At 40.0% G+C, this 144179-nt stretch overlaps 7 protein-coding genes across 11 annotated transcripts; 5 read left to right on the forward strand and 2 right to left on the reverse strand.

Moving 5' to 3' along the window:
* The first annotated feature begins 549 nt into the window (after positions 1-549).
* On the forward strand, positions 550-23473 carry pik3r5 (phosphoinositide-3-kinase, regulatory subunit 5). Its single transcript, XM_041036497.1, has 18 exons — positions 550-821; positions 9982-10097; positions 14271-14386; positions 14510-14578; positions 15239-15377; positions 16078-16147; positions 16712-16886; positions 17150-17318; positions 17443-17511; positions 17849-18768; positions 18976-19101; positions 19266-19397; positions 19633-19726; positions 20156-20232; positions 20727-20820; positions 20963-21045; positions 21557-21672; positions 21937-23473. Exons 2-18 carry the CDS (start codon positions 9998-10000, stop codon positions 22085-22087), a joined length of 2700 nt encoding a protein of 899 aa, XP_040892431.1. The 5' UTR covers positions 550-821; positions 9982-9997; the 3' UTR covers positions 22088-23473.
* A 998-nt stretch (positions 23474-24471) lies between these two features.
* Positions 24472-46703, forward strand: LOC121180696 (phosphoinositide 3-kinase regulatory subunit 6). 2 transcript variants are annotated; one of them, XM_041036314.1, is made up of 21 exons: positions 24472-24568; positions 33444-33528; positions 33646-33750; positions 34103-34194; positions 34432-34500; positions 35106-35238; positions 36002-36071; positions 36227-36413; positions 37325-37472; positions 38301-38387; positions 39498-39741; positions 40088-40375; positions 41314-41413; positions 41904-42032; positions 42858-42959; positions 43087-43189; positions 43343-43404; positions 43707-43797; positions 43940-44001; positions 44154-44260; positions 44632-46703. In XM_041036314.1, exons 2-21 carry the CDS (start codon positions 33471-33473, stop codon positions 44792-44794), a joined length of 2400 nt encoding a protein of 799 aa, XP_040892248.1. In that variant the 5' UTR covers positions 24472-24568; positions 33444-33470; the 3' UTR covers positions 44795-46703. The 2 variants fall into 2 exon arrangements, with proteins under 2 accessions (XP_040892248.1, XP_040892247.1); XM_041036313.1 differs by lacking the exon at positions 24472-24568 and adding an exon at positions 32179-32336.
* A 331-nt stretch (positions 46704-47034) lies between these two features.
* Positions 47035-60329, forward strand: pik3r6a (phosphoinositide-3-kinase, regulatory subunit 6a). 2 transcript variants are annotated; one of them, XM_041036315.1, is made up of 7 exons: positions 47035-47148; positions 52826-52946; positions 54248-54301; positions 55040-55113; positions 55466-55580; positions 58824-58894; positions 59326-60329. In XM_041036315.1, exons 1-7 carry the CDS (start codon positions 47070-47072, stop codon positions 59436-59438), a joined length of 627 nt encoding a protein of 208 aa, XP_040892249.1. In that variant the 5' UTR covers positions 47035-47069; the 3' UTR covers positions 59439-60329. The 2 variants fall into 2 exon arrangements, with proteins under 2 accessions (XP_040892249.1, XP_040892250.1); XM_041036316.1 differs by lacking the exon at positions 54248-54301.
* A 6043-nt stretch (positions 60330-66372) lies between these two features.
* Positions 66373-72007, forward strand: si:dkey-45d16.4 (scaffold attachment factor B1). Of its 2 annotated transcripts, none has more exons than XM_041036520.1 (7): positions 66373-66487; positions 67356-67478; positions 67678-67819; positions 68003-68111; positions 69197-69287; positions 69921-70109; positions 70622-72007. In XM_041036520.1, exons 1-7 carry the CDS (start codon positions 66451-66453, stop codon positions 70747-70749), a joined length of 819 nt encoding a protein of 272 aa, XP_040892454.1. In that variant the 5' UTR covers positions 66373-66450; the 3' UTR covers positions 70750-72007. The 2 variants fall into 2 exon arrangements, with proteins under 2 accessions (XP_040892454.1, XP_040892455.1); XM_041036521.1 differs by having other exon boundaries at positions 69924-70109.
* Positions 72008-72626: 619 nt separating this feature from the next.
* Positions 72627-85421, forward strand: LOC121180461 (phosphoribosyl pyrophosphate synthase-associated protein 1-like). 2 transcript variants are annotated; one of them, XM_041035891.1, is made up of 11 exons: positions 72627-73327; positions 75288-75340; positions 75452-75518; positions 76323-76495; positions 76894-77009; positions 77167-77222; positions 77448-77593; positions 78665-78709; positions 80816-80886; positions 81378-81524; positions 82274-85421. In XM_041035891.1, the coding sequence occupies exons 1-11, from the start codon at positions 73170-73172 to the stop codon at positions 82430-82432; spliced, it is 1191 nt and encodes a 396-aa protein (XP_040891825.1). In that variant the 5' UTR covers positions 72627-73169; the 3' UTR covers positions 82433-85421. The 2 variants fall into 2 exon arrangements, with proteins under 2 accessions (XP_040891825.1, XP_040891826.1); XM_041035892.1 differs by lacking the exon at positions 78665-78709 and having other exon boundaries at positions 82274-84174.
* A 688-nt stretch (positions 85422-86109) lies between these two features.
* On the reverse strand, positions 86110-87259 carry LOC121180462 (GTP-binding protein Rhes-like). Its single transcript, XM_041035893.1, has one exon. It carries the CDS (start codon positions 86980-86982, stop codon positions 86356-86358), a length of 627 nt encoding a protein of 208 aa, XP_040891827.1. The 5' UTR covers positions 86983-87259; the 3' UTR covers positions 86110-86355.
* A 36505-nt stretch (positions 87260-123764) lies between these two features.
* LOC121180026 lies at positions 123765-128113 on the reverse strand. Its single transcript, XM_041035136.1, has 4 exons — positions 127913-128113; positions 127681-127762; positions 127194-127517; positions 123765-125847 (listed from the first exon to the last, which is right to left on the reverse strand). The coding sequence occupies exons 2-4, from the start codon at positions 127739-127741 to the stop codon at positions 125468-125470; spliced, it is 765 nt and encodes a 254-aa protein (XP_040891070.1). The 5' UTR covers positions 127742-127762; positions 127913-128113; the 3' UTR covers positions 123765-125467.
* Between the last annotated feature and the right edge of the window lie 16066 nt (positions 128114-144179).

A 144179-nucleotide genomic window follows, 5' to 3' on the forward strand; every position in this document is an offset into this window, starting at 1 on the left:
TTTTGATTCAAACATACATAACTCATTCGTCAGTTTTGCTCATACAATTATTAGCATCAAAGTAAAAGCCATTACACAAAAGTTTGCCATTTACCGTAACACACTGCATATAATTAGTTTTACTTACATTCTCTTTGGACTTTAAATTTGTCTTTTAACTTTAACATAAAAAAATTAGAAGAAAGTCATCGACCCTGTTTGTTCAGTTTACATCACTTAATTTTTGTGTCAAAATCACGGTTATTGTTTATTGTGTTCAAATAAAGAAATGCAGTACTGCTGCAATAATTGTCTCGCGATAGGACAATAACGAACAAAGCCACAGCATCTAAACAAAGACACTTTACTCCCAAATGTGAAAATAGCGTGAAAACAAACACGTCAAACAGATGACTTCCTTTTTAGGGGCCAACATCCCTTCAAAAATCCACATGCAGCCTCTAAAAAACACGCATGCAGAAACACACATGCACGGACACAATCACACTTCCCACCTATACACGCTCTCACACACACCAGCAGCCTCCCTCATTGTGCTCACATGCACCTCTCTCAGACACTTCCTGTTTGTGAACGGCTTTACGTGTGAAGAGCACAAGTCTTTGAGCGCAACAGAAAGCTACAACCAGATACCAGCGGCTGATTTCACTCTTGTTTGACTGCACTTCTCCGCCATGCCCAGGATGTGGGTTCGTCAGTTAAACCGTGATGTGTGCGGTGAATGAATGGCATAAGCGCTGAGCTGGAGACGCTTTGCCTTGGATTGTTTGGACTCTTACAGACACGTACTGAGAGTATGGATGCCGGACAGTAAACTGCAGGTAAGACATTGAAGGCAGTAATTGGGTACGTTTTATTTTGAAGGGCATCCAGTGTGTGCTCTGTGAGCTGTGATGAGGGGGTGCGGGGGGGTGGGATAGCAGTCAGTAACTTGTCAGCCTGATGAACTGGGGAAGTTTGTCTTCTCTGGTAAAGTTCAGACAGACTCAGTTACTCACAGTAGACTCGATCTGGTAATGTTCAACATGTTTGCATCTAAATTTGCATGTAGATAAAATGTCTGAGAGTTTGATGGTTTGTGGCAACATTATCCAGCTTCATCTGTCTGTCTAACGTGGTGGACTGTGTACATGTTGGGGACTTTGGTCTTTGAAGCCGGTTTTGTCAGAGTCAGCTTCCCGTGTCATCTTGTTTTGACTGGTGTAAGTATGTTTTAGAAGATCTGAGTTCATTTCTCTGCAGTGTGAAAGATTCAGGGGTCTTGTTTTCCGTCAGAGGAGCTGATGGGCAGCGTCAGCGTCACAGTGATGGGAAAGGCAGGGCTAGCACTCCCGGTGTGAGCTCACAGACCCCCACTGTGACACCAATTTTGGAACTTCTGCTTTTTCAGATGTTCTGTATGATTCATGCTTTTAATAAACAGTGAGGAAGTAGAGATGGAGAAGCATGTGTTTGGTGCCTGGATATTTTCCTGCTTTTAAATATATGTGTGTGTGTGTGTGTGTGTGTGTGTGTGTGTGTGTGTGTGTGTGTGTGTGTGTGTGTGTGAGAGAGAGAGAGAGAGAGAGAGAGAGAGAGAATAGGATCTCAGATGTCTGTGTCAGCACCTTTAACTGCTTAGCAAGGTTATAAGGGTTCATGCTCTTGGACTGGTTTCAGTGATTTGTTTTAATGAGCAGGTGAGGTCTAATTGACCTGAATAATTCAACTGTGTTCAAAAGTTCATCATTTATTTGGATAGATTTAAATACCGAGCTGAAAAGTGACAGCCAGGGATTCGAGCTAAGAATCTTGTTTACTATCCCTGAACCATACGTTCCGTTTTTGACATGCTAGATTCTGTCAGTGGTCCTGGAGGGCTCCACCCCACAGAAACACTACTGAGCCAACGCCTGTCCTCAACATCCTTTTTACTGCATAAACTCAACCACTTGTCAGCCACATGTTTATTAAAGGCACAGTGCACGTAAATGATTACTGCACATAAAAAAAGTCAAGTGGCAGATCACTTTCAGAACAATTCTGAGATTCATAACAAATCATGTAAAGGTGAAAGGGGATGTCTTCTGTGATGTCTTCTAATCTTGGTAAGGCAAACTACCACCATAATAAAGTAAACTTAATATTCTTTTCTGAAGGTTGTTGAGTCCAAATAAAGTTGCACTTCAAGATAAGTCTAGGCCAAGAGACAAGGGTTCATAAGCAAATTGACAATCTATTGCAAGACTTTCGTGCTTTTGTAAGACCACAGCTTTTTAATTCATTGGCCAAATATTTACATATTCAAGCTGTGTGGCTGTGCCTGTCACTGCCTTTTTTTTCTGGGATTATACTGAGTGAGGTCTCTAGAGAGCCAGGTCAGGGAAATAAGTCAAGTGTCACAGCAGGCATGAGTCAAATCTCAGTCTCTTGTCTGAAAACCATACGGCTGTGTTCATTTCACTCTTGTCTTACCCTTTCAAAACTCCCCTTCCAAGATATATCAGTTTGGTACTACACTGTGCGTAAGGAATGAATTTACTTTGTTGGGATTTATGTCAGTGGCTTTCTATATATGTAATGAGACTTAATAAATACTATTATTTTTCTCCATAAAAAAAGAGATAAACATTAAATGTAATGAACTCCTCGTGGCTTTATGGTTTACACCCTGCCTGTTGGATGATGACAGACACTTTGCAACCGCAGGACCACAGGAAGGGATCATCTATTCTTCTTAGAAATTGTTCAGTTACACAATCAATTTGAGTAAAATCATTGAGAAATAAAAACTGCCGCAGTAGCGCTGGAGGCCATGTGTCAGACTTTAAAAAGAAAAAAGAAGGTCACAGATTAATGACTGGGTTGGAGATACCACAGATATTCGATATGAAGCTCAAAGGCTGTCACAGTGTGTTTTTTATTTGTTTTGCACCTCTAGCAGAGGTGATTGTAGTATCCTAGTGCAGCACTGTGTGTTATTCTCAACATTGCTTCCTGTTTGTCTCTTTACGTCTGTGGTATCAGTAAAATCTTCATTTTCACCTTTACAACACATACTTTGAGGTCTACACCCCCGAGTGTGCGTGCACAAATGTATAACACACCTGTTGTTGTAAAAAAAAAACAAAAAAACAAAAAAAAACAAAAAACCCCAAAACATTCAGTGATGTCAGCTCTAAAGCGCAGAAAATGTTTTCCCCTTATGGTATTCGACTAGATATCACAGATGTTTGCATCCTCATCGTCTTTTGGATGATGAAACCAAACGTTCCTGAGTGTAAAACTGAGCAGACGAGAGCTTACTTAGGCCTGTTTGTGCAGTGGAGTCACCACTGTCTGCCTGCTGTTTGGAGCTCAGTGCCATAGCCTGATATTACAGCACCTGATATTTGCATTCATGGTAGTTTCATCCAATTTTTTTTTTATCAGGGTTTATTGAGGAAGTGAAGACTAAAGGCTACACAGAGCGGATTTCAAGTGAACAAAACAACCTCTATGTCTTGGTGCTGTTGTTATATGTAGAGCAAACTGTGACATCTCTGTGTATTTTTAAAGCCAACACTTCCTGTTTGAGCTTCTTTTATGCATTTGCACATACTGAAGCTCTACTTGAATATGTTTTTGTGTGAGGAAAGTGCAGAAGTTGCAGTGAAGCCCTTCCAGTGCTCAACGTGCAATCTAAATTTGTTGATGAAGATCATATGAATAAGTCAGTAAGTGAATGGGCTTTGAAGTGACCTTGTTTTGTCAAAATTAACTTCTCTTTTTTCACAGACAATAACAAAACGTCCTCAGTGATCTTATGTCACACACGTACTTAGTTTGTAACCCAACGTGAGAGATCTCCTCCGTCACACTGGTGTGCTCTCACCGGTAGCGGTTGTTTGAACTAAAGGGAAGCACTTAGTTACACCAGAGCTTTGGAGTTGGACCGCTGTTGTTTCCTAAAGCCATAAGAGGCCGGTTCACATCCACTAGGTTAGTGGAGAGAAAGGGGGGGGGGGGTTACAGCTCTGTGGGCCAACAGAGGAAGACTGGATGTGAATATCAGACTCTATCAATCAGGGGGGGTCAGTGAAAATGACAATAATGCATACTGTACACACATACACATATGCCGTGCGCACACACACATACACACACAAGCTCACCTCCCTGGTCTGTGGGAGTGTATCTTAGAGTCTGATCACACCACAACAATAGGGAGGCACCTGCTTCCTCAGCTGAGCAGGGAAGCTATCTTCCTGTTAGGAAGCAGTTGGTAATGGGATCAGTGGGGGAGACTGGGAAGCAGCCTGTGAAGATGGAAGGAGAGGAAAAAGAGGACAGCATGAGAAAGAGAAAGAGAGACACAGGTGGAGGTGCAATGCTCGAACTGCTTGGTGTTGTCTTGGTGTTGATGCTTGTAACAAGGAGACAGAGAGGCGGAGGCTGATAACCAGAACGAAACAGAGAGAGACAGTGAAAGGAGCAAGAGGAGGGAAAGACTTGTGCTGTGCTCTGTCTCAGTAAACATTTTGATGTGGAGTGGATACAGAATGGTGTGATGTAGAAATAATGAAAATTATTGTGGCAGAATTAAAGCTGAGAAGACAGCGTTCAGAGCGTCCATCTTCAGCTTTTTTTTTTTCATATCAGTAACCCGTTTGAAAATTTTCTATATGTCACTGCTGACATGAATATTGGTATGATGACCTGAAACAACACTGAAAACCCATGAAAACATTCTGCTAAAATTAAAGTTGAGTCAACTCTAAACAACCTACTTGTATATGTTTGGGCACCTGGGACCAAGATGCTTTGTGTTCAAAACAGCGACTATTCTGTAACCTTGATCTCGTCAGCGACTGGTCAGCGAGCGTGGGCTGCATCAGATAGACAATGGAAAAGTTACCGAAAGACAGAGTGAAAAACGAAAATTTACGGAGGTGGATGAAATATTGAAATGGTTTGCTGTTACTGGCAATGTGGTCATTGTGATTTTAATTGTTTAACTGTTTTCATGTTGTTGTCAGGATCTGTGGTTTCTTTGCTTGGTGGCAACTCACAGTACAACAATTACTGAACATTAGCACATGGCTATTTACAGCTGTAAACTATATTTGTAAGTTTACAGTGAATTCACCAGAAAAGTCTCCTAATTTTTGTATCAAATCGTTCCATACCCCCCCCCCCCCCCCCCCCCCCCCCCCCCCACACACACACACACACACACACTACTTGTTATTGTCTGACTGTTGCAAGTTGCAAGCCCTGAAAAAGTGGAAGTGACCTTGTTGACTCTTAGGGATGTGCTGCATACATCCTCTTATGAAACACCACAGACTCATGCATTTGCAACATGACTAGCAACTCTACGTAAACAACTGTGATGACACACTGGAGTTGGGATTGAAATTTGCTGTTACGATCCCTGTCAGAGTGCACTGTCAAACCACCAACAGTGCCACAGTAGCTCTCTTTATGTTGTGTTCACTAGGTGTGATGTTTTATCACTAAAGCCAGCAAATAAAAACTATATAATCACTGTATTACATGGATAAAGTATGAACATTTTGGCTGCAGTTTGATACTTGTTCTATCACTTACCTTTTGCTCTGATAAATTAACTGTCCATCAGCCACAATGGACCTAATTGATGTCATTTTTTAGTTGGATTTACGTTAAATTGTTGTTACGTCAAACAAAGGCTTTTTTCATTTTATGACATCTTTGTTCAATATTTGTGTCAAAGCTTTCTTCAAGAATAAAATCATTCTAATACCATTCTTGATTAAAACAAATGCACAATATGGCTGCTGCTGTAAAGGGGTTAATCACAGCGGGTCTTTCTGGCATGCCCCCCTTTAGAAGCTGAAAAAATTCATACTCTCCCCACCCTGCAATTTTTGTCAATCATTCACAGTGATAGGGAAAGCAACTAATAAAAAATGATCCAATTTGAACTTTAGTGAAGCAAAGGTCAGCATGAGAGCATGAGCAAACCCTTCATTTCCCTACATAAATCATATTCATTCAACTAAGTTTTACTGTATTTTAACCCTTGTCATCAGGTGTGGCCTGCCCTCCAGTTGGAGAACCACTGGATGATACCAACATAACTACTGAAAACATAACATGGTGTCGTCAACATCAGTAAACTTTCACTGCATTGCGCCACCTCATATAAGGTCTTTACCTCTTTTATTACTTTTACATCTCTCCATTGAACCCCGTCCTGGATGCAGGAGTCATCATGGCTTTGACTTATTAGTTCCTTCCACTCTCACTGGGCTCTCATCCAACTCTGTCCAAGCTTGACAATGACCGGAGCCCTCAACACAAGTGTCCAACATGCTCGCCTCTATACCGCTCTATACACCACCTCAGTGCCACTCGGGACACCTCTTTAGACACAATACCTCTCTGGGGAAGAGGGACCGCTGAGAAAAAGGGCTGCATGGATGTGTTGTTTACTTACAGAGCTGGTGGTATTGTTGTTGAAAGGTAACTGTAGGAAAAAGTGGTGGGGGATAATTCAGCTTCATTCCTCTGGCCTTCTGAACCTGGAGCTTCCTGTCCCACTTCTCCTCTGGTGTTAATGAGGAGATTGGTGGGTCGGATGTTTGTACAGTGTATGTGTGTGTGTTGGAGCTGTATATCTCTTTAAGCATGTGTGAATGTGTAAATCATTTGTGTGACACATTCCCTTAGTGCTTGCGTAGCCTCACTTGTATTGAGTTGGCATACCTTTAAAATATTAGACATTTTTGACTTTATGAAAAGGTTGATATTAGGTTAACTGGCGACTCTAAATTGTCCACAGGTGTGAATGTGAGCACGAATGGTTGTTTGTCTCTATTGTCATCGCTGTGATAGACTGCGTCCTCAGTACATCTCGGGTGGATTCGCTCCTGTACTTAGACCTGACCGTCCTGTTATCGGATCACTCGAGACACATGTTAATGCCTAGTCTGAGTGAGGTCACAGTAAGACATAATATTGTGTTTGTTTAATTTGTTAAAAGAAAGAGATGTAAAAACAACACATTGTGGTTTTACAGGGGGTTATGTGCTGGACTATTTCTTTAATTTGGTTTATTAGCTAAATGGGTGAGTGAGAGCAAATGAGTCATTCATTAACACTATTCATTTGACAGTTTTCATTTATATCTGACTTTCATATGAAATGGGGAATTTGTCACACTCTCTGGGGAAATTCTGAGAACATGTAATCAGACAAAAACAGTTTCTTATGTCATTGCTCATTTCTGTCTCTCTTCTGACTTCACTCTGTAACCAATCATGTTGCAGACTTCACTAAGAAACATAACAAAAATATATAAAAACTTTTTGATTTTGGTAGAGCAATATTTTGTTTTGAAGATTTGAAAGAACAATCAATGTTGTAAACAGAACAGTTGCGCCACCATTACTTAATTTAAGTTATTAAGTTGTTTTCCAGTGCTGTTCACATCACACAGAACCGTAACATGCTCATATTTTCAATATCAAACACACAAAATGCTCATATGAATATGGTTAAAATAAGTAAGGTTTATATCTTGAGGAAAAGTATGATAAAGTTTTCTAAAACAGCAAATCTTTAAAAAGCTTTTGCCCTCTTTTCTTTAGGGAAGTATTTGTTCTGCTTCTCAAATTGGGATATTTCCCTGTATTTGAACACATATACTGTTTTTACTTGGAAATAACTCTAATGTGAAAAAAAGAGAAGCTTTAAAAATATATTAAGCAGCAGCATAATTCATTATCCACAACCTTGTAAATTTCCTTCTGCCCACATTATAATGAACGTTCATTAAATGTTCCACTGAATTCCAGTATTTGTCTGAAACAATTCTTTCACACCATCTTACACATCGATTTGTTTTGGTCAAATGCACATCCAATTAGAGAAATTCTGTATGTTTCCAAAAACAAAATATATGAGGATAACTCATAACTAGAAATAGTGAGGTAAAACTATAAACCATTTCTGGAGGGTCAGTCAATTTGAAGAGCAGAAGTTTGAATGTAGAAAATAAAGGCCTTGAACTGAATTTCTTTAGTTGCCTTACATACATAAACATAAACCATTAACACCAATTGTGTGATGTTAAGGTGAAATGTTGGTCATAAAAATGCCATTTGAAACACATAATGTTCTCGGTTTTTAGACTACATTCATATTTTCCAGTCTTGCTCTGGCTGATTGGTGTTAATGCTGCGTAGCTGGACTCAATCTCATCAAGCTGCTGGGAGGATAAATGTTAGAAAGAGATGGAGATCCGGCGTAATTAGGTAAAACTAAGGAGTGGAGTACGGTGCCGGTGACCAAGTGTAGAAAACTTCTTGAGAGTTCAAAGAGCTTCCCAATAAATATCGACATACTGTATCTATTGCGTTGACAACAACTCGCTTCTTTAAAGATGTTATTTTGTGACTGGGCTTATCAGGGGTACAAGCAACTGGGCAGTTTCCAGGGGAATTCGTAATTTTTGCAATGTTGGAGTTACCAGTGAAGAAGTGGTCCTCTACCAATTTGCGGATATGCTTCTGTTTTTAATTGTTTAAACAGGAAACTTGGTTCAGGTAGCAGCTTTGACTGACTGGTTTTTGATTTTGGCTGGTTTATGTCAGATTTCAAACTGTGTCACTGAACACCTGTCACCATAAATGTTGTTTATCTACAGCCAGGATTTATAAATCTGTCACACCACTCTTTTCAGTCACCAATGGGACGTCCCTGGTTTCTTGTTATGCATAAAGCTTCTGATGAGATGTGTTCATAACAGAACTGAAACAGCTTGCCACACCTGGGTTGTCCTCAGTTGCTGCATGAAAAAACAGCCGAATGCACTGATAAACTGAAAGTTCAAAAAAGTGAAGTTCAGCACATCCTTGTGTCTTCAGCAGTGAAGATATGATGTACCTACAACGGTGTGGTAATACTGGAATTACATGTCTGACTATTTTCACTCGTCACTCCAGTCTGAAGCGTTGTTTCACATCTCTACTTAGTATGGTACAAATTTCAAATCTGAAATCACTCAGGGCTGTTTTTCTCTTTCAGCCTACCATGCAAGTCATATTGTGAAAACGGATGACTTGTTTTTGTTTGCTTAAATGCTGGGGTCAAAGCTTGTTGAGTAATTTTTTAATGTCCTGAATCCAGTACAATCCCTGTACAATGTAACTGCTGCCCATAGGTGTTACCTCTGTGGTTGTCCATTATGTTTGTACTAATTACTCACTCTTAATTTGTGCTACACCTAAGTTTCAAGCCACTGTGTATTATCAGCTAGCAAGTTGACGTTACCCTTCATATTGGTCTTATCAATAGTGGCGAGGCATCTCTGTTTTTCCAAGAGTTTCAATTAGTCTTATGCTTGTGGAACTTGTTAAAGTGTCATTCCTGCTTCCTGTTTATATGGTTTGTGGCAGCATCTGGTAGGACATAACTGACACTGAGCAAGAGGTACAGGTTTGTTGTTGTTGAATTTAATATTTCAAATAAATCACATATCATTCAACACTTCTTCAACCAATACTTGTAGAACAAGGAACAACTTTACAGTTAGATCCATTTATAGTATGATCCAGTTCTGCTTGTGGTCTTCTTCTGAGTCATCAGAAAACACACCACAAACAACATTTTGTTTAAACATGCAGGTGTCCAATCATATGCATTACACTGCATGTGATATTTCAGAAGCTATGGCAACAAAACAGCAATACAAGCACCCCCATATCTGTTTTTCCTTCCTCTTAGAAATGTCCCTTTATGGTTTGTGTATCTTCTTAGACTAATTTTCATACTTAGCGGCTGATCTGCCTTCATGCAAAACAGATGTGATAACACATACTGTCCATGAAAAAAGAAGAGCACGGGTGCATGTAAACATTATGTGTGCACACAGAGGCATTCTAAGATAATGTCCCGCAGAACACATGAATGGGAACAGAGTTATGCCTCATATATTGATACTTAATGTCAGGTCTCTCTCCTGTCCCTCCACAGAGCCTGAGTGGTGAAGATGCAGCACACTTCATGCACAGAGGACAGGATCCAGCATGCTCTGGACAGGTGTCTGGATGGGCTGAGACAAAGCCCCACAGCCGCACACCACTGGAACGGTAAGACTCCAGGTGCCAGAGTGGTGATGAGGACCTGGGCTGAGATTGGGTTTTGCTGAAGGAAGTTTAACAACTAATTAAGTTTCTACACTGCTAAAATGATGATGACTGAATTTCTATGGGAATTGTGATGTATCAGTGAAAACTGCACATCTTACAGATAAGAACTTAATACAGAATACGGGTGTTTTTAGTGATCACAATACATTTTTGATTGTGTCTCATGTTTTTTTTTTTTTTTTTTTTTTTTTTTTTCTTTTTCTTTTAAGGGCGTGTGATCAGGGCATGTTTTTGTCTCATGGCAGGGCATGTACCTCTCCAGTACCTGACAAGCAATAGCCCTCAGAGAGTCCATAACTCTGTTAATATGCACCATCATCTAAATTTATTTTAGGAAGGATAGCAATTTTTAATCTGCATTTTCCGATTAAATGTGCGGTTAAAAAAAACATACGCAGTGAGTGATAATCTTAGTGTTCAATCTGTTCAGCAAAATCTAACAATGCTCCTGTATCTAAAGATATGCCAAAATCATATCCCTTGTTCTTTGGTAAGTGGCCTTAACTTTCCACCAAATGTTTAAAAATTGTTTTTTTTACATTACTATCATACAGAGGAGAACTGAAAACAGCAATCCTTGGCAGAAATTGGGAATTAACGTTGTTGCCAACGAAGAGGAAATACGTTGCCTTCTACTGTTTGATTTTGCAGTGTTACAGTGTTTGCAGCTCACGCTGTGGCTCAGGTGGTGGGGGATGTTAGATCAATAGACATTTTTCACAGTAGATATTTTGACATGCCATAGCAGGGAAAGCACTGGTGTATTTAACAACATTAATGATGGCTGCATTGCATTAAGGTGAAGTCCTGCTTTTGTGCGTGCTGACTCACTGGAATAACTTAGCCGCACACTGAATGAAAATGAGTGTTAATGTTATCGATCCGCCTGTGTATATCCTGCTATGACAAGTCTGTTGTGATGTTATGTCTGTTGTGAAATAAGGTCTGGTATTGTAGCGTTGGTAGTTCAATTCTGGCTCCTCCTGGGCATATGTGTGTCAGCACAATTAATGTAAAGCCAAATATATATTCTTTTATTTGAATATATATCCTTTTTTTGATGACATGCTAATCTAGAGCCATATAAAACAATTGAGCTACCTTGCTCAAGGTATTGTGTGGCCCTCTGTTTCTAAGAAAGTAAATGCATCACATTTTCTCAGAAATTTCAGCCCCAGTAAATACAGTTGGACGTGATATGGGCTGTTTACTTCTCTAACTCAAACAGAAGGCGGCTGTTTGTTCTCGCCTTCTTAACACAAGGACAGTGTGTGACAGACACCCCGCCATCACACGGGGCAAACAAGTTTATAAATGCCTGAGCTTGTTGTTGATGACACTGCTGCTGTAAGATCATCAGGGAAATGTGTTATTGGGTACTGGAGGAAGTTGTGTGAATAGACAGCTGGGAGGAAGTGGTGCCACAGACCGCAGTGTGTGAGTGAGGCATCATGAAGCAGGAGTTACTGTGGCGCACGGTGTAAAAACAGGGCGGAAGATTAAATCGGCATCAGCCTCCCACACATCAACCAGTGCCAAATAGAGTGACGTGTTCTGGGTTTTTTACCCTGATAAACTTGGATGATGTGGTTTTGACATTTACGACATACTAGCTGATGCTGGAATTTGTTTTTCCACCTCTCATGTCTCCTTCTTCTCCTCGCTGCTTTTTCGTGGCTTTTTGCCAGGGATGTGTATTTCATCTAGGGCTGGGATTACATTCATGTGAATTTGCACTTGTCCTCCAGTAGCCTTCCATTTTAGTGCAGAGATAATCAAATTTACATCTCAACATGATCATTCGAAACTTTCAGCTTCATTTCCTGTGCTGGCATCTTATCAAAATTAACCTGCAGAGCTCGTCACTGAATACTCATGATGCAAATACACCTCTGACCTTTAAATAGACTCATACCACTTTTTAGAGATTGTTAGATAACATTCCTGGGTGCAAATTCAGCGACTGACAAGTTTCTTGGAAAACGTTTCTGTGTGTGTGTGTGTTGTGAACAACTGCTGATGTGTTACTTCTTGGAAACTGAGAGCCTCAGAGATGCACTCAGATTTGTTTTGAACAAGGAGACCAGTGGAAACAGAGTATGAGGAGTCAGCAGCCACTTTCAGTTGTTTTTGTAAGTGTGACAGACTACAGATTAGTGAGGTTTTAATTTAAGAAGTTTTTTAATTTAGGAAATTTTACATACATGATTTCTATAACGTGGCCAATAATGATCCGTAACTTTAATTATCTGCGAATTTTTTTGCTAATTTAATTTTAGCTCCTGTTAATTTCCCTTTATTTTGACATGTCTAGTACCAAACAAGAACTTAACTGTTTTCTTGCAACAGGAAATCCATCCTGCCAATTTTGTACATGTACAAACATCCTATCTGAAACACTGAACAAAAGGTGATAAAACACATGATTGAAGTGCACCAACCCCACTGACAGTTATGGGCTTTAAAGCTTTTTTGTAAGTTGTTGCAAACTTGCATTTGGCCCATGCCAGCCAGTGGTAAAATTGTCTGAAACCTGCTTTGTTAATGTGTCCTGTTACATTCACTTTCATTCTCACATGCTATGATCTGCTGCGTTTCACAATGGAAATGAAATGCTTCATTTCAACTGTAGTTCCAGGTTGTAATAAATAATAAATGTTTACATAATTGTTAACATCATTTTCTTATTTGTTGTGGGAATATGCCAAAAAAAAACATGGGTGTGCAATGAGCATGAAAGATGTGCAGTCACGTTAAGGTTAATAAAAATCTATACTACTTTATACTAGTGTCAAAAGCATGGCTGCCTGTCCCACAGTGCTTATGTGCACCAGTTTGCATCGCGTGAAGTTGAAAGTGTTGAAACGTGAACAATAACATATGGGGACAGCTTTGTTTATCTGCCTAAGAATACTGGATAATGTATAAGGCTATCCTTTAGCACTGAGTGTAGTTACAGTAGCTTGCACACCACCGTACCTTGTATGCTACATCTGAGTGGCCATCATTGTATGTGGACATATACACATACCCCGTAGTTGACTTTCCACCAGGCTGGTCCCTTCTTACCTGTAGCTTAATATATGCTCAGAAATCAAGGTCGGTGTGTTGTTTGCTCTCAAAACATTTCACAGATGACATTTCCCTGTTTTCAAACTTTGGGCAAAAAGCCTTTTACCTTGCGTCGTTCACATGGAGTAATGTTCAGAAGGGCCTGAAACTGACATTATTACAGGTTCAATTGAAAGCAGTGTTAAAGGATAATGAATAAAGCACTCTCAGATCATTTTTATGCCTCTGAACATCTGGAAGTCTAGTGATTTCTATACTTGTTTTTGTTTATGTACATAGGTTTGACAGAGCTTTCTTGTCTTCATCAAAGAGGAGATTTTAATCACAGCGAAATTTATGCCTGCTTAAATAAAATTTTAATTAACCTGGATTTCAGTCTAAGCTCCATGTCTCATCAGAAAGCATGCATCACACAATTACCAATACACTTCTGACCTGAACATTGTTGTATTAGCTTTGCTGCTGTCAGAATATACAGACATTGGTGCAGATATAGATTTAGGTAGAAGATGCTCTCTCTGCATTAGTCAACAACAGAATGCAACAAAACGTGACAGTCCATGGAGAGACCTAACCCAGCATCTACCTGTTGTCTCTTGGCTCTGCTGTAGCACAAACAGGCAGTTTTTTTTTTTTTTTTTTCTTCTTTAATATCCGGACTAGTGGTACTGCTGCCTGTGCCTCTGTTGAATATGCTCAGCAGTGGACTTTGTCTGCTGTAACCCTAACAACTATATGAGAAGTATTTAATATCCTCCGCATGTGTACGCTGATAATTAATTTTGCTGAAGTAATTCCTTTACCGCTTCAACCCACCACTGGGTCTGTCAGTATGTTTTATGACACAGCATTGCTCAAATCCAACAACGTGATATTAATATTTTAAATAAATTTATGCTCAAGAGGTTAAGATAACATTTTGCACCTGGACAGATGTTTTGGGTGACCCATGTGGCTTCTTTATCTCTTCTTATTTGCTGCTATATCTGTGTGTTGAACTTGTGCACTTATTTAAATGAAAATACGTGTGCTGTGTTTCAGTGCTGATGTGCTCAGCGGGTCAGTCGATGAACCGCTGGAGCCTGGAGGAGTTGGTGAAGAGAGACCCTGAGAATTTCCTCATCCTCTTACAGCAGATCATCAATAAGACCAAAGAGGTGAGGGGAATAAAGAGCAATGGTCATGGTCAAAGAGACTGTATTGTCCATTGTACGGCAGTCCTAACCACTGTTCTCTTATCTGTCTGTCTCTCTCTCTCTTAACATGTGTGGTGAGTTCAGGTTCAGGAGCAGTGTCAGTATGAGCTGGTGGCTCCCCTTGCTATCATGTTCTCCTCCACGCTGCTTCAGGTATTAAAACGTTTAACCTTTCATCACCTCTCTGTACCATTCACAGTGTATCGCATGTTGAATTGAGTACTCTTAATTCAAAAGGTCATTTAGTTCCTCAATTCAGACCACTGCGACGTTTGTTTGACGTATTACAGCAACAAAAGCCTCTAGTACAGTTACAAAAACACTGTAAAGCACAGCGTTTGCTGGCCTGACAAAACCCCCACTGCTTTTGTTTTCCAGTCTGATTTCCAGTCACACTTTCTAACATTAGGTGGCCCATGTGACAGTACAATCACTGGATCATTGGAAAGCTTGACAGTCTTTTTTTTTTTTTTTAAATAGGAACTGAGAACCCAGGGGTTAAGGTTAAGCTGTTTAACAGCTGATAATTTTACAGCTTTGAGGTTTCGTAATTATGTGACACATGTACCTTTGGTTGTTTGTCATGAAACCTGTACATAATAAAATTCTTGATATCGAAATAACATTACGTTACTACACTGAACTGTGTGAATTGCCTCATGACGTGTGCAACATGTTTTTAGTAATGATTACGTTGAGCAATACGGATATGAATAATAGGGACTTTGAAGACTCATGAAGCCTCAAACAGGTCTCACTGCACCTTAACAGAACCCCACTAAAATTTCTGGCTTGTGCTTTGTTTTGTTGCAGACACCATACTGTCCTCCAGACGCAGAACTGCTGGAGGAAGCAGTCAAGGTGTTTCGCTGCTTCCTCACGTGGCCTGAGCCTTACTGCAGTGTGTGTAAAAACCTCCTCTCCACACTACAGCTGGAGATCAAGGCTCCAGGTAATTATGGAGTATATAATTAATTTTAAAACTATTTCTCTTTTTCTGTCTCTATTTTTTTTTTTATGACTCCTTACTGTCTCTGACACACGTACAGTATTCTTTAGCTCATCTGGTGCACACAGAAGTGTTTTTCTCCAACCCGTGTAATTGATCTCCCCCTAGTGCCAAGTCAAAGAAATGCATTTAAGACAACCGGGCAAAAGGACCCTGCGTACACCACAAACAGCGTCACCAACAGTAATGAAAAGAAGATGATAAGCTGAACTGGGCACTTCTTCATAGTAATTTAATATTGTTTGAAAGCGGATGTAACATCAGCGTTTACAAAACAAAAAAGCAGAAGCCACACGTGAAACACCTATGCTGAAATTTACAGGAAGGGTCAGAGGAAGTGCCAAATAGGCAACAACAGACTGAATGAACAGATGAATTTGAATGAATGAGTGTTCAGCTCACAGTGATGTTTTATCGGCGTATGGAGTATGTTTTTTTTTCTTTTGTTTGGACTCATTCAATTCTACTGTTTAAAAACACAAATATCAAGCCATCATGGATATTCTGATAGCCAGCAACCCTTCATCTGTCTGCAGAAAGTCCACCAGGATACTGATATAATTAACAATGTGTTCTCATCAAGTCGTTTGGTTAAAAACCGTCGACAGGTCAAATGAAAATTATTTTTCTGTTTTCCTCACAGGCATTTCCTTTCAGCGACTGGTGAGAGAAGAACAAGGCCTTAACACCTCCAGCCAGTGCTCCAAGACCATGTAAGTCCACACAATATTACTGCTCACTGTAACGTGACAGTGGCTTCTCACAGGTCAGGTGTAACTTAGCCAGTGTTTCCATGATTAACGAATATTGGTGGTATTCAGACCTCTGTCTTTGTAAAGGATCTCTGCCGTATAAGTACACTGCATAAAACATTATTCTACCTCCTTTGACTAGCTGCATGTACGTGACAATCTGTCTTCAGTCCAGTGAAAGCTGTATGTTATCTTTGATCTCTTGTACCTTCTGCTTTCTTATTAAGAATGTTTTTTTTTTATTTACGCCTACAGTTCTGTGGTTCACAGTAGATTTATCTGAACTGAGACCATAAAAAAAAAAAAAGCACTCCGTGTGTCCAAAAAGTTAACAGAATTTCTTAATTAAGCCACTTACGTGGTTAGCACTTTCTTTAGGTTCACATCCTGGAAAGTCACTTTTCATCCTTTTCTCCACCCATCAAACCACATCACCGTCACGGCATCCTGTCTGCATCTTCTCTAATGTTTAGCTGTGTACATGCCTGCACCTTATCAGTGACATCATCTGTCTTCTGCCTATAGGACTGTACTGCTGATGAACCCAGGTGAAGTCCCTGCTGACTTTCTCTCAGTGGCTGAGCAGCTCAGTTGTATTCAGCACTCGCAGAAAGAGACCTACATCACTCTGATCAAACATGCCTTCCAGTCCACACTAGGCACCAAGTACCCTCTACACAGTGTCCACAGAGCCCTGCAGGTATGTGCTCAGAGCAGTGATTCAGAATTTCATGTAGACAGTTCTCAAAAACACTAAAACAGTATTTTGACAGTAAATTTGAGTTTAAAATGTCCAGAATCAATTGTTATTTATATACAGATATAAGTTTTAAACAACATTTGACCCAAGAAAAAAACTTTAAAAATTCAGTTTGTAATTCAAAACTTTAGAATGGGATGGCAATAGATTAATGTAACAGGAAGTGTAAGCTTACTATACCATATTATAAATACTTTTTGCAGGGAAAAACAGTGAATGAGTTGGGTGAGATCTTCTCCGTGGTAAGTGATGTCTTAGAGACGGCGGCTGCCATAAGTGACCCTCTGAAGGGGCGCAGCCATGTGATCCAGGGACTGGAGGAACTGAGGGAGAAGATGAGAATCCCAGCATCCAATGGAAGGAAGTCTGATGGTAAGAGGGCAGACTTTATGATCTAGGGGATACAGTACATCACATGGTTTTGATATTTCTGTTTCCAGTAAATGTCACACTGATAAGCTGTTATTTTTCTCTTCTTTCCTGTCCTCCCTGTCAGGAATGCTGCAGACGCTGCCGTTGCCTACAGCCAAGTGTTACATGTTTCACTGGGAAAAAGATAACTTCGGTAAAGTATTCAGTGAGAATCTTTACTACCTCTATACGTCTGTACCTATTGTCTCACAATCCATCCATGCTGATGGACAATTTTTAGTATTCCTTTCAGCAATATGAAACCTGTTTTTAAATGGAATATGACAGATACCCTAACCATATTTCCAATATAAAACATATTTCACTTCTCTTCTCTGCTCCTTTGACCCTGGATCTGCTGCACAACAAAGTTATACTTGTAATAGAAAGATGATAGTGAGCTTGGTAACATGAATACTAAGATGCCTACCCTCAAGATAACCTTTGCTCCTCTGAATGTGACTGATATCTGTCTGTTTTGATTGCTGCAGATGTTCTGAACACCCTTCTGGAGCATGACTCTGACGATCTCACCACTAATGGGCAGGCTGACGAAGTAGAGGTGCTAGACACTGATGATGATGATGAAGATGATGAAGAGGATTTGACAGAGATGGATGCAGAAGAAGAGGCGGAGGAAGAAAACAAAGAAGAGGAGGAACATGGAGTAGAATTACCTTCGATGTCTATCATCCCTATTGACTACTGCACCAGCCACCGTGCCTCCACCTTCTCCACCATCTCCTCCCTGTCCACTGCCTCCAAAGACTCCATGTTCTCTACCTTGTCTGTAGCCTCAGAGTCCTACGCTCCGTCGCTTTTCTCTGTCACTTCTGGAGTTGATAGTGACTACTGTGAAGATTCTGATGACAATATCTGCTCCTCTCCCGTGGCAGAAAAATGCTCGCCAAAGTCTACCAAAGCTTCGGCTCGCCTCAGCCAGCACTTTTATAGGCTCTTCATCAAACCCAAGAACCCTCGGTTACTGTCCCGGGCAAAAAGCTTAGGAAACACTGAGTCAAAAGACCTTTTAGTGGTGCGAGACAAGCGCTCCAACTCTCTACCACAGCAAGTCAAGTTACATAGTCCTGAGCCCTTACTCCAGCCACAAAGTCAAACTCTTAGACATGTCTGCTTCAGAAGGCGGCCTATTCTGAGCAGTGATGAGGACAGTAAAAATACTACACTGAGGGTGGTTGTGTTTGGTGCTGATCATGTAGCAGGAAAGGTGGCCCGGGCGTACAATAGCCTGAGGAGGAAGGAGAGCGTATGTCCACGTCTCAGCAGGGCCTTCAAGCTTCAGTTCTACTTTGTGCCTGTGAGGAGGGACTCAGCAGGAGGACCAGGGAGTCTGAGGTCCCCTAGTCCTATGGTTCAAACTGGAACTCCAAAAGGAGTGGCCCTGTCTAATGTAAGAAGAATTATCCCAACCTAACTTCAAACATTGAACACAAAGTTTTGTTTATAACATCATATTTCTTGAGATGTCAAAGAGCAGGGTTGTACTGTTGCATGGAGTAGAGAAAGCCAGATTGTGACATGGCTAAAATAAAAAAACAAATAGCCTGCATGTATTTGGGAATTCCACTGGTTTTAACTGTTACTTTTGCTCATACAGGGTTTTCACCTCACGAGCACAGGGGACAGTACTAATGACATCGCCCATCTCCTTGGTATGCTGGACCCTTGGTACGAAAGAAACACCTTAAGCCTGCTCAACTTGCCTGCCAACGTCGTCTGCCAGGTACAACTGGAACCTAACTTTCGAACAACTTAACCCAGTGTGATCTAAAACTCATCATTCGGATCTTTCAACAATGTTGAATTCTTTGTTCAGGCTTTACCCGCACGTATCATCCTGCTGTATAAATTGTATTAAGTGTTAAATTTTGTTGCACTCTTTTGCAGCAAACGTCAAAGACGGAGTCAGAGTCCTATGATAGTTCATATGAGCAGCGCCTGCCCATCCTGGCTGACTTGGTCCTGTACTACTGCCGCTATGCTGCCCGACCAGCTCTGATCCAGCTCTATCAGGCAGAGGTCAGATACACCTTTGCACAAAGAAAAACACACACATACACACAGCTATAATACATTAGGTGCCATATGAGTCATTTCTTGAGCTGATTACTGCTAGGAACCATTTAAATGAAATCCTTGGTGTCCAGACCTTGCCACCCTTGTGAATAGAAACAGGACCTCGATGCCCTCTGAGTAATTAACAGAAAAATATGTTCCAAATTCAGTGAGTGATTGAGATTCTTTGATGTTGTAGTTGACGTTGGCTTGTGGACAGAGGAGGACCGAGGTGTTCGTCCACTCTCTAGAGTTGGGTCACACCGCAGGAACACGAGCCATCAAGGCCATGGGTGAGTGTGATGCACACACACACACACATATCCTAGCAACGATGCCACAATAAATAAAATCCTCCACTTTTTCCGTGCAATGAAATGCATCATCAGTCATTATGAGGTTGAGACTGGACTAAATTTATGGCAGAGGAACATCTGCTATTTCTATATCATGATTCAGTCCACTTCTACTTTTCTAGTTTCACTCGTCACCACCACTTGCACTTCTGATTTTTCATTTCCTTTGAGAAGTAAAAATCGAGGGAAAGCTGTTTGTGGAACTCACTGTGCTTTATTCTGCTACTTGTAATGTTCTTCACACAAAAGTGATCCAGTTTTTGTTACTGCATCGAGTTGCAGTCATTTTTTTGTCTATTCTGAACATTCCCTCTGCTCTCACTTGGATTACTGTGTGTGTGTGCGTGTTTTTCTCTCTGTGTATAGGTGCTGCCAGTAAACGGTTTGGCATTGATGGTGACAGAGAAGCAGTGCCTCTAATGTTGGAGGTGGTGTACAACAGGGTAAGATGGTGTGATTTTATTCACTATTAAAAGTTGTGTCTTGAAGCTGCACTTCAAAAGAATTATATTCATAAACACACCATCTTACCAGCAGAAGGACACCTCATTACCCCTTCGGAGACAGAGAAGGTTTTCCTTGTTGACCTTAATTCAACTGGTTTTGGCTGGGACTCACTTCTCCACAGGAAATGACACATTAAAATTCAGTGACAAAACAGAAAGTCTGCTTAACAGCATGTGTATGTGCCCTAACCTGACAATCCTAGAGCTTTAGCCTCTCTGGTCCCTGTGGTATACAAACAGGCCAGACTACTCGACATGATGTCAAAGTTTATTGATGTTATAATAATACTGCGGGCCTGTTCCTTATCTTTGATTCCATACATGACTTCAATGTTGCTCCCAATTAAAAAGTCCTGTATTAGTCTAGGTGTGGTTATCATCAGTACTGTTCCCAAAGCAGCAATGACCTTACCTCCCCTTCTCCTCCTCAGGTGGTGATTAGTGGGAGAAGCCAGTGGAAAAGAGAAACAAAAGTCTGCACTTCAGTTAACTTGACCAAAGCGTGCAAGAACCCTGAGGAACTAGGTACGCTGCCGCCACTGATACGTCATTGAACTGTTTAAAGTGTAATATTAAACAGAAATTCCTTAAAATTTTCCTTTTCATATCTGTGAATTAGGTGACTGTGTAAGTGTATTCAGAATTTAACTAAAACATTCTCTGTCAGATTCAAAGATGGAGTGCCTGCAGCTCACAATGACTGAGGTACTGAAGAGACAGAATGGCAAAAGCAAGAAGGGCTACAACCAGGTAAGCTAGACATGAAATTAGTCAGTCTCGGTGGCTTGTGGTTTAAAAAAAAGCGTCGCAGCAGCATGTCTTCATAAACAACTCTGAAACACGTTCTCTATTTCAAGACCTCAATACATCCTAGATAGCATCTCAAACTCATTTCAAATTGATCTCGCAACTCATATACGGTGAGAACAGTTTTTCACATACACAGCTAGATGGAACAAAAAGCCACAACACAAAGGCAAGGTGTTATGCTCTTGTTTGTTTTGGCAGTAATGTTGTCTTCTCAACATTGTCGCTTAATCTCTTAACCTCTTTAGATTTGGAGCTTTGATTTGTAACAGCCACTAAACACCTCAGCAGAACGTAGACCCATGACATACAAAGATATCTCTACGGTTTTCATTGTAATTTTCCACCATCAAGTATTTTGCTGTTTGTTTTGTTTTTGTTTTTTTATTTTCTGCAAAATGTGTATTCATGAGGTGCAGTGCATTTAGCTTTGCTCTGTTCCTTCTCTTTGTAGCAGCTGAACGTAACAGAGGTGAAGGTGGACAAGGTGCAGGTCAGCGGTGCTGGAGACACGACATTTGCTGTGTGTCTGGACCAGGATGAGAAGAAGATACTACAGACGGTCACCAGGTGTGGAGTTAAGATAGTCACACACACAATTTTCATGCTGTTAATGAAGACGAACATATAGAAACACATTATAAATCATGCTATTTGTTGTTGTATTCTCACTGTATTTTCTTAACTCACCTGTGAAGCCACAACCCACTTTCCACTCAGAAACAAACAATGGATAGGAAAAAAATTACACACTCATCTACCACACTATCCACCCACAACCCTTCCAAATGTTTCTGTTTATCTAACTCATGTGTCTCCGTCTGCTCCATAAAGGTGTGAAATATCAGTGTGCTACAAACCTGACAGCTCCTCTGACTGGAGACTAAGAAAATCCCAGACCTCAGCTCAAATCCAGCCTCTCCACCCCACCTTCTGCTCCCTCCTCTGCCTGCCCATAGTCACTTTCAGTGGGGCTCTTCCCTAAGACTGCTGACCACTGGGTTGAGTGGATTGAAAGCAAAGACTCTGTGCACTGTTATCCATATGCTCTGAATAACAGACACTGACTGCAGAGGAGAAGTTTATCAAGTCTGCCTGGTGTCTTGAAGACGCTGTAGTCAAGTTCACATGGGACAGTGGGACACATCTATTCGGCACATACATGGACATGAACAGAAGGGGTAGTCAGAAATCTGCAGAGCTGGTTGGCCTATTGTTTCAAACATATACCAAATGACCCAAGAAACAAAGAATGACTACAGATGCAACAGTTCAAATGGTGATGAGTCCAGATTTTTCTGTACCAAGCAATAATTAACTATTGGTTCAAGTTTCTTTCTTCAGGTTTCGGTTCCTCCTTTCATTTTGGCAGAGAAGTGACCGTAGCCACAGTAATGTTGGACAAACATGGTGAATATATACACTCTCAGGTGGGATGGCATCAAAACTGGCAAGACAAATATGTTGTAGTATTCCTGGGTTCTACTGAGAGATTGAATGTAAATAATTTAGAGTTCATCTTGAAGCAAAGTTTAAGAACTTCTCTCTGGATCAGCCTACACAGACACAGAGGAGGACCACGGGAAATTTTGATACCTGCTGACAAGACTGTACTACGTAATATCTCTATTAAGGGCAATTATCAGATTATGAGACTATATCTGAGAATGGACACTATAAATTTAAACAACATGTAAAAATTATGTTTGTATAATATTGTATTGCATAATATAACTTGAATGTCACGTCATATACATATATTTTATGTCTGTTATACATGCGTTTTAGTTCTAACGTTTCTCCTAAGGAGTTATCACTGTTTCAACTGGAATTATAAATATGACCAGCAGGGGGCTCTGTTGACATTCCATTTGACTTCAGCTGAAGTACTGGTTGATCCAGAGCAGGTGACACTTGTAGTAAAATCTAACTTTGTAATTGCTGTAAAGTAGCTTATGTATAAACCATATTTTAATGACAACATTCGTTTCCACAAGGGCACAGGTGGAAAATATAAAATTAATAATATGGTGCTATAAGATTCAAATGCACATTTTTCTCAACCAAAAAAAAAAATCATTCCACTTTCATTCCATATATATATGATAACCTAAGAGTGAAATAGTAGCACTGTATAGATTTTTCTTTTATGGAAGCAAAGCACTTGAACATTAAATTAAACGAATTAGGTACTTTTATGGTCTGGTAAATACCTGGCACCACTGCCCTCTCCTCTCCTTTCATGCCTTCTCTGATGAAATATTACAAATGAAATATTGGTTTTATAATTTTAGAATTGTATGTTTATCATCCATGCAATGGAGACATTTCAAATTCATGAAGTGATCATTAAAATATGTCTTCAATTGGAGACGAAGTTTTGTCTTGGTTGTTTTCTTCATTTGAAGAGGAGCTTGTTTATATTACAGCCTTGTTATGTGCATGTACTGCAAATATGAGTGAATATACAGTGGTGGAATGTAACTGAATATATTTACTCAAGTATGTACTCTATTCAGGTACAGTTTTGAGGAATGTCTGTCTTATGTGTTCTCATTTTATATTTTAGAATACGTCTACTTCACTACACTTCACAGACAAAATAAAATCTACATTTTACTCCACTACAGTGAATACATCTGACACCTTTACTAGTTACTTTTCAAGTGAGGATTTTACATACAAAGTGTGTGATCTACTTATAAAATGCAATACATTATTACTGATAAAACTTCAAAGCAGTACATAACATAGATCAAATTATCTCCACCTCAATAAAAATAACACATATTAAATTTACTGTTACACTCTGTGTATACATTATACATTTAGAAACCAAGTGATACTTCTAGTTTCTAAATGTTACTAAGAAGTTACTTCACTGAAGGACAGAGGCAGGGTTGTAGTTTCAAAGCTTTCGATTTTACCTTTTTCACAGTAAAACATTTTGACTTGTCATAGTACTGGTGAAACTGATAACACTGATGATAATTCTGTAGTATTCAGCTGTCCCAGTAAGCCATGACAATGCAGCAGTGAGCCAGCATACACAGTACCAGGACCCTGAAACTGCAGAAGCTAAACGGAATTAAGCTCCTTTAAGTAGACACAGAAATACTTCTTTTTTTAATGCAGTTAATGACTTTTATTTGTTGTGGCCTTTACTTGTTACTATCTATCTATCTATCTATCTATCTATCTATCTATCTATCTATCTATCTATCTATCCTGTATGTACTGTGAAACCTGAGGATAAATGATGGTGCATGTGGATACGTGCGCTGATTGGTTCCCAAAAGCAAGTGCTGAGTGGCACGCCATTGGTCAGATGCTGAGGTGGGCGTGGTCAGATGATTAGACTGTCAGACAGACAGCTGGAGCTAAGTGAGGACAAGTGTCGCCAACGGAGAGCTGGTAAAGTCATTAAAGTTAGTTGAATGGAGCTGTTTGTACATCTTAACTGCAGGTAAGTTCCCCGAAATACACAAATATTTGATATTTTAACAACTGCACACATTTTCGCATCTTTACTTTTGTAGTTTGCTATCTACTTATTCGCGGAAAAGTTAATGTCGACGACCGTAAATTGATATTGCAGATGATTAACTTTCTGTTAGCTACCGTATGAATGTAGATGTTTATTTAACTCCGTTTAACACAAACCTGTCCGTGGATGTTTTATCTACAGTCGTCATATATCTACCGCTCTTCCTTTCTGGGGTTATCTGTTTATTTTGAATGGATGTTTACGTTTTGCACTGATGAGCTGCAGGCTGTTTTCTGATCCTGTCACCGTATGCATTTTGCATGGCACTTACTGCACCACGTAGATACGATATGGTGGTGGTTTAGCATCTCATTGAAATATCTTACCAGGATTTCCTGTGCCGGTGTAATTATCATTTTTTTTCTAACTCTCTTTTTGAATGGGCACTCTTGCATGTGAGTCAGGCTATAAAAAAAAAAAAAAAAAAAGAACTTTGCCCTATGACACGGGAAGACACGAGGGACGGCGGTTTATTTTTTCCCTCCTGAGATAATAACATGAGTGTGATAACAGTGCCTGATCTGATTGAAGCCTTGGCTCTCTGTTGTGTCTGCTGGAAGTCTAAAAGCACAGCTTGTATTTCCTCCAGCTTCTTTGTTTTAGATCCGAGCTTCCTGGTACCACTTTGGGGTTAAGGGGATGCAGGGTGGCTCCAGCGAGTGTGTGTCTGTGTTGGTCCTTGTGAAACTGACCAGGATTCATTTATGAGCGACAGTGAAGAGAGTGGAAATCCTGTCCTTGGCAATAAAGCATACATTAAATCTTTACAGGTCATGTAAAAATCTAAGACTGATCAAGTTAAGATGTGGACACCCTCCACATCTGCTCACAACACCCAGTTAAAAACTGTAATTAGACTGGTGATGTCAGCTATTGGGTGAGGCGTTCCAGTCAGACATGAAAAATACTGACATAGTGGTTTAAAATATTTAGGCTTGAGCTCGATCTGAGGGGAAATAACGTAAAACATATGGGGGAGTTAAATAGCATTGTCAAAACATGAGTGACAATCAGTGGTCACCACGTGGTGTTAAAACTGATCTCTGTTGTGATCGTGGCCTCATGACCACACAGTGAGTCATTAAGATGCAATTCCAGGGATGAAGGAAATATTTACAAGGAGATAAGGCAGCAAAACATGTTTTGACTAGTTGTTGGATGAGCTGATTGCCGGAAAAGGCGCACTATAAGATCCAGGATTGCAATTAAAACTGCATTACTTCATCAGTTACACTAGCAGTAAACTGGTCAATCCACATTTACCATTTGCCAGGAAAGAACTTCTGCCAAACAAGCAAACACGCCCCAAAACAAATGACTCATCTAGACTTGCATTTTCTCTATAGAACAGTAATGCTCAACATTTCTGTCTCTCTGTCAAAAAAAAGAGTGAACCACAAAGAAGTGAAACTAGCCAACATTCATGGGAACACATTGGGAGTTTTCTCGTTGACATCAGTTTTCTTCAAAAAAGCATCTAGCAGCCATCTGAAGTATGTGTCTTCAGGCGCTTATGCAACATTTAGCCATGGCAGTAGTCTCTTTGTATTATGTGTTAAATTTTTAAAGTTGCCATTTTCACTATTTAGGCCTTTGGGCAAGTGAAAAGTTCATCATCTTCTTCATGTTTCGCCAAAATTAGATCCACAAACTGATGGATGGACTGGGTGGAGGCCATTCTACCCCATGAGGGTCAACATCATGTGTCATCGCTGTGACCTTTTCTCTACAAAGGCCTCTCAGTCCTCTACAAAACATCACCCACTTAAAAGCAACATTTGGGCTCGTTTTTTTTTTTTCTCCCTAAGGCAGCTTAAAACTAAAATAATCTTTGTTCTATTGTTAGTCAGTAGATCAAAAATGATGTTACGGAAAGTCAGCCCACATGAGGCCACCAGTGTCATTGGGTCAGGTGTTCAGTGCGTTACACTTGTGTGCTACAAGGAAGTGTTCAGGCCTTGTTGGAATGTTGTTGGAGAGGCAGTTTGGCAAAGATGATTAGAGGTGATCTGATTGGTGCCTTTGTTTGGTGCTGGTTACCAACAGAAAACTGTTTTTTCTTCCCAACTTGAACAGAAGCTCTTCCAAAACTCTGCGGTGAATGAGTTTTTATTTATGATTTCAGAGAACAAAGTGAGCGGACCTGTGACGTGCTGTTGATATTGCTGCAAAAATAAAGAACTGACATTAAGGCCGGTTTCTCTTGCTGCAGGGAAAACATATCAATGAACCCATTTGTTGTCCCTTTGTGCCTTTTGGGTTTAAGAGGGAAGGGACTGTAGTTTAGGGCAGTTAGATCAAACAGGCTTCACCATGTCTTTAGGCTGTGTTCACACAAGACTCATATGCTTCCGCTGAGGCATTGACCAGCTCAGTCAGATGACCTGATTAATTCAAGCTGTCACTTAGTCATTTGACATGATGCCTTATAAACGAAGTGCTCAGCGGAAACCTTCATAACAGCGTTTTCAGTCATGCACAAACAACATATCGTGTTTACAATGCACTCTATATCAGTCAGTGACTTTGATGACAAGTTCACCAGTCGATCGACAGAAAACAAATCTCCCGCTGCTCTAATAAGTGGTTAATCATTCACGCCATTTTCCAAGCAAAAACATTACCTAGTTCCAGCTTCTCAGTTGTGAGGATTCAATATCGTTAGGTTTTTCACTGTGGATCAAATAAAACATCCAAGGTAAGGTATCACCCAAGGCTTTAGGAAAGTGTGATGAGCAATTTTCAGTATTTTTTGGACATGTGATAGATTAATCAATGCAGAATAATGAAAACAACTGTTCTTCACATCCAGAGAGATTTGTTTTGAAACTTCTAGATTACATTTGCTACCTTAGGCAAAGGTTTTGCCCTGGAGTACTTGGCCCTTGTGAGCCCACGCAACTGTTGCATTTTCCCGGAAAACCTGACCCAGGATTTTAAATTACAATGTGGCCCAAAGTTTTTACAAAACACCCTTTATTCCACAAACTGCAGCTCCCAAAATGCAGACGGCCGCAGACTCTCTTCACTGTGAGACGCCAGCTGTTTGTTTGTCCTGTGAGGAATGAGAAAACAAATGGCAACACTTCTTGGCATAGTCGTGTGCCTGTGGGCTCCTTGGAAAGTAGTCTCCATCATGGCTGAGTCTGCTTCATGCCAAGTGTGTGTATGTGTGTGTGTGTGTAGCTCTATTTGTGCTGCTAATCATGTCTATGTGACGCATTTGGTACATCCTGTGGTTGTAGCAGTTGGATCACTTTACATCCAGTTACCTCCTGTGAAAGTTAACTGCTGTTACTGTCAGCCCCGCAGTGGCTAAATCAGGTCTTTTGCATGGAGAGACTGATGTTCCACAGGATTCCTCACATTTGCCTACACTTTCTACGTTTCCCTCAGCACGAAAACATTTGTTTTTCCACACACGTCATTTGCAGAACATCCAGAATATTTGGTAAGAGAGTCTCAAATGTAGCAGACATACTACGTCCTGTGCTTTAGTGTGTGCTCCCTGACTCAGAGGTTGAGTTGCAGTTTGTGCAGGACTCTCAGTACTTTTTCATATATTTACCTCTTTTCCATTGCTCTGACTTCAATACATCGATGCTAGGTCAATGCTAGCTTTAGTTTACTTTGTGTACTTGTGTTTGCGTGTGTCAGACCAGACAGTGCTCACCTACATGAGAGAAGTGCTCCTGAAGTATTGGCCTCAAGTTGGAGCTCTGCCGGCAGACATATTTGCAGAGCTACAGCAGGGATGGGGGGTGGGTGGGGGGGTTAGAGCGGTTATAGATATGACTGACAGGCAACATACTGGACTATTCGTTTGAGCTAGCTGCTTTCACACTAGTGCAAGTGGACAGGAGACAACAGAGTGGTAAGAAGATAGGAGGAGGTCCAGCCATCTTTATTAACTCGAAACCTTGACCAGGTATAGACCTGCTGGCCGTGGGACTGAGGCCACGCTATCTGTCTCTGGAGTTTTCTCCTGCCGTTGTTGTTGCTGTCTACATCCCACCCATGTGCCATTACAGTCGATGAGAACTTCAACCATGTCTCGCTCACCTGTCTTAAATTCTGTCTTAAAAAGAAGTAAAAAGATGAGTCTACACACTGAAGGAATTCTCTGCAGTAAAAAGTTGTATGCACAGAACATACTGCAAAGCTCAGGGAGAGCAGAATAGCTGCTGTAAATTGATGATAAAAAGTTTTTGGGGCTACAGAAAAGCTACAAGTGTTTTGTTTATTGGAAGATTCAGCGCTATGTTACACGCATCTGTGCATAGTGTTTATACAGTATGTGCTCATGTGTGACCACACAATAGTATGCATTGCATGTGTTTATGTCTGTTTGCATTTGCATTTGTTTTTTAACAAAACATTTGTATGCAACTCCCTGATTGACGCATGTTGCTTTAATTCAATCCTAAATGCCGCATCCTCAACTGATCCCTAGTGGACTAATTGACCCAAGTGTCAGCATCGTAGACCACGGAAGGGACTGTACTACACAAACACGAGCACACACTCTCACACACACACACACACATATATATACACACACCTTCTGGGGAAACCCCTTTATACATCTGCCTCTTCCTATCTGTTTTCCTCTTGCCTGATGGATTTAGCACACTAACCCCAGCAGCGTAAATCTTCACCTTGTTTATACAGACCTGTGAGTGGATGATTTCTTTAGTTATTCACCTGTTTGTTGCAGATTTTGGGCATGATTGTGGACAATGTTTGCCGGCCCTGAGGAGGAAATAATCTCTGGTCAGGCAGGTTTACACACGCAGACGCACACAGAGACTCACTCATACATACACACGTTCACCGGTCCAAGAGGACTTCCTCATATTGTCCGGCTTGTTGATGCAGGAAATCACTTTGATTGATGTTCCCCATTGCTCACACTGAATTAAATGTTGTCTGTTTTAGGGGTTTCTTTGCAACTCTTGGGTGTATGTGTGTGTTTTTTCATGTGTGTTCCTCACAGCACTAAGTTGTCTTAATATGGTTATTTTGTTTCAAGTTATAATCAAAAATAACAGCTCCTGTTTTGGCTATACACAAGTTGACATGTTGTTTGACAGTTTTATAGCTCAAACGTAAATCTTAGCTCTTCCTGAGATGCTCCATGGAGAGAAGAAGGTAGCAGCTACTCAGCCTCTCCTCTCTGTCCACATTTGCAGTGTCCTATTTGTTATCTTCTTGAGAAAAGAAAAAGAAAAAACTTGAAGAATGCCATGATGCTGCTTTACCAGTCCTTTGAACACACTACACACACAGTTCCACTTCCACACATGAATTAAAATCTTCCTGTCAGGAAATTTAAGTACCATCACTCTGTACTTATTTTTCAGATATTGCTCGCTAGCCACAAAGGACAAACTCTGCAGGTGCTTTCCCTCCCTCTTACACTTTGTCCAGATCTACATGTGAGAGGCGATGAGGCCCATATGTGTCAAGAGACCCTATACTATCATTGGTTGGGGATTTCCACTAAAGAAAGCCGGCATATATATAAGCCCTAGCCCTGCTTCAGCACCTAAGCACCACCTCGGTCTTGTTCACTGAACACACTTCCATGCATCGCTGTCAGGTCCTTCCTGTTTTCTGAGATGTCTCCAGCACGCCCGATCGGAAATGATCAGGCTCCTGTTTTTTGTTTTGCTGCATTGTTTGAGGCTTCAGCTGACCACTGAGATGCATGGTGACAGCTGCCCACATGTGGAAGGTGTAAATTGATACATGCTGTAGCTGAAATTTAGATCAGGAAGTGATTCATAATAACCGTAAATAGCCCACAGTCATAGAGGAAGTTTGTTTCACTGGCATGTGGCCTTGGGGCCTGTAATAGCATTTTAGCTTGTGTTCTCTATACTAGTACTTTTCTGGGTCATTTGGATGGTTCTACTGGCGCCTACAGCAAACAAGACAGTGTGCACAAATCAAGGAATGTCTTGCACTGCAATATGGTAGGTCCAAAAAGCGAGGTCAGAAGGTTGACTGTGATGATTGATGTGCTCATATATTTTAGTTTATGTGCTCCAGTGTTTTTGCAAAGCCATGTTATTATTATTTTTAATTTTGTCCTGACTGTTATCTGTTACAGTGAAAGAGTATTTGTGCATATAGTCCTTTCATATTACTTATCTTTGTTTCTGTGGTCCAGCCACAGTCGCTATCACTCAGCTCTCTGTCCGCAGTGTGTGTACTCTGTTTGACCTAGTCTTGTTGAATTACTTGAAGTAGTTTTACGAGTTAAAACTCATTCATTCTTCAACTGTGAAAAATATGTTTTATTTTGATGTTTCTTTTTGATACAAGCTTGACATACAATCAGAAAACTGTGATGAAGTTTGATAAAGCTTTATTTGTTTCACTGTTTTGCAGCAAACTTAGTGCAGACTGTGGTTTTTCCAAGGTAGTTATTTGGCTACGTTGTGAATGATGTGGTGCAGCTATTTTGAAGGGGGTTTTTTTTGTCTTTTTTTTAAAACTCTGGCTCCCCCTGTCTCTCTCTTCCCTTTAGCATCTCTGTCTGTCTCTCTCTCCGTGTCTAAATATAGAGTGTCATCTGCCCACTCATTCAGGCAGAGAGGAAGTGGTGTGTTTTGTGTCATCTCCTACACTGCATTAATAGTTTATGCTAGAAATGTAAAAACTGATTGCAGGTCTTTACATCCATTAGGGTGAGAATTCATGCGTGGACATGAGTGTGTTTTGCATTTATGTGTATGTGCAGGCTTGGCCAGTACATATCAATCTACATATCAATATATACTGTATGTCAAATATGTTTTTGTCTCTGTGTTTGTTTTTATCAAGGAGAAACACAATGAAAGGAAAAAGAAACAATCTTTTGAGACATCATGTACATTACAGACTCCAGATAGAGGGCTGAAGATGTAAACAGTGAGATGGGGGTTGGGGGGAGAGAGACCGAGAATGAATATGCTATAGACAACCGGAAACTTGTGGTAAAAAAAAAGGCAGTGTTCAGCTGCTGAGGCAGCGGTGTTAACTCGCTGTTTTTGAAAGTGCTGCTTTTCTTAGAGGGATCAAGGCTAAATCCATCACACTAAATCCTTTCATTGTACACATACGGTCTGTGGAATGACTGCCAATCCAGTGTGTGTGTGTGTGTGTGTGTGTGTGTGTGTGTGTGTGTGTGTGTGTGTGTGTGTGTGTGTGAGAGAGAGAGAGAGAGAGAGAGAGAGAGAGAGAGAGAGAGAGTGAGAAAGAGAAATAGAAATACAGAAAATGAGAAATCGACCTTTAAGAGAGCAAAATGGCGTGAGTAAAAGTTGAGAAGAGTGAGGAGACTTGTTGTGAGTCAGAAGAACAAAAATCGAAACAAATCCAAATACATTCAGCCTTGAACCTCTTGACACACTCCAACACCTGCGCATACAAACTCTTTCTCCCTCTCCTTTCTCTCCACCTCCCCCTTCAGTGCTGCTGGCACACACACAGTCACCTCCTGACTCGTACCCACTCACAAGAGGAAATGCAGTCAGCAATGAATCGCTGTCCTCGCTTGCTTGTGGCTCGCGTTCTCTTTCTCTCTCACTCGCTTTCATTCTCACTCTCTGTCAACACATGTTAATTTCAGTTCAGAGAACATAGTGTGTGGATATAAAAGACCTGCAGAACTGTTTGGTCCGTGCCTGTACGAAACGTGGTAAGTTTATGCAATGTCATCTCTACTTTACACCTGTTATAGTTTGACTGGTGAAACGTAGCCACGGGAAATTGACGAGGATGTTTTTGGTGGTTTTATTGCCTCGTGGAGGTACAGGTATAAGTCTGGACACGATTTAATTTAACTGGTGGCTAAGAAGTTAACTAACTAGTTCCATAAAGCAAAAACATTGGTTTTCAGCCTGTTTTGGCCGTGTCTTGTTTCGGTGACTCTGGGTGCTTATTTAACAACGTTTCTGGTGTTTCTTTTATACTGAAGTTACGATCTGCTTCACAGGTTCTTTATTTGTGCAGGAGTGGTCACATAAGGATGATTAGTGGCCCAAATATTGAGAGTAGAGTCGTTGAGCTTTTTTGCCCCAAAAAGGAGCAAAGAGTGAAAATAAATCTGCCACCCTCTGCATTTACAAGAAGTAGCCTGTTGACGTATAAATGCCTCAGGAAATGCAGTGTCTTGTGGCAGTTGTAGATTAGTGTTTGTTGTGGTTTTGATGGTGTCACTTTTTTTTAACTTATGTTGGATATAACTGTTTCATTATAAAGGATCTGAAACTAATCTAACAAGTGGATTTGACCAAATATCGACATGAATTTGTGCTATGGAGGTGTAAGAGGTGACTCATAGACCTGTGTGGGACCAGGGGTAAAGTAAGTGGCTTAGAGTCAGAGGAAGTTCAGGTTATTTATAGAACCCTTTCCAGGTTGTTAATCATCAGTATATCAGTAGGTGTACACACACACACATATATATACGTGCGTGTGTTGGTGATTGTGTGGTTAGATTTTAAACATTAAACTTGTGATTCTATCCCTCAGCAGTAATTACACAGGGAACAATGTCAACTAGACCTGTCAAATACAACAAGAGCAAGCTATAGAGATGCTCTTATTGTCAGCCCGCCTATGAACGGAGAGGCAGGTTTTAAACATCTCCATTCGACTTCCATCTGTGTAATTTTACACTCTGCTGTCAGCAAGCAGAAAGTGGGCGCCCGCATTTCTTCAGCCACCATACGCCAGCAGAGTGAACTTGGACATGATAAAACATGAGTGACACCTCCTCTCTGTATCTTCTTCCTCATCACAGTTGATAGGCCAATGATGCGTGTGAGACATGACCAACAAGGCCCCCTGGGATAACTCAAGCAGAATGTGCAGCATGGAGCCAGCAGGTATATACAGCACGCACTCTCAAAAAAACACATGGCTTTTCAGGGCTTGTCTGTGTTTAACTTGTAGCAAAACCTTTGCAGACCTTTAACATCCAGCCTTTCTCACGTTATTTTCAGCTGGCTGCTCCCCCACAGTTCCAGAGCCGGAGCTGTACCGCAGCATCCAGGCTGTACTGCCGAGGGAAACAGACAACCAGCAGCCCACTGACTGTTTCAACAAAGGTACAATATAATCTACTAAACCACACTGAAACAACTGAAAATTATTAATTAATATATGAAATCTTATAACCAACATTGTTCGATATCACTGGGTCTTAAAGAGGTTTCAGAAGGTGACAACTGCAAAATCACCACCACCAACAGTTTTATTGTTTGTCTGAAGCCAGTCAGCTTAATTTATTTTAACATTTATCCTTGTCAGCAGTATGAGGGCTGTTCGGTTGTTAGTCACCAGACATATTTTGGATTAGCGGGGTAATGGAGAAAAGTGTGACACATTTAGCAAGGTTGTGTTTAGAGCTTTGAAAGTCTTGCTTCCGTTAATGGCTCTTGTGCTTATCTGTGCATACAGGCATGCTGAGATGGACGCTTCATAAGAAGGTTCAGAACAATCCTGCCAACAGCTTATCTCTGCTGTGGGTTCTGATAAAGGAGCTGGAAAAGGTACTCTGCAGTGGCACTGTTGGTACTTTTTTTACCAAAAACTTTTGTTTTTTTATTGTTCTATTGGAATCTACCTGAAACCTAAATTATTTGTTGATTGGAACTGAATGTACTGACAGTGGACATCATCCATTTACTTAAAATTTTACTTAAAACTGCAGCAATGTAGAGTCTTCAGTCCGTCTCCTGTCAGGGAGATGCAGCTGAGCCCTGACATACCCTGTGTTTTCTCTGCAGGCTGAGAGGTGGGACTCTCGTAAATGCATCATCCCTCTGCTCCACACTCTCATGTATGCCATCATTCAGGTACAGTATTCCTGTCACATTGCTGCACTATGAAAAGCTGTCCCAGACCTACTTGTTCTTTTCTATTACACTATTAATTGAATGCGTACATGCAGGAATTTTTACTTAATAACTTTCCAAATCCGTAGTGACCTGATAATCTTTCCATTCTTGGCATGTAACAGATGATATGTTTGACTGAATATATGTAGTTAGCCTGATTCATAGAGGTATAGCCACACTGCCTTGCAAGATACAACTCCAGATACATTGGGCATGTTTGTTTATTAACTGTGAATTCCTTAACAGTGCTGCATTTCTATACCAGAAAATTACTATTGTATCGCTGTTAAGAAAATAATGTAGAGAGTTTCAGCATTGTTATTGCAAATTGAGCCGTAAAGAAGGGGGAATTAGTTTTTATTCCAGGAACAAATGCCAACAAGGAAGTGGATACCTAAAATGATGGCATTTATGCCAGTGCATAGTTTTTACTGTTGTTTGAAAAACAGCAGTGTGATAATTATCATTATCCAGAAAAGGAAAACAACTGCTTATATTTGCTGGTCTTATCAGTATTATTAGTAACCTGTGTGTGTGTGTGTGTGTGTGTGTGTGTATTCCAGACAGCCTACATTCCAGATGAGCTGTACAAGCGGGTGTATGACTTTTGTAAGAGACTCCTGACCTACCCTCATCCTTACTGCACCGTAGGACTCAGCTACACAAGACAAATAAAAACTGAACGCTCTATTCCAGGTATTATTCATCTACAGAAGCTGCTCAGTCATTGTCATCTTTAAACAGCTATTTTCACATTTATCAAATATTATTCTAATAAATTTGCGTTCATTATTGCTATATTGTTCATTCTCTGACTAGCATTTGTCTGTAACTGCTGCAGTCCTTTCTCTGGTGTTGCTTCAACCACTAGCTGATCACACAATTTGGACAGGGCTCAACAAGCAGGAAATCAGTGATGATAGATATTTATTTATAGGCCTTTTGTCGTGATGTTGTGTTTGTATGCTGTTATTTCCCACACAAGACTAATCCCTCTGACAGGTCAACCAAAACCTCAATTATCTATTACTCATATTGTTGGCAGTGGAATTATTTCCTTTGTGTTTCAACCCAGTTCCAAGAAGGAGCAAAAATGCTTTGTAATTTTGAAATTGTAAAATTAAAATTGTACCTGTCTCAAAGACAATAACTGTATTTAACCAAACTGAAGCAAAACAATAAAAGAGGAAATAAAATGCAGCCAGACCTAACAAACCTGAATGAAAGCAGATGCCAGAGAGGCATACATAATTGGCTGACTGACAACACCAAGCTCAGCAGCCAGTTGAAGCGGCTGAGCAGATTTCAAATCTGCCCTGCAGGGTCCTGTACTGAGAGACTAAATTAAAAATGATACTACGCTTTCTTTAATGTTAAATGAACTGTCCGTTCATGGCCAATTTATCTGTGCGATGTTTTGCTAGCACATACTGTGATTAAAAGCCACTTCGATCTACAGGTCTGATGTACCAGAGGATGGTTGCAGCAGAGCAGAGATTAAAAAATGATCACTATCCCTTTCAGGAGAGGTGAGTCATAAGTAAATTACTACACATCTGTGAGTACAATAAAAACCTGAAGTAATTTAAGATTTACAAAGGGTTGTTTTATTTGCTCATACTGCATTTTACATTTTGTGAAACTGCCTTGCCTGTCAAATGCTAAAGTCTGTCAATACCTGCAGGGTTTTTGTTCTGGCTGACCCAGAGGTTTTCTGCGGTTCCCTGGGACAAGTCCTGCTGGGTGATATTGAGGCATCAGCCACAGCTTCAAGTCCTCTAGATCTCATGCGCAGTGTGGTCCAGCACTCAATCCAGGCTACTTTAGGATCAGAGCAATGCCACGGGCTGAAACTGGCTCAGGCGCTGAAGGTCAGTGAAACTGTGCTATAATATTTAGTTGTGCTCAGTTATTACCTTATTTTTTCAGTTCTCCAACTGTGGTCACTGCAGTGTATGGTCCACTGTAGATGTTGTTGTCACTCACTATTATGTCCTATCTGTTTGCTTTCTCTGTATTGTATTGTTTTGTTTTGTTTTGTTTTGTTTTTTTAAGCTGGCCACAGGTTTGCTTGGCTTTTTTTTTTTTTGTAAGCTCATGGGATTTTTTGAGCTGTGAATCCACAGAGTTGTGCGTTCACAGTATCTGAAGGCACATACTGGAGGTGAGCAGTTTTGTCTAAAGCAGGACATGTCAGCCTGATCAGAATCATAAGAACATAGAAGAAGCTATTCTGTTTTTTTTTTTTTTTGTGGACAGGTTTGTAAGATATGCACATTTCTATCGCATGTACAGAGGAATCATGTACAATCATACAGATAGGAACGTTTTATAATCATGTACAGAGGAATCATGTACAATCATACAGATAGGAACGTTTTATAATCATGTACAGAGGAATCATGTTCAAAATCTCTATGGTCAACACATGTAGAGCGTTCTGGGAGAATTTAACTTATTACACATGCTTGTCAGAATGACTCACGAGCGGGACACAGGCGTTTTTGCGTTTTTTGCTGCTGGATTAAAAATAGTTTATAAGAGTCCCTGGCCCACATGTACGTGTCATATGAAACATCCTGAATGAAGGCCTGTTGTCTATTGAGCTGCATGGTGCTTGTGTCCTGGCACTTGTTCTAAAGTAACGCCTCAGCAGGACACACACAAAGGCAAACATATGCACACGCAACTTGGCCCTTCACCTCATTGCTATTAATACACAGTCTGCATGTATTTTTCTTCCTGTGTGTATGTGTGTTCACCCACATGTGTTTTGGGACAGGACATGGGTCAAGACGTTGAGCCGTACTTTCAGGAAGTGTTGGCGACTCTCGAGCAGAGCGCGGAGGAGGGCGGCAGGGGGGAGGGGGAGGCGCTGAGAGCCCGTCTCCAGCAGCTGTACAGCGAGATCGTCACCGACACAGACTCAGGTAGGAGCTCTCTAAAAGGGAAGTACAGCAAAGACACACAAGGTAAAGTTTCTCTGGGGCAGAACTACTGTCTGAGACAGAAATCAACTTGTTGCTTTAGCTAAACTTCAATGATGAGAGGAAACCACAAGAACCGCAGTCACATCTGGTAGTGCAGACAGGAGTCAAGTAGAAAAAGAGAAGCAAGAGACAAGATGAGGATGTTACTGTGCAGAGACAGTTGTGAGTCCTACAGGCCTCTTGTGTACTCTTACAAGGAAGTAGTTTTGATTAGTGGAACATGTCAAAATTAATGGGAAATGAAATTATCATATGCAGCACATTGCAGCTTGAAACTTGCAAATTTGAAGACACGGGCTCTGCAGTTGTCATGACTACTGTATCTTTACATTTTACTCAGGTCAAGCTCAGTCTGCCTGAGCTGCTAATACATTGTAATCCAGTTCAGTGCTGTTCGAGCGCACATTGTTACATGTCTTCTGTGTCCACAAGTGGCTGACACACCGGCTTTTGCTGAGGTCAGACATGGAGAATTTCTTCTATTTACCGATTTCCTCCATGGCCAAAATTTTCCGGATATCTATTTCCATGATATCCACTGTTTTCCTCACTATTATCATGTTGGCAACCCATTCGATGAACCTGCTCTCCCCTCATCCCAGCTGTGAGGCCGAGGGATGGACAGGAGTGTTCACATAGAGGAAGTTCTGGGGGCAGGGGGATGCTTTGTTTTTAGTGTCATTGTGACAGTTTTGGTCTCTTCCTCTCTCTCTCTCTCTCTCTCTCTCTCTCTCTCTTCCTCTGTGTGTGTGTGTGTGTGTATTGCAGAGCTATTGTCCAGTGGTCAACTGTGTGACTGCCCTCTTCCTAACCCAGAGATGAGCTTCCACCTGTGGACGGAGGATCTGGATATCTGTGAGTGGCTCGGCACGCTGTGGGGAGTCTAGAGGAAGTTGTTACTACAAATCATCCGGACTGAATTAGGCTGTGACTGGAACTGAAAATATTGTTGTAGTGATCAAAACATCACTGTCCAGTTTTGTAATCTTGAAAACTGTCATTTAGCTCTGGTGTTCAACAATCATACAGGTAGCAATCTTTTACAAATGAACGTTCATTCACCAACAGTGGCCTCATTAGATGATGAGTATGGAATTAACTCAGTATCGTCATGGGACTTCTGAATATCATTCTGAAATGTGTTGGAAATGACTAAAGTTGACGAATGACATAATATGAAAGTGTCATTAAAAAGCAAAGTGAGACACTTCTGCAAGACCTTCTGTTACAGTGTGAGAACATCTGGGGTTTCTCTAGGTTGAATTCAGATTCAGCTGGACTCACTTAATGTAACGAAATGATTTAAACGGAACAGATTTCAGTTGAATTAAAGTAAGTGTGAAACTGAGTGTGACTATTACAGTACCTTCCTTATTTTCTCTGAATAGGATCTACAGTAAAGGCATAACACATCATAGTGGTGCGCTCCGTGAAAACTTCATGTAATTTTTTTTACACACTGTTTACAGTCAGTAATGGACAGTAATTATTGCCTATGTACTTTATGCAGTGCTGCATTAATAAGCATTAAATGCTGATTGGACTAAATGTGTGCACTGAATCCCTGCAGAATAGTGAATAGGTTCCTCAGATGGAAGCAGTGAAGACGTCTTTTAATGGGACAAGAGTTTCTTTCCCTCTTAATGAACTGTAGTTATTTTTTTTCCCATACTATGACCAGGGATGTGTACCCTGCAGCTCCATGACAAAATATATACACATAGCAGAAAACACATGTCTGTGGTCTGTTTGTTATGACGTAAGTCTGCATGGGAAGTATGCATGTGTTTTTGTTCTAAGTCCACATGAGATATATGACAACTGAATAAACAGAAAGAGGAGCTGAGGCGGTTATTGAAAGGACAAAAGTATTGTTCTGTGCTGTGTGTCTTTGTGCTGTCTTGCTCCATGTGAGTGTGGACCTCTGAATTACATGTTAACGATGGCTGTTAAAAATGTTGACAGGGCGAGAGCTGGCCAGGTGGTTTCGATCCAGCTCCATGTCGGATCAGTTCTCCCTCCACCAGGAGCAAGAGGACTTTGAGCTGGGTGAATCGCCCAGCGACCTGATGCCACCTGACATGACTCGCTTCTCCGTGATGTCCAACGACAGCGGTATCGAAAGAGACCTGCCCCCCAACGCGGATCCCTCTCCATCGTCATCTCTGGACACCGCCAGCATGAGTACATCATGGGAACAATGCAAGAGGTAATACCTGATATTTGTTATTTTGCACTTACTAAAGGCTCATTGCAAGTTTTGTGTAGTTTACTCAATTTACACACCTTAAATTTTCAGATTTTTAGAGCTGTTCACACTTAAAATTCACTTGAGTTAAAGTAGGTAATCCTCACCGATAACATTCACTGTAGGTCACTTGATTTCTGTTCAAGAAAACTTTTATACAAAGATTGAAGTCATTTGCAGAACTTGAAAACCTCACTGGTGCTCATCATGAGGTCTTCTGCATCATTTGTTTTGGTTTCCATGCTTTACATCACTTTAAAATGGTTACGACTTGGAGCGAGACAGTAAACCTTTCTCCTTCTCCCAGTGAGCAAGAGTCAGGCAAGCTGTTACGGCGTGGAGGAATCAAGATGAAACCATCTCCGAAGGACACTATGGTGCTTATGCAGGATACCCTGGAGGATCACGCAAGCCTCGGAGGAGGAGGAAGTGGAGGGAGGGGTGGAAGAAGAGGGGCGACTCTGCAGAGGCGGGCAGGAAGCAGCGCAATGCAGAACCCCTTCACCAAGCAGCAGCGACACTTTACTGCCAAAATAGTTGCCATGGGGGATGACAGGGTACTGGGCCGCTTGGCCAAGGCCTACTATTTCTTCAGGTGAGGGATTTGACATTTCACAAGATGTAAACACAAGATGGTTAATCTTATTTGACAGCAGCTGGAGGGTATGCTGTTGGTAGCACTTTCAGACTTGATATGTTTGTGTCTGAGCTGTAAAAATATATTCCCTCCACTCGTTTTTTTTGCCTCTGCAAGCTGTGGCTCAACCTTATGATATATGATTATAATTTATATCTCTTTGTCACACTGTGCTGTAGTAGTTTTACAGACATGGTTTCAAGCCAAGTTAACAAATTCAACAATTAGCAGTTACCAGAAAATATGACTGACATCTGCATGTTCATGAATGCTCAGCATTGATCAGTGAGCAGTGAGCAATACAATGATGGAAACTTTATTCCCACAACATACATTCGGTTCTCCCTCTTTAGTCAGTGATATTTTGGAGCACTGTGTTTGTCTAATAACGAGGGGGAAAAAAATTTTAAACTACTGTAACACACAGTTTGTATAAATATTGGCCCTGTTTCATGCCAGAAAAGTGCAAAGATGATAGACAAAAAAGGTTGTTAATTTTGTTAAACACATGCTGGTTGTAATACGACATTAGGCAGCTCAAGTGCCTTGAGTTTAAAAATGTAAATTTATGGTGTAAATTATTTTGTCACAGTAATAGGAAATGAACCGGGACATGTACAAAATCTAGAATCTAGAATTAAAATCTAGAATTAAACCTGTGTTTCTCATATTTTGTATAAAGGCTAACATTCAGGTACAACTAGAGAACTATTTAATCTACTGGAGAACTAGACTACATTCAGCCATTCAGTCTGGACTGGGAAGCTGAACAGTTCTACTTCTATTGCAAATGTCACATGTTGAGATCCATAACCTTATTGCTGGCATTGTCAAACCGCTCCATCAAGCGTGCACACACATTGGGCTTCTCACGAGTCTTTGGTTTGCCTTTGCAGGAAAAGGGAAGCGAGGAGGATTTTTCTTACAATGAAAGTCAACCTCCAGTTTTACTACATCCCTGTCTGCAAGACTCCAACTCACATGTCTTCTGTCAAGGTAGGGTTAGGTAACTTCCTCTTGTCCACACACCACTGGCCTGTTAATGTGTGAAAGTCAACACACCACTAGAGATAACAAGACAAACAGCCTCTGTTGTAATAGAGGATCAGTATGTGAAAATACCCATTACAGTGGTGTCATTGTGGGTTATTTTTAAATGATAATGTAGTGATGCTACGTACGCTTAGTATGAAGTATTGAAGTAATGACTTTGGCTGCGATTCAACTCCACAGGAGAACAGTTGTTTCTGTTTTTGTTTATCAATAGAAGTCATTAAACAAACTTCAAGGATAATGAAAATGGGATGGACATACATATGATGTCCAAAAAAAATTATATATTAGAAAAAATCAGGAACTTGGCTGCTTTTGCATTTTATTGAACGTTAAGTTCACATCTTGTCACATCTCTTCTTTTTTGCTCACTGCTGTCATTTTGCCAGATTTGATGCATTCTTGGTTCCACTTTCATGTTCTTTATTTGTAGGAAAACCATCCCATCAGTCAGTTCAAGGGGAATCCCTGCTCTCTTGGTTCCTATTTGAGCATGGTGGACCCATGGTACAACTGTAACATCAGGAGCTTAGGCTCTATGATCCCCAAACTGGCTAAGATGGTAAGATACAATTAAAAAAAAATTAAATTAAGGCAAATACCTTTTTTTCCCCCACACCTCTTTGTTTATCTTTGAGTGACTGAGCCAGAGGAATAATTAACACATAACATTTTCCTACAGATCATTGAATATTTGATTCTCTTTGACTCTTTAGTGTTAGCACTTGAACACTGTGTGACAGGATGCGCCGTTCTGTAGTTTGTCTTACAGACAGGCTTCGAAAATGTCATCACATTACCGCATCCCATTCAGTCAATGTGGCAACTGTTCTTTGTATAAACTGAAACACAGGAAGTTGCATAACGTCTTTTACAGCGAGGAAAATAAATGCGTTGATTTCACTGAAACCACAGCTCCAGTGAGCTGAACTCAGAGACATCTTACCATTCTGCTGACTCTTTAAGCTTGAAACTGCAAATGCTATATGCAAAGGCAAAACTACTTTAAATGAAGCTGAATATAATAATATGTAAATGTTTTAAGATGGTGAAACTTTTCGTTTTCTCAAGGCAGTGATTACTGTGTTAGGTTTCATTGCTGTAAGTGAGTTCTCTTTGTGAGAGTTCATGGAAAAAGGTTTTGTCATAGAAAATGCAGAGCACTTTGGCGGAGTCCTTCCTGTCCTTTGTCTTTTCTTACTCTACTAGATTAATTGTGAAAATTGAGGTAAAGATCAAATTGAAATGCTCAGCGTTAAACTTTAAACTTTTAAATCTAGCGCTGCTGCATTACCTAACAAGCTGTTGATCTTGAAAATATGTTGAAAGTATGACCAAAATGACTGAACATCATCATTACATGACTTGTGTCATTCCATCGCAACAGGCGAACCCAGGAAGGTCAAAAGAGCCCTTTGTCTCTGATGTCATTTCCTACTACGTCCGTACTGGCCAGCAGCCGGTCTACTTCAGCATCTACTTTGTTAAGGTATTATGTTATATTTTATGTGTAGAGTTTTGTTTCTAAGGTTTGAGAGCAAAGTCTGTATTCTCTCATTCACATTCACGTTTTTCAAATAACTTTTGGTTTTCACATGTTGCTTGTTTTCTTTCAGCTCACATTCAACAGCACCACGAAGGATCCTGTGGAAGATGTGTTCCTCACCCATCTAGAGATGGAGTTTCCTGAGTTCAGACAGATCTCAGCGTCAGTTAGAGGTGAATAGGGTATACACGTACATTATTTTTCCAATGTTTCGTTTGATACTCTTTTTTTTTTTTTGTGCACAGCTTTGCATGCATGCAGGTGCACACCTCCCAGCCTGCATCTGTGCACAACAAAGTCTAACAGCATGCCTGTATCTCAAACAGATAAATCTAGGAGGAGCTCTGGGGAGGTATGCGGAGCTGTCATCTCGATGAATTACAAAAAGGTACGTTTCTTTTTTAAGATGCATTATTTCCTTATGAGATTACTGCCATGGTGTTATCTTTGTTGCCAAAAATCTTATCAATTACTAGAAGAATTTGTTGAGAACTTTCCATTCCTAGATCGTGTTGCTTGTTTGTGGCATGCCTTAGTGTGAAATCATAACCTCTGACACTGGCATGCTGTGTGTGTCTGTGTGTGTGTGTGTGTGTGTGTGTGTGTGTGTGTGTGTGTGTGTGTGTGTGTGTGTGTGTGTGTGTGTGTGTGTGTATCTGTGTGTGTGGGTGTGTGTGTGTGTGTTTCCAGGTGACATTAAGTGGCCGAGACATTGACACAGGAACCTCAGTCAGAACGTCAGGTGCTCAGATCAGTGCTATTCCTTCCAGTGAAGCAGAAGGTTCAGTATTATCTCTTACACACTTGCTATTTCATATGTATAATCAAAATTCCCAAGAAAACAAAAGTTTTTTTCTTCTTTGTAATATTTTATGATTGTGTCTTATTCTCATGCTCTTTTTTTTACTGCCTTACTCACATAGATCTGAACTGTTTGACACTGACGTTGAATGAATCTCCAACCAAAAGCAAAAACAGCAATGTGGTGAGTCTAGGCAATACCTCTCAAAGTGTTGCGTTCTCAAATATCCTTTGTGATTTATCCTTACAAAGACTCATTATGTTAAAACAGCTCATAGAATGCAAGTGGTTTATATAACAATAATTTCTTTTACCCTTTTATTTTTAAATTCTCAGGAGTCAAAGATTCGAACCAGCAACATTAAGATTCGCACTTTGGAGAGTCGATCTTTAACTGTCACACTGGACAGAGATTGTCGCAGGACCTACAAAAATGTGCAGAGGTAAGAGAGACTAGCCTCGGGTGTGCTGTAGGTTAGTTTAATTTGTTTTTATGCCACTGAATAAAGGTCATATTAAAGGTTTGGTGTTTGATTAGTTAGAGAAATGATCATTGATAGCCATCATTGCCATCAAAGCACCGGCAGATCAAAGAGAGCTCCACTTAATTAAGGCCTCTCTAGGACACAAAGGTACCAGCCATGGTGGGTTTTTAAAGTGGAACCCTACAGTTTATGTTTGAAATTGTTCTGTTGGGGTCTTGTTTGTGCCACAGCTTGATTTGCATGACTTTCTTAATTGCCCCTTTTTTTTTTTGCAAGACAAGTCTGTTCAACCCAAACTAATGGTTCTGTTTTGAACGATTGTGTTGTAGCATCGAGATCTCCCCGTGTCTTGATCCTGGATACTGCGTCCAGAAAACCATTAGGTCCAAATTCAACCTGAATTTGGAAGAGGACAAAAACGCGGGACTGAGCAAATACATGAGCAAAGGACTTCCTCTACCGATCAACACATTCGCTGGAATCATCAACTGACATGAAGGAGTTATGCCACACAGAAAATTGAGAATTAGGACTATCTATGCTGTGTTTCGATAGCAGGAATGGTTGTTGCTTCTGTGATTACAGAAGTCTAGTCTGACGCATGAAAAGTCAAATGGAATAACCTTCGAGTCATACTGAGCTGCTCCTGAAACCAAACATTTTTCACTCTGCGAGTCAGGGCTGACTGCCACGTGTGGAAAAAGACTATGAACCAAAATCAACTTGAGGCCAGATACAACAAACATTGTACTGGTGTCACCTCTTGCAGTTGATGGAATAACCCATCAGCTGCGTTTACAGTAACAGGAACAAAATTTTATCACACTGCACAGTTTGACTGAACTCCTGCCAGTGTATTGCTCTGGATGAGTAAACAACTGTGCATACTCTAAGACAGTCAGTCAATATATGCAGATTGGAATAATGCAAAAAGAACAATATTGCAAGCCACACTGGAGAGAGTGGCGGGAGGGGGGAAAGAAAAACAAATAAGCAGTGATATGCACCTGTATATAGTAAAGATATCAGGACTACTTGGATCACTAAACAAGTGACATTATCATGAAAACTCTGCAGACAGTCTGGAAAATCTGCATTCACCACTTAGTGAAGCAGATTTGAAAGGTTGATTGTAACAGTTACTTCATAGACACACTACCTTTTACTGCCTCGACACACACACACACACACACACAGTATGCACAAAATAATACATACAGTCCCTCCCAGCCTGTCAGCTATTGATACATGGAGATTGTTGAAGGACGGGTACGATGACAGCTGACAGTTCACTGTTGCCTTTCTCTTCTCTGAATCATTCAAATAACTTGTTATTCCTGTACCTGTTACATACAGTAAGATACTAAGAAGGTGCAAAAGATTGATATTATCCTTGGGTTTAGTATTTGGAAACATTCTAGAAATTATATAATTACACTATGCTGAGCACAGAAGCTAGAGCCGAGTGCAATGTTAGAACTTACTACAGAACAGAAGCAACTTTTGTGTTATACAGTATCAGACAGACGTGAATAATACACAGACCAAGCTACAGAAAGTAGCTGTTGGACGTCAGGCCACTGACTGCTCACCAGAGTTGCATGACTGTGTTTCATTCTTGATGGTATACAAGACAAAGAGCTAAGCTTGGGGACAGTCAAAAATGAAACTTGTACAAATGGCAGGAAACGTTTGAAATGAATCAGCTTTGGGGTGTGAAACTCACCAAGACCCCCTTCCATTCAATGTGGTGTTTTGCGTAAGTGTGCTGAACTTGATGTATTTGCACTAAAACTGCAGGGTCGTTTATAGTTTCATTGTGAAAGAGGAGCACCGGTGCAGCAGTTGTGTGTAAAGCATTTAATAAGACTTATGACTACATGTGTAATTATATCCCTACTGTACATGGCGTGATTATGGAAACTCTCCCATAACATAAAGTCATGTTATGATGTTTTCTAAATCATAGAGGGCTGTTCAAGATCTGACACAACTATTGGTTATGTTGTTATTTATGGAGCAGACAAAGGTCATGCTTTTAAAAAAAAAAAAAAAGTTTCGCAATCACATAATTACTATATTGTCAAAAATAGTTCAGGTGCTTATTTTGGATGCATCCTCTGAGATCAGGTATGATCTCAGGCAGCAAAGGCTGACAGCCTTCGGAAGTGATGTGTTATTGGATGCATGACATAAAATGTCATGTGAGCGTGTGTGCCTGTGTGTCTGCTGGCCTGGCAGGGTAAAATCATGAGTTGGAAATTCATGATCAATTTTGCACATTATTTTCACATTATGTCATATATAAAGAGGACGCCATTATAAATTGAAATGTAATTGTGTAAATAAGTGATTTTGTTTTGTTAAAAAGTGCATTTTATAATAAATCTGCTTGAATCAACGATCTCTGAGCTCAATGAGACCATGAAGTGAGTACAGTGAGCTCTCCCACGCTGTAACTGCGCCCAGTGGCCAACAGATGGCGGTAGTTGGCTACTATCCAAGCAGCTTGGGGCATGGGTTGCCACAGGGAGCCTCTTGTGTGCTGCTCATACCAACCGACACCTGCCAGAGCTGGTGGGGACCGCTGGAACATCTCACTCTCTCTGCCTCTGCAGTTTTTTTTGACAGACTGGCTATGACTCAGTGAAATACAGCAAAGAAACTGAGACTGCAAGACCCTGCCCTGGTGTTCTCCTCGCTGTTTCCCAGCCTCTGCAACTGGAGGAGAGAAAAGAAGAGAAGAGCTGCCTCTGCTGCTGGACCGATGGAGAAGAAGCGAGGATCTTCTCATCAGTACGGTTCACTGGAGCACACTGAATGGAGCAGAGACATCAACAAACCAGGTTACCTAACCAAAAAACACTACAGTGTTATTACCTGTCCATCTATTGTCTGTTTAAAGTGACCTTTCTTTATGTCTTTTGAATCTTGTACAATGATATTTCCTTTATGTGTCAATGTGCCTGATGTTCCTACTACATTAACTAAGGTACTGGGAGTTACAGTGTCTTTGGGAGATTGAATAGTGAATTTATAGTGGCCTCAATATGTTTCTACACTGTATATTTTATAATATAATCTATGGCATCACCACAATATTCTACTTCATAGCTTCGTGTTGTCTCATGTCTCACAGAAATGTTTGACAGGACTTAACTGTTACTTAACTGTTTTAAACAGTTAATAGAACAAATCAATGTATTTTTCTAGCTGTGGTACAGGCTGCAGCTCTGAAAATGTCAAGAATCCACAGGTGTCTGTTCTTCTAGTGTGTGTGTGTGTGTGTGTGTGTGTGTGTGTGTGTGTGTGTGTGTGTGTGTGTGTGTGTGTGTGTGTGTGTGTGTGTGTGTGCGTGCATCTGTATGTGTGTGTCCTTGCTTGTGTAAGAGTAAAGTGAGGGTCCATTACCTGCACTTTAAATGATGAATAATGGCCCACATGTGAGACACTGGTTATATCTCAGCATGAGCTTTCCATAGAATATGTGTGTGCTCCTTGCAGTAATAATAATATTCTTCAAAAGCCTGTAATTCTTTCCTTATCCATAGAGCATACTTTCCTCAATTAATCATTTGGTTTATAAAATGTCAGTAAATACAGAAAAATGTCCATCACAATCTCCTTAAACCCAATGTGATGTCTACAGAAGTCCTTTTTTGTCAGATAAAACCCAAAGAAATTCACTTTCCAAAGATATAAACCAGAGGAAGGCAGCGCTCTCACATTGGAGAAGCTGTAACTGTAGAATTGTTTATGTTTATGCTAAAAAAAGATTTTAAAAAAGGACAATCGATTAATTTGTTATCAGCATGTTTGCCAATTAATTGTCATCTCAGTACTGTTCCTCATTGCTGATGTACATTGCTTTGACAACATAATAACTGTAAATAATGCTCAAGATTATGTTTTTTTTTAAAATGGTGGTGCCACCTATGAAGTGCTTTGATGTGATCAGTCAGGTGAGAAGTTCAGAAAGCTGTGCTGAGTCTGTGCCAAGCCCCTCCATCTGTCCCCCGATGATTTAAATCTTTCTTTATACACCTCACTCTCCTTCCTCTTTTCCTTCTCATCTCTTGTCCCCTCATTCTCCTCATCCTGCCTCCTCCTCTTCCCCTTCATTTCTGCCTCTTGGTCTCTAATCTGGCCGATCTGTCTGTTAGAATGCCGTTCTACCTCATTAGGCGTAAAAGCACATTGTGTCAGTGTAAAAAGAGAGGACTGGAGTCGGAGCAAAGACTGTAAATTGAGCTCATGATGTAATTCACATCTTCAGGGGTTTGGATAAAAAAGAAAGGCTGGGTATGAGAGATGTGGGGGTGAAATGAGGAGAAGCTAAATGAGATGAAAAGTGTTAACTGAGAGGGAGAAAGTGTAAAGGGGTGGGGGGGCATTTGAGAGAGGTCTAGAGATGAGTCATAACTGCTCTGTGGCAGAATAACCTGTCCTAGAGAGCCTCTGCAGCAGAACATGCTGTCTCTGACGATGTAAGAATACACTAAACAATGCCTGTGACATCATGTGGTACATTTTCTTTACAACAGCAGATCTGAAAGTCAGCTGCATGGGAATCCTCAGTCATAGGTTGCCTTGAGTTTTTGGCAGGGATACAAGTGGTGAACAATTAAGAAAAAAAAAAATAATAATAGTAATTCAAAAGCATGGATTCTAATTCACAGATTTGGTTTTGAACATGAATTGTGTCAATTAATTAAAGCCTCTTTGAGTATAGCATGAATCAGACTGTAAGAATCCAACAGACCTTTTTCCACAGCTTGTTTTACTATAGAAGAAAAGCACAGGTGGAACTAATTAACAATTATTGCAGTGTGATGCACAGTTACTGGTTACACCTGTGTTTGACAAGTTAAAGCGTCTGCTGTTAAAAAAAAGGTCTATTCACTTGTGTTAAGTGTAGGGGTCACGTGTGGTTCAAGTTTAGGCAATTTGGGGGAGATTAAACTAGTTAGGTGTGGTAAGTCGTCTTGTTATGTATTCGCATGCTAAAAATAACCTTAGTCATTTACTTTTTATTTTATGTGGCTCGTTTACATAGGCTGTGGTTATTTATTTTACACACTGAAAGTGTACATGGTTTTGCCATTTGACCTTGTGCGACCATCAGCGACAGCGTGTTGAGTAAATGATCGACATGTTGGGACATTCGCTTTCTTGTTCACTTTCTTAATATTAGTTAGATGAGAAGATTAATATCACTCTCGGGTCTGTGTGTTGAATGTGAAGCAGGAGCAGGGAGGCAGTTCACCCATTTCAGCGTGAAGACTGAAAGCAGGGAGAAACAGGTCATCTGGCTTTGTCCAAAGTAAAAAAAAAAAAAAACAACAACATCAGCTATCACCTCTAAAACTCAATAATTCACATGAATCTTGTTTGCTTGTAACAAAAATGTGAAAAATTAGATATTTCTAGGGTGAGTTATGTGCTACTGTGCAGTGTTTCCGCTGGCTGCATAGCAACCCAGCTGATGACAAGACTCCTGACTTGTTGTTCACTAATAAACTTGATAATTTAACATTTCTGTTTGTGCACAGATTAAAGACATGAGTTACAGTGTGTTAGCTAGTGAGCTTCAATTACAGGCTACCTGTTTACCCCTAATTTCAGTGTAAACCACGCTAAGTGTCTCCTGGCTGTAGCTTCACAGTTAGGTCACAGACATGAGTGGTTTTAATATTCCAATCTAACTCTCAGTAATAAAACAAATAGGCATATTTCCCAATATGTAAAGCAGGAAGAAGCCACAATATACATATTGATGGTTCAAAAATACCTTTAACATCTTTAACTATGCAACTATAGAGATTTCATTCTTCTTATTTTTGAGCAAGAAATAATATTTTAAGTTCATGGTTTATTAAAATTAGGCTTATTTGCAACTTTATTGTGCATTGCATTTTGATTGTACTCTTTAATGAACACCTGATGACATATGATAAAGTGTGAATAGACAGTTGCATGTTTTTTTTTTTGTACTTTTAATCCTATTAACTGTTTAATACTCACTCCAGCAGTTCTCTCAGTGCTCTCTCCTCTAAGGTGTCAAGGTTGTGTTGTTGCTTGACGTCAGAGAGATTTGTCATAGTTACAGAGCCCAGAGTGTCTGTGTGAAGATGTCTGTGTGTTCTCCAGCCTCCTTTTTTTTCTGTCACACAAAGCACACTGCAGTTGCAAGCCCCTAAACAAAGCTTCAGTGCCAGCAGGGATGTAAGTCTATGTAAACAGGAAATTGTCACCAAGCATGGTTAATGCTTCCAACAGTGCTTTTACTACTACCCTGAAGTCATATAAGCCAAGTCTGAATAATTATTATAGGCTTCTCTTCTGTACTGCCTTTGTTCATGCTGGTGCAGAAGACATGTCTTCACTGCACTTTGAACCCAGTCAGCTCTACCTCTCCCAAGGCTAAATGTGACTCGATTAGAGATATTTTATACTAGAGCTCTACTAAGTAGTGGTGTGTGTAAAGAGGGTTTAAGAGCCCCAGGAGGAGACAGGGACTGTCTGTCATTGGTGGTATTGGTGCATCCCTGGTTATGTCTGTCTCGTGGCTCCATGTGGTGCAGCTCTCTGCAGGGAAGTGACAGTTATCCAGGACCACTACAGCGCTAAATGGAACAATTCAAAATCAGGCAGAAGTAATTTTCTTTGACAGTAAAGTCGCAACTGTCACTACAGGACTTTGACCATCTACTTTCAAGAAGGTCAGCCACACTTGGACCTTAGGGTAAATTAAATCTAGCGTATGTATATTGATGTGCATAGCTAAAACAACTGCATTTTGTAGAAGGCGGTTACAGGTGAATTTTTGATTTAGCTGCTTGCTGGTTAAATTGATTATAGTGCAGCTGTTTCTGCCTCACAACTTCAGAGTGGCTATACTGTGTGAAATGCTTTGATGTCCTTTCATATTATGCAAATGTTTCTGTGGACCTTGGGATAGATTAATTAAAAAGTATTACAGAGCATTTTAGAACAGGTCCACACATTGTTGTAAATAGTAGCTGAGATACGTCCAGCAAACATTGTACAGTTTTATATTATTTGCTTTATTGTACATAGAGGATTGCATTTTCGTGATGAGGCGTCTGTTTGATTTGGAAGGATACAGTTAATAGGAGAAGCACAGGGAGTGGTGTGTAGAGTGACATGCATAATGAGACAGATTTAAACACAGCATCCCGTTTAATGTTAATGTTCACCAAGCCTTCGAGGCACCCTCTGCGCAGGAGATGATTCTTTAATTGCTTGAAAGCAGAGCTGCTGTGTGTGAAAAAGAATATTCCTATAGGGATTTCTTACTATCTCATTATTCTGTAGAAATAATTAGAACCAGTTCTGCTGTTTCTGTGAACATGCAGGACTGTATACTGAAATTATTTGATGGCAGGTACTTACAATTACAATTTCTTTGCAAAAGAAAAATAGCACACATTGGTGCTTCTTTCATACATACTGATGAGCACATTATAAAAATACAATGCAAACTGCAATGCTGAACATAAAATTAAAGTAATTACCGACATGTTTTCCTCTATAGTCCAAGTAAAGTTTTTAGTTAAAGTGACCCCTGAGGTCAAGTTAAATTGCAGGAGAATGCAACTGACAATTACTTTTATTATTGTTTACTCTATCGAATATATTCGTCACTTTCCCAGAGCCCAAAGTAATGTCTTTGAATGTCTTTTGTCCAACCAACAAACCAAAACCCAAAGAGATTCAATTTACCGTTATATAACACATTGCAACCATTATATCTATTAAAATTGTTGCCAAATGCTTTTCTGCCAATTGACTAATTAACTATTCAACCAACTGTATCAGCTCCAGTTGGGAGAGACTTTTTTTTTTTTAGATTTACATTTAGCCAAAAGACTGACATTGAATGTCTGAACAGTGAACTCCACAACAGAGCAAGGGATGGTAGGCAGGACTGGAGCGTGTGTCTGACAGCCATACTGGATGGAGACTTATTTCCTGGGCTGACCCATCAACCTGGGTTTATGCAATTAATCCTTGTGCGTGTGTGTGTGTGTGTGTGTGTGTGTGTGTGTGTGTGTGTGTGTGTGTGTGTGTGTGTGTGTGTGTGTGTGTGTGTGTGTATGTGTGAGAGAGGGAGAGAGAAAGAGGGAGAGAGAGCAGCCATGTGAGTCGTGCCAAAGCCTGACACGTGGTAATTTGGCTGTGACACTCTGCTCTGCTCCTCATCAAGCAGCAATTTCAATCTACATCTGCTGCAGCTGTTTATACAGTTTAAAATGCTGATTCATATGCCGTTATTGTTCTGCAGTGTCAGAGTACATCATTTAAAAAAAAAAAAAAAAAACCCAGCCTGAGTGTGTATGTGTCTGTTTGTCTCTGCGGGGTATTTGCTGGTCTCTTGAATAAGTGTTTACTTGTGTACTTGAATGTTTTTGTGTCAGAAATGTTGTATAATTGTTCAGCACCTTTCTTTTCTTTTAGAACATGATCAAAAACTGTCCCCTCTCTCTCTCCCTCCCTCAGAGGACGACGTGGTGTCCATGGCAGACTCCACCATCACTGTGGACGACATTGAGGGGGAGCTCTTTAAGATTGAGAGGATCAGAGATGTCCTGGTCAGGAGGGAGTCAGAGCTCAGATACATGTGAGTGACTTAGAAAAACACCAACACTGCTGTCACTCTGTGTTGTTAGTGTATTAGTTGAAACATCAAGAAACATGATTAATGAATAGATTAAAAGTGGAGACACAAGTCATGTTGTTACCAAAAATAGTCTTTATATAAAATACAGTGTCCAATTTAGGAAGCTCAGTTTTCCTCCTGCTCCTTATGATTTACATACTGCCAAAGTTCAATGCCAATGCAGGAAGTACTGCACCCTTTAGTATGATAATATGCGTGTGGTGATAAGGGTGGTGGATCACCATTATCACTTATGTGTCTGACTTCCATGCGGGGACTGGGGTTTGTGCATGTCGCAGACCTAGTGTGTTTTTGTACCTTAACCATGATCTTTTTCTGTCCTTAACCAATTGCCTAGCCCTAACCATACCAACTTATCTGCCAATTTTTGCCTAACTTAAGCGTGAACCCTGCATAGATACATAGACCCAAAACATGGGTCATACAAACATGAACATAATTCTTAGCTTTGCAGGATCTTTCAATACCAACGTTCTTACTTGGTGATGGGGTCATCTAGGACACGTTAGACTCAGCTCTTCATTATCAGACCTGGCTCAGTTTTCTAAAGCTCAGATGTGCTGTTCATGTAATGTCTGATGTTGTCACGTTAACATGCTAACATTGGTGTGTTGGACAAGTAGAATATTTGACCCACTGGTGGTGCTGAATTAAAGGTGACTGGTTCGTAAAAATCATTAGGATTCATCATCTGGAGACCAAGAATATATATCAAATATATATTTCATCTAAAAATTGTAAAGATTTTTCAGTTTGAACCAAAGCGCTCCATGCTTTCCTCACCAAGAGCAGCAGTTCATTTAAGCCTTTTTTTTCACACCAGGCTACACCTTGGTATCTGAAACACATCTCCTAGCAGCATTGCCCTCTATTCTCTCCCCTCATTTCTTTTCATCAACCCCCAAGCTGGCCCGCATTAAAATTTCAATGGCTTTACCTTTGCTTCCGGTAAGCGGGCTAATGCATGGATATTTATTCATCTACTCCTCTGAAAGATAGGCAGTAACACTGCTCAGACAGCGGGGGAATGTGAGGAGTGGCGTGTGTGGAGTAGCAAGCGAGAGTACAGCAGATAAAGGGGAAGAATGAGAGATTGGAGGAGGAGGAGGTGGAGGAACGGAAGAAGAGAGATGGAGAGTCACGATTTGAAGAACCTTTTTTGTCTGTGGTCCACAAACAAACAAATCTCAAGGTGTGCTTTCTTCCGGTAAGTTAAGTAAAGCGTGTCATTTGTATTCCAGACCTCACGGCCACTTCCCCACCTACACGTCTGTGGAGGGCATCTTACATGACAGGTAGACGAGGCACGGTGGCAAGGCTCTCACTCTGCTGACATTGATGAATGTGTGTAATGTGTGTGAGTGAGCCTGACCCTCTGTGTGCCGTACGTGTCTTCAAAAAAGGATTCAGTTGCTGTGAGGCTGGGTCATGTGAGGGCCTCTCACTCCTTTAGGTGAGGAAGGCACTGAGGGTCTTTCACCCAACCTCAGTGTCAGTCGAAAGAGACAGCGCGTGATACACACAGAGTGAAAGCGGTCTGGTTCTGAGTATGCCACAGGGATTTCTGTTCTGAAACCCTAACCCTCCTGCGTGAAATAAAAGATCAATATCAAGCTTTCTCTGTTTGAATTTCATTTTCCCATTCAGTAGTCAAGATTTCACTCCTCACCGCCCTTTAAACGTATATGTATATATACGTTTTTGCTATCACTACATAGTCAGTGGTGTTACAAGGTGGGAGGGCTAGCTGGTTAGCATGCTAGAAGAAAAATTATAGAAATAGAAACAAAAGTGTGTTAATGTTGGTATTGCTTTCCATCATTGGAGACAGCTGTTGGCGAGTAAAGGAATGAAGTCTTACACTGAACTCACAACGGACAGATACTTGAACAGCTGTTGCTAATGCTAACATTATCTATGTACCGTTAGCAAAAGCTTACATACAGCACATAGCAAGAATGACATGCAGTATGTGGATTAGTTACATAGGTGTGTGTGTGTGTGTTTCATTTTGTACCATCATGCCTGTGCAGGATGGACGACATTCAGCTGTGCAAGGAGATCACTCGTCTGAAGAAGGAGCTGCACAAATTAGTGTCCATACCAGGTAGGAGTTAACACCTTCCCCCTCTGGATATTGATGGTTCTTGATGGTGGACCAAAACAGACATTTGGCATTTTGGGAAATAAGGCTATTAACTTTCTTTCAATTCAATGAAAAGATCTAGTCTTCATGGAAAGCTAAGCTTATTGCATCCTGGGTCCACACTTATCATACAGACAGGAGAGTGGTGTTGATCCTCTCACCTAAATCTCAGAGGGAAAGCTCATAATTGTATTTCCTAAAAATCAGTAACAATATTGACTCATTCGTTTATTTCTGTATTTTTTGTTTTAAACCCCAGCATATTTGTGGTAAAGCAGGTAACACGAGATAGTCTTCTTCCTTTGTCCATCAGATAATGACAAGTCCAACGAGGACCGGCAGAAGGAAGAGGAACTACTGCAGCAGATCCACAAGCTCGTTGAGACGAGAGATTTCCTGGTAGATGACGTGGAGTTTGAAAGACTCAGGTGTGCCTCTGTTTCTATGGTTTTATGACAGCTTGGTAGGGATCCGTAGGTTGTCTGTCACTATAGGTAGTGAATGAATTATTAAAAAAGGAGAAAAAAAAATCCAGTCCCACTGCAGTATCTATGCAGTCTCGGAATGATTAGCCTGAGACTAAGTGTAAAAACTGAAGTTTGACATCTGTTTTTCATGCAAGGATGCATGGCATTTTTTTGGGTTTATTTATTTATTTGTTTTCGCCAAATCTGATCATCATTCATTAACATTCTTATAATGACTGATCGGGATCAGCTTGGGACATCAGTCGTAGTGACTAATACTGGCAAAGCTTGATCTCAGTTCAGTATCATCCACATGCGTGTTTCCACAAAGCCGCCCCACTGCTCTCCATTAAAACACTGGAACGTTTCCTAAGGCACAGTGCTGAGAGAAGAGGGTGAAACGCAGAGCACGCAGCAGAGAGCCATTTCAATTAAAGATGTGTCAGCGTGCGTCAGTGAGCGCTGCAAGAGGAGCTGCCACTGGTTAAACAAAACTGTTTGCGTCTATTTTGGCATTTTTGAGATGCATCAAGCCTCTAAAGCGTTGCTGCTGGGTGTGTTTTTCTCTCTCATGATGGAGGTGATGAGAGGATATCTAAATCCTGTCCAAACCTTCCTGTCACAAGAGATCCATTCTGACACTCCCTCACCACTTTTATAACATCATAGGAAAACCTTCGAAGCAGATTGTCTTGCACATTATATTTTTGTATTGCAGAGCTGTGAATCATTCTGTAAAATTCTTTTTATTGCTTATAAATTTAATGTGGGCTTATTGTAGGTTGAAGCTGCATTATGGAGGACTCCAGCAATGGATGCAGCTGCTCTCTCCGTTTTGAGATATTTTGTCCTGCACTCGAAAAGAACTTAAACCACTGTAATCAACGTACTGTGCATTCCTTTTTCAGCAGAGTTACGCTGCTTGGTACACTGCTTTTCTACAGAAAATTAATGGACCTCTGCTTACTTGTTTATCCCAATGTAGCGCATGCGTACATCCTCACAGATTCTTTCATTTAACACTCTAATCACTCACATGTAATCTAATGTGACCTGACAGTGGACAGCCAGATGTGGTTTCTGAGGCATGTTTTTAGGTTTAATGCTCTCTCCACTCTAATTCTCAGACAGTATCAAACATTGTTAGGTTGTGTGAACAACACTTTGTGTTGGCAGCTGACAACATGCTGTGAAAGCTCTGAAGGGCTGCTGGGAAGGTGAGAGGCAGGAAGCAGGAGAACAACAGTGTGGTAATGGATTGGTGGGAGAACAGGATGTGACGGCGCTCAAGGCCATGTTATCCACGTTGATGAATATAGAGATCTTTTGTTATTTCTTTCTCTGTTCTTTTTTACCCTGACTTTCCTTCACAACATACTTCTTTCTGCAGTTTTCATGCTATACTTTTTATTTTCCTCAGATAGAGTTACAATAAGTATGCTTTTTCTGTAACAAAATATAGTGTATCAGACGTCAATATATGGTAAATCTGTGACATAGAGATGGGTTACAAATTAAAGGAAACAACAACATTAAGTGTCTTAGTAAGACAAGTCTTTGGAGCTTTACTTGAGGGATGGACACCATTTTCTATACCGCTTAATCCGTCAGGGTCACAGGGGGGATGGACACCATTCTTCCCAAAACATTCCCTCATTTGGTGTTTGGTGTTTTGGTAGAGAGCGCTGTCCAACATGTTGGTTCGAAATCTCCCATACATGTTCAGTTGGGTTGACATAGCATGTGATTAACACCATGTTCATACTCATCACACCATTCAGTGACCCCTCTTGTCCTTTGGCTGGGGGAACTGTCATCGGGGAAGAGACCACACGCATCAGGATAGAAATGTTTCATCATAGGATAAACGTGATCACTCAGAACAACTATGTATTGATTTTCAGTGACTCTTCCCTCTAATGGGACAAGTGAACCCCCCCCCCCCCCCGGCAGCATAACAAAGCCACGGGTTCCCTCACTGAAGGGGTCACGCATTCTGGCTTGTACCGTTCTCTTGGTGTGCACCACACATGCACTCGCCCACTTGTGGAGAATATGATGATGGATGACTCATCTGACCATATCACTGTTTTCCACATCTCTGTAGACCAGTGTCGGTGTTTTTTGCACCACTGAACTCTCAAATGTGCTTTCATCTTTGTAATGAGGGGTTTATGCACTGCAACCCTACTATAATATCCCTCCCTATGTAATTGTTGACGCACTATTCTTGCTGACTCAGTCTGATCATGTCTTGCATCGACACTTTCTGAGTTGCCCTGCTGCTTTTCCTTTCATGTCGCACTAATGGACGAGCATCACTGTCATCAAATGTGCACTGGCGACCACAGTTTCTGACCCTATTTACTGATGGTCTGTCCCATAGATCTAAATGCAGATGGCACTTTAGTCGCTGCTCCTATTGAGACACCAGTCAGTGAAGCAGTCTTTGTGACTGAAGCTCCTGCCCTCTGTGCCCCAACAATAACCCTCTTTCAAAGTCACTTAGATCTTTCCTCTTGCCATCTTGATGCAAAATCAACTGGACCTGCTCAGTATTTTTATACATGTCACAGAGCATGATTGGATGTCCACTGTTGAATTGTACCATGCAGTGCACCTCTATGTGGAAGCATCTGCATTTGTTATGTTTCTCAACTCATTTATTCAGGTTTGTCCTTTAATTTGTCACCCATCTGTACATCACTGTGTGTTCACAAGCAAAGCCACTCACTAAGCACTACACAGTAATAATGTACACCAAGATGCAGCCAAGGTTCTCTGCATCAGCTAAAGTTGGCTGCCAGATTTATTGAATTTATCAATGGAACCTCGCAGAGTAAATCTAATCTTTTCTAACTGCCAGAACTGCATTACGTCTCTTATCAAGTAGGTGTGTGGGAAAGTGTTTCATCTCCCTACTCTAGTAGAATCAGCCTTCTTGCAATCAGAGAAGCAAAGGGAACTGAACATGGCCAAGACATCTTTGGAAAGGTTTTTGAAATGTTCGGCCAGTACTTGTGGAATAGAGGGCAAGCCCTGAGAGAATGAACTAAAAATCATTTTTGACTTTTACATTCATATCATAACAGACTCCCATCAGGCTTTATTTTCGCCAGCTTCTCTTTTTGTGAAGGCAACAGAACATGTACATGTATTCGTGTACTTTCATGCATTTTACATCAGTCTTTTTTATTTCTACAGGGAGAAAGAAGAAGATAAAGAAATGGCAGATTTTCTGAAGTCCAAATTCCCAAGAAATATGAAGAAGACAGGTATTTAAGCATAAAGAGAGTTGCAACTTTATGCTCCATCAAAGTAATAGCAAGTTTTAGAAACTGAGGAGGAAGTTTGCAGTGGAAAATATTCCAGATACTTTTTACTTGTTCAAGGTGTTTTCCTCCTGAGGGCTTTGAAAGATGAAGCATATACATCCACTGACTGATTCACCATAAAACAGAAATAGGAGCACAGAGGCTGTGCCTCAGAAAAAAAAGATACCTGTTTGTGCCCTTCTAAGTGAAGCCATTAATCATCTGAACTGCTTTATACACCGATCAGCCACAACATTAAAACCAGTTACATGTTTAAATGTTGTGGCTGAGTGGTGTAAAAACAATACATTATTTTTTTTTAATATTTTATTTTACATTATATTTTTTGGAGAAATAATGTGGTGTATCATCTTGATTTCTCTGTGTACCAGGTGTACCAACCAGACGGGTCCCATCCAGGGCTCAACAGACCTCTTCTCCCTTCACCAAGACAGGCCTCACCCTGCTGAAGGAGTGCTGTGGCTTCACATGCTCAATAATGTAGTCTGGAGCCAAAATGGAGAGCCCCACTACCAGGGCTGATAAAGGGGCCACAAACCAAAATGACCATTCCACAAGAGTCAGTATTTCCAGTTTCAGCTTTTCAGTCCGAGGAAGACTTTGAAACATGGACATAGTAGTACAGACGAGAGTTTTCCCAGAGGGAGAGCATAGGATGTTGCAAATTTGATGTGGTGTGTTTTTAATCCCGAGACCCAAGTATGTGTGGTGTTGGATCTGTTTGTCTCTTTATCTCTTTCATTGGATTTCATATGTGATTTTATTTTCTCTATCTGTCACTGGTTTTCAAGTCTCTCTTCCCATTCCTGTGTTTATACTTTCTCTTGTTAATCACCACTGCTCAGCCAACTCCTTCTGATTAGCAGTTTCCAAAAGGAGCGACCCAACATACTGTATTTATTTCTCCCTTTTCAGACAGACAGGACAGGGTTTGAAAGAAGTAAAAGTCAGGCATGTGTAACGTGCTAATTGGATATACTAAGTTTTATATTTAAAGAGCTATGAGAACTGTCAACCCTCATTAAAAAAGTAGCTGTTTTGCAGGAGTCAGCAGGCCAGTCTAGACACGCTGCTGAAACTTTATAATTAGCATTACGGAGATAACACTAATGAAACTGACATTAATCGGGAACTCTGTTAGGATGATGTTGCCTGCTATTTGACTCCATCCAAATGGCTATGACCTTTTAAAAAGTGGTGGTTTGCTAGAAAAGACCGGACGTCTCATCCCTCTTCATTTTTCTTTGAAGGAGCAATATGTAAGAATTGGCCGACTGTCAAATTCATACTCCGAACAGGGAGTGGGGGTGTCCATCCCTATCATAAGAAACAAGTAAATGCACTTGTTTTAGATGTTTAAGTATTTCTGGTATTTTTCCATCAGCTATGGCGGAAACCTTCCTTGTTGTGCACTGTGGACTTTAGGCTGCAGTGCTTCTTTTTTTTTAATTTATACTGATTGAAAGAAAATCACAGAAAATTACATTTTTGAGAGGGTTTTTTTTTTGCTAATCCTCTCTGCTTTTCTCTTCCTGCTTTAGTATTTATTTAGACATTTCTATGTAGTGACTCCTGTGTTGTGTGGGGACACATACATTACTTCCCATAAAACATATGTTAAAACATGTATTGGTATCGATGAATGTTATTAAAGGCACATGAGTGAATCAAGGTATCTGTAGATATAGACCACTTTCCCATGAAATAGTCATTCTTAGTGGATTCCTCTGTTTTTTTAATCATCCGTATGCATATTTTCACAAATGAAATGGATCAGCACTCACCTGACACTGCAGACAACTAGGCCTAATATATATTCCACTCCAGTGATGAAGGCAGGCATTATGCACGTCAATAAGGTACACTTGAGCGTGTTTTGAGTGGGTACTTTGTGTTTCATATAAATCTACTGGCCAGGGGCAAAACTCTAGTGCCCACTTCTACTACACAAAAACATTATATACTTGTCACTACCCCAAATTAAACCTTTTTTTTTTTTTTGTCCTGAATATGTACCTTTAGAGGGTGTCCACAAGTCTCTAGAAGGTGTCTATAAGCTAGTGGCTCATACATCCAAGACGTGGGGCACAGGGATGAAGTGGCCAATCAAACTACCGAGCAGATCTCCGTGTTGCCAAGAAGAATAGTCGCCATAGCAACCATGTATACCCCATATCTTTACAATGAGACAATGAGGAAGGTTGGATGGATAGGAAAGAGATGAGACTTGATAGGTGTGACTAAAACAAATACCTGAGAAATATCATGGTTACCTAATGAAAAGCAAACAGCAAATGGTATAATATTGCTGTTGGTCACTTTGGTTTCACTGGAGGGATAATGTAGCCCACTCCGGATTGCAAAAAATTCAACCATAACTGAGCCTCTGAATTCCTTTCACACCCTTTTAGGTAAACTAAAAACAGCTTGCAGATTAAGTGAACACAAGGTTGCTTTGCTTGGCTGAGAAGTAGAGATACATGTCTGTTTTTATAGCAGATGCTAATTGAAAGCCTCTTTTTCTCTCATTCTAATCATCATAGATGCTAGATGAGACATTTCTTTATGAATCTTTCAGTTTGTTTCCCATGCCAGTTTGACGCAGATTTCTCTTTTATGGTTTATTCCCAACTAGTCCTTGGGGTGGATGCATTGATACAGCTGTCTCTATTGTTCAATCACTGGATCTTTTGATATTCAGTCTCAACACTGTCACAGAAGCTCTGGGTCACATATCACCCAGCAACCATGTCTGGTGCCGTCATGAAGGTTCATAGGGGAGTTAGATGTGTGCCGGTAATGTTGAAATACTGTATGTAACAGCTATGGTCGAAAAACAGAAAGATACCGCGCCGGGAGGAGATTGTTTCTTGTCATATGGGTATGTGGAAGTAATATGTGAGAAGAGGTGAATACTTCAATTTGGAAATTTGTTTCAAAATGTGAAGTATTATGACAGTGAAAACCATTTTGCCAAAACAAAACTACTGTGTATATGAAGAGTTTTGAAAAAGACAGTAACCGTTAGTGGAAATATACAAAATCCAACATCTCAGACAAAATAATCAGTTCATACAGAAATGAATTACTTTGCTTTCATGTCAGTTCCTATGGTTGAGCTGCACACTGAATAAATATAACTCTTTGCCCTAAAGAAGACCTTCATCTAATCAGTAGCTATTTTTCACGTGGTTATAATGTGAGTGTGTGAGATATTTCTGTTCTTCAGTTTTCACATTCAGGCACAAAACCAGCTGTTCAAACCAGCTGGAGGGTGTGTTACACGACCTTAATATGCTCTGTGCGAGTCAAGCAAGGATTCAAGAATTTTCTGTGGAAAATGCTTGGAGACGTGGAAGAGACCACGTAGCCTCTTAGGAGAGACAGTGTCGCAGAGGGAGTCAGGGAGAGAAAATGATAGAAGAGAGGTTGAAGTGGCCGAAAGCAGGGAAGATGAGGAGAAAGAGAGAAAGCGAGTGGGAGGGCACACAGTTAGGGGGGTCTAATCTTCGGTGTGAGTCATCCTTAGTGGAAACACTGTGAGTTTCCACAAGGACAGCTCTCTGTGAACACCATGTGAAAAGGGCAGGACTGTCATTCAAACACCATAATCCTGCACACCTTCTGCAGAGCTCCCAGCGTATAAGAGCAGAAAGTACAGATGTGTTTGTGCATGTGTGTGCGACATAAATGAGAAAGTGTGATGTGCAGTACGTGTACCTGTGCTTGTTCGCGTGCCGAGGAATATGAGGGTGATAACGGGAGCTACAGTCACTGTCACTGCTCGGTTACTATGGTTACTCTGACTTGATGGTATACTCTCACTTCTTGTTTCATTTGGTTGTGCCATGTAATAAACTCTGCTCAAAACCAATGCAAGGCTGCATGTGTTGTGGAATTGCGAGGCAAAGATTATAAGGATCTGTTTTTATAATGATCAGCGTTCTTAAATGTTCTCAGCTCCAGCTGTAAATGAAATAAATTTCAATCTTAATTCAAGATTCTGTCTCATTGTTACAATGAAGCATAGTCCGATCATCACTCCTAAATCCTGTTTTTATATGTGCCACATGTCACTGACCTGTGTTTTGTTCTTGGGAATTGAAACTACAGCAAATTGTGAAAAGCAGTTCCACTGAAGTTGACAAAATACTTAAAGTTTATGAAGTGAAAATAACAACATATTACAGACAACACTTATTTCCGTTCATGTTTATGATGAAAGTAAGTGGAACAGAGCAATTATGAGAGGGGTGTCAGTCATCTTCAGCAAGGAAGCAAATAACTGTATTTGCCAAGAAAACAATCCCGCTTTTGAAATTCACTTTAACCTAAATTTAAAATAAACAACACAACAACCTTTTCTTGATTTTTTTCTTGAATTACTTTTTCCTTTTCTTTTTCTATAATTATTAGATTAACATATGCATACTCACATATCAAAGCATTTGAAATGAGATGACGGCTAATAATTATCAATTTTGAGGGTTATTATCAAAATAGCAATCTAAGCAATCTAACTGATGCAAATTCCTGGGTGCACAAATAAGAAAAACAACTCTAATTAAAGAGAAAAAAAATCCTTTTCAGAGATGAATTTGAAGCCTAGTAGGCATCAGTGGCCTTGAGGCTTCTTTTTGTCTGTCTGTGATGTTGAATTGGACTGACACTTGTCTGTCACTGTGGGGGCAGCAGGGTGTTCTAGTGTTTAACATTTTCTTTTCTATCTGGGTGTAATAGGTGGGAGATGTGTGTCGGAAAACATCTGCTCTGTGTGCTGAGTTAACCTTCAAGAACACACTTGCCGAATCCCAATTGGAAAACTTGGCCCCTCGCAGACTGTGGTTTTATGTAATCTGACATTGATTGAAGCGCTCAGTATGTCTGTGTGACTTTGCAAGGACGCAGAAGAGCGAGAATAAAAAGGCCAAATGGGAAATTCCTTCTCACCCGGCTCGTTGCCATAGATACTAAGTACAAAATACACAGGAACCAGGAACTGAACATGTCCACATGACCACAATAACCACATATGTTATGATACATATATTCCCCACTAATGAGGAGATACATGCCTCTGTAAGATCAATTTAATATTTCATCAACTTTTACTATGTGATCTCCAATGGTAGACTAAGCGATTTTTTTATTGTCATACTTCTGCATTATATCCTCTCCTTAATCCACTTTGTCAATGTCTGCTGTCGTTTAGCACATTTATAATTGAAGTGCAATGAACAAAAGAGAAATATTCAACTCCACAAGTACAGATGCCCTGCAGTCTGATGAGTATTGAAAATGCAAAACTAGTTTTTGAAAATGGACAAACCTGAAGGCTCCTGGACTTCATGAAAGAATTCTGCCAGTTCTACCATTTAAAATATTTGTTGTTACAATTGTATGTCTCCACAGACATTCAGGTAACAGTTTGTTTTTACTTTTACTAAGGGTTCCCAAACCTCCTGGGCAGTAGTATGAAGGAATGGATTGAGGGATGCTGCATCATAACAAAAATAAACACAGTGTTTCTAATGGCCACAGTGTATTGCCATGTGGCAGTGACTTTATTGGGCCCCAGTCTTTGTTATGACCATTCTCCTACTGTAGTTCTACAAATTAATTTAGATTTTTAATACATTTTGCTCTGCAAGAACCACTGAAGATGTTGCTACACCTCTTCATAAATCCTTTTTAATCCAATTTAACATATGGGATTTTCTGTGATCTGAATGAATCTGGTTTGTTATAGCACAGTATATAAGTACTCAAAGTAAGGACTCAAATAATTACAACTTAGCACAGTGAATATAATATGTAAATTAATGATGCTCCAAAATGGGAGAACAGATCTACAGAAATGCGTCTAAAGGCAGAAACATGCTTTTTAAACACAGCAAAAGGGAGCGGAGATGAGGCCTTTGGGAGCTGTGTCAGGATTGCTGCTAAGAGTAAAAACTCTTCATGTTGTTCTTGTGAAGGGCGATCTGCTCTGAAGCACTAACTGGAAAAGTTCTTTGATCCTAGCAGGACCAGGACTGTGTGTCCTGGCTAATTAACAATCCACTGACATCACAGCAGTGAGGATGCCAGCTGCTGGTGTGCATGCAGCTGGAGCCTGCACACTTTCTATTCTTTCATGTGCATGACCATAGAGATGATTTGCACTGTACGATCACAGGCTTTATACAGTTGATGATGATTACGATGACATCAATTATTTTTCTATTACCACCCTCTGTCAGTCTCAGTCACATTGTTCTATTTCAGACTGGCAAAGTGTTACCTGCTGTTTCTCATTGGTATCTGGTGTCATCTCTCCTCAGTCCAGGAGTTTCTAAATGACAGCTACACTCTACATCACAGTCAATGGTAATGAGAGCGTGGGCAGTTCTAGTGCCTGTGTTTGACACCTGGCAGTAAAGGTTCTTTTTCCTGCTCCTTTTCTCTGTCTTTCAAGAAAATACACACACACACACACACACACACACACACACACACACACACACACATTTATGCTGTACATTTTTCTCAGAAGAGGTTTTAAAACAATTTTAACCTCATGGTGAGAAATATAAACAACACACTGGCAGCTCTTAGTAGTGTGTGTGTGTGTGTGTGTGTGTGTGTATTAACTACAAAGAGTGCAAACAGATATTACAAAGTACACTGGCTCCAATGCTCAATGCCCAATGCTATTTATGTGTTTTGTTTTGTTTTGTTTTGTTTTGTTTTGTTCTTTTCCTGCCTTTTAGTTCTCTATGCAGCCAATCCATCTGGCCACCACATCAAAGCTAATGCAGTTTGCAGTCAAAACACAGAATAAGACAAAAGCATAGTTGTCATTACTTTGGAGCAGTGATTTTTACATGAATGCTATATGTGACTCCAAGAAGCAAATGGAGGAGGGTGGCCATCGTAGCAGAATAGTTAAATAAAACAAGAGACTTCTCATTGCATTTTATTTTTATATCCAGCATGTTTTGAGGAATGTTTAACTTGCTTTTCTGCATAACTCATTGTAACATACTGTCTCCTGCTTGTAGTTGTTGTTTTTGCACAATATTGAAAATTATTAAGCTGGCCGTTTCTTGTATTTCCAAACTGCACAAGTACAAGAGAAAACCAAACCACAAAGGACCAAACCCACGTGGCTGTGGGAGACATATTATTTCCACTGACTGTACAGACAACTTTATGGAGCCATAAGTTGTTGAAATACGCCCTTCACTCAGTAAGGAGCAGATGCAGTTTTAAATGTACTAAAAGTCACATTGTGATGCTCCATGCCCTCCAGCACCATTGCACAGTCAACGGACCTCTGGCTCCATCTTGTGGTCAGATAGAGTTAGCGCAACCTCGGAGAGTCGAGCGGTACCTTTGCTTTGCCAGATTGTGTTTCTCCGCCAAGTTGAGTTACACGTCAGTAGGGAACCTGTACTGGTGCGTGGACGTGTACAGTGCGCGTCAGCCGGTTCCCGGATGCACCAAACAGAAACATGGAACGGGTAGTGGTGGAGGTGCCGATCAACAACGGTGAGATACATTACCACCTCCACTCCTAACGCGCCGTTCGTCCACTCATTATTAACATCTCCTAAAAGGCATTTGGTGCTTGTCTCGAGTCGTGCACAAATGCTCCTCCTCCTCCTCCTCTGACGCATGTGGTTTCGGCAGTGATCGTGCTGTAGCCTCTGTAAGGCTATCAGAGGGTTCCAGGCGATTTGTCTCGCTTCTGTGTATAAATTCTTGTAGCCGTAGGCGACCGGCTGCCTGCACTTGTACACAGGACGGAGTGACAGAGCTGCTGTCATCTGTCAAACATCAGTTCTGCCGCTGACAGTCTGCTGTCACCACGTACCTCTCTGCACCTAAACACAGGCCAAATATGTTCCCAAGTTTAAGATCAGGTTAGCCCTGACATGGCTTGTTAGTTATAGACATAGTGAAAACATGAACAGACAGTGAAAGTCAGAGAATCCACTGGGTTAAATAGTTCACTATTATGGAATATATTTAAAAACAAAAACTAAAAGTCTTTGTACTTATATATCTGAAGTTTATACTTGCCATCTTATTTCAGGGAGTGTACAAGTTTTGGTTCAGTGAAAACAGTGGGCTTCCTACTTTACAATGAATTCATACCCTGATATCCCCTAGTTGGACTTGATATCTCTGTCTACAAATATTGATAAAAAAAATCATAGCAATAATAATAAAAAAAATGTGGGACAGAATTGGAGAATTGGTCTTTTATTTTCAAGAAGGTCAGATGTCAGGGCTGATCTAATGTTGGGACAGAGCAAAACAATTCATTATGGCACCTGGCTATGTTTTAGACTGTTACTAGGCTGTGTTAGTTGTATTGTATTCAATTTTTTTTTTGTTCTATTACCAACTTAAGGTTTTTCCCTTGCCGGCCCTTCCACAACCCCACGAAAACGTCAGGTTCGGTTTTCAGCACGGCATGATATCATCCTTCTGAGAGAGGTCATCGCCCAGAACCCCTTTGCCTCCAAAGAGCCAGGTTAGTCATTTTTTAAACGACTTTAAAGGCCTTTTTGTAGAGACATTCAGCAACCATACAATTTGGAAATCCATCATATTAGAGGCAGAAACCAATACAATGGAAAACATGATACTTTCACCACAGACAGGCCTGTGTGTTCATGAGCTAATAGGATACGAAGTTGATGGCCTATATGAACTCATGAATCTTTTTTCAGGACGGATCTGGGCCCGTGTGGGGGAAATTATCACAGCAGCGCTTCAAGATGAAAATTTTGAGGTGGATGCCAGAAGGTGTAGAGAGAGGACCATGCTGCTGCTAGACTACTACAAGAAGCAAGACTTTCCCAGCCTGCGCAGGTTGGTTCAGGCAAGCAGACCCATGTTTTAGGAGAAATTTAATTAAAAGTAAACTGTACCACTTCCTGAGGAAATAATGGCCCTGAATGTGTGGTGCCATAGAGGTGTGTTTGTCCCTACCAAAACATAATCCAGGTTTAAAATGTATGTGTAATTGTGTGTGTGTGCATTTGGTATACTCAGGTTTGGAACAGAGAGGTTGTATGCCCAAAAGGAGGATCTGCTCCATGAGGTTTTGGAGCTGGAGGCTGAGAAGGGGCTGCTGGCCAGCGGCGAGGGCACAAAGTACCAGGTGGGTGTCGTGTCAGCAGAGAAGAGAAGGTAAACTTATGTGACAACACTAGCACAACATTTTTACACAGGTAGTTTTAGTTTAGAGGATCAGACTGACAGTTTAAGTTTAGCTTCCATCACACAGCTTCATGCTGCAGTTTCTTTATTTTGTCAGCTTTGGTACTTTGGAGTTAAAGGCATTGTTCTTGAAAAAAAAAAAACACCATTAAAGCGTATGACTGAGCTAAGCTGACCTGAATATTAAAACCACAGTCTGCTGTATAGTCCAGATGTTCCCAGGCTTTTAAGCTTGTGACCACTTAAAATGAAGAAGTGTCCATTTTCAGTGTCTTGTCACAGGTTGCATATGTCTAAGAGCTGCAAGCAGTTCTAGTTTGGTCTTTCTTTCAAAGCTTCACAGACTGTTTCATCTGAATAATTGTTAGAAGATGCAGAAGATGCAGAATTATCAGTATAAGAAAGAAGAAAAAAAGTGAGAAAATACCCAAATGTTAAAACAAATATGTACAGCTCATTATTTCTTTTTCTGTCTCATTAATCCTTTCTCAACCCATAATGTTCACTTTGTGACCCCTGATGGGGTCTAATCCACAGACAGGAACCAGTGGTATAGTCTATTTTGGCTCAGATTAGATATATTATACACAAACATTCTGTTTGGGATCCAGAAATTTTAAACTTAAAATAAACTGTTATCAGATACAGAATCTCATTTCTTATTTCATTAAACCTGGAGTCAATGCATCACATTTTTCTGCTTCTGTTGTAGATAGTGTATCTATTCTAATACTTCACTTCAACTGGAATTAATCAGAGAAATTGGAAAGCAGATATTTTCATGTTCTGTGTAACAACTTAGCCACTTGGTGGCATTCACACACAATTGACTGCCTACTGCTTATACAGTACCACTACCACTATTACTGCTGCCACTGTCGCTGTTAATATTACTGTAACTCCAGTAACATCTATTGCTACTAGCAGTAGACACCTGCTGTTACTACAATAGGTGCCGCCACTTTTCATGATCATCATTTTCTTTGTTCTTTGTTATAGAAGTGATCCTCTCCTTATCTTTCCCAGGATGACGAGCTGAGAAAGCGAGCCATAGAAGAATTAACTCTGCCAGAGCAGGACAAACCCAGCATCACTATCACACAAACACCCACTGCAGGTAAAAATAGATTCAAGACACTAGATAGGACAAGACTCTCTCACTCTTGATAGCAGCAGCACATGGTTAATAGAAAATGTATTCATTATTGTCTCCCGTGACATTCCTTCTCAATCAGTACAGCCTCTTGAGAAATAACTCATAATGAGGTTTGTTGAATATGACTCAGTAAATACTGTGAAGTAGTAGAAGACACTGCCAGGATTAGTGATGTGATTAATCCATACTGGTGTCACAAATACTACATCATTTTTGAATTGCTGACATTGTGAGATACTGGTAATGTAGTGCACTGAGTAGCATGCTTAATGTTTCTTACTATGGGAGAAAAGAGGAGATTTGAAAGAAACATGCAAGGCCCTTCAAATGATTATTTTTTGGTTATTCACCCATTTTCTGTCACTGGGTGTGGGTTGCAGTGGCAGAAGGCTGGTTAACATTAAATTGATGACAACTTCATTGGTCACACGAGGAGAGGCTGGACCTTTACCTGCTGTACTTTTAATAGAAATTTACATCCTATCAACTTGATGTGCAAACTGCAATTGAAGTAAGCAATTTCCACTAATCAGTTGAAATCAAAGAGTCAGTAAGCTAATAAATCTAAATTTAAATAAGTAAGTACTGTCACAGCAGAACCAGAAGAAGATCGTGAGGAAATAGCTGAGCTGTCAGCGGCGCCCACAGCCAAGCGACCCTGCCAGTGCTGCTGCCAGACCTACTCGGAGATTCTCAGCTTCCTGGAGAAACGCTCAGAGGCAGAGCAACGGCTGCGAGAGGAGGAGCTCGCCCTTCGTCGAGAAGAGCTAGAGATTCAGAGGAGTGAGTTTTTCACAAGACTGTTGTATGTTTTAATTCAACTCTGTATTTAAAATAAATAATAAAATAAATATTTAGGTTTCCCTTAAAGTGGGTACTTCTATCTTTTAAAGTGGATTTTAGAGCCATAGTTAGAAGGATCCAAAAATTACTTGACTTGTTTGAGATTACTTGCTTGTAATCTTGCATTTGCTACTGCTACGTTCTGTTTCAGATTGAGTTTTCATAATATTAATTGTAAATAAAATTGGCAATAAATATCCTGTTTACTGATGCAATAACATTCAGTTTAAGGATGGATCCATTTGCGCTCTGAAACCTTATTTATTTTCATCCTAGACAAAATTCTGTTAAAGGCTGAATTAAAGTTAGCCTGATAATCATTTTGAATTTGCATTTCATTTTTAAGATATAAGGGCAGTGATTCAGATGTCTGGAACCAGGCTAAATTAAAGCAAGAAAAGGAAGTAGGAACCAAACAAATTCCAAATGTAAAATCCCTTTTTTGTTCTCAGGTAAGATCGCTCTGGAGAGGGAACGTCTGGGAGCTGAGAGAAAAGAGAGGGAACGGAGATTTGAACTGGAAAGCCAAGAGAGGCAGGTCATCTTAGACCTGCTAAAAGAGAAGGTGCTGAAAGGCTGAAGGAAAAAATGCTTAACACCTGCATTTTTTGTACCATCTTGAAAAAGTCAAAGCATGAAATACAGGAAAAAACATTGTTGACCGCTAAAAAAACAGGAAGGAAAACAAGGAAGTGGGACGTGAAAAAAGTGATCAAAGAGATGAACGGTGCATTGAGATTTAAAATGTAGGGCAGTAATGCAGGATGTGCAGTTACCTTTGTCGACCTTAACAGCCAAACTAGTAAGTAACTTGAGTGTGTGGGCTCATGCAGACACATTCAATTTGTGTGTATGGTGCACAAAGTGCAACAGAGACATAGCATTACTGACAGTGTTTCAAAGCATCAATATTTGCTTAAACGAGTTGAACAAAGCTGATCTATATAGATCCCAGTAGAAACTCCCTGTGTTTTACCCCTCGTGGCACAGTCTGCATGAGAATTTAAAAGCGCTGAAATTACTGGGGTGTTACCCCGAGAAATGGAATGTAGAAAAGGGTGTGGTGTCTCAGGTGCGGTGATCCACTGAGCCAAAACTGGAAAACAGCATTGTCACATGCTAGGATGGTTGGTTGCACAAAAGAAGATGAATGCCTTTTCTTGTGTGACCGACAGCAGTATGTTTTTATGAGTCCCATTAAAGGACACCATTCCTTGTGGTACCAGGATGAGGAAAAATTGGAAAATAACTAAGAAAAGTTGTATATTTAAGCAATTAATGTCAAAATTATGGTGCAGCTCAAGCTTCTGCAAACCCTGTAGCATTTACCATGTTGATGACTTTACACATGCTTTGTTGAGCCACTACTTTTTTCCAATCTGAAGACTTTTTGATTAAAGTAGAATAAAAAGTATATTTTACTGACTGTGAAGATACTGCACACTGGTAAGCACTTTTGTACAGCAAAAATTAACACGAAAACAAGCCATGAATGTGTGTCCATATTATGTACATTATACAGAAACTGTTGACAATTTTTTAACTGAAATTAGATGAAGTGATAATGTCACATTTTAGGTGCGTACATTTCTTTTGTTACAAGTCAAATGTATGTCATCATCCTCAGTTTAACTTACACGTTCTACTGTTTTACAGATGATTTTTTTCTGCTTATGAGTTATTTAATTATCTGTTTTTTTATTACAGGGCAGTTGCTACTGTGACCTGTGTATTGTTTTTCCTTTGGCCCCCACAAAATAGTATATGTTGTAAAAAAAATGAAAGCATGTAAAGCAAATTTGTTAACCTAAAAAGTTGAACATTTCTATTCTGCAATAAAAAAGCCAAGTTTGTGTGGGTTCATCACATTCATATGTACAGATTGAAATGTGATAAAGTAACCAATTTGCCCAAAATGATCTTTTCCTCAACATTTTTCCTACATATTAGCTCATCATTAATAATGCACCAACAATGTGACAAACACATATATATAACACTTGCAAAGGGTGTTTTTGCTACATTTTGCTGATAATACTGTGTACTTGAGTAAAATTTGAATGCAGGATTTACATGTAAAGGAGTATGTTACACTGTTATCGCTGTTTTACTTAAGTATCTCTTTCTTAGTATTTAATTTCTTCACTGCAGACACAGTAGATGTCTAAACCCCATGACTGCCCACTGTTACTTGCTACAGCGCTGCGTGATAGGATAAATGTAGGGCAAAAAAAAAAAACAACTCTTACCAACCTCCACATTTTTTAAGGGATCGCCACATTTATTTGGTCGTTGCGCTTTAAAACTAGGTCATACAGATCCCACGAACTGATTGGTCAAAATTACATCTTACACGCCCTCTATTTTTTCGACGTAGTCCCTGATTGGTTCTCCTTAATGTCACTCTCTATTTTCCAATGAACGTGTTCCTGTGCCGTTTTTTTTTTACCCCTGATGCGACCGCGTTGCAATAAAGTTTACCGTGTCCACGTTTGAATTTTAGCAGCGGAGTTTGAATTTGTTAGTCTGTAGCAGCTCCCGTGACAGTTTTTGGTAAATTTCGGTTGTTCCTCATAGTAACAAGAAAAAAAAAACCCGTGTGTGTTCTGGAGACGACAAAGACTCAGTGACCCGCATGGAAACACAGAGCTCTGTTTTCCATCTGCTGTCGGTTTTGTGTTAGACCGTCTGGGGGGGTGGTTTGTAGTGCTGGTCGATGTAAAAGCGGTTGTTGACTCGCTAACAACACCACGAGAGTTGCTCCCACGTTTCATGCCGAGCGTGCGCTCTTTGTCAGTTTGTATATAGTGTCGCGTTACACAGCTGCATTGTTATTTATGTGTTTCTCACTATAAGATGCATGTGTATGGTGGGAGTCGAAACCACCAAGTGCTTAAGTTCTAGTGTGTTAGCTGCTCTTCAGGCGCTTTTTTTTTTTTTTTTTTTTTTTTTAAGTTTAGTGTGAACGTAACCAAATAACCGCACTGACCCCAAAGCAACATGCCTATTAGACGTTTTGGGGGTCACAGGTCTCTGGTCTCTCAAACCCCCAAGCTGTCGTATGGTTACACGAAAATGAATGTTTCAAGAAGTGGCTACCGTGTTTTCTCTGCCAACTCCACCGCCGCTTGCACCGAGTTGGCCAAGAAGATCACAGAGTAAGTGCGGTTTAACTATGTTACACTGTCTGTGTCATGTTTGTGATTTTGAGCATTGGTCTGTCCCTGTTACCTGCCGTGTCCCAGACAATACATCTGGAAGTCATAGCTGCAGGTGACCTGAGGCGATGGGGTGTGTGTTGTTTTGAATTTAATGCAGTTCAGTTTGGCTGTGCAAACACACACGCACTGTACATAGCATGGAAATCATGGTCATGACACTGACACCGCATGTTGTCCACAAGATGTTGGTCTAAGTGTCATTGCAATTAAAATACATAACATAATCCACAACATCATTCTGTGACTTTTCCAAGCTGAAAACAAATTGAATGTATTTCTTGATATGAATATGAATCAATGTAAAAAAAAAAAATGGAAAAAAGGGATTGAATAAACCCCATCTTCTAGCATTGTAAGGTTCTGTTGATTAAATATTTCACAGTTTTCACTTGATCATCATTGTGCTTAAAAGTATTGTTGTAGATAAACAACAGACGATGCGCAGCATTGTACAGTGGTGAAGATGAAAGATTTGTTTTATTTGATTATGACAATTCTGGGTTTTTGCCTTCTGGGTGTGCATGTGGGAGATTCAAAGGACCTGTCATTAAGAATCACTGTGATGAAAGGAGTATACTGTCCAGAAAGTGCTCTGTCTAAGAAATAAGCAGGGCACAGATACTTTACACTGGGTGTCACTTTGGTAGCCAGGCATTTATTTTAATAAGCAGTGATTCATGTGGGATATAAATCTTTATTGGTTCAGTAGTAAAACAAGTGAAACCAGTTACGATGCATCTGAATGACATGAAAACAAAAACAATAGGAAATATGTATTATTAAGTCCCACTGACCCAGATCTCTGCAAACTCCAATATCTCTTCTGAAGACTTTTCAAACAGCCAAGCACAACTTGTATTGCCCACACAGTGAGAAAGAGCATAGCTTTCTCAGTTTTCATTGTTTGGCAACATTGCAGAACATTATTAGGCAGATTATGTTGCCATCCTGGAGCCGAGTAGGGTTTTCTTGTGGAGTAAAGGTTAACACAAGCGCACAGAAAATGCTAATGAATACTGTACTGAATATTTACTAACACGTGATAACTGGGCTGTGAGTAAATACCCCTGGGACTGAAGTTGTCCTTATTTTTATAACCATTAAATTCAAAACAATTGTTTTTTTGTTTTGTTTCCTCTTTGGTGTTGGTAACAGATTCGGAATCTTATCACAATCTTGTCTGACTGAACTTAACAGAACATTAAAATTGTAATCTCATTTCATGGCTGCCATGTTTTTTTTCTTTCCCTGAAATTGCTCCTATAAATGAATTAACTTCACAGTCACTCTTTAAGTTCACTGCTTTTTATAGTCAGTGGGAATGACTCCAGCTGTCAGCACCCTGAAGTCATCAGAGCCCAAAGTGAGGCCCAGTCTGTCTAATACTTCAAAAATAAACTTGTAAAGTTTCCATGTAACAGTTTGAAAAGTTGTATAACAATTATTTTCATGATTTTCTGTATTATTTACCCATTATTCTTTCAGTGAATTGATTAATTGTTTGGTCTTTTACGTGATCAAGAAAAGGAAACAAAAAGCTCATTGTGGTTTCCCAGAACCCAAGGTGATCTCTTCAGGCCTTGTTTTGTTCTAAAACCCAAAGAGATTTAATTTCCAATGATCTAGAACAGAAAAGTAGCTGATCCTCACATTTAATAAGCTGAAACTCAAGAATGTTTGGTACTTTTTTTTTTTTTTTTTTGTTCAGTTGATCAACTGAATTAATTACTTCACTTCTGCAGATGGCTGTTGCCCCCCCTCCCAAAAAAACAAAAACAAACAAACAATAGTTTAATACACACTAGACCATTCACACACTTCAACTAAGTAAAAATGCATAAATGTTTTTGTGTTTTTAAGACTTAACACTGGCTGGTTTTGTTTTTTTTCCCCCCAGACGTCTGGGTGTGGAATTGGGCAAGTCAGTGGTTTATCAGGAGTCAAATACAGGTAAGACTGCTAAATATCCTCAGGTCCCTCATTTCCACCTTGAATATCTTAGATTAGCTGTGGTTAAATTTGGTTTCACTGGATTCTTTTTTTTTGTTTGTCTTTTTTCAGAGACTAGAGTGGATGTGAAAGAGTCTGTCCGTGGACAAGACATCTTTATCATTCAGACCATTCCCAGGTGAGAGAGAAGGATGCTCTTGATACCGTAATGTCTTATATGATCAAAGAATCACTGTTTCACATCACAGTACATAAATGAGCGGTTTGCTCTCATCAGCCTCGTTTGCAGCAGCAGCAGGCAACAAAACAGTCAACAAAATTACTGTTCTATTAACTGACTCAAGTTAAAACATTTCTATTTGGTTTGCTATGACCCCGATACATTTTTCTTTTTCTGCTCACATTCTAAAATCCTTTAGCATCCACTTTGCTGGGAGCTTCGAGTCCAAATGAAGTTTACTTTTGCAGCAGTTGAAACTGGAAGGCAATGCTTTGGCCGTTGGCCTTGTTAATCAGTTATTTACTACATCTAAGGGACATGCTCTGAAAGATAACTAAAGGTCGCCGAAAGGAACATCACGGTTTTTAGTTTCCTATACCGAATGGGTGCAGATCCAGCAGGTCACTGACCTGTCTGTGTGAGAGCTGTGGTTTCAGCAGGCTGTCAAGGCCAAAATGACTACACACAGTATCCTCTTACAGTGTGAGAGGATACTGTGCTGTTAGTGTAAGACTTACAGTAACAGCTCGGCACCTTTCTAAAAGTGGGTGAAACTAGTCATCAAAATAACAACCATCATGGTGGTTGATCAAAATCCCGTAGTAAAGTACAGAGTTTGGATTTCTAGCCAGCAAAGATGTTGACTCTAAAAATGGGGGTGGTGATCTTGTAAACAGTTCATCATTACCCCTCAGCTCAACAACGTAAACTTATCTTTCTGTTTCTAATGTGGTCTCTTGAATTTAATATGTTGTTTGTCAGAGATGTCAACACAGCCATCATGGAGCTGCTGGTTATGGCTTATGCCCTGAAGACGTCCTGTGCCAAGAACATCATCGGGGTCCTTCCCTACTTTCCTTACAGCAAGCAGTGCAAGATGAGGAAGAGAGGATCCATCGTCTGCAAGCTGCTCACGTCCATGCTAGCTAAAGCTGGTATGGGCTGCATGTTGTAATTTATTATCGATTTGTCATTTAGATCCATGGAATGAAAGCACAGTATAAAGTCATTATCTGGTACAGTAACTGCATTTTGCACCTGTATTGCTTTGTTATTTTTTATGTACTTGTAATTCATGCTTTTAGTCTAAATGCTTGATGTATATTTCAGATGTCTTCTGAATTTCTGAAATCTTACACTCATTTAGCAGTCTGTTGTTTTTTTTTTTCAAACCTTATTAAAATGTTTGTATTGCTTATTCATCCCTGTACACAAATTTCCATGCCAATGCATTTTTCCATCCTATGACAGCTGGGACCTCTGTCATTTTGTGCTTCGAACACTGCAGAAATGTGTTCTGAAGCCATACCAACTCATGTTTGTGGGGTTGCAGGGTTAACTCATATCATCACCATGGACCTCCACCAGAAAGAAATCCAGGGCTTCTTCAGTTTCCCTGTTGACAACCTAAGAGCTTCCCCCTTCCTCATCCAGTACATCCAGGAGGAGGTGAGGATTCATTACACTGTACACTCAGTAATGTCAGGACTGTGTGTCAAACAGGCTCAGAGTTGCAAAAGCAGTAGTTTGTTATCAAAAGTTAAACTATTTTTATTCCTATTAGTCTAATATTGTAGCAATGAAAAGAATGTTTGTCCTTCCTCAGATCCCAGACTACAGAAATGCCATAATTGTTGCAAAATCCCCTTCAGCCGCCAAGAGGTAAGAGGAGAAGATCACTCCTCCTTCTGTTATAATGGACACTTTCATTCACATTATGTTCTTACTTCACTTTTGTTGGTTTTTATTATCGCTTTATGCCTTTGTAGGTATGTTTAAACTTCTGTGCAAACGTCTGTCTGCTCTCTTTTGCCTATGTATTTGTTTGTATGTGTTGTTTTGTCAGTTTCTTTGACTCTTGCGTGTCTGCATGCTTGTCTGTCTCAGAGCTCAGTCCTATGCTGAGAGGCTGCGTCTTGGGCTGGCAGTGATTCATGGGGAGGCCCACCATTCAGAGTCAGACATGGCTGATGGTCGACACTCTCCCCCCTTGTCCCGCACCACCACAGGACACACGGGCCTGGAGCTGCCATGTAAGACGCACCACAGAACGACACGCTTGCTCACAAGTTTGTCTGTCTCTACTTCTTGTTTTGTGTTTGCTTTTTGTTCTGTAACTTTCTACAGTCATTTGCAACTTTTTTTTATGGTGTTACTGAAAACAAATCAGCTTTGACTGATTCTGTCCTCTATCCTCAGATCTTTGTAATTAATGTGCATGTTCAGACAGGAGCGTTTCTCTGGTAAACAGCAGTGACAGTAGCCTCAAGGAAAGACTCCCCCCCCTTTTTTTTCCCACTAGTCCAATGAAGATTAGGTCTAAATGGTTGACTGGTCAGACATAAGCTGTTTTTCGCTCAAGAACGTTATGTTTACGAAATAACACAAATAATGTCGAGGATTCTTACCACACGTAAACGTGTGTATGATTGGCTAAAACTGAACATTTGCAACTGCTGACCAATTAATCTCTTTTCTTGGGTGACAAGGAGAATTACATCCCTAATCTATTAAAACATAAAAACTCACTGACTTATATATAGTATTTGTTATGTTCCTTTCTTATTCTTTATGAGATTCTTTTACCTCTTTGTCAGGACCTGTAGCAGGGCTGACCTTCACTCTCAGCTTCAGTCTTCTCTTTTAGCTCCCTAAAATGGTCAGATTAAGACCAGAGTAATGACTGTGCTGACCCTGCAGTCACACACACACACACACACACACACACACACACACACACACACACACAGAGTTTTTTCAGCATGCTTCATGTCAGCCCTGCCTCAGGTGTTGTAACCTGCTGTGAAATACTGCAGGCAGTGACTGACATTGTCCCCTTTTTCTTCCTCAGCCCAATTTATTTCCCTCTGTGTCTCATCTTGTCCCACCTGCTCACTCCTTAGCGGAATGTACCCCCCCGCCCAAACTTTAAATGCTAAAGGAAGGCCTCTTACCTTTGAACACAGCTGCTCTGGGATTTAGAACCTCCTCTTCAGAAAAACAAGCACAAGTTTGATTTGGACGTCACTAAGTGCCTTGTAATGGCTTGTTTTCTGTGTGATTGTATGATAAAATGTTTTGTACCATCCTATCTTTTGCCACAGCAAGCAGCAGACATCATGTCCCATTCCCTGGGATAGAGCTCCCAAGTATGATCGTAATGCTTTACTCCATTCGTGCTTCCTGTTGATTCCTCCCTGCATGGAATGACAGAATGAGTGACTGAGGGCTTCCACTTCATTTTACACCTGGACATACAAGCATTAAAGTGACAATGATCCTATGAGAGGTGCTATATCTCTGTGCCATCCTTCACAAACACTAACGTAAGCATAGACTCTTATGTGGTGAAGTTTGAGTAGCAATGATGGAAAAACTACCTAGGGGGAGAGACGTACCTTGCCTCTCACCCAGTAGTGGTGTCGGGGGAGTAGGATGCAGCCCACACAACCCAAGGGGTAGTACAACCTAAATACTGTGTACATTTCATAGCACCTCATGTTCAGGTCTAATCACGTCTCACCCCAGTGCAGCAAAACTCTTAGGCCATTTCATTTTTGGCCCCTTCCTGGAGCAAAATAAAAGCTGCTTTCAATGTTCATTGCATTCTTATTGATAGAAGTTATGTCACACACTGACCCCAGCTTACTGCTGAGGCCATGAAGGGATTTAGGACATACAGTACTTTTTCCAGGTTTGTTCTTTTAGCCTGAACTTTTATCTCTTCAACAACAGATTTTTGTCAACAGCATAAATTCAAATGAATAAGGAAATGAAACACTTTGGAACATGTCTGCTCCAGGGGTTTGTCCACCCCACATACAAGGATGTGGGCACAGCAGACTTTGCTATTAAAGATCAGTTCAGTTTCTCTTTTGATAGCCCACGGTGTCTGTGTCTCTGTGCTCACTTTTTGGCCACAGAAAGGGAAAATTCTTTCCATTATTTTTTAATAACAGGGAGTTGCACTGTTCTGATACACTGAAACACACTTGGATCATAATATGAAGATGTGTTTTCCCATGATTGTGCCTGATAATTGTTGGAAGCCCTCAGTCTCACGTCCTCTTAGCTGAAATGATTTTGGTTCTTGTGAAATGAAGAATTATTACTGGAGTGAGAAACAGTTGCATGAACAATATGATTTGTGTTATCGTCCCGAAATACCCAATAGATACATGAAAAACAATATGTAATTGAATAGTATTATTTGTAATGACTCTTGCTAATTAATCATCTTACTAGTTTTAGGTTATGAAATTACATAGAACTTGGCACACTGCTGATTATGAAGTAGAAGTTATAGTTAATTAACTGCTTAATATGAACAAAATCATGCCGAGCAATACTATCCAGGCCTGGCAATTATGTGTTTTTTTCAAATAATTTCATATTTTTGCTCTTTTTTTTTTTCTTTGTTTTGAGTTGTGGGCACAAAAATCGCTAAATTTGTAAGTTTAAAAACCTCAGTCATTTTGATTACAGGGTCTTGGCTTCCTCTCCAACCCAGAAACCTGTAACCATTCCATTCAAACATTAATAAGAAGTCTGAGTTTGAATTTTTGCATATAGGCCTTGCTGAATGATCTTGTGATGAACTTAGAGACTGACCTCTGAATGTTTCTTGCTGTTGTTTGGAAGGGGGTTTTTGGCATGGTCAGGGCTCCTGTGTGAGGGAACCAACAAGTCAGATGTGGTGGGTTCTCGATGAGTCGGTTATTAATGAAATCCCTTCAGGTGCTTTCTGCATTTTAATATGAATGTTGTACAGATAAGCTCCAATATAAGTTATTCTTTTTGTAAATCATTATTGTAGTTTCTTAAAATAGTGATTAGATTACAAATAATGGTCGATCATGGTCGACCATTATTTGTCTACCCGGATTGACAAAGAGGCTCAGTTTAACTCCCACTTGTTTATCTGCCACTATACCAAAAAACAGTTACGTGCAACAGCACAGTGTAATCCCATCTTAAGCCTTGATTTCTATTCAGCAGAAGCACAAATGTGTCCTACAAATAACTTATTCTCAACAGCCTTTAATGGTATTGTACACTGTGTTGGTGCTGTGGTAGATGGAAGCTTGTTGGGAGTAGAGCTGTCTTGCATGATGTTTGCAGGTTTTAATCAAATCCCTTCTCACCGAATCTCCTTTAACTTTACCTCACCTCAAGAATCCACTCCTGACTGGGGGCGGAGGGATAGATCTCACTTCCTGCCTTAGAAATATTGTGCCTTCATTTGTGTTTTTCAGTGATGATGGCGAAGGAGAAGCCACCTATCACTGTTGTTGGAGATGTAGGAGGAAGAATTGCCATCATTGTTGTAAGATCTCAAGCTTTTATGTGATTTTCTTTAAACAACTGAGAAATCAGTTCCTCATACTGAAATATAGGTTCTCTGAAAACAGTTGTATTGGAAAGTTACTGTGAAAAATATGTTTAAATGTTGGGTTTCCTGTGTTTTCACATATTAGGTAACAAGTTAAAGGTAACATGATGTTTTTAACCTCTAGTTGCTTTATGGATCTACAGAGCTGTTTTTCTCTGAGCTTTGTCTTGTGCACATGCAATGCACGTTCTGCCATTGGTGTCACACTAATCCACATATCTATGGCAAGTTAAATACCATCTATATGTGGAATTTAACACACCAAAATATGCAACAATGCACTGCCAAAGGTAGGAAAGAATGCTGCATGCTAGTAAAAATTAATGTAAACAATGTACGTTTAAAATATATTTAGAAATATATTTGTTTTCCTTTCTTTTTCTTTATCTATTTATGATCCCTAACTCTGCGATCATGTTTCTCAGGATGACATCATAGATGATGTGGAGGACTTTGTTGCAGCAGCAGAAATCCTGAAGGAGAGGGGAGCCTACAAGATCTACATCATGGCTACACATGGCCTGCTGTCTGCAGAGGCACCGAGACTAATAGAGGAGTCTGCGATTGATGAGGTAAAATAACGTGTTGATGGGAAAATGATTGTGTCATCCTGCCTTTGTAGAAATGACAGTAAACAGACCTGGAACTAGTTTAAATAAATCAATTCTTTTTTTTTTTTTTTTTTTAAATGAGAAGTTGAGAAAAGCAACAGCCGAAACTCCACTGTAATCCCTTGCCTCTGTAGTACATATACTGTACATATTTCAGATGAACATTTTAAGCATATGTATCTTTCCATATTTATTAATGTTCAATTTGTGTATGATGGTTATCTTGTGCACCAATTAATGTCTCATGGAGATATGAAACTGGAGAAAGCATGCATGTAAGACATCACACATAACACAAACATTTATTATTTATTTATCATGAACATTGTCACAGGGTTTAGATGACTTTTTTTCTTGAATCCAGCCTCTGAGCATCTGTTGGTAAGATACAGTGTGAGGGTTAGTTTTAACTGTAGGGAAATGAGAATGAGGTTTTCGAATATTAAATCTTTAAGGTAGCCTAGCTGAGGTGTATGTTGATTTATGTGACAACATCATTTCCATGTGATAACATTTGTCTTGCGTCAGTAATTGTCAGGCTATGTTTCACCTCGTCCAACTCCACGAATGCTAATGTTTAGAGTTACAGACTTATAAAATTATGGAAAGTCAAGTTCAGCCAGTTTGAGCATGAGAGGAAGTCATAGGGCTGCCTCAGAGGCTGGACTGAAACTGAAACTAAGGCTAATGCTGTTGTGTTGCGCCTCCAGGTGGTGGTGACCAACACCGTTCCTCATGAGGTCCAGAAGCTGCAGTGTCCAAAAATCAAAACTGTGGATGTCAGTATGATCCTGGCTGAGGCCATCCGGCGCATCCACAACGGAGAGTCCATGGCCTATCTGTTCCGCAACATCGCTGTGGACGACTGAGGCAACACACTCATACACTTGCATTCCTGCAAACACATGACCAAGAACACACACCGAGGACCAAGAATCCAGTTTACTGCAGTCTCTCTTTTAACCTGTTATTCCTGCTTTATTCCTCTGATAGGTTACATAGTGTGACTCAAACAACACAAACTGTCTCACTTCACCAATATATGCTTCCCTCCATTTGGAGATATAAATAACACAACATAATGTATCATGCCGATACAAATAAAATGGCAAATAAAGCTATTCCTCTGGGGTCAGTAAAGTTCTCTGATTTTTCTAAGCATGTGGATTTAAAATGGTAAAAGCTTGGGTATATGTGAGTGACTAGATAAAAGTATCACAATACCACAGCTGGCATTATAAAGAGGTAGTGTGGTTTGCATTTTGCAGTGGAAATTTCTGGAACTGTCAGAAATGTACAGTACAGCGGCTTCACACCTGAACCTAAACTTTCAGTAGCAGTTTCAGTCACAGCTGAGGCTTCTTGCTTTATGAAGCATGGAAAAGCAAGAAAATTCACGCGGCAGTGTTCAGCGACAGTTAGATGAAAATGCTCATTGAAAACGCTGTTAGAGTCAGTGCCAAAGAACTCTTGCATAGCATGAGGTGTTTTGTCATTTTATGGTTGCACTAAATTATACAGTGCAGCTCTTATCACGGATTACAGTGGAGGAGAACGATTTGGTGTCATGCAGGCAGGGTGCTGGGATTTGATTGTTGCAATTTGCCTTGATTTTGTTTTTTTTTGTTTTTTTTAAATAAATCCTGCTGTTTGTGACACATACAAAAGGTAAATGAACCCTTATATGGCTCCTAAAACTACTAAATGATAGATAAAATTTAATGTTTAATATGCAAAGTGACAAAATGTGATTTCATATGTGATTCAGACCTGAGGCTTTCTGCCACTAAATGGCTGTTAATTAGTCTGTAAATTACATTTTGGGTGAAAATTTCCAAATGTACACTCAACTGTAAAAGTATTGATTCCCTTTTTTTAAGTCATGATTTGAATAGGTGACTAATTTACAAGTGTGCCTCACACATTGACACATGACCCATCAAGGCTCAGTCAGAGTAAATATAGACGTGTGACACATTATAAAGTTATTTTTACTAACTCAGCTACTTAGGCAGAAAGAAATAGCCATAAAAATGCATTGTAGTGATCTGAAAAGACCTAAATACTATTTAGTTTATATGCTGGCAACACACAGACTTCAGACATTTTATTACATTCTGTTTTATAATGTTGCTGTGCTCTGTCCAGGACCCTGAACTTGTTCTAAACGCCTCAGAGTTGCTTTAATCTGCTGAGGAGCTTTGACCAAGTCCAGGGGCCAAGACATCTAAGAAACTGAGTCAGAAACTGTACGAATGTCTCACTGTAGCTAAAATCTGGTCACTGAATGCTCATAAACATAATGCTAAGTTGAAGCTAGTTTGCGTAAAATAGTAAAATAGCTTTTCTGAAGTCCTCAAACACCCCGCTCATACTTAATTTGAAGGAGACCTCTGTGTTACAAGATATCAAATCCACACACCTGCGTGACAGTGAAGCTGCTAGGCCTCCATCCCTTCGCAAATGAACAAGAGCTAAGTGCGGAAGAATGTTTAAATGTGGACTGAAAGAGGAACTGCCCGCAAACGTTTACTCGGCCACTTCCTCAAATTAAAACAGGAAACTTTGTTCAGTCTAATCTGCTGGAGTAGGGTGGGGGCAGGGGTTGGTGAGGGGTGAGGGGTGGCGGGGGGATGGATTTGGACCTGAGCACTACAATGGCCTCAGCTTGGCAGGTTGCATTTAGGGGAACTGTGCACAGCCGTTTCAGGAACTGCACAATGATCCATTTTGTCAAGCGGTTAAGCAGGAGTACTGCTGTACTGCTGAATATTCAAATGTTGTGATGCTCGCGGGCAGATCGGTTTGTTTTGCTTAACTTTGACAGCTGTCCCCTCAGGCCTGGAGCCAGTCAGCAGTGTTTACACTGTCTCATTAATTGGGATGTCACACTGGCTTTCATCTTGAGCTGGAATCATTTTCCAGAGACGTGAAAGGCATTTGAGATATTATCCAGGAAGTTTCAGGTGTTTATTGCAAACTGAAGAATACGTAATGGTTCACAAAAGCCAGCTGTTATACATACCAGGCCTAAGAGTTTGCGTAACAATGCCAGTCAGTGCATAAACTCCAGACTGATCATTAGCAGTAATACCAGCCCATGTCTCTTCAGAACTTGTGAAACATAACAGAATAGGAACAGTTAAGTCTCTTTTGGCTCACAGGAATTTAAAATGTACACAAAAGCACATTCAACATAGGAACATGTACATATACTGGATGTTTTACTGAGGCTTAAGTTCAAGTTTTTAGGTTGAGGCCTCACTGGAGGTACCACAATACACACAAGGTTTACATACTGAGTTGATACTGGTTTTATTTGGTGACCTGTGCATTTTGCACCAACAGATGGCGACAGAGATCTTAAAATACAGTTGGATGCAGACAGCTGAGAAATCCAGGGCTCTAACTCTTGCATTTTCGTTCACTTGTTCAGTTTCAGTTCACTGTGCGCTGCAGCAAAGTGGATACCAACAGAAAGAAGAGCAGCACTTTTTGTCGGCCCTTGTTAGGTTATTTTTTTTGTCGCATTTTCAGATTCCATGAATGAAATGAAGCGATTTGTGGAAACAGAGCGTGAACATGCTGGTGGGACCCCACCCAAAATAATTAGTATTCATGTTTATGTTAAAACATTTCTACTGCCAATGCTATTACATATTGTCACAATCAGAGCTTTAGCTTCTTATTGGTTTCTGTTTTTGGATCATATCCATATCAGAATGTCTGTGGTCTGTCTGCTCTAAAAAGCTTTATAATGAAAGTCCTACAGTACAGCTCTATATAAGAATAAATTGTTTTTTTGCAACCTGTTCCATATCTTTGATGTATCTTATCTATGTTCTGTGTAGTTCATTTATATCTATATATTTCCTGCAGTACCTTAAATTAATGTGTAATCAGTGATCTATTTATTATTTACTTACCTCCTTTACATAATTATTTACCTAAAAGACATCACCAATTTAACACAACAAATGGCACTTTTTGTCTTTTATTGCACATTTAGATCCACTTTCCACTTACATTTGTTAAATAAACAGCAAAATAATAACAGTTGTGAGAACATTTAATGATAGAAAAAAAAAATTCAATTTATAAAAAAAAAACCCCAAAACTTAAAAACATCATTTTGAGTGGTCATTTCAAAATGAAAAGTGCATTTACAGTTTACCTTTGCATCTCACCACTTTTTTATGTTATGCTTAATGGCAAATTGGAATTGAATACAAAAAATTGTAAACATTATGATGTGCTACAGGTGAATTAGTAAATTAAAACAATATACATGAGAGATACAAAATTTGCACAAACCACAACATATATACACACTTTCTGGCAGTAAACAGTCAGTTAGCAACAGTTCAAATACCTTGATGTCAGTGAACATTTTAATTTAAAATTCAAAAGCTATACATTGATCTAAACACCAGCAGCATGTCACCAAATAAGCAGCAACGACATTACATCAAGTAAACAACTGAGTAATTAATGTATCTTCCTTCTCTCCATTTAATTCAGGTTCATGATTATTCAGGTCTGTTTCAGTCCAGCGATAACACCATTCTGCTCTTCAGTTTTTTTTTTCTTTTCTTTCTCAGTTCTGAACCCCAAAGTGTCTTCGTCGGTCCAGATCACTCATCACAATCAGGCAGCTCTTCACTTTACACCAACGCAGACTGAAGTCCAGACTCTGTCCAGCAGCACTGAGTTTCACAATATACCCTCCAGCCTCTCATCTCTTGTCCCTTCATTTAAAACAAAACATCTCTCCTCCTCTGTCTGTCTCTCATTACGACAGAATACAACTGTTGGTCTTGTTCATGGGTGGCCGGAAGTTGGTGTCTTTCGGAAAGGTCTCCCTGCGTCTGCGCAGCGCAGGGCTGAGGCGGCTTGGAAGGTTCGCCTGCTGCAGGAGCTCCTTGAACACCTCCACCACGTTGGCGTTCTCCTTTGCCGAAGCTTCCAGGTAACTGTTGTTCCAGTCCAGCTCTACAGTTGACAGCACGTCGTCACTGGACACCTGACGTTCCTCCTCCCGGTCCACCTTGTTCCCCACCACCACAATGGGCGTGTACTTGTCCTCCTTGATCTCCAGGATCTCATCTCGAAGGCTCTTGACAGCCTCCAGTGATTCAGGGTCATCCACAGCGTACACCAGTGCGAAGGCGTCGCTGTTTTGGATGGAGAGCTTGCGCATGGCAGGGAAGGAGTAGCTGCCACTGGTGTCCAGGATCTCCACTGTGACCTTGACCCCGCCGATGTCATACTCCTTACTGTGCAGCTCCTCAACTGTGCGTCGGTGTTTGGGCTCAAATGTGTCTTGGAGGAAACGTCGGATCAGGGCCGTTTTGCCCACTCCTGCTGCCCCCAGAAACACTAAACGCACCTGGGTCTTCTCCTTCACCTCCAGGGACATGCTGGCTTTTGATTTTTTGGCCAAAACGATTGAAGAAAATGTCCCAAAAACTCTCTCAGTTTACTCACTTCCTACAACTGCTGTAAAACTGACACTACAAATGCCAACACTCTTACAGACTTTTACCTTTCTAAATAGTTTTCCTTTAAAATCTCCCCTACAGCAGTTTCTTGTGGGTCTTCTTCTTGAGCTTATTTCCTTGCTTTTTTTTTTCCACCTGTCAGGTTCTTTTTTTTTTTGGTAATAAGCTGGCAGTGGCTCTGTCAGAGCTCCTCAAAGATGCTTATTGGGTGCTTCTCTGTGTCTGTGATCCCACACGCTGCCTTTTATGCCTGTTTTGGTGAGAGAGCCTCCATTCCCTCCTGCAGATGCAACCAATCGGCAGAAGGCAGCCTGTTGAAGTGTAACATGCAGGCAACCAATGATGGCAGAGCATGCAAATGAGGGGCCAATTCAGGAGGAGAGAGGAGGTGATGTCTGAAAGCGAATAAACAGCAAGCAGAGCGTGGCAAATACTGTTTGAGCAGGATCCTGATTGTACTTCGGAGTGGTCACAGAGTACCTCAGAGGAAAGACATCATCTGCCTATTATCCTTATGCCTCTGTTGTGACCATGTAAAGACACATGTAAACATGGAGCCTCTCTTTCAATAACCTTTATTTTTCAGGTTTTCCTGGGTTGCAGCAAGGAGTTCAGCACCTACGGAGTACTTTTAGTGATGTTGTGTTTTCCTGCTGGTTGTGGTTGATTAATTATCTGTGGTGTAGTTCCTCTTTATTAGAGATCATTCTGCATATAAACAAGCCTTTGTTTAACTGTAGGGTGTGTCATGAATTCTGATGGTTCAAGTTATGACAGTATGTATGTATGATTTATGATATTTACTGTGTTGTGCACGCAGTAGTTAGAATGCAGTACAGAGTCTGATGGTGACAGGAATGCCAAGTAGAATATCAGATAATAAATTATTTACTTCCTGGTAATTTTTTTTTTCACTCGCCACAAATGAGTACAACCGTATACAAAATATGAATAGTGGACATTTACATAATGGGCTCATTTGTGGTGTGATGAAACAAGATCTTCCCTGAAATGGACAGTCAAACTACTGGTTTATTAAACTCATACTTAGATTATTCTGAAGGACAGTTTCCTGTTTTGGAAAACGCAGTATAGATTTCTGTAATTTTGTTTATATCTCTATTCACTGTGCACAATATAGTTTAGGTAAGGATAGGAAAAGTAAGTTGACTTGCATAGCACCTTTCATCTAGATGGCATGGCAAGACAATATTAAAAGACTAAATATGGGTTTAAAAGGGTTTAAAATTGAGTAGGATATAAAACTAAGATAAAATGGAATAAACAGAGAAAAAAATACAGTCTAGCATAAGATATAAATGAAACTCATAGCAATATTTTAACATCTGTTCTTTGACACACATGAAGCAGGTGCAGAAATCTTGATATGCTCCACTTTCTTGGTCTTAGGGTGAACCTTTCCAGCAGTGCTGTCATTTATTTGCAGAGTTGACTTTTGGAGACCAGTGCATGCTTCAGTGCATGCAGCAGGTCCATCCTCTGATGATCAGCAAGAAATAGTTCTTGACTCTTTCTCCTCAGTCATTTTCTCGTATGGATCACGCACCAGTAACCAGTTTTGTCAGCTGAGGGCAGGACACAGTTGCAGTTACACTATTGGCTCCAAACTATGAGTTTGCTGTTTCAGTGCTCCAGCAGTGAAAGGGAAGTCACAAAGGATCAAAAGCCTGAGCTAAAAGCGTATGATTAGCTTCCTGCGGTGTTAATTCTGAATAAATTGAAAATGCGTTTGCAGAACTTATCGGTCCTTAAACTGATGATTCTAGGGAGAGCAGCTTCTAGATCAGTCACACATGGCAATGCATGACTGTGTGAATCACCTTCAGCTGTCCTTGGTGTCCAATTAGACATGATGCATCGCCTGTAACTGTCTGCGAGCGAATCCTGCCAGCCTCCAGTTTGTCAGAGTTTGTTCTAGAGGAGTGAGCCCGACTTGTGATCCTCCTAAATTTCCCCTGAGACCGTCGTCGCCTCGCAGACTGGGACTCTCCCTGCCTTGTTAGGTTAGGCAACTGTGTGGAACTGTGATAAGCCCCTGGGATCGCTGTAACCCCTCCCACTGTCTGACCAACACACACGTTTAATATTCACCCATACACTGCCTCCCCAGGGGGCTTGCTGTACCTGATGGGTAGTGGAGCACAGCACTGTGGGTGTATTAGCTGTGGACTCTCCCTGTCCTGACACACAGTGTGAGGAACATTAATTCTGTGGAATTTAAATCAGGGTTTCTCAACTGTTGACACCTCTATTCAGATTGTCCTGACTGTCAAACCTAATACTGGTAAAGAAACACGTCCTCACACCTCAGGGCTCTGAAAAGACAACATAACTGTGAATGCATTTCAGTGTGGTTACAGTTTATGCCTTTATGCGTCTGTTGCAGAGGAGATTTACCCAAATACTGGCTTCGACAATTCTGAACTACTTGTGCTCTGTTTTCTATTTTTCTCTGCTTTTCACTTTTTCTTCACCGCATTTTTGAGAATATTATATATTTTACTACATTTACTTGATATGTATACTTACTCTTTGCCAAATTTAAGTTGTCCTCCAGGCATACTTAAAACATAAGTATGTTTTGAACAATAATTTGCATCTACTCATTTTGACTCATTGAAAAGTCCAGAATCTATACAAATATTTTTCATTTCGTAAGTTTAACAGCTGGACACAAGATGTCTTTCGCTTCACCGAAAAGTCCCTTCTCAGCACCTGAGGCTTTAAGTTTTCCCATCACACTTACGTCAGCGTGTTTGGCTTTCAAACGTGTTGTGATGTCACCAAATCTCGCTTTACTCATACTCGTCTTAAACTCAGATCCGAACGCAGAGAAACGTTCCCGCTTTAGCAGGTTAACATGAAAACAGCCTTCAGATTTATAACATATGAGCTTATAAAATATAATGTATGGCACATGCATACATAAAGCAGCACATTCAACTAACCATAGCGTTTAGCAAATTTTGAATGTCAGACTTTTATCTGTATATTTACTTGTATTTAATTTACTTGCATATGTTGATTTTACATTATGCTACTATTAAAGTATCTGTGTACGTCTTCCACCACTGGTCTAAATACCGACAGGTGTACAACAACCTCTTGATTTCCTTTGTTGTGGTGATCAGTCGCACACTGCAGCAGAATGTGTCGCCTTCCATTCTGACTTTATTATTTTAACTGGACAAATCTGATAATGCCATCACTTTTTCTACAAACACACACCTCTGCAGAAAAGTTCCCATGTCTGGAGATTGTTGAGTTCTGGCTGTTGAGTTCTGGTTGGGTTGATTTGTATTGGTGCAGTACAAATCAACCCCATTGAGAGCTTAAATGAAAAATGGACCTCCCATCTGCGACCACTGGATGTTTTCTTGTGCACTGAAACTAAATGTGCCTCATGTGCCATTATGTCTCATATCCCCAGCATTTTTCTTCTATTTCTATTTACGGTCATGCTGCCCTGTGGTGATGAAAATGACCAGATGGCATTGCCTGGACTAAAACGAATGTTCAGCTCTGATGTGTGTTAAGAAGAAACACTGTTGTATACCATTGCAAATTATGAATATTTCCTGGCCATTTATTTTCATTGCATACCTCCTACACCAAAAGATCTTTAGTTTTCAGGCTGTATTTACTTCTGGTCACTGCCGTGTTTAATTCACCTGCTCAGGATCAGTGCCTGTTCAGCAGGTTGCTCTTTTTATATGATCTGTGTCGTGACACTATTGTACTGAATGTGCTATTGTTCTTCCGTGTGTGTGTGTGCGCGTATGCTTTTGTATGCACGTGCAACCTTGCACAGTCACTGCTTTTTTTTTTTTGTTTGTTTGTTTTAATGATTTCTTTCCTGTTGTTTCCAACGTGATTGCTTCTGCTTCTTCTTCCAGTCTGTGTTCAGTTCTTCACCAACTGATAAAACCATACTGTGACCAGGTTATTTTGCTGTTGCTTATAAAAAAAAAAGTAACCCTTCTGAGAAAGTGATTTTACACCCTAGTCCCAGATCTGTCTTTCAAACAAAGACAGCTGATTATTATTAGTTTTCAGTGTGTTTTTATTTGAAGTAGATTTTCTTGTGGCTATGATCCCCTTGCGTATTATCGAGACGGATGGGGCCCTGGCTCTGATAGAAAGTGGCCTGTGTCTTGGCCTCCTGGCCCGATCATCTGTGTCTACATTCCTTCAGGAAACGTGCACTGCACTGTCATCCTGTCAAGATGATGCCACAAGATGATGGTGTTGAAATCTGACAGATGCCAAATATAAAGGTTGCCCTACATGTGAACTAACCTTCAGTGCTTCTGGAATATGCTTTCCCTACATCTGCTTTCACCAGAAGAGGTGGAGAAGGACTGGGGATGTGTTGTTGCAGGTGTGAGCTTAGCTATTAAAGCATAAGGCTATTTTTTCTATGATTTTCTTATTGTCAGTAAATCAAAAGACCAAAACCAGGAATGCGTTGGTCGCTCTCACAAAACTGTACGACTTCCCTACCCTGTCTGCAGCACTCAGCCCCAAGCTCATTTATTCATACTACAGACTTAAATTTAAAAAAAAAAAAACTTAACAAATTTGCTAAACAAATTTGCTAAAACAGATGGGCACTGTAGTTTTCAGCAAATGTTACACAAACAGGAGTCAAAAGTGCATTTTTGTGGGGACTGTCACAGATTAACACACATTTGGCGCTCTAGTGAGTATTTATGACAGAAGGTGTATGTGTGATTGACTCATAATAAACACTCAGTGCCCATGTTCATCATCAACGATCTGTTTTTATGGTTTTTGGACAACAACAAAGCTCTGTGGTGGTGAGGAGGAAGCTATATCAGGGTGTGGATGCACAGGCGATATTTGTTAAAGGGATCGTTTCATTGTTGGTTTTGGTCTTTTCATGGGATTTCTCTGTTTTTGACGTGAAGAAAAAGACATAACATTGTGGGCTGCATCTTTTTAAATAGAAATGTGAGGAAACATTTTTTACCCTTCACACTGTCTACACTAGAAGGAGTTTAATCCTACACTCACTCTATAACTTGTTCTGTGTTCTCTGGTTGTTGATGTAGCCCAGTCGCTGCTTGTCGCTTATTCTCTAGAAGACATTGTACAATATGACATTACAATTTACTTATGCAATAACCCTGGGCTTTACCTTTTGGGACTGGCATTGTGGTGGCACTTTGTTGCTGAGCAAATGTAACTGACTAGGTGGAAGTTTATGCAAATACTCCCACTAAACTTATTGGTGCTGAGTTGGTGTTAAAATGACAGCTCACACCAGCAGTGAAATCCAGTGTTAATATGGCTCTGTCTGTCCTTCATCAGCTATGAAACTGCTTGCGGTTATTCGCCGAAAGCCAGAATGGTACACTTCATGCACAATGATAATTACGAATGCAGTCGTTTTCTTATTCTTCCACAGCCTCTGCTTTCCACGTTTGGTATTTTCCAGCTCTGATGCGTGTCACCGGCAGCCGTCTGACGCCGCTGTAAAATTTTTCCTCTTCGGTTGTAACACCGTGTTGATATGGTGCTTGGGCAAATTCCAAATGGCCTCCCAGCCTATGCAGTGTTGGTTCAGAGTCAGACCCTGTTGAAGCAAATTGAGTCGCACATGTACAGTAGGCGAGTAAATAGTGAGTAGTAAATGTTAATGGGAGAAATGATACCATCTTTATGGTTGTTTTTTTTTTACTTTATGGTTGCACAGCTGGCTTTTGTGCTCCTGCCATTTACTTCATGTCTTCCTTAAGTAGTGACTCATCTGTTTCTTTTTGTATTTTTTCTTTCACATTTTTGAAGAGAGATGTTTAACTTGGACAGTAAAGTTATGAGCTAAGAAAAGTAATATTTTTGGGAATCAAGTTTGCAGCTTGTATTAAAACACTACAGAGAATTTCTGTTTGATGGACTGACAGGATGTCTGCCAGGATGCTGTACGTCAGCAGCCAAATCACCCGTCTGGCTTAGGCAACCACTATCCGTGTCCTCATATCTTTGTGAGCGTACAGATAGACACGCAGTGATAACGGTTACCAAAGAGAGAGAAAGAGAACATCTTCAAACACATCAGTCCAGATTATGTGCCATTGTTATATGCACTATTTTTAATGCTTATTGTTATACTTTGGCTTGGTTAATGCTCACTAAAGCACCAAATGTGTATTCATCCATGGCTGAAAAAAGTCCTCAACAAATGTACTATTTACTCCTGTTAGAGTAACGCTTGCAAAGAACTACAGCACCCAGCTTGTTGTAGAATTTGTTGACAATAACAAAAGTATGAAATGATGCTGCCCTTATGCTGGCCAGAATATTTAATCAATCATGACTCGGTAAAGGAAAATAATTTTTAATGCTCAATGATGTCACTGACTTTTGTTTATTGCCGCTGTTAATGAATGTCATAAATTAGTTTTTATGGAAAAGAAGGCTTCTTCTATTCGTGTTCATCGTGTGTCCTGCAGGTCGCACTGATGATATCTTTCTGTCTATTTATAGGGCTCCATTTTTCCTGTTTCTTAACTGCATTGTGATTCAGGGCAGTGAAGCACAATATCACCTCTGGAGTGATTTTCAATGCACTCTGACTGTTGCCCTCCTCTTTTCAAGACATTCCTGCTTTAACAGATAAGGGTTGTTTCCTGAGGCCATGTGCACTTCTTCAGCCTCAGTTGCTCTGTTATGTATTTTAGATATTCAAACGTGCTGGAATTGTTTTTTCAGCAGTGCACATCTGTCATAATGTCTTGTGGCACTCGGCCTCAACAATCCTTGCTTTGATTGCGAGATGGAACATATAATTTATGTTTTAGGTGTTTTACCTATGATGCATATGATTCAAAAACAGTTTAAAAGCATAATAACAAAATTTTAAATCAAAAGCATTTCTTAGGGTAGTTTCAGAAATTAAAGTGATCCTGCATTGACTGAAAAAAAAAACCTACGAAAGCCATGCAGAGATGCTCATGGCCCTCTAATTAACTGGTCCTTCTTAATTAGCACCTCAGCAGAAAGGTTAAGGAGGCTGACAACAAATCACCCGGGAGTTTTATGAGACAAACATCCCTCTAACTCACAAATATACTCAGCTGCCTCAGCACATTACATGTATCTCTTGGGTGTAATAACCAACACAAAAGCCTTTGCACAGTAACAGCATCCTTTCAATCAACAAGAAAATTCAAACATTAATGTGCCCGAATAATGCAGGTACTGCATGTGAGCTGCACGTGTGGATGTACTGTATGCGAATTTCCATGCCTGGAAAAATGACTCATAGGCATTATGTTAATATCTGGTTTATACAAGCTACGACTTCTACAAATACCGATTCCCTGTGAAACGTGCTCTGGTGATAAATTAGATTGTGGTGGAGGATGATGGCCTAGACCAAAAAAAAAAAAAAAAAGGGAAATGCTGTGCGAATTGTTGAAAGAAGTGGTTAAATTATTCACGCCATCTATAGCGTGTCACTCTCGAACGGATGGTGTTGGAATATTTTTGTCGATTTGAGAAGTGTTGAGTCAGAGTTGCTGAACTTAGTTCTGAGTGACATTATCTGGGGGGCACTGAGTATTAATATTCTAATTGAATTAAAAACAACTCATTAGTCAAGTCAGTAAGGGCTAATTAAAGAGTCACTGATGAGAAACACTTATTTAGTGAGTAAATCATTTTAGTAGTTGGCAGGGAAAACGGGGTATCACAGGAGTTGAAATGGATCACTGCAATCCATCTGCATATGTTACCACATCCCACATTAGGGTGAAGTAGGACTGTTTTATGGTGAAATACTCCTTTAATCATATTCTCATGATTAAAATGAAATTGAATTGTTTGTTGACTTTTTTTCTGACTGTCATGTAGTTCTTTGGTGCTTGTAATGTTTGGAGAGGACTCAGATGGAGTCACAAATGTCTCCACATTCACACGACTCTATTTGGTGCAGCTGCTGTCAGGTCCTGTTACTAATCAGAGCTTCCTGTGAAATGAAGCTGTATTGAATTTCAGTAAAACGACACACTCATTATCGGTCAAACCACGCTGGCATATCTTAATTCAAAACATAGACCGCTCAAACAGAACAGTGGACCCTAGTCAAATATTTAAGTACATGTTATCTTTCATCTTCATTCAAAATGTGGATACACTGAATGGAGAGTCAACAGGAAGTAAGCGAAACCACTCGAGCAGGCAGCTCAACCCCATGACTCACTTCCAGAAGTGTGGATTAATGTGTCCTGTTCTATAATCAATCTGTTGGTATAACAGTGACTCACTGCTGAGATGTTTCTGTAAATGAGACAAGCAGAAAAGCAGCACCCTCAGCATAGACTTGCTGTGTGAATGTGAGTGCCTGTCTTTGTTTGTGTGCTGCACAAAGTCTGAGAAATTGCCTCAACTGATATCACTTGAGTCAGCACTGGGCTTAACACTGATAGTTTCAAAATGAAAAAAAGAAACCGCGAGGTGTTGAGTTAACAAGTCTGCTTGAGGCTTTATGAGCTGCTACTAGCATAATACACCTGAATCTCCCACTTAACTACTGCTGGTTGGGTTGTATTGTGGGTAATGTAGGCTCCAGGTTTGAACAAAGGAGACAGCTGGAATAAAAAATCTAATAGTACAAAACTAAAGCTTGTGCACACGCAATTGCACAGTGACTGGGTTTTATAAAACCAAACCATTTAAATCTGACAAAAAGAGTGTTCATGCACATTTTGTGCCTTGTCATAGACAGTTTTAGTCCTAAATCTGCACAGTTTTATGCATTCAGTCCACATAAACCAAAATATCTGACTTAAATCATTTCTTATTATCTCTAAACAGGGGTGAGGAGCTTTTGGACTGCAGTAGGTTCAGCGTTTTCTCACTCTCACTGTGTGAGAGTCTACATTGATGTGTGCATGTGTGAGTCAGCAGCAGTCAGATGGCTTGTCAGTCTGCATTGGGCTCAGCAGTGTGACAGTTGGGTGATCAGTCATGCCACATCCTGTTGGGTTCATCACAACAGTGATTCCAAAGATCCGAGGCTCCACATGCTGAAAATGCAAAACGTGGAAGAAAGACGCATTTTGGAAAAATTTAATTTTGGTGCAAACTCAGCCTCAGCTCCTTCGGAGCTGATGATGATTAACCTTAAATCTGTCTCTTAATCGGAAAGTCTGTCATGCTTTCGTGATTGGACGGAGAACAGGCACCGAGTGCCAGATCCACCCATCAGGCTAATATGACACAGAGAGAGGGACAGCTAAGTCACATAGAGCTGAGATTTAGACAGAGGAGAAGAATCCTATTTTTAACTGCAAGTGATGCAGATTTAATGGCTACGCTTTTCTAGCCACGTGCAAAATTGGCTACAGGCTCACATAGAATTTAACAGGGGAGCCAACAGATAAAGTTTCATCAGTCAAATTAAGATTAGATTTCGGCGTACATGTCTTAGATAAAGGGGATGAATTCCAGAAAAGGGCAGTAGCATGCAGTACCTCCCCTTGGCCATCATGACTCTGACTATGGATGGAGCGGCTAATTGGATTAATAAAGGGCATGCTGATTAGTAATATGCTCCCATGTGAGTAAGAGAGAGGAAATTTTATTTAATTTGATGGAGAGAATGAGAGCGCAGCTGTCTTTTAAATTTTAAAACTGAGAGGTTAGCAGAGGAAAGCAGGAAAAGAAACGAGCCAAGAGGCCTTGTTCGGGTAAAACCGAATGAAGGAGCCAAGGAGAAACAATAGTCTTTCTGATTATGCTCCAAAGAACCATCTAAAAATCTGACTTTGCTCTGAACCCTTTCATGCATTGAAAATGTGAGTCAGTCGGTCACTCGCTCACAGTCAGTCTTGGTCCACTTGCTGCCCCTTGGTGGTACTACTGCCCTGTGTGGGGTCCTTCATGTCTGTGTAACACTGTGTTCCTGTTTGGCTGTTTGATCCATCCGTGGCACATAACTGCAATGATCCCTAAGAAAAACGACAAGAGTGTAATTGCTCACATGCCCAGAAAATTGTACCTCACAATATATATTTGAGAAAATACAAAGACTTGTCCACCTTCACAAGAGTCCTCTTGTAGGTGTGAGTGTGTGCGTGGATTGATTGACTTTTAGTGACTGAGGATGGATGTGTTGTGTAACTTGCTTCAGATTGTTGCCCTACATTTTATTCCTCCCACTCTTTGATGCTCATTTCATTACCCTGTTTTCACATTTTACTCCTAAACATAAAACTGTGACTCCTTAAAATGATCATATTTAAATATGAAATGAATATGATAAATGTTCCTCAATGCTATTTTAGTTTTTATTCATGCTCCCTGGTAAATGCCGTGCATATTTATAATGCGCACTTAAAGTGAGGCATGTTAAATGTGGAAGAGAAGAGCTGGTGGCTCATTTGCCACTGGCATACAGCTAATGAGCCGCAAAGGGTAGCATTTTGCTGGATTATCTTTTAAATTAAAAAATGCGCTCCCAATTTAGATTTTTCTCAGGGTGTAGCTGTACAGATAAGTTTTTCTATTCACATGGTGCTGCAAGGCATATCTCTGCTCCCCATACTTCATACAGCAAGTTTCAGTCTGACGCATGAACCTTTAACACTAGGTCCAGTGCTAATTTACACCACTGGCATCTGCAAATGAGGCCAAGAATTCCCTGCCCTCCACGTATTTCTGTTCTCTTTTACTTCTACCTGCCCGCGTTTTGGTTTAATGATATGCATTCCCTGGTGGCATGCAACCTGTATGTGGACAATGATGTGGACAACCTGTATGTGGACACTGACACAGCCGCAGATAGCTTTGAGGACACTATGGCCTCAGTTTCCGTTTTTTTTTTAATGGAATGTCAGCAATTTCCACAATTAAAGACGTACATATTGTAGTTGTTTTGCAGGCCGATTTCAGTCGGTCTATATAAATCAATAATTATTTCCACCAGCTGAATTTTAAAGCTATAGAAAGGGATTTAAAGGGATCTAAAACCCAAACGCATGCTGCGTGTAAAACTTGCCTCTCAAAAATTAAACACTTTGACGAATTTGAGTTTTCAACCACAGCTAATATCCATAAAGAATACAGCAAGGATGCCACTGCACTCATGTCAGAGGACAGTAATCCAACTGTTTGTCTCATTGCTCCACTAAATACACAACTCCTCTAGAACATGACAGACACTGCTGGAGACTCAACAATGATCCAAGAGATCCAGCATGCCATCAGAGCAGATCTCCTGAAGAGGTACCACATCCCTCATACGGCCTTCATCCCTCCTTTAAGGGACTATGGAGAGATTGGAGATGTTGCATTGACTGAGAAAGTTCTAACTGCTGGGCTAATGCTTTTCCTTCTTCTGTTCAAACACAGAATGAGAGGACAGAGACGGATGAAGCGCCTGGGGGGAAACTCTCGAACTCTGGAAAAAGAAATGCTGCCCGTGAAGGAAGATGACATGCTCCCAAAACAAAGGACTCATTGCTGCTCGTGAGCTTACTGGGACATGGTTTCACTGAAGGTACAGTACAACCCAAGACCGCCTTGTGCCAGGGCAGAGCAGGAAATGGAGAGATGCTGTGAAGCCCCATGTCTGCCTCTCACTGAGGATCCTTTGAACTTGCTGGAGTGTCTATGAGGTCACGTTTCCTCTCCTCTCCAGGCTGTCAAAGAGATACTTGTGTATCCCTGGTACAAGTGTGTCCACTGCAGGAGGTGTGGTCACTGCCAGTTTAATTTAATGCACATTTAAGCTTTTGTGAACTTCCAAAGTAAAGTAAAGTACCACATAAAGATACACTATCTACCCTATATATACTCCACACTTTCTAAACTACTCAGCAGTTTGGTGCTATTTCGTATTTTACTGTCGCAGTCCTGCTGTCGGCTGCGCTCAGTCATGTTTGTGATGTTTGCCACATTCAGGAAGAGCCCTGTCTCAGAGCTGCTATGTGAAAACCCTATTTTTGTTGACTGCACACTGCAGGAGGATTTATGTTTTGTTTTTGTAATGTTCATATAACTGAGGTGGGTCACACAGATACTGGAATTGAAAAGATTCAGGATTTTATATTACAGACCCTTTTAGTCTGACCTTTGACAACACTCTCTAAACAAAAGAGTTCAGGTTCATCTGTTTGCTTGTATGAACTGATGAAAAAGTAGCCATGTGCACTAATATAGAATTGAGGATGTAATACTTTGTGAATTGTTGGGCTGTCTCTGATCTGCACTGCACAATGCCAGCTGTGTTGTGTCCTTCATTCACCTTTTGAACCCGTGGCTGTTTTGCAGGTGGGAGTCTTAGATACTTTGGCACTGAAATAGACTTTTTCTTTTAGAATATTGCTCTCGTGTTCGAAACAGTACAATAGCACCTGTTTTGCTGAGGAAACCCGAGAGTTTTACTGTTATGAAAGTTGCAACTTTTTGTCAACTGCGGGTTTCCAAGGTCATGAATGAACTGTCAGGCTCAACTTTTAAATTGGGATCGTGGCTGTTTGAACAGCTACATTTCCATGGAAACTCAGCAAACTCAATCTGCTGATGAGGACAAGGATTTCTAAGGTCAAGAATGAACTGTCACGCTTAAATGAGGAAAAACATTTTGACAGTGTCTAAATTGAGTTGGTTCTTACATTACATCCCGGTACGACTTTCTCTTTGATAAAATCTAATCAAAACCTTCTCAGATCTTCAGCCATCCAAGTAGAACAGGCACGACGCAGTCCTAGCTATCAGATCGCTATACCTAATCATACAAAAACCCTTCATCCTACTGACCCCTCACACCCCCGTCTTAACTCATTCCAACTCCTTCTATTTGGCCTTCATTGTAAAAAATCCTTGGGCCCGGACAAACACGTTCAGAAAGTAATTCTTTCCCACTTCCTTTAAGATTATAAACAAGCAGTGAGAAACTTTTCACTCATACAGATGTGTGACAAAGGAAAAAAGCTGAATAAATGAGTGGAGAAACATAACGCACACAGCAGTCTCAGAACTTAGTCTCTACTTGTCCTGGAATTAGTACCAAGTTACATGCCTCTGCCCAGGAACCGTTCAAGAAATCATTAGAAAATAACATAATGTAACCTGTACCATTGCCTTGAGATGGGCAATAAAGTTTTCCCTGATGATGCCCAATCTTTCTCTATGAGTAGGTTAGGTTAGAGACTTGACTGAAGTTATAACTCAAGACATTAGTATGTGCCGATTGCACCAAGTATAGATGCTCCCCAGGTGTTTCTACTGTATGTTTTCTCTGAGGTCTGCACCCACTGTCCTGCTTCTGTACCAAAGTTATCATGCTATCTGTGCATATTTTTGATTGGTTTGAAAGCAGCTACGTAAGAGATTTTTGGATACTGAGCACCTGAACACATCAGGTGATGTACAGTACTTTGTCACTTTGTGTCCAAGACACACTGTGAATACTAATGCTTTAAATTAAAAGTAATTTGAATTGCAAACACGTTTTCTGTGTGAAAACTATCCACTCGATTCATACATTTCCAAATCAGATGACCACGTTTCTGCATTTGAAAGCGAACACCAACTGTTCAACATATTTTTTCTCTCAAGAAGTTCATAGTGTAACATCATACAGATGCAGCTCTGAAGCTCTGACCCAGAAACTAAAAAATGCATGCGTCATGTAGAGCCCTCATCAAGGTCAATTTTCCACTCATAAATTACACTTTCATTTGTCGCAGCCTGTTATGGAGGTGTGAATCACTGGAGTTCACTCACATGATATTATGATGCCATTGTGTTAACTGTGTGTGATCGCTGGTAAATTGGGCCTGAATGTCGTTTAGCAGACTCACTGATGGAGACATATCTAGGGCACTACGGCACTGTGTCATTACAGTGGATAACAAATGATAACAAAGTTAATCTAAACAATCGGCACCACCACATTTACAGTTATTATAAGTTGTTATCATGAGAAAATTCAGTTTGAGATTGCATTCATCAGTTTGAGTGTATGTGAGGGTTTTTTTGGGGCATTTTCTCATTCTCCTTGTTAACGGAACATGAAAGGAGTTTTTTGACCTACTTTCCATCGCAGATGTAGATCTTGGATGATTAAAAGGAAAAGTTGTCAAACTGCATAGCTGTTCATTGCAGCTACAAGTTGATGTAAAGGTTCCATAAATTAAGTAAGATCTTGTTTTTAACGATTTGTCTCTGCTTGGATGCTAAAAATTTACAGTGGAGATGACGAACACCTGGCAAGAATGCTGGTATACAGTAATGTTGTAAAGTTGGTAGTTTTCCTTGTTTTGCCAGCAAAAAGTTCACACTTACCATCAACACAGTTATCACAGTTAAGTAAAAGCACTTCTTGATTTCATCATCATTGATACCCACATATCATGTTAGTGTGTCCAGGCCCAACACTCGAAATACTCCATAGAGGTTGGCACCTGGTATATACCAAAGGAAAAAAAAGACAAATCCTCGAACTTCCCGGGACTAGTATACAGAAATTTAACTAAACACATATATGTTCAACTTCAACCACCTGTCCAAATCTTCCCTGAGTCATTCAGTGACCCATTTTTCTGGGCTGACTTGGGAGAAGAGAACATCAAAGTCTGTTTCTGTCTCTGTGTCTTCTATCTGATTCATTCCATCACTGTCAGTCATATCATGCTCCTGTTTATTCAGGCAGACACAAAATGATTGAACATGGTATCACTTCATACCAAGTGTGATCATTTGTCCTATTTATATGTACTTATTTTTCCAATGTGTGAACGTGTTATTTACACTCCTTTCAAACCATGACCAAACCAAAGACCCCAAAGCGGTGCTTCCAGCAGGTGAGAATGGATCAGCTTGTTATCCGACCCAAGCACATGACCCTTGTTTTAGCCTATTTTAAACACATCTAACAAGTGCAATAAAATGACTTGCAGCTATTTGGTCATAAATTAAACTGTTTGAATATGGGTTGCTTTTGATAAAAATGACTGGATAAAGCACAAAACTTATTACCCCACAGTGCAGAAACCTCGGCATGTTTAACTGACACTTTAAACAGCCATATCATTTCTGTCACAGTCATGCTTTTTCCAATTTGGGACATTTTCTAGAATTAAAACATTTCTATCTACCAAAAATCATTCATGGTTTTACTTTATTGCAGCTAGATTATTGCAGCTCCATTTTTTCCATCTGCAGCAAAAAGACCTCTCTTCTTTCTACAATTAATCCAAAATGCAGCCGCAAGGATTTTAACAAGGACCACAAAAGGAGAGCACATTACACCTATCCTTTCATCTTTGCACTAGCTGCCTGTTAGTTTTAGAGCTGAAAAAATTTACCTTCTAAATCCATCTAAATCTAAAAAAAAAAAACAAAACAAAACAAAGATGACAGAACATTTGTCATCAAGGCCAGACTCTGGAACAATCTTCCAGGGGAGATTATGAGGAGTCATAATTCATTAAAGTCTCTTCTTAAAACACACTTTTATAGCTTAGTCTTCCTGAGATCCTCCAGGTTACTTTTCCCATGCCATTTATTATATTGCTTTAATTTTTTAGTTGTTGTTTTCTTACTGTGTATATTTTTGATTGCTGTTCTTCTTTTTATTGATGGTGCTATTGTTGTAGTTCTTCTTCTTCTTCTTCTTGTTATTATTATTATTATTATTATTATTATTATTATTATTATTATTATTATTATTACTAAACTTTATTTGCTGAACAGGTCAGCAGTGATTCTGGGTGAAAGAAGCATTGTCAGCTGGACTACTGTTGAGAAATTAAATGAAATATATATATGAAAACAATCTGTAATAGTCCTTTAGGGACAATGACTACCCATACCAGATGTCATGGCAATCTGGCCACCAGTTGTCTGGAGACATCAGTGTTCTGGCTCTAGATACAGATGGATGGATGGACTAACCAAGTGACAACAAGCAAAGTTGCTTGCATGAAATAAGCCGTTCTTCTGTTTAACCTTTGCAAGAAATGCTGGCTAGCTGTTGTGTGTGACCTGATCTGTTATCTGTAGGTTCAGATTATTCAGATGATGTAGTTATAACAGTAAAACACCCTTGCATGACTTATTTAGCAGTGCTAGTGGCATGGCTGTAGGGACGGCAATGCCTTGTCAGTCAATCCACCACTTCGGTTTAGACTACAGCTGTAACACTGTCATTGTTATGCACATTTTTAAAAAATACAGATTATTCCATACAACTATGCACATCCAGTACCAGATGCTTCAGCTAAGTAGAGCAAGGACATCTAGTTAAATAATCAGTTCAGCAGAGACAGAGCAGAAAGTCCACACACTAATTCATCTGCTCCTGTCGTTTTCAGTCGGTCTGTTTTAACATTTTTTCATTGTGTTCTTTTTCTGCTGTTTTATTTATTGTAAATAATAGTGTAGTTTTTCGGGTTCTTTAGTGGGACAGGGCAACCCAGATGAGTCACTGTTGAGCTCTGATAAATAATTCTGCTGAAACTTCAGAATTTCAGATATTTTAACAAGCGCTCCTCTTGTTCTGTTAGTATGAGGCGTCAGCTCAGCTCATACAGTTCAGTGGAAGTCAGAATACTGCGGATGACAACTTCCTCCAAAAGTACATTGTCTTGTGGCTCGTGGGCTTGTATTTCATGCTCACTGCATGATTCAGAGGGTTTACTCTTCCTCTGTGTGTCTCACTGTCCCTCATTTAGCCCCATAGCCCTCTCTGTGTCTGTGACCCAGACTCAGCAGAGATGCCTCTGCAGGCTTGTCAGAGGTATGTAACCAAGCTCATTATGAGTCAAAAACAATAACAATTAATGATTTATATTCATAAATGAGCACAGTCAGAGATATGAATTCCTCCTTTTAATCAGCGTGAATGTGGAGGTCTCCCACCTTTTCTCATCGCGCTTCGTCTCATCCCATTATATGACAGATCAGCATAACCTGTGCCTGCTTTCATGTGTGTGTGTGTGTGTGTGTGTGGGTGTGTGTGTCAATCTGCAGGAAAAGACCTGTTTGAACACAGATTTGTGGTGTAGTGAGAGAGCATAGGTTCACCAGGCCAGAGCAATAAAACACTGATCTACTGGGCTGTAATGACTGTGTGGAACAGCAGCGTGAGGGAAGCAATCATTAACCAGGTACACAGTGTATTTCTCTAAATGTCTACAATGCCACATTATGGTTGACCGTTCTAGATAAACAGTTTCCAAAAATTGGAGTTCCCTTCATCCCCAATGGGAAAATCCATTCTGTCTAATTAAAATGCCTCTGTTGGAGAGCAACATCAATCACAATGTACTGGACTGTTAAGTGTTTGTTAGCCTGAATGTAGAGAGGACTAAGGTCTGACATTGAAAGACTAAATGGACACAGCAATGGACGTGCAAGTACAGACGTTGTAGCTACTGTAGCTGGTACATGCAGTACTGACTGAGTGATTTCAGATTGACCAGGAACTTCAGCTGATTTTTCTCCAGGTCTTTTCTTTGCCTGAAAATTCAGCTGTGGTCACTGTTAAATTCATTCACTCCACCTCTGATTTTCACTTTACATTCAGTCTAGGCACATCTTTACATCAGCCTCTGATTTCAGTCAGTGAGTTTGAGATAAAGTTCTCAGTATGTTTTTGGGTTTGTTGGCTGGTTTGATGTTGTGTTTGATGTGTGTCCTGTCTTGTCTTTTATTTGCTTCTCTCACATCAGTTCATGACGTCCTACGTTTTCCCGGCGCTCTTCAGAAAACTCCAGAGACAGAATGAACGTTTGATTCTTTCAGTGGAAATGTGCGCAGCGAGATCAGCAACTGATGTGTGAGCATCGTAGCGTGTCGGTAATTATGAAGATTCACTTCCCTCACAGCACCGACTGCATTGCACTATTATCTGTTGAGGCGTCAGTGAAAGACTTGCGTGTCTCCTGTGATAGATTTCTTCCTGTTTGATTGAGTGTTGATGCAAAAAGGCAGCTACAGAAAAAAAGAAAAGGAAAACCTTCATCCTCAAGTTTGCTGTTTCTGCTCTGTAGATTTTTATTCTTCAAAGAGGGAATCACAGTCTCTCACATGTTTTATTTGATGACAGACCCTATAAGTAGAAGGTTCGTCCAGTGCATCTTAACACTGTGACCCTGTTTAAAGGCTGTGCACATAAACTTTGTAATACACTAAGTAGTCATTCTCATTCAGAAACTTCCAATTCAAAGTCCATTTGGAGTGAGATGTGCTACCTGAATAGGAAACGTGAACTCAGTTAACCTTCTTGAGAAAATCTGGGAGTAGGAGGGTTTTGTTCCTCTCTGTGCACCTGTCGTGTTAGTAAAGAGCCTGACACTCAGCTGCTTTTTCATTGCTCAACTTCTGCCTTTCCAGCTCATCAGAACCTGCTCAGGTGTTCCCAGAAACAATGACAGAACTAGGTCACGAGGCTGAGAACAGGAGCGGTGCTTTTAATAGTGATTATCCTCTATAAATTAAATTAATGTCGGTGAATCAATCAATCAATCAAAAGCTCTCATCTGTCAGAATGTCTGCCTTCTTATCTACCTGATTTTTGTTTTTTTTTCTCAAAGAAACCAAATGATACTGTGTTTGTTGTGCCTGTGTATACACATACTGTACTGTATGTACCATGTGCATGAGATGAGGGGTGTTTTCACCTTGTATTATTCCCCCGTCATGGTGCAGCATTAGTGACAGGTAAGCTGTCAGAGGCAGCAGAGGGAAACCGCCTGCTGGGCTTGTATGTGCTAATAAGTCAGATTTAGTTGTGTAACATGGTCAGCTCTCTGAAGTCTGAACTACCTCTCTCTCCATCTCTCTGTTACAGCTGCAGGCTGCTGAGGACATTCACAGGCAAGAGACAATACACAGCACAGGTGAAAAATATAGTTCAGTCATTCTGTAATAGTGCACAAATGAACTATATAATACTGCATTGGGCCACTGATTCATTTTCATTTAGCTAATTATATGTGCATCTTTATGGATCGCTATGGAATATACTGTATGTTAACCTTGTAAATTCAGTTTTCATTGTCTGACAAAAGAACAGCATTGAAAAAACAAACAAAAAAAACCTTTAAGCTGCTGTAAAGTTTTTTTTTATTAGCAATAGATCAAATAAATATTTAATGTGAAAAGGGGCACTCATCATGGCATCCCCATAAATAATTACCACCTGACTCTGCAGCTGAAGCACTACATTTATTAACAGCCGTTTTTCTGTATTAAACCAAACCACAATCTTTCCCAGACTAATTAAAATTTAATCATTTTGCAGTCTCTACAAGTGGATATTGTACTGTTAGACTGGATATTTTGGCAGAAAACAATTATATGTTGTCTGTGAACAATTTACTAATACATTCAGTATCTACCTATTTGTGAACTTTCCAAATATGTAAGTTAATGACATATCCTAATTAGAATAACAGAAAACGGTTGCAATTATGTTTCGTACAAAACACATTTGTTGTTGAGTAGTTGTATAGAAACATATTTTTAGGGGGCAGGGTTGGAATAAGGTGAGTACAACAGTGACAGACAGTGCTTTCAGAAAATTTCTTAAATTTAAAAAAAAAAAAGATTTTTTTTATGTTGGGAGTGAATATAAAATACTTCATAACTTATATTTTTGTATCTGCGATTTATGGCTTGCGACGTTACTTAAAAAACGAAGTGATGACAGCACTGACCTTATACTCTCAATTTTTGAATGTTCTAAGGCTGCATTTCAAAAGGCTTCATTTTCTATGTGCACTAGATGTACTTTCAAAGCCCTGTGGGAGCTTTGTTATAAATTTAAAACCTAGGCCCAGGCAAATTCACTGAAAGTTATTGTTGGCCAAAGAGGTCAACAGCGCTGGTAAGGGTCTGTTAAAAAGCATTTCTGATTGTGCTTTGATGTATGAAGCACACAGTTGAGAACTAGCCAAAGGGATATTAACATTACAGTCTGTGGGTCCTGAGGCACAGGGAGAGCTCTGAGTATTACATTGCACTCTTTGGGCTTTCACTGTGTAAACATTTCATTAGTGAAATGTGAAGTTGGGAGTTGTGGACTGTTAAGTTGATCGAATTATCAGTGTCCACGGGCCCTTCAGGGTTCATTCGTCTTTGTGTTTTTGGCCCAAAGCTGAGAGATAACCCCTGTCAGCTACATTTACCTCTTGTTCCGTCCTCTTTAATATTCACACAGAAATAATCAAAATGTGTCGATCTGTTACTTTTCTGTAAGAAAAAAACTCAGGATATGAGCTTTCAAAAGTTATTGGTGCCTTTTGCTTGCCTAAAAATATGTCTGATATAATTTACTCGACAAATACGGTATTCTTATCTAGGTTGGACACATGTAACTGTAAAGCCTGGGGAAATAATCCATTGTAGTATCTAGACGTTTTATTTTGAAAGGAGTCAGCACAAACTAACGATTGTTTTTTCGGCCTCATGTCTACATAACAGAAAGATAAGCTGGTTGTCACTTACCATGCAGAATTGTGTCAGCCAGAAAGTGACTACAGCCTTATCAGTTTATGCATGCATGAGTGGCTGAGCGCACAGAGATTTGAGAAGATGCAAAGTGGGCCAGATGGGACCTTTTGGAAGCACAGAGGCTAAGGAGCGCTGGTCTAATCTTAGTGATGAATGCTGATGAGACTCGGTGCTGACTGCATGCACTTTTGTGCTTAATATTCTGACATGTGCTTTCACAAATAACAGACTTTGCTCTGTGACTGGTAAATACTCACAGATGAAATCAGAATGATAAGACGGATTTTTTTTTTCACTGAAATAGAGTTTGATCAGTTTTCTTTCAGCTTGGGCATGTTTCCCCAAAATCCTATACTTCATTTTACTGTTTCACTGTCACTGCGTTTTTTGGGTTTTTTTTGTTGTTGTTGCTGTTGTTGTTGTCATGTCTCATTATGCACATCCTTTTGGCTTGTGCAAGAATGCGTATTACAAACTTTCGCTAAATACAGAAATTGGGCTCCACAGTCTGTGAATGTTTCTACTTCCCCCTGTTTTTCTGGAGCAAACCAGTCTGGATCGCAGAGTTAAATTGCCTGGAAAGAAATAACATTGTATATTTCATTAGCAGTAGTTTAGAAATGTACTGTAATGAAGTAAACATTTTTAGGTGTATTACAGTGAAATTATCTGATGACCTGTGTAGTCATAGTGATCTAAAAATAATACCTTCTAATATTTAAAAAAGGGGCTCTTCTGAACTCTTATCATCCAGGCTCAGGGTTTTAGGTGCAGAGAAAACCTGTGAGGATCAAAGTGAAAGCTAGATGTTTACCACGATATGTGTTGCAAGCTGAGCAGCCCTGAAAATCTTGCAGCGGACAAAGAAAATGGACCATAAAAACGTTGCATTGAATCACACCAGGTGGACGTAAATTCCATAAAAGCTCTGCCTATTTCAAATGTTTTACCGCTCTAAGCTTCCCATCAGGTTTGATGGCAGAGCATGATGTTGTCCTTGACATCAAGTTTCCCCTGCAGGGCGTCTTTACTTTTCACTTACTGAAAGATTACGGAGCCTCACTGATGTTGTGGAACCCCCCCCCCCCCCCCCCCCCCATAGGCACAGAGTAGAGGACGCAAAATATCCGAGGCAGTCCTGATGTGTGGTCACAAAGTGTGTGTTATCACACAGACCAGCACACACCTTGTCCGGCTTAATCCTGATTACTACACTCTCTTCCACCCTGCCTCCACTTCCTCCTCTCGTTTCTCCTTCTGCCTTTCCCCGTTTTGTAATCACTTTTTTTTCCTGTCGTCTTCTCTGTCATCTTGCATATTGAGGCTCTATCCATCTCATGTGTAATACCTTGAACACTTTCCAAAGATGGGAAGGAAGGCGGCTGAGTTAATGAGCTGACAGCTCTATCCTTCCCTCTGTGCCCCATTTCCATGATTATTATGGTCTGTTGGAGTGCATTGTTAGTCAGTTGTCCGTTGGGCTATGGGAGCTCCTACATACGTTGGTGTAAAACAGAGGTTCCTGCCAACACAAAGAGCTGAATTACACCATGCTATTTCGATTCTGTCACCTGAACTCCAGGCATGATGAAAAGCTTCTCTGTGGTACGCCAGTGATTGGGTAAAAGCCCCAGCATATCACAAGTCCCTCAAATGACCCCAAAGACAAAAAAAAAAAGCAATCAGGGGCATGTGACAATTCACAGGATATGGACGGCAATCACTCTTTTTAAGATGAATGGCTACTCCACTTGCTGTGACTCTGGCTCTGGAATTGGCTTTTTTTTTTTTTTTTGCTTCTGTGTGGAATAGAAATGGGGGTCTTTGATGGAAATTGAGGTCATTCTTGAAAGGGGATGGGAACCAAGTAAACCTGCTACATTAATTAAATGTATATAGGTTTCCACAGGTCTCTCCTGAAAGTGAGGAATTTCATCTCAAGGGTAAATAATAGTAAATTTAATTTAAGAAAATGTGTTAAATTTAAGGTATTGTCAGCGATTCTGATCCAATACACTTTTTGTCAAGTTCAGCAAAAATGTCCTCATGGTCCGCCAGCTGTCTGATCTGTGTGTGCTGATCTGGTAACTTCACTTCTTTCTAACTCCACCCTCTGAGATTTTTTTTTTTTTTTTTCATTTTCACACTTTTCAGTTCCATCCAATACTTACTAAACTGACGTCACTTGAGGCAGTTTTATCAGATTTCAGGCAGCTTCCTCTGGAACCACCACAAGGCTCTATACAACTTTTCCACATATACGCTAGCACCCCAATAGACCCCATGGACAGACTTTGATGTGTGGAATCAGTGGAGTTCCTCTTTAACATACAAATTTAAAGCTACGTTATGAACTCCCAAACAAACTGACAGATCCACCTCGAATATTTGTTCCACCTAAAATCAAAGGGTGCCTGTATAGCAGCAGTCTTTTAAGTTCATTGCACATTGCACTGTGCATTGAACAATGGAATGCTAATTTTTCAAACTGAGTTTGAGGTAAATATATTTATAGCAACAACACTATGCAAATCACCATCTTTGTGGGTCATAGCAGCAGTCACACTGTTGGATTGTGGGCTCTAAGTATCTGAAAGTGTCAGAATTTTTCACATGTCCTGTCTTTGGGTGACAGAACTCTGAATTGGATATCGGTGTCTCCCAGTACAATCTAAAACTTACCTTTTCGGATTGACGACCAAAGATTTCCACATTGTCAGCTATAGTCCGGGACATTCCAAGTTCACAAAATATTACATTACATTCATGTTTTAGACATTTTTTTCCAACTGGCTTGTAATGAAAGCATTTAAGTCTGTGAAAATAAAGGCTAGATGGCATCAAGTTTTTACTGGGCAAGGTTTGAAGCTCTCTGCTGCTGTTGGTGAAAAGGGGATTGATTAGAAACTCTTTCTACCTAACACACATTTAATTCAACATTAATGTTGTATGCATAGTTATATGCATAGTGAAAAAAAAAGAAAAACGTTTTCTAGGAAAGGAAGTTGGATTATTCTCATATCGCAAAATTTTTGCTAAGCACTACCCACAGTATGCTGCACTGTAGGTTCCCAAATCAGTAATTCAGTGGCTACCCCATGAATAAATCTCTTTCCCTAAGTGATAAGACTATCTCTCCTGCCATGGCTAGGCTTCTTGGTGCTCCATACAGGATGTGTCAAAGGGTCATGACAAAAAGTGGGCTGTGTATACATCACACACAGTATGAATCATATCTCCCTTGTAGAAAAGCCACTGTATCCTTATCATTTCTGGGAACAGAGCAGAGGGAAGACTGATCACATACATTCCCTCTCTCCCTCCCACTTCCCATGTTCTTAGCCTGCCCATCTTTTCCCTTTCTCCCCTCACCCTTTTCACATCCACTCATCTGTGCCTCCTGATCATCCAGCCAACCAACCCCCCACTACCTTCTCCATCTCCTCACTAAGGGAGATAATGAGCCCTGCCGAGCAGTGATCGGTTTCCATGGCATTTCCAGAGGGTTTTCTGCTCATTCACATGCAGACATTCATGCATTTTATTGCATGTGTTTCTTTAAGGACGGCCTATGAACAGGAGATTTCCCACCATCAGGCTTGGATTCAATCAATACGTCAACAGGGAAATTATTTTCAGCAATATTCTTCAATTTATTTTGTGTGTGTGTGTGTGTGAGAATTACGAATGACTATTGTTAGTTAATAAATTATGATTAATTGTTTTATTAATTTAATTAACTACTTTTTTATATTGTCACTTGATTTTTGTCATAATTCAATTACTTATTACAGTAATGTGACTCACACGCAGATACACAAATGCAGTTCTAAACCTACTTTGTCTAGAGTTGTTGACTTTCACACTGAAGTGACTTTGAAAGACATCTGTTTGATTTGTGTAATTCAGACTGCTGAAGCCTCGTATTACTTTCAGCTGAACTTTAGAATACAGATTTACACAGGAGGAACAGATAATACTACTAGTTAACAATAACTCTTTCAATTTGTGTTAAGACAGACCTGAAAAAATGTGAATCTGTTCTTTAATTTCACTTAGGATGGCACAAAATGAGTAAATGGGTTGATATGATTACCACAGATTACCCAGACTGTTAATATTACATGAGTCATAACCTCTGGCAGACAGAAAATGCCCTCAGCACTGACCGAAAGTGCTGCTAACCCAAGGTGCCATTTGAATAAAGACAAATTCTTACACCACTTTAATTTAATGTTTGTGGAGACTCTGAACACACTGTAGTGAATGTAAGGAGCAAAGGATTTTAGCTGCTTTATTTTTGTCAATATGGTACAGTAAGCAAGTATGGCATTCCCCAAACACATTTATTTTTGAGCCATGTAGGGTTTTTTTTTTTTTTTTTGAGGCACAGATTTGTTTTCACGGCTGTTGTGTTGTTGTGTTTCCCATGTCTTCTTTTCAAATTTAATTTGAGTTTTGTCTGCATCCCTCTCTAGAAAGTAACTGCTATTAAACCAAGACTGAAATAGCTCCCTGCCAGCCTGGAAGAGCCGTGCCTGCCAAAGAACCAACCGAGATCCAGCTGGTCGGCCAATTCCTCTTTTACAAATCCATCCAGTCTGCAACCTGGTGGTCTAGGTGAAGTTCTCACGACTCCTGCCCACTCACAACGTTGGATTAGAAACACACACAAGAAATTGCTCAGAGGTAAAGACTACACGCACATTCCCACGAACCTACCTACGCACACAAAACACTTCAACTACCACCTTTATATAACCACAACAACAAACCCTACACCCGCTGATACAATGTAACGTATTGATTTAATCAGCATGATGATCCGTTGTGTTAATGTAAAGAATATCGTAAGTTGTTGTGCAACTGAAAAAAAAATCAAAACCCTCACGACTGTACAGCACAATTGAAGTACCCTCTTCAGAGTTAGGTGGGTTCATAGTGTGGCTGTAGATTGTGCAGCAGACTCAGGCGTAATGTATTTGAGCCTCATTTTAAAATAATGTTGAAGCAGAAAACGGAAGCTGCTTTCAAACTCTCCCTCTGAGCTCAAACCGCAAATGCATGTAGACGGGCATCTCGCTGCTGTGTCCACTGTGTGCACAGTATGTCTTCAGTGAACATTATTTTCATTTGTTGTGCAGGTCCCCTGAGCTGCATTCAGTATGTAAAACACGCTTCCACAGTTTTACTTTGTCAAGACAGCAGATGCACACATGCATGTGACTGGAATTCTTAGCAGTTCAGCTGCAGCACATTGATGAATTGTCACTGATTAAAGTTTGCTGATTGCAATCACTAATCATGTAATTGCCAAAAAATGAACCCAGAGGTCCTTCAACGTGTTACAGAAGAGGCTGTATAAAAGTTTGATCTACGTAGTGAACAGTCCATATGATTTCAAAGAGAAGGAGAGACATTATGAGAGGGTCAGGCGTGCCAAGGGAAAGGACATCCACTCATATAAGGAACACAGCACGAGCGTATTTTAATGCTAATGTCCCATATTACCATACATCTCCTACATATCCTTCACTAAGATGGGAACCATTGATTTCACACAAAAGGGGAGATCCTTGGAAAGACAAACTCATCACATCGCTCCAGTATGCTGGCACAATTATCTGCATATAGAACTGCAAAGCTGTTGTGTTTACAGTTTCATGTACAAGACCACTGAAATAATGAAAGTTTTTTTTTTTTTTTTTTGAAGGTGTCACTACTGCAAGAAACTGCTGTCAGTTGCATAATAACCCTTATAAAAGGACTTCAAGTGGACACCAAAACCCAGGTGAGTACAGCCCTTCCCATCCATGTTGAGTGGCTCAGAGGGAAGCAGATCCGATCACACAGTTTTCCCCAGCACTATCTTTAGAGTATGATGAAACTGTCTGTAAGCCCTGGCATTTGTTAATCCCCCACCAGCTGTTGCAAAAGGGAGACAGATAGAGGAGGACAAGGACAAACAACACCTTCACCGTGAAGCTTTTAGTTGTTGATGATGAACACACCTTTCTAAGGGGAAACATTAAAAAAAAAGTTGTAACAGCTGACTTGTGCATTTCAGCCGTGTGTGTGTTAATGGAGTGTGCAGAGCTGTGTTTGTTCTGCATATTTATAAACTCCGGGCAGTGATCAGTACTGCCATGCTTTTTTTTCTTTCTTTTTTCACCCTCTTTCTCTCCTCTCTCACTCTCTGTCTCTCTCTCTCTCACTCTCTCTCTCTCTCTCTCTTTCTCTTCTCTCTCTCTCTCTCTCTCTCTCTCTCTCTCTGTCTCCACCACTTTGCTTGATACCTGTTACAGTTATCAGTCACCATGGAAACCCTGTGCCGGTCTGTTTAAGTGACAAATAGGATAATGAAAGGAAACACAGCCCACCTGGCCAGAGACAGAGGACAGTCTGGTCTGGTTATAGCAGTAATAGTATCAGATAGCAACACCACAACAAACGAACCACACAGAATGCATAAAGAAATGTCAGCTGTTGAGTTCAACCTCTGTGTTGTCGGAGCCTTTCAATAGTTTATATCTTATCTTTGGAATAGAAATAGTGGCTTTCTCCCTGAGTCAGGAAGAAAAAGAATCGGTCTGTTTTGGTTTGGTAGACAAGTAAAATAGACTCCTGGAAACCTTTAGTTTTTGGGTCATTTCCTGGAGTTGGGCTGGTATCATGGGGCTCTTGAGGCAATTATTTGTTGTCACTTGATAATACTGTAAACATTATTCCCTAATCTTGTATGCTTTATTATTTTTTTCTTTATAAATAGGCCTGTCAGTGACAATATCTACAATATGTGATGGTACTGCTTGTGACAAGTTGCCTCTGCACTTTATTGCCAATATATCAGTTGTGGCTCTTTGTGAGTTTGACATGACAGTGACGTCTGTGCTTCATAGTTATGTAGCGCAAAAAGTTATGTAGGTGCACAAAACCCAGCGGCTCCTTTCCTTTTTCTGTGAGATTGCCTTAGACCTGTGTTCTACAGAGATGCATGTTTTATTTTTCTTGTTCTGGAGGAAACAGAACTATGCACACTGTTCACATGTATATCGAATGTCACCAATGTTATGAGACAATTAACAGGAGCTGTATGGTAGCCTATCCCTTTCTTTATAGCTTTTACTTGAATGTCATTCAAGTAATATTTAAAAATTTGTTGTTTGAAGGTTTTTGTGGCCAAAGAGAGAGAAATGGACGAACAAGAATAGAACAAACTATGAGTGCACAAAAGCTTGAACGCTCACACGCCCTCTTTCAACATCACTCTGCATGTCCTTAAACATCAGTCAAGCATAAATATCAAATGTCAAACAAAGAGAAAACCTCTTTTGACTCTGAGGTCAAAAGAAAAAAAAAAAAAAACATTGAGGATTTTGGATTTTGACAGCAGGCTCTCTGCTGTCTGTCTATCGGCTGTGTGTGTGTGTGTGTGTGTGTCTGTGTCTGTGTCTGTCTGTCTGTCTGTCTGTCTGTCTGTCTGTCTGTGTATGAAATGATGACCTACAGTTCTGAGGTCTTAATCCATCTGGGAAACTCAGGGCTTCTGTAAAGAGAAGTAAGTCTGATTGATTGCATATCAGAAATTTCTCTTTGGTAAGAGGTCAGAATAACCTGGATCAGTCTCCTCAGTCTTCTTCAGCCTCATTTACCCTGCTGCTACACAGTCTCCAGCTGGGGCTTTTTCCTTAGGTTTGTTGGGTTTGTGTTGTTCAAAAGGGTTATTTTGACATTGGACTTTTTTTCTTTTTTTCTTTTTTTTTTTTTGGCTCTTTAAGTACCTGTTTATGCAGCCATGACATTTAGCTTTAACCATGTTTTGACCAAAGAGTGATTTCAAAGAGCGATCAATCTGCATCTAATCTAAAATCAGTATAAATGCTTTGTTTTTTACTCACATGATAAAATGATATAATAATTTGCATGATTCTATATATATAAATGCAATCTGAGTGACTGGGTCAGAATGAACCTGCAGATGAGGGGTGTCATTTTTTTTTCTGTGGCAGAAAAAGTTCTACACAGCAATCAGCCAAGCAGCAATCTGCCAAGGCTGAAGGTTAAAGTTAATGCTGTACATAAGTACTTCCCTGCAAGTTTTGCTATAGCAACCAGATGCCAGCTCCAAGAAACATTCACCAGTAATGAAATGAAGGGGAAAACCCTCCATCTTCTTTCTTACGTGTAATTTTCATTCCAGTAAGCAACTTGAAATGTGCAATAAGACAAGACACTTAGGTATTTACCTGATTTTCCTTGCAGCCACCTTTTACCATACCTTGAAGCTACAGTAAATGATTCTGAGCCTCTGGGGGACAAAGGAACTCCAAAACAAGCTGACAAACACACAGCCCTTATACTGCCCTATAAGAAAATCTGATCTGAGACTGACCTTTAGAGGAACATCTAATGCTTAAATCTCTTCTGTAATTTACTCGCACTGTTTCATCTTCTTGAGGACAGGGAGATGATCACATTTATATAATCTATATAATTTGCTGGTTTCATGAATGTTCTGTAGTCGCGTATATGTGTGCATCCTATGGGTTTGTGTTTATGTGTAAATTAAAGTAATGTGAGGTCTGATGTTTGTGTGTGTGTGTGTGTGTGTGTGTGTGTGTGTGTGTGTGTGTGTGTGTGTGTGTGTGTGTGTGTGTGTGTGTGTGTGTGTGTGTGTGTGTGTGTGTGATGTCTGGTTGAAATCAGTTGCTTATCGTCACAAAGAGTTCACATTTCTTCCTGAAAAAAAAAATCAGCATCACCAGAAACTTGATGTCTGGTAGAAGTGTGAAATGCAGCGTGTGGTCATTTGTTTTTTCCTCCTGTTCATGCACACTTGAATGTGTATCTGTCCGCTTGTATGCTTGCACGTGCTATGCACAAGTGCGTGCATGCACTGCATGTGTTTGCCTTGTGTGTGTGTGTTCGCAAAGAACATTGTCTCTGATGAGCTGTCTTTGCTCTCATCCCAGTGTCTTTTACATCAGATGGTTTTCTGTTGACTTGTCCAGAACACCAAGTGTCTGTGAACACAACATGTGTGTTTATTTCACAGGAACCAAAGAAGGTTTTTCTGAGAGTGTGATGTGTGATGTGTATAATCCGTTCAGTATCACTGTTTACAATCAACATTTAATTAACACATTTTCTGGTTTCTATTCTGCAGTGAGACTTGTGAGATGCATTGTAGAAATGAGGAAGCAGTCCAGCTGATTTCTCTAAAAGTTTCTTTTCTTTTACTCAGATTCGCATCTATGACATATTACATATGTTAAACAAGCTGATTGTTAGAGAAAAGGCCACGTCAGGAGTCAGACATCAGTCCATAAATCAACTCACATTATGTTTCAACTGATTAGAAATAATTAATACCTAATATTGAAACTACAAATCAATCATTTTACTTCCTTTTTCCTAAATGGTTCTGATATCACCCACACTGATGCCTGTCAGTGATCCCAGAATAGCAGCCTTGCCACAGTTTTGCTACAGTTTTCCTCGTGGATAGACTGTGATGGCTGTATTCATTTACCGGTAGTGTCAGAGAATATCCAATTAAACCTTTGAATAAGGATGACTAATCATATAAATAGGAGTCATTTTATTACAGGAGATAAGAAATGACATTCTGTGAAAGATCAACCCAGATGGCATTTGATTTCTGTTGTGTCATAACCTCTATCTTTCACCAATTAGGTGGTTTTCATTTGCAGGAATTAGGCAACCAGATCAGAACACACCATGAGAACTAATCATCACTAAGATAAACTTCATTATGCACAAAAAAAAAAGTCAAAGCAAGAGGTAATTCTGTGGGGAAATGAATACTGAGATGAGATGGAAGAAGTCACACTGTCTGCTTCTGTCTTTTATAAATGTCTTTCCCATACTGGTATCTGAGCACTAAAAATGAGTCATCTACCAGCAGATGAGAAGTGAAAATAAAGTTTGATCGCAGTAAGTCTCAGGGATTTTTTTTTCTATACTGTAAAATATAGAATCATTTCAGAATGGCTTTTAAACTGGCTCTGTCATCTTAGCAGGATGATCCCCTTTGAAGAGTATGCCACCTCCATTTAAGGTTCCCTGCTCTTCAAAGGGGACCCTCCAATTGTCCTTTTCTCACCATAATTGGGAACCACATTAGAGCCAGTCACCAAACAACTCCACCTCTTTTTACTCCTACGCCCTCGGTCACTTCAAAGTGTTCCGCCGTACTTGGAGAACAAAAGTATACAGCACTCAGACCTAATGGATATGGCAATCTCCTTATTAATACAAAAAAAGCTAGGCTGGCTCCTCTAGCTTTCAAGCAATTACGAGAATAAGTGAAGATGCGGAGTAGGGTTTGCCAGTTTGGTGGTCAGGGTTGCCAGATGTTATGTAAATACACAGGTTACATAACTACACATACATACAAACAGTGGCAGGAAACTGAAGCAGTGGAACATAATGTAAAGCTGCTGGGGTCTGAAAGTAATGAGGACCATCTGGGCGTCATTTTCCGAGCACAATGAACCATGTCAGTCAGTCACCAGGTTTGCCTCCAGTGCATTGACCCCTCTTGCTCATGCAGAGAATGGATGGTAGGCAGTGAGAACCTAAAGATTGACGGGAAGCACTGAGAATGAGCACAAATTACCAAGAATTCTTCCCTTTCCCCTTAGACCTGAAATGTAAGATAAATGGGAAGGTAATATATGTGGCCAACAGACGGAGAGATGACTTTCCGACGTGAGATAATCCACGGCCCATTGATGCGGGGACCTGGAAGGGATTGCAATCCCCCAGAGAAGGCTTGTTATGTAACAAGTATGGTAGATGAAGCTTTATTGATCCATATAAGATTCAAAGGGGTTTGATTTAAGTCTGGACAGTGACCATTTGTTAGCTCGGGTTTCATACGTTAATATATGCAATTTCAGAAAGCTGTTGAGGTATTGATTCCTTATTACTCGGAATAGATCAATAAGCTTTGCATATTTCATAGATGATATCCTGGAAACACAGAGACCTGTTCCATATGGGCATAAAGCGGAGGACACACAATCAATAACTGGTTCGTACTCTCTGAACTAATGAAATGTGTTGAGAACAACATTATCAGGACAGTCTCTCAAATTTGCCACTTTATTTGGGCTTTGATCTGAAAAATGGACGATGTAAGTAAGAGCCCCAGTGGAGGACAGAATCACTGAGCCCATGCAAACAGATGCCAGCGGGCCTTCCTGTTACAGCTTTAGAGTCAGTTTTGTACTGTGACCCTTGGGTTTTTGAGGCACAACAGGTAATGCTATCTATTTACCTGAAAATGAGAACAGTGATTTTTGTTTTTTCTTTTCCCACTATCCCCGTCCTTGTGCTCAGTGCCTGCCAAACAATTTCCCCTCTAGTTTTCTGCTTGTTTTCTTTCAGGATGCAGTTACTTAAACAAGGATGTAGCGACAATCGATACTTCTTGAACAAGAGGTCAATCCTATCTCAAAGAGTGACTGGAAAGTGGTTAGTCTTCTTGACTATAGGCACTAATTACAAAGAATACTCACTGAGTACCAAAAAGATTTAATTGTTTATAATTACATGGTGTTACCACCACTTCAGATGAACTGGTTCATTACATGTAGTTTAAAAAAAAAAGAAGCAGAAAGTAGATTTTTCCTACATCTAACCAAGTAGTGTTTGTGCGTAAACCCGAGCAAACCTTATATCCGTTTGGCTTATCCACTATGTGGCAACTCCCATAGAAAAGCTCAGGAGAGCAGCTGTAATGAAACATACATTTGCAAAACCAACCCGTTAGTCTTCATCCTTAGATTTTAGGTGAGCACGGAGAAACTTTCCCCTTCATCAGATGAAGGTGAAAACGGCCTTCAAGTGTCAAAATCTGCACATAAGTCATTTTGGATTGTGAAGGTCAAACACTCAAGTGAAGTAACAACAAGCCAAACACAGTTCTGAGTGGAGGGGGGCTATGTTTAATATGTATTTTAATGTGGAACCACTTCTTGGGTATATGACTGTAGTTTACAGCTTGTTAGTTGTGTGAGCAGGAACTGTAACTGAGAACCACTGATGTGTAACACAAGGAAAAACCCACCATTAATTCTTTTTCCGTATTAAGTCATAATCGTAAAGTCAGTCGTAAAGTGTAACAGACAAGCTGGACAAGCTCCATCACCCCATCCAAGTTTCAATTTATTACAGTTACATACATCTTATGAAATAAACAAAAATCATTTCACACAAATGTCACAGTCAATAACCGAAAAAGGAAAAGGCTGAAGCACAAAGCTTATTATTGCCTATCCTATACATACCTATATATATAGTGAATATGTGTATTTAAAGACAAACCTTTTTTCTATATTCTAAATTGCTAATGTACTTTATGTGCTTTATACAGTTTGGACTTCTCACTTGGATTTTGTGAAAAAGCTTTATGTTAATGAGAGCTTGATTCGACAGGTGAGGATTATAACGCGTGGTCTCCCGGGGCAACTGAGGCTAGGATTGCATGTAGTTACACAAAATACTCCCTTTACCACACACACACACACACACACACACACACACACACCTATACAAACATGCCTGGCTGCTATCTGTGAGCTGTATGAATGCACCAGCTGCGTGTGAAATGTCCTTGTAAGAACAAAGCCTCAAAGGTTAAATATATAATGTAAAGGGACACAAAGACCTTATGAGGTCAATTATCTGTTGTGTCATGGCTCACCCATGTGCTTTTAGGAATTTCAGATGCTTTTCTTTTAGCTTCCACTTCTCAGCATATAGCTTTCTGCAAAGCTTACTGGAAGGAGCATGGGCATGACAGTGTGCTGTCACATGTGAGCTCTAGGCCTTGGGCGTAGAATGACTTAGGTGCCATATGCTGTCCTTACTTGTATCTACATTGGAGAGATGGAAAGAAAAAAAAAAGAAGCATCTTACAGGGTGATCAAATGAGGACACTTACACTTACTCTGTCAAAAAAAAAAAAGTGGGAACAGTGACAGCCTGTATTTCATCTCACCTGTCACACCTGGAAATAAATTAATTCAATAAACAGAGTGTATTCAAGAATATCTGCACCTCGGTACTAGTTGTAGTATTTTGGTGTCTTGTGATGACACTCAGAACACTTCACACTCTGTTTGTCAGGAGGCTTTCTACAGGCGGTGTCTTAAGATGAACAGATTCATCTTTCATTCACATAACAGTCTTTGATGCTGGTCGGCGACTGCAGTGAGTAACTGGGGCATCAGCGTTGGCACATAGCTTGAGAATGTACGTTGATGCTTATTCTTACTCATTCCTTTCAACCCTGCTGTTATTGTAACATTTCAAGACGCTGCATCCTCTCAGTGTGGAGGTGAAAGCAGCTGAGGCAGAGCTCAGTCTTCCCAGTGGGTTGTTCATGCATTGCTCTCTATATAGCAACAGCTGTTATATAAAACAGTTTTTCAGGAGTCTGTATCGACACTGAATGCACACAGAATGGATTAGTTTGTCCTCTGACAACCTTGTGCAAAACATCTCCAGAGAATAACAAGACAGTGTTAAAAATAAGACAGTGTTGGCAGCATTGGAAATGTTTGAGTCACTGATGCTCTCGGATCTGCTTTATAATGTGCATGGCATGGAGGAGGGATGGCGTGTTTAATTAAACCTCCTGAGCTGTTGCCTGACATATTTACAGAATGTACACATACAGTATAGATGCATTCAGTGTTTGAGCTACTGCTGCTTTATGTGTCACTGTGACCTACAGTACAAGCACATACTATGTAAACCGGAGCAGTTTGGGAGAGTCAAAGGGAAATATTGTAATTAATACTGTACATTTATTTCAGAGCTCTTTTCAGTTTTGGAAAAAAATGCTGCATCGTTAGAGATTAAACTACCCAACAATATGTAACAGAGTAAAAATTAGCTCTACCTCAAACAAACTTTAGTATTAAAATACTACTTACATATTAATCCATCAACACATATGATCCATTAATGCAGTAACAATAAACTGGGCCACTGCATGTTTACCTTTAATAGTTCATATAGTTCAAAGTACATATTGTGTCTAATACTTCTCTTACTTAAATAAATAAGTAAATAAATTTTAAATTGCAGGACTTTATCTTGCAGTTAAATCGTTATATTGTCTAAAATAACAGATTTTTTTGGACACGTGGCGAAAAAAAAAAGAGTTGTTAACAAAACACTAACACATCATCACCTTTTGAGTAGATATTGTGAACTTGTTAGCACTGTTCCTCATTTATACCTCCACACCACTTGATGAAGTCCAATCTTTCCTCTCTTTTAGCTCTGTTTTTGGTCTCTTGCAAATCCCAAGGGAAATATCTGGCTCTGTAGCCACTAAATCCTTCACTTCAGTCAGTAACCTCCTTCATCTCTTTGCTAACAGGTTGGTTTTGCAAATATAAAACTGACGGGCCAATCTGCAGTATGAGTGCTTTTATTCTTGATTCTTTAAGTACATTTTTGTTTCTGGCAAAGTATTTTTTTATAGTGTTATTGCAGCTTTTATTTAAGCAAATGAATCGACTTTGCTCTTAATGCCGAGCTGAAGGAAAACATACAGTGCTGCAGGCTGTGAGCAAATATTGTGGTTCTAAAAAGAGCCAAATGGTGCACTTTATAAAATATGCACAAAGTGTGTGTGAGCAGAATGTGCATGAGCTAAAATTATTAGAAAAGTGTTATATAGTCACATGTGTGTGCAACAACTGTCACCAACAACAGTGATCCCTGTGTACACCAGCTCTCTGGGCAATTAATCCCAGGCCAACTCCCATTTACCGTAATGTTAAGTAACATGCTATCAGTGCTTCACATAAATCTCTGCTGTTTGTTGACAGAATCTGGCTTTTATCTCCTCTTTCCATCCCTCCATCCCTCTCTTCTCTCCCACTCAATGACCCTTCTATCCATCCCATCTCGCTGTTTGTCGGTCAGTCACTTTCTTATCTTGTCTCTTTTGATCTGCCCCCACCCCACCCCCACCCCCGACACACCCCACCTTTGCTCTTGTGTATGATATAACCAGCTGTGGCTGCTCACCTGACCAATGACCACCAGGCTGTCAGGGTGATAATGTAAACCTCTCCGAGAGGAGATAACAGCCTGCTGGGATAATTGGCCAGACACACAAACACACACACACACTCAGATGAAGCTAGGGGCACACAGTGAGACACCTCTCAGTTACCATGGGAACTTGACCTGAAGCCCCTGTATACACTCACACACAAATGTACCTCGGTGAATAGACCGAACATCCCCCACTGTGTACTTTGCCCAGATGAGGTGCTCGCAGGAGAAGCAAACTTCAAACACAGCGAGATGATGTAACAAAGCAGCAGGGCCACTTGCAGTAACAAGGTCCATGTTTCCTGAGAGAAAATCCTGCTGGTCAGTTACAGCAGAAACAGAACTTCATTGCCCCGTAACTATGTAGAAGCTAATAAGAAATCCATAACAAAACATAAAACAGTTTTGCAAAGAAAATGTATTCACAAATGATAGTGCCATTATTGTTTTTCTTTCCTGAATCATTTTCTTTCTTTTATTATAAGAGAATCCAACAGTGTTTACACCAGCAGTAATAACTTCTTCACCATGAAGCAAATCAGTTGCTGCACAGCTGATACTTGTCTGTAACTTGCCTTTTGAAGCTTGCAGCTAAGCAGCAATATGCAGTTTGGAATCATTATTTGTCTGAGAGGATGAGTATTAAGTGTGGAGCGTGGGCCCTCTTGTGGTTTAAACTGGATGTTACAAGTATATAGAGACAGACTGATACAGTCTGTTGTTTAAGATATAGCTGGAAACCAAGATGCTCTGATCTGCAGAAGAAGCTCCAGTATAGGCTGAAATGCAGCTGACCAAACAATCGTGTGCCAGGTCCAAAGTTGCAGATATTAAAAAAAAAAACTTTTTGGAAGCATTTCAACAGCTTGTCAGGTTTGGTTTGGGTCAAAGGAAATAAAATGTGAAGCTCATATAGATGAAGTCCTTAAAGTGCTCAGAAAAAATAAAATGACAATTACGCAAACTCTTTTTTTTTATATGTAAACATCATTGAAAACATTACAATTTTTTTTGGAAAGTCCAAAAAATGTAAAAACAAAAATCATGTGAAGATGAGCAATTTCCAGTCACCAGATCATTGTAAAACAATGAAAAGAACATTATAATTTATTTAGACTTTCTCTGTTCTATACACAAATAGAATTAATAGAACAAAAACATGCCTGTAAGCAGTGTTTACATTTGTATCATAATATAATAGATGAGCATACAGCTCCATTTAAAGCAAATGACTGTGATTGTTCTAAGGCTTAGTTAAAGAGTTAATTTTAAGATACACACCTCATTTGAATAATTTGTTCAACATCGCTCAACATGTTCAACATGCTCAAAAGCATTATATTCTGTGACCATTTATCTAAACCACTTTAACTGTGCACAGCCACATACTTGGTAGGAATAAGACTGTTTCACTTTGTCAGAAAAGATATTTAAAAAACATGCCAGTAGCAAGATTTCTCAAAATTCTGCTTTTGATAGATTATTCCATAAAACACATTAAAGACAACAACACAAATATTTCACATCTCAGCTCATGTGGACGTGTATGTGTGCATATATGTTTGTCAGGTCTGTGTCTGGATGTATCCATGTGCGCTGGACTTGTCAAGGTGACCTTGTTTTTATTTACCCAGTGGGCTCTCAGCCCCAGCAATGTCTTGCTAAAAGCTCAACCTGCCCCGGCATAGCGCAGATTTAGTGACACCATTAGCAGAGAGTCATTCTGACTTGAAAAGGCTCTCAAATGTCCTGTCTGGAGAGGGTGCACTGAGCCGTTAAAAAGGTAGAGTTTTAGCCTTGGAGCTGAGTTTGTCCTCTAGCTTCGAGCTACGGCTGCAAAGACATAAGTAGTGAGAGACAGAGCGCAAGCTGAAGATGTGCAACTGGAGAAATGATCTTTATCAGTCTTCTTACTCATGTCTGCTTTAGCCAGGGCACTGAAGCAGTCATTTTTACATTCTCTGAGCACAACAAACCTTTTCCCTCCACTTAGTTGTACAGCAGTCACATGTATTACTGATCACCACTAAGTCACCAGAGGGCAGCATCCAACCACAAACCCCAGGGGTTGTTGCATGGCCAAGAGTTCCTGTGCTCAGCTATTTGAAATTTCACACACAGACTTCACTGTTTCTGAAGGGAATTTACAGCAGAGCCCATCTTCTGAGGTCTGCATTCTGTTCAAGATGGACAGATATTATTTTCACAGTGTTAACAGTCACATACTGACCGCTGCCCTGCAGACACATGGTGAACACACCTGCCAACTTACAATTTCATCTCATCCTTTCAGAAATAAATATACGCTCCTGCAAATAATTTGCAGCTAGAAAGTTCGCAACTCAAGACTAAATCAAACAGGTAGTCAAATGAACTCCTTGAGTGTTTGCAGTTATATTTAAGTGTATCTCTGTGTGTTTCTTTGTGTGTCTTTGTTGTGTAATGAAACCGATATGCCGTGCTCCCTCGCCTGCGATTCTACATCAAAAAGAAAAAACTGTGGTATTTTATACAGTGCAATGATTATCAGCTCCCTTGTTATCGCCTCTCAGCAGTCTGTAATTTCCGTCCTCACATCAGCCAAGAGCTAATAGGTAGAATAATACACTTTTGGACCATGCAAGAGGATTCACTTAACTGAGAGTACATTACCCTGTAATTTGAAAGATTACATAAACTTCAGTACCTCAGAGTTACTCATTGTTCTTAATCAGTGTTAAGCATTGCTTCACAATAATCCTTATCACACTCCATGATGTGGAAGGATTTTTGGCAAATCCATTATTTTAGCGTGACAGCAAGTAAGATTGAAATACACAGACAAAATGTCCCCAGAGGTCCCGCTGATCTGACTCCATTGGATTGTGAATATTTGTACAGGGCCCGGCCTTTCTGAACCAAAGCACTTGCAATGTATCTACCAGATGTGCTGCTCTTCAAGGAGCAGTTGAAGGGCACGTCTGAGCTTCTGTGCTCCAGGTCACTATGGATAGTCAGCCAACCCCCTTCCTCCACGCGTTTAGTAGTGTTGTGCTTTAAAGAGCCATCTGATAGATTGTGGGATCCGCTGAACCAGTGCACATCACTGTCTGGGTAGACATTTTTGAAGGTGCAGGAAGGGCCTCGACTTGTTAAAACCCCCGTCACGGTCCCACAACACTCTGAGGGGAAAAAACAGAGGAGAGTTTTGAATTTAAAGTATTTGATGTACAAAACATTATGGACACTTGATGTTCTCATTTAGCATGTGAAACCAAGCAAAAACCCGGCACACCTCACCGAGTTCCACTGTCAAGTCTATACCAATCACAAGGGAGCTTTGGTGGAGAGTACCCTTTACTGTGCTTAACTGCAGTCATTTAAAATGATTTGTAAATTGTAACTTATGTCTTTATCCATTGACAATAAATCCCTTATTACTGCTTTATAGATTAGCCATAACACATTGAAAGGGACAAGTTTTGTGTTGCCAAGTTGTAAAATCACTTTTTCTCTATGACAGGCCTTGTTTTTAGACCTTTAGAGCTATTTTATTCATTAAGAGAGATCCTGTAAAAAGTCATTAATAAAAGGGTAAAGGGGTCTTTAACTGCAGTACTCCACCAAAGTGATTAAGTCACTTTAAAAAGGGCTTTTGTGGGGTTCTTATTTTCTTATTAGCTATTAATGTGCCGTTGTAAATAATGAATTAATAAGTTGGTTCAGTTTGGACCAGAAGGCTGGTCCACTGAAGTGGTCTTCCTGACGATCTAAAGAACTAGCTAAAAAGGCAAAGCAAATGTCATGCTGGAGGCAGATAAACACCAGTCACTGATTTTTTTTTTTTTTTTTTTTACAATCTGAAAATCTCAAAGGTTGTTTATACAACCTCTGATGTTTAAAACATAAACACGTCTTTTATTACCAATGATAAAGCAAAAAGTTAGAATTTATGTACACCATACAAAGTGTGTCTCATTAGAAAGTGCTAGCAAATGGTTCTTATACCATTACTCACATAAATGCATCAACAATAATAATCTCTGTACATAAGCAAAAATGTGAATGCAAATTTGAATTTCACTTGTAATGGATTACTTTTACACAGTGGAACTTTTGCTTAAAGGCACCCTGTGGAGTTTTGGACCACAAGTAGTGCTATAGAGCAGTCTTTTATTACGGGGGTCCCTGTTTTCTTTGTCCCGGGTACACACACAAGGACACATGTGCACGCAGGTGACGCTATACACAGTTCAGTGGTTTCACACTATTTTACTGATCACAGTGTCTTTTGGTAAGTAACACTTAATGTGAACACAATTTTTGTTTCTTTACAGATAAACTCCACAAGGTACCTTCACATAAAGAATCTGAACAGTCATATCTCTGCTGCAATGGAGGAAACTAAAGCGAAACAAACTTATTAATCTTATTTTGAACATTCATCACATCTGTTTTACAGATGTTTTTACCACATTGCTACTGTTTTTTTTTTTTTTTTTTACTAAAAATAGAGGTGGACTCTGACCTTCTAACTCCACCGTAGTATATTCATGCGAAGGTCCTTTGTTGGATTGAAGTTTGCACATGTGCAGTCCGCTCTGCAGTGGCTGCACCTTTTGGAAGATGACGGACAATTGTCCCTCTTTATACTCACAATGGAAGTCATTTAATGTATTTCTCTTGTATGTGATGTTTCTTTCTCCGTTCACAGAACACCAAGATGTTCTGCTGTGGGACCACTCCATAAGTTTGATCGATAGTCCATTTACAGATGAGGGCACGCTGCACTGTAGGGTGACCTGTTTGTCACACTCTGCAGTAATCTTGGGAATCACAATTAGTTTCAACTCTGTAGAGAAAGAGACAGATATTAGTTTAACTGAACCAAAAACTTGTTGTTGGTGTTTTTCTAAATATCATCTTACATTATTAGAATATTAGACCCCATTCTTCTTATTACTGCAGCTCTCCATCATTTGTAGTTTGAACTACTTTGAAATACTTTCACACACCTTGTGTTGTCAAACTGAAGGCAGATACAAGCCAGAGTATGTGCAGTGCTGTGAACTCCATTGTCAACTCTTTTGCCCTTCACTGTAATTGGGAGAGCAATCAAATTAAAACTGATCACAGGCAGGTCTGAAACACTGATCTTAGCAGGCTGGTTCATCATCCATATTTTAAAAAGCAGCATCTTTGTTAAATCTTAAAACTGAGTTTATACAGTATGAGAGTGGAACTGACCTCAGGAGGATTGGTGCTTCTCACCGGCTCCAGTGCTTGTAGTTTCCTTAAGCTTGTGCTGATGTATCCTTAGTCAAACAACTCTAAAAGTTAATGATTAGAGAACAATGAAGAGGAATTACCAGGAAGGCGAACGGCTTGTTACTGTGGAGAGAGAGTGCTGGAACCTGAAAGAAAAGGGGAAGGGAAAGGAAACTTTTTTTGTTTCGTTTTTGTGTGTGTGTGTGTGTGTGTGTGTGTGTGTGTGTGTGTGTGTGTGTGTGTGTGTGTGTGTGTGTGTGTGTGTGTGTGTGTGTGTCTGTCTGTCTGTCTGTCTGTCTGTCTGAGAGAGAGAGAGAGAGAGAGACAGAGAGAGCATTTGAGCGTGCAAGAGCGGCAAGAGAAAAATGAAAGAAACAAAAAAGAAGAGTGAGGGTCTTTTCATGAAGCTGCACAAGCTGCCACAAGTGGATGCTTGTTTGACTGCCTTTGATGCTTTACAGCAGTGGGAAGCACTTTTATCTATTATGTTCTGAAGAGTCACTCTCACCCGGTTAAGGATTTCATTGTATCCTACAGTAAGTTCATTAGTCATCTTGTGGGAGGCAGCCAAATAATCATGGGAAAGTGACAAAAATCTCTGTAACTTGCAAAATTACACTGGTAAAACTCGTTTCAAAAGACACACAAGTGGCAGGTAACTGACAAATCACCACACACATTACATTCATATCAATACTACTGCTGCTTTACATCCACACATCGTGAAAGAATGAGAGATTTTTTAAAAATTGCGGCTTTTTGTTTTTGCTTTTTTTAAGCGCCCTTCGATAAATAGTTTATAACACACTAAACTATTTTCAGTGTTTATGAATGTAAAACATTTGTTTATCTCTCTTCCCTTATTATCAGTAGGAAGAAAACGAAACCAACTCTGAACTCTGAACTGAATTTATTCTACTAACAAGTTTACCGTTGCCCGTAAAGTTGGACTCATTTTGTTTTCAGACACATTCCTCTTTTTATTCCTATTTATACACATCAGTAATCACATTGGAAGAGACTGATCAATAAAGCTTTGAGAAGATATAGGCGTTATCTATCAAGAGTAAATCGCATTGTCTCAATCATTTCATGAGAAGAGGTAAAATATGTTTTTTTCCAACTTTATGGGCAACAATGTAGTTTCTCTTTCTTGTCCTTCAATGTCTGTATCACTGTCCAAAAACTATTAAAAATACATAGAAGAGCTCTGACATTGCATTCATTTCAGCATTCTTTCATTTCAGCATTGATGACCACTTCACTTTATTTTTTTAAACTGCCCACTTCCACGTTTTGAATAGATTAGAGTGTCTCAATCTGGGTTAAATGTCACTGAAGACGCTCTGTGTTTACATGACATGTGACAACTTGTGTTCACAGTGTCAGGAATGTGGTTCTGTGGCGTGGGGGAGTTATCTCCTTGCTCATTTTGTATGACAAACATGATCATGAAAATGCTATTTTGTATGAAAACTTTAGAAAACAACATTAGTGGTCTGTCTGTCTGTCTGTCTGTCAACAGATTTTGTTACTACAGTGTCATTACATGCATGCAAGATGTAGTCAGGAAACTTTACAGGTGTGCAGCTGAGATCGAAATAAAGGCCAAATTCGAGGATGGGTGTGGTTCGACCCATGAGTACTGAGTACAGATGTAAAAATATAGTCATGACTACTGAGTACTCATGGGTCAGAACATCAAGATGTCGACGGGCATCGTGGCTGATGTGATCCCATCGCAAGATGGTCTCCAGTGAAAGGCATGGATTCTCAATGACACTTATTTTGACACTTACAGTATGAGCGTTAATTAGCGAGCTGTCTGTGACAAAGGCAAAGTAATTGGTAGTCATTTATTTAATTCAGGACTGGGACACATGGAGGGACAGAGAGCAGAGCAGCGCCTGCCAAAGAGATCTCAGAGACTTAAGACAGGAGAAATCTGAACAACCCAGAGAGAGTATCACTGTTGCGTAACGCCCTCAGTGGGTGTTAAAATTAACAAATCGTAGCTACTTTTCTTGGAATGTGCAGTGGTTATTTACAGGGACTTCAATAATGAAAGTTAAATGTGGAGGAAGATCTCACAGGTAAACCTGGTGAGGGATCCTTACAAAACTGCTGAGTATGTACAGCACATGCAAATGTGAGTGTACTACGATGCAGAAATCTTATACATATAGCCCCAGTGGTGGGCTCTAACTGTGATTAAAGACCTGGAGTCACTATGTGTAATTATCTATTCATCTCTCCATATGGAAGCAGCATCTTGTTCAGGCAGACATCAGCACTACATGAACAAAAAAATCCAGCCTCCTCATTTATTTCAATGAGGCCACAACAATGGCACAGCAGGGGTGACGGCACAAAGGATACCAGCACTAGAGTTGATCCTTGCTCAACTTTAACCATAAGATAATGCATTGCATACTGTACATGCAAACACACATTTCTGATAGATTTCTTAGTGATGAGAATTATACAGTAGTATAATCTTTCCTTACAGTGGACTATTATAAACATGGCAACACCAGTGCAGCCTTTTTTGAGTGTGCGTGTGTGTCGATGTGTCTGTCTACGTGTATTTCTTTGTTTTCTTTTTACACAGTGCAGTTTTTGGTGTAAATGTCATTTCTGGTTAACTGTCATAGAGCCAAAGACAATCATGAGTCACACTGGAATGTACCTGAATCTCTGATAACAGAAAATGTCTGACACCTTTGAAAGTCACAGTAATCGCTGCTCCATTGGGTATCTCTTATTTTGTGGTTAACTGCAGCATGTTATGATTGTCTGTTGAATCTTGTGTAGTAGTTTCATTCCTCCAAAATAACTTATCACCATTTCAAGAATGATTCATACGAGCATTTTCTAACCTGCCACCCCTTGGTTTAAGGGGAATTCCACTGAGGTGTCTGGGTGTACAACTGCACGTGTCAGTGCGTAAAAAAAACAAAACGTGTGTAAACCTTTTTGTGGCTTCTGAGGGAACTGCGTGAAATCACTTGAGTCAGAGTTGGTTGAAGTAGAAGACTACAAGAGTGAGTGAGTAAGTGAGTGAGTGTGTGAATTAAGAAAGAAAGAAAGAAAGAAAGAAAGAGAAAGAAAGAAAGAAAGAATGTTATTTCTGTAATTTGTGCAGAAACATTGTTTAAATGATATTTGCCCAATAAATTAATTGCACTTAATTACTCATGTAGCCTAGACAGTGTTTAGGGTTGGTACACAGCAGATCAGCAGGTTTAAAACTTGTCTGGTTGTCACGTCACTTGAGGTCCTTGTCCTCTTGACTTCTTTTGAGTGAGGTTGCTGCATTTCCAGATCTAAGTGATTAAAACTGTGAGAACAGAATTACTGATATAAATAGGACTGAAGGCTAAGTCTGCAAAATTAAGACCCAGCTTGCAGAAAAACAGAAATGTACATTAAGGCCCTTTTCATTTCAGTTGATATTGTGCTTGTTGTATATATTACAAAATTGTAATTAAACAAACTAATTGACCCCTGGGGCTTTTTGGGCCTGTGAAGATCTGCAGTAGAGCAGGTTGGAGCAGGTTCATGTTTCAACCTGTCTGTACACCCATACACAAATGTGAAATACGCAAACATAATAGTTATATTTCAATTCACTGTCTCATATTGGAGAAAAATACATGTTGTCAGACTCTCAGTCTGTCTCTGCCCTGCATGACAGCAGCGCTGTGGCTTATTTACACAGTATGTCCAGTTTTATCCTGTCCTTAATTGCTGTGGGGACCAGATTACCCGTAGCGCTGAGTTTCATCTGTGGCTTTAACATGATTTGCAGTAAACCGCTGAAGTTGTTTAGTATCTGTTAAATTAAGTTTGACAGTAATTCTGCTCTCAAGCGAATCCAGTTGTGTTTGAGTCACAATCTGTATGTGTTGCTATGGTGATTAGTCAGGTAGATTTTGTTGCAGTGAAGTGAAAGCCTCACAAATTTGAAAAAAAAAAAAAAAGTCACAGTCATAGGAACTTCTTTTCCATAGAGCCTGGATAATGTCAAAGATGCAATGTCACTGAGCTCAAAACCAGAGAATAATTTATGTGACTTTTCTTGGATGTCACTTATGTTAGATTAATCAGAAACACTGGCTGACGTTGCAAAATGAGCAGGGAATATTCCACTTAGCGCACAAATGATTTTTGTAGAATAAAACAACGTCAAACAGAAGTTGTGAGGTTTTTAAATGACAGAAATTGAGTGTTTTCTTGAAGCTGTTTGGGATTAGTACATTACATGAATTACAATATGCTGTAATGTTTTTCTGTAAGTTTCCATTTAAAATGTAACTTGTTGTGTTAGTGGTTGTCGAACTGAAGCCTCCATGTTTAATGTTGGAACAAACAGATTTAGTCAGGTTTAAAATGCAACTGATCAAAATATTGGCACTACTTAAAGATCTCATCACTTGATGCTGTGAACTGTAAATGCACAGGCAGCAGTTTTCTGGGTTTTCTTGACTCTTGACTTTGCTGAGGCTATCACATTTGATTGTGTTGGATCTTTGAACAATCACACGCTGTTTCAGTTGGAACTGCGTTGGGAACTGCTGCTATTGTTTTGAGCCTGTTAAAATCTATTCAGAAATTCTGTATAATCGTGATACTGTGACTATGAAAACCGACTGTACTTGTAATGAACTACTGAACTTCCTCTGTTCCAAGTCTTACATTTGTTAACTTTCCAAGGGCAAGAGCAAGGAATTATAATATCAGTTGCAATTACGTTTGCTTGTGCATTTGTCAAGTTTTAGATTTTACTTGGGGGAAAAAAAATCATTGAGATGGGTCAGTTCTGAAATAACGTATTCCTCCTTTTTAGATATTCAGAGAATTCTCATCTGGGTCAGCTGTACAGTGCGCACTCGTTTTGTAAAGCCAGCTCTTGTTGTCTCAGGTCTAAAATCATGTTGTTAACTAAGATTTATGAGCATCTGATCGAGCAGTAACCTCTCACCGTAAACCAGGCAGCTCTTTATGAATTCCCATTCACTTTGCAGGTAAATATTAATGGAGGATTTGGGTAGGGCAAAGTCCTGTAAACACAATGAAAACAATCTTTGCTCAGCACACTCTTTTCTAGGTCAAGTCAGGTTCAACAGTCAGGTTCTTTTGGTTTTCCCCACTCCTACTGCCACACCTTACACTTGAGCTTCAAGTGTTCTTTTCCTTTCTTCATTCTTAGAGTAACTGATAACTGCCTCTCCAACCCTGAGGAACAGATACAAGGTGATAGGAAAGCTTGCTGGGCAGGTCTATTTAATATAACCTAAGCTGAGTATTACTTGATATTATTCTCTTACCGCTACCTTTTAACCTTCCTATGTGCCCTCCCTTCTTAGCAACTCTGACTGCTGCTTCCAGCCATCAGTGAGATGGTTGTAGTGCTTCCTGCAGCCAATAGCGGTGGCTTGTTACAACAAGAAAATGGCAGGAAACAATCAATGCCACCCCCCCATCCTACTAGATCGTAAATGAGAGGAGCTCAGGAGAAGAGCAAGACACGAAACTGTACAGAATTTGTTTCTCGAGCAAAGAAGCAAAGCAGTTTGAGCAAAAAAAACGAGTGTCTTTGCTGGAGCGGCTATGTGCAGCAACTGACTTGCCACTCAAATAAAATTGAGCCAATTTTCTCAAACTGTCACAGGAGCTGCCCAGTGGATCTCTGCAGGGCAATGATTATAGGCTTTAGCTGTAGTGTGTTTTTTTAGGGACCAAAGCCTGAAGAGACTGGAAACACAGAGTATTCTGATTCCTGTCACACTGCGTTTTTACAAACTGTGAAAAGCAGAATTTGCTGTTTTGTATTTACAAATCATTACTACTCTTGGTATTTTTATTGAAAGTTGGGGCTGTGGCACCTAGTTGGGACTTTCCTTCTACATATCTAACAAGTTAATACTTTACTTGCTTCAGGGTGTGATCAGGTACTCATACTATTAACATTTACCTTCATGAGGCACCTGCAGTGACATGCATCAATTATGTATATAATATATACATACATATGTGTATGTATATATAGTAATAATAACACATTACACATCTTCAGATTAACAGATGTCATGCAATGCCCTATGTGACGTTACATGTAGTACAGTTAGTAGAGTTTGTCCTGCAACTTGATCTGTGATCATACAGTAACACACACATCTCTACAGAAAATAAATACATATACACTGGGAACGTTGGTATAGGTTCACGCTTGTAGTGTGTATTGATATATACAACACAGAAGAACAATCTCCACACATTATATGTATAGCTAGCTCTGCGTTGAAGGTCTAAAAAGGAACCTATGAGCATGGTTTGCTACAATTAAGTTTCTGAAAATGCGCATCATGGATGTGTTTAGACCTTTGTTTACTTACAACATTCTGTATTTCTCAAAGGCGTAGTTGTAGCAACCACATATCATTGTAAATATCTATTAGATAAAGTACTGAATAATAGTACAATATTAACTGGCAGTTACTGAAACAAGCAGCAGACGCAGCATTAACAGACAGGTCAGTTATTGATATAAAATCAGTGTCATTCACAGACATTTAATGCAGAGATGTGGTGCAAAAAGATGGAATATGGCTCAGCAACAAACACACTCGCTCAGGTAAATCTACAGATGTCACTATCTGAGAGAAAGATACTCTTCATCACACCTGACTGTCAAGGTGACAGACATATCCAAACTGTAGACCAACAGACACATATTCCGACAATCACTCTAAACTTTAAACAGGGAAACATATGATCAGATACTTTAAGAAGACACCTAACTTGATGTTTAATTTGATGATAGCTGTCAGGCAGACAGGTGCACCAAAACTGGATAATGCAGATTCATTCACAGTTCAGTGGTGTCTGTAATTCCAGTTTACACATGAGCCTGAACTCTAAACTGGAAACTAATGTTGTGTTTGCTCCTAACAGCCTTGCCATCCTCAGATCACACCAACGCATGATACGACTCCCCTGCCGTCCTTCCCCTAAACTTCTCTGTCTGCACCCTCTGTTTCAGCCCTTTAACTTTGAGGACATCTCCATCACATACAATCATGATTCACATTTATGAGCTGATCTGGAAGCTTCGCTGCACTCATAAACGCACCACCCGACCCAATCTCCACCCATAAAGACTGCTATCACACAGTTAATGTCTGTTGGAAGTTTTATTGGAGAGTCCACCACGAGAGCACAGACGAATGGGAAAGAACCATCCTGATGGGTTGAGAAAAGTTACGCACGCACTTTTGGACTGAACAGAAATTATGTGTTTTGTTCAATTTAGGATCCAGTAGAGACCCAGACCCAGAGCCTGGACTCAGTTTAGTATAAGACAATGAGATGATGAGCAAGAAATCACTTAAATGACTGTCCACTGAAATTTTCAGTTTATTTCAACACAATAAAGCTCATTCATCTCACATCTGGGAATTTAATGGGATGAGTCTGAGAGATGTTCTGCATCTGTCAGCATTTTGTGCTGGCACTGGCCCTGGCATACCCCACTGGGTCCTGCTGTGTCTTGCATCTCAAGCCTTTGTTACAAGAAAAAGGGTTTAAGAATAGACAAAACGATGAGGAACACTTCAGAATGCAAAATAGAGTTAAATGTGAGACACTGCAACCAATTACAAGGCTTTGTCTTATTGCTTTGATTTGCATGAGGTGGGATGGATCTCCTGTAAGTTTTACTGAATTTGGTCATAAAAAGATTCGTTCTAAACCCATCATTGACTGAAGAATTATTATTATGTTTGCATCATGTAATGAACAATACACTGATGACCAAACTCTAAAAATGTGATATACCACTGACTACAAGGCTTTAGAGTCACATTATGCTTCATGTCAGTGAGCCACCTGGTACATAAATCAGATCTTTCATTTTCTTTTTTAAAATATATTTTAAGCTCATATGACAGAAAGAAGAGTTTACATCCTGAATGATTCATTATGCCCTAGCTTTTATTCCTGACAGTCACAACTGACCTTTTCAATGAAAAAGAGCAAAAGCTTAAAAGTGTAGACAAGTGACAGAAAACGTAGACAGGAAAGGTTAATGGCACATTGTTCGTAAGCTGAACAGTTCTCTGTTCCTGACACACCACTTTAATATGCTATTCATCAACATTAAATCACATTTCAGTGGGAAATCCACAAAGCTGTATCAGATCAATGAACAATTTCATTAATAAATGAAGATAATTGGTTCTCTCTTAGGGATCGTATGATTTGAAAGGTCACTCCACTCAACGTGTTTGTAAAGACTCAGCATCACTGTTAAATTATGCTGATGTACACACACTGTCGCAGAACTTACCCTCATGTGGTTGGAAAAAGCTGCAGCTACTGCATGAACATTGAGACATTAAGGAGCATTGTGCTTTGCCATCTGTGGCCTCATGTTACATCAATCTCACCATAATCTACAGGCTGTTACGGGCTTCAAAAGGATGCAATTGAATAATCTTGATTGTGGTGCAGCTGCCTGCTGCAGCTGGCAGGAACCGGCCTGCGAGGGATTTGAGACTTGAGAGAAAACCATCTTGGGAGGAAATGTGGCTGGTACTGACATGAAGTAAATATGATACCTACATTACCCACATACTGCGGAGTGGTGTAGTGCCGCAATACTTTCCCTGTCTGGTGTGCATTAGTCTCAAGAACTAGGAATTTCACAAATTCGTAAATTTATTTATGATGCTAAACAAATAAAGTTTTAATTAACTAACTGGTTGTAGAGCTGAAAATCCAACCCTGTTATCTACAAAGTCTGCTAAACCTGGAGTGAGTTCAATGACACGTTTAAAATTCTTACTTTCTAGAATATCGGTGCATGGCAACAACACTTTGGTTAAACAATACAAAGGTCTTGGGGGAGTACAACTGCATACGAGGAAAAAGTAGTGCAGTTTTTGGCTCCAAGAAGAGCTGTGCGAAGTCTGATAAGCTGCTTTAAGTGATGTCACTTGAGGAAATACGAAGTCTACAAACTTGAAGATTGGTCTGAGCTCACCAAACCTTTGTTGCACACATCTAACCTCTATTTGAGGCAAGTAGCTCAGAGCTACTTTAGCCACTATCAGCACGTTCAAGTTCAAATTACGGACTGAACAGTAAGGAGTCGAGTTGCACATTGTTATGGCACAGCCATGCTAAATTGAATACTCTTTTAAAGTTATGCCATAATCCATTATGGCATAAAAAAAAACCCCAAATACTAATAATAAAAATAAAATTACCCTTACTAGATAAAGGACACATTTTCAGTGTGAACATAATTCCTGGAAATACTGGGCTGGAAGACAATTATTCAGCAGAGAGAAACTCCACGTCAGTACTTTTCCATTGTTCTCCATTACTGATGTACTTAGGCATGGTAAATAATTTATATGTTTCTATTTTGACATGTTTAGTTTAATAAGCAGCACCACAATAACGTGATTAGCATCATCATCAGATTCAGTCAGTTTATTACATTCATCAAATTCAGGCTGCTGTTGTTGACCAGCTCAACATACTTCTGTCCTGCATGATCAGAATTATCCAAATCATAATTCTCTCTAATCTCTAAAGGAACAACCGTCTCAGGGATCCTTGTTATCTTTTGTTTGGACTGTAAATTGGGTGAAATGTAATATTTAGATCCACATCCCATGCCTCCTGTAAGCCCAGTGGTGTTGTCAGCAGCTTTGATGCGGGAGAAATTTATGTTTGAGGGAGAGTTTATCACTCAGAAGCCAGCTCTGAGGAGATCAGAGGCATGTTTTTGCAGAATCAGGAAGCTAATCTGGCTCAGAATGTACAGGGTAGCTGGCCTACCTTCTTAGCAAATGTAGAGCTGTGCTCAAACTTGACGCCAATGTTTGCTCTTGCAGAGGATTAGCCTCTCCTGTTTGCTTGCACTTTGCAGTTGCTGATGTGTTATTGCAGCATTACTGAGCCCCAACCATATCCTTTATTTTGGCTCGATTCCCAGATGAGATCCTAGCTTCTAAACTTATTTTATGATAGGATACTTCAGTGAAAAAGATGACCCCCTCTGTGATTAACAACACTGAGACATCCACTTCACACTGGAGTGCTTATACACAGAGTGCTTTCACTGCCAGAGATTTAAAGAGGGTGTATTCCTTAATTATAAAAAAGAAATTATTATGGTAATTACAGTGAGAGCACACAGGGATCTCCATGCATTCCATCCCCTTATGAGCCATCCATGTCTGATGGAGAAATTATTTTTCATTTTATAATAAGGCTGCACAGATGTCCACATACTGGTGCTTACAATGCAGCGCCTTTAATTATGTTTTAGTGTTTCACCTTGATTTGGACAAGGTGAGTCTACATCCAAGATGCTGCAAAATCACAAACAAAGGATGAACCAGGAGGAGGGACCATGTGATAACATAAGCCTACAGCCACACGAGTGGCTCTGTAAGGCTGTAAAATCTGTGTTTGCAGAAAGGTCAACATGTTACGAGATTTTTTGGTATTAATTGTAGTGTTAATGATTATAATAATTTCTCAGGTCATCAAGCACAGTATCAGATATTAAGATTTTGATCTGATAAAAATGAAAGGATTACCAAAGTTCATGAATCTCAGCACTAACTTCATGGTAATTCGTCCACATTGTCTAGACATTACAAGATCCATGTTGCTATCATGGTTAAAATACAAAACAACACATGTATGACACAAATTCACTACTGTAGCATCTTAACAGCAATGCTTCAATGACTCTACAGTGCTGAAATAAACGACAGGGAGGTACTACTTCACGTGCTGACTACAATGTTTGTGCAAAGGGAAATAACATGCTCACGTTCTTGACATGGCAACACAAACTAAATAGCTTCTGCTCTTTAGTTCAGTGGCAGCTCCAAACACACACTTCCAGTGAGCACAGGCGCCCACTGTAAAAAGAAGGAAACCCATTTCCTCTTCTATTGTTATAGGTGATGGACTGAAGTGTTTGTGTTAACCATAAGGGTGTCATCCTTCTTCATGCTCCCTCAAATTGTCCCTTGGTATTACATTTTCAGCCCGAACTCTGTGTACAATTATCAGACGCTGTGCTGCCATAGGTGTTCTCACCTCCCCTATGGCTACTCATCTCAGGCCCATCCATCTCTGAATTGACTATGTTTAGACATATAGGACTGGCCTCGCTGCTGATGGTATTCATGGACAGTGTGTATTAGCCTTCTAGCCTCCCCTGGGCACTCATACGCTGTGATTTAGTGGAGCTGAGGACCATGAATTTTAGTCAGACAGTTGAGGAGAAGCATCAGTGATTTATGCTTTTGTTTACAGGGTGCTGTGGGGACCTTAATCTGGCAGTGATGAGAGGGGGAGAGGGTGTGAGTACAGTAAACATATGTGTGTGTGCAAGGCAGCACTTGCAAATCTGTATGCAAATGTTTGGGATTTCTGATAAATAATTAATTGCATGAGGGAAGAAAGAAAAGACTGAGCTATGTGTTTATTTTTACTTTTGCAACAGTAAGAGAACAGAGAATTCACAAGGCAGAAGAAGATCATCCCAGATGGATGATCCAGATGTTTTTGTATTTCACAGATAAGCTGATCTCTACAAGCCATGCTCTGTGGGCTAAGACGGAAAGGTGTAGTGTTGAGCAAAGGGAGGCAGGGGACCCCAAACCCCAAACAGAAACTACTGTATTTTTATTCACCTCCAGGGCATGCCATCTCCATTGTAAATGAACCACTGAAAATAGAGTTCTTCACAATTTCCCAGATGTCAACATCACTTTGATAAGCGTACCATTCATCACTGTAAGCACCTCATAAAGGTATGAGTCTAAATGTCATCCAGCATAGGATTGCTTCTAACAAAGTGCTGGTCAGATCATTAGCGTCCATTGATGTCCCCTTTAAAGGCATTACCCTTCATAAATGATACCCCTGTCCATTAGTGATAGTGCTTAAAATGAGCTGTTTAAGTGCTGATGAAAATCGCCTCTATCAATGCTCCCACACCTCCCTGACTGCCGACCGAGGATAATTCCCCTGGTTGGAGGAGACACTGAGCAAGTGTCATCCATTATCTTTGCCTTATAGGTCACCAACACAGAAAAACACCATGACAAACATCAATAATATGTTCCTGTGACAACAATTCCAACAGATTTAAAGTGTTAAGTGGTATCCTTGTTGGAGATGAAAAAGGTTTTCACCATCAGGGAGGGTGGTTGGAGGAATGGAGGAGTGGAAAGTAGGAAGGATGCAAATAGGCGTAAAGGAAGGCCCCTTCCCCATGAAACACATAAACACATGGTCATGTGTTTGTGTCACTGCCATCGTATATTTACAGCTCCCATTGTTCTAGGAGGTGTGGAGTTTCCATCACCTTTCCTACATCAAAGAAGGGAGTCTAACATCCCACTCTGGAAGCGAAGTATTTTCCCACTCTTTATATTAACATTCACTTCAAACATCAAAGCATGTCTGAAAATTAGTCTAGTGGTTATGCTCTCCACTGACTCTTTCATTTTAGTCTGACAACCTCAGCAGCAAGCAGCAGGGCTTGTCTGCTGCTGTCAGGGCACTGTTTGTCTTGAACGTGGCTCTAATCTTGGTGATAGTCAAAATCAATAGAAGTTTGAGAAGAGAGATTGCCAGAGGCTGGCTGGTCAAATGAGTCACCTTAAATTACCAAGGCAACACAAAGAATGGCTACGGGGCTGTCTTGGGAAATACCAGAGAGTAAAGTGCATGATCTCAGACAGAGAAAGACGCAGAGAGGGAAATACGGAAAGGAATACCATTAGGTAATAGGTTACAGATCCTTTCCTCTTTTCTTGTTTGGAAACAGCAGCAGCATTTAACAATTGTGCATGCGTGTGTTGTATGAGCAGAGGCAACACAGAAATGTAACAGACTTTTGACAGAGTCTCAAATTTACTTTTGTTTGTTCTATTCAATCAAAGCAGCAACAATCAATATTTTCATCATGATATTAAAAGCATTAGTAATGATGAGGCCTTATAGAATCATCGCCTGGCTGCAGTTTTCTTTAGTTCTACACTGATCTACAGTGATTTAGCTCTCGATTTTGAACTATGTGTACTTTTAAGAAATGTTAGGTCTTGCAACTTTTGGTTTGTTTTGGTTCACTCTAACCACTCACATAGTGGTTTGTTTTCAAGAAAAAGATTTTATAAATCCACTGTATACTCCATGATCAGCACCAGACGTCAAACAAACATTTGGTAGCTAGCAGGTGAATGTGGTGGAGACTAAAACAGGAGTTCTTAGGAGAGTGAATATTGGAATTAAATTTGCTAGGTGGCCCAGAGATACAGCTCCAATTGGATGATAGTATTGTTCCGTAACTGCTGGGTGTGTAAACAGGCAACTGTTTGCTAGCAAGGTCTCCATGTTAATGGTGGTAAGAACCTCATTGTTGTTTCCGCAACTTGATTCTGCTGCCCACAAGTGGCCAAAAAATTAGTGAATGGTGCCTTAAAGACATTTTTAACTGTCCGATTTACTATTTTTAAAACTGAAAAGCTTTTAAAGCTGAAAGCTTTAAAAACATGCCTTTTTTTTTCACCATTACTATTGTGATCTCTGTCTTTGAAATGTGTCAGTTGAATTGAACATTAATGTGCAAAAGGTAAAGTACGTAGTTCATATCTTCAGCCATATATATAAAAATAAAAACAAATAAGCTTATAAAAACATATAATGTGTGACTTATTGCACAAAGCTGAAAGCAGTCTCACTGTTTCTGTTGCTTTTCCTTCATTTTTACTTTCATTTTTCCAACATTGCTTCCTGTCTCCCCACTACAACACTATGTCTAGGAATTTGGTCACAAAGAACACCCAGCAGCTTCTTTTTGTAAAACTCTTCTTGTTGATTACCCTTTAGAGAAAATTGAACCAAAGCCTGGACCAAATACAGCTTTAAAATTACACTTATATAAAAGTGGAAAGTATGCTATGCTGAGGCAGTCAATTTAGGACAAGTCCACTATATTGCTTTAGTGTCAAGGGAGTGGCCCCACAGCCATTTGGGTCAAAACAAAATCATCAGAAATGTAATTTTATTCCAGTTGTTCTCTCTCAGGGCTTCGGGGCTTGATAAAAGCTATGAGGAAAGCCTATCCCCCATTGTTGAAAGATTTTAGCCCTAGTGCTTGAAACTAAGTAACACATAAAAAATGTCAGTTTCACTTGTAGTTTTTCCATCTGCAGGAGGTTTCAGTTGTTCTATTATTGTGGCCACTTTGTGCTGTTTTGTAGAAATGTATTCTTTTAATGTAAAGTCTTTCCTTCTTAGTATTCCCACTTTCCTCCCCCCGATTATGTGTTTGCTAAGCAAGACTGCTCAGGCTGGTGGTCAGCCACGCTGCAGCTGTGAAGTAGCTTTGTGGTTATGAAATCATACACTGAAAACCGCATCATAATAACAGCATCATAATCAAATCTACTTTTATCGTTGCTTTTTTATCTGCTGTGCTAACACCAGCTTGCTAATTACAAAAGTAATTTCCCTCTTACCTTCTCTCACTGATGATTCATGTCTGCTTTTCCAGTGCACGTTCATTTCTCTCCTGGACACTGACTGCATCACCGCATCAGTGATGTAGACTGCTGAGTCACATTCTTTTGTGTCTGTCTCTGAGATACTTTGACTTCCTGTCTTAAGTATAAACATGTATTCACCCAAGTCAAACACAGAACACAGTTTCCTTCCTTCCTCCACATTTGGGGACTGTGTAAACCTTGCTGTTTCCCTCCTTGTTCAGTCTACTGTACACAGAAAGCTTGCTCCTGTATAGTCCTGTATTATCAAAGTGAAATGGCAGCCTTTTAGTTTTGGCATTTGATCCAGAACCAAAACCAGTGTGATGATTGAAATACAGCATCTCATGTTTCAGGAAAGTAAGGATAAAGGTGTTCAGCAAACTGCTAAAACTGTGATTTGAAATAATTTTGTAAAGCACATCAACATATATTCAGCATCAGAGCAAGTAAGAGTTTCCTCACTTGACCCAAATATTAACATTCACTTCAAGCCTAAAGTATGTTTTCAGTGACACTGGAGTTTAAGAGTCATGAACTACAATTGTCCCTTTGAGTAATTCCAGTGGTATACTGAATGAAAAAAACAGGGAAGGACCTTGAAATCCAAGTCAGTTTGAATTTAAAATCTGTATTTTTTATTATTATTCTTTTTTTTTACAACAGACATGTTCATCTTTATCCACCAGAGGGCTTTCCACCTCATATTCCCTGTTCAGAGGGGTCTTCATCTCCACAGTAGTGTGGCTTTTGACTTTATAGGTCTGAGTGATACTAGGGAGCATCTCAATATACCACTCTTCTTGCTCTTGCATGCAGGAGAAGTGCAGGATGGGGTGGTACCTTCCCCACCTCCTTTAGCACACATCCTTGATGTTTGCAAATCTTGGCTGGAACTTTTGATAAGGGACCTTCTGATAAAGTCATGCAGGGATTTTTTTCCATTATGTCATGGTACACAGAGAGGTGTAGTTATTTAAACAGTCCAAAAAAGTATGAGACTCTATGTCTGTCAGATTTAATGTTAATTCAAGATGTTTTTTGATCCAATACGACAAGAGTGCTTTTCATTTTTATTTTTTATTAACGTTTTGAGACCTTAATATTGGTATAGAACATGACAGATATAAAAAAAAAAAAAAAACTGAGCTGACCTGAATTATAAATTACTGAAGGAAATAAATAAGAATTTGTGAGCCCATTTTCTTTCAATTTAAATAAAACTTTGAGACACAATAGGTTCATTTTGAGGCACATTAGCATGCTTTACCAAATGGGTTGAGATGTATAAGATGAAGCTCTGCTGCACCATCATTTTAATTTCCTCTAAGCAGTGAAAGGTTTTGAGATTTTCCATTAGGCCTGTAACCACACCAGCTCAAGCACAATTTACTTGGCCACAATGTGCTGCTGTTACTGTAGGGTTGGAAATGTAATGAGGTTTTAATGTGCCTTTGTCAATAACATTTTGCTACAATTTGTCGTACCATGTGTTTATGAAGAGAGTTGCACTAATGCTCTAGAGCAGCTAGTCTGAACTTTTGAGAACAGCAAGTGCCGATCAATATGCAACACTCGCTGATGCAGAGTGTTATATATGATAATAAAACTGCACAGTCCAGTTTTTTTTGGACCATTAAGGTTTTTATGTACACTAA

Source organism: Toxotes jaculatrix, chromosome 4, assembly GCF_017976425.1.
Source record: "Toxotes jaculatrix isolate fToxJac2 chromosome 4, fToxJac2.pri, whole genome shotgun sequence".
NCBI classification, from domain to species: Eukaryota; Metazoa; Chordata; class Actinopteri; family Toxotidae; genus Toxotes; species Toxotes jaculatrix.

Coding starts and splice junctions, on each gene's coding strand:
- pik3r5 (XM_041036497.1), top strand. CDS start 9,998: ATGCAGCACACTTCATGCACAGAGGACAGGATCCAGCATGCTCTGGAC. Junction 14,387..14,509: donor TCATCAATAAGACCAAAGAG/GTGAGGGGAATA, acceptor TGGTGAGTTCAG/GTTCAGGAGCAGTGTCAGTA. Junction 16,148..16,711: donor AGCCAGTGCTCCAAGACCAT/GTAAGTCCACAC, acceptor TTCTGCCTATAG/GACTGTACTGCTGATGAACC.
- LOC121180696 (XM_041036314.1), top strand. CDS start 33,471: ATGACCAACAAGGCCCCCTGGGATAACTCAAGCAGAATGTGCAGCATG. Junction 36,072..36,226: donor CACTATCCCTTTCAGGAGAG/GTGAGTCATAAG, acceptor CAATACCTGCAG/GGTTTTTGTTCTGGCTGACC. Junction 42,033..42,857: donor TCCCCAAACTGGCTAAGATG/GTAAGATACAAT, acceptor CCATCGCAACAG/GCGAACCCAGGAAGGTCAAA.
- pik3r6a (XM_041036315.1), top strand. CDS start 47,070: ATGGAGAAGAAGCGAGGATCTTCTCATCAGTACGGTTCACTGGAGCAC. Junction 55,114..55,465: donor CAAATTAGTGTCCATACCAG/GTAGGAGTTAAC, acceptor TTTGTCCATCAG/ATAATGACAAGTCCAACGAG. Junction 55,581..58,823: donor GTGGAGTTTGAAAGACTCAG/GTGTGCCTCTGT, acceptor TTATTTCTACAG/GGAGAAAGAAGAAGATAAAG.
- si:dkey-45d16.4 (XM_041036520.1), top strand. CDS start 66,451: ATGGAACGGGTAGTGGTGGAGGTGCCGATCAACAACG. Junction 66,488..67,355: donor GGAGGTGCCGATCAACAACG/GTGAGATACATT, acceptor TACCAACTTAAG/GTTTTTCCCTTGCCGGCCCT. Junction 69,288..69,920: donor CACACAAACACCCACTGCAG/GTAAAAATAGAT, acceptor GTACTGTCACAG/CAGAACCAGAAGAAGATCGT.
- LOC121180461 (XM_041035891.1), top strand. CDS start 73,170: ATGCCTATTAGACGTTTTGGGGGTCACAGGTCTCTGGTCTCTCAAACC. Junction 77,594..78,664: donor CACGGGCCTGGAGCTGCCAT/GTAAGACGCACC, acceptor CTTTTGCCACAG/CAAGCAGCAGACATCATGTC. Junction 81,525..82,273: donor AGGAGTCTGCGATTGATGAG/GTAAAATAACGT, acceptor TTGCGCCTCCAG/GTGGTGGTGACCAACACCGT.
- LOC121180462 (XM_041035893.1), bottom strand. CDS start 86,982: ATGTCCCTGGAGGTGAAGGAGAAGACCCAGGTGCGTTTAGTGTTTCTG.
- LOC121180026 (XM_041035136.1), bottom strand. CDS start 127,741: ATGGAGTTCACAGCACTGCACATACTCTGGCTTGTATCTGCCTTCAGT. Junction 127,518..127,680: donor CTTCAGTTTGACAACACAAG/GTGTGTGAAAGT, acceptor CTTTCTCTACAG/AGTTGAAACTAATTGTGATT. Junction 125,848..127,193: donor TACTACGGTGGAGTTAGAAG/GTCAGAGTCCAC, acceptor TTTTCCCCTCAG/AGTGTTGTGGGACCGTGACG.